General features: G+C 39.3%; 2 protein-coding genes across 2 annotated transcripts; both read left to right on the top strand.

Moving 5' to 3' along the window:
- The first annotated feature begins 39,100 nt into the window (after positions 1-39,100).
- Positions 39,101-110,492, top strand: JADE3 (jade family PHD finger 3). Its single transcript, XM_082681521.1, has 10 exons — positions 39,101-39,152; positions 39,924-40,003; positions 56,345-56,502; positions 78,639-78,829; positions 82,019-82,230; positions 87,195-87,362; positions 89,791-89,907; positions 102,242-102,712; positions 104,218-104,335; positions 107,461-110,492. Exons 1-10 carry the CDS (start codon positions 39,107-39,109, stop codon positions 108,369-108,371), a joined length of 2,472 nt encoding a protein of 823 aa, XP_082537647.1. The 5' UTR covers positions 39,101-39,106; the 3' UTR covers positions 108,372-110,492.
- On the top strand, positions 92,155-92,791 carry LOC309839426 (olfactory receptor 2J3-like; the record flags this gene model as incomplete). Its single annotated transcript, XM_082681184.1, is given in 3 exon segments — positions 92,155-92,361; positions 92,363-92,458; positions 92,462-92,791. Coding segments are annotated over 3 exon segments (633 nt in total).
- Positions 110,493-125,109: the final 14,617 nt, after the last annotated feature.

The following is a 125,109-nucleotide window of genomic DNA, read 5'->3' on the forward strand; positions in this document are numbered from 1 at the left end:
TGGCAGTCCAATCAAAAAAAAATTCAGCCTCTCACCCCCAGAACACATATTTAATATTGTATAATCTAGATATCCTCAGGCCTTGGTATCCTATGGCTCTATTTATACCCAAATGTATGGTTCTTGGTTCTCTTGGCTCCTACTGGACTTTCAGGCTCCAGCAAAGTATTCGTGCTTAGGTCTATAAGTCATCATGGGGTATCTCACATGTCTTCATAAATCAATATCAATTAAAGTCACTCTTCTCCTGTGCAAAGTATTTATACACATATGCTTAGGGTAGGTGGTAGGGAAGGGCACAAATCATAGGCTTCAAAGGACTATTAAATTTATACTTTATTTGTCACATTTCTAATTCCTGTATTCATCCTAATGGTGTCTTCGTATATAAGTAAGTTTTATAGTATTTGTCTTTCTCTTCCTAAACCAGGTTCATATTTATTAGTAAGGATTAAATAAAATTTTCTAAAATAAATTTATTTATTTTTGGCTGTGTTGGGTCTTCGTGGCTGTGCGCGGGCTTTCTCTAGTTACAATGAGCGGGAGCTACTCTTTGTTGCAGTGCGCGGGCTTCTCATTGCGGTAGCTTCTCTTGTTGCGGAGCACGGGCTCTAGGCACGCGGGCTTCAGTAGTTGTGGCACACAGGCTCAGTAGTTGTAGCTCATGGGCTCTAGAGTACAGGCTCTGTAGTTGTGGCGCATGGGCTTAGTTGCTCCGTGGCATGTGGGATTTTCCCAGACCTGGAATCGAACCCGTGTCCCCTGCATTGGCAGGCGGATTCTTAACCACTGCACCACCAGGGAATTCCCTAAATAAAATTTTTTTAAAGTCCTTTAACCAGCTTAATCATTCTTATTCCCTTTTTGAGAATCCCTTTTCCATTGTCTATAGTTTTTCTAATAATTGGCTGGATACACAGTGGTGCAGAATACAGGAGCTACTGGGTAACCTCCTCATGGTGTTCACCAGTGGCCATGCCTTTTACAAGAGTATCTGGCTTGGGAAAACATGGAGAATAATAAAGAGTTGGAAAGCAAGACTTTAGAGTAGCAGGTAAAGGATTATGATTATTGACTCTGCAAAAGAAAAGATTGAAGGTACTCCTTCAGTACTTGGGGCATTTTAAACAAAATTTGGTAGCGGCCAGTTATAATATGAGTACTAAAAATAATATAAGGACTTTATTGCTATGATGGGTTTAGGAAAAGAAGGAAGTATTTCTAACAACTGTTGAGATGGATTCCAAGGGGATATAGTAGAATTTCCTAGTTGGGCCTGAGAGAAAAATTTCATAGTCTCCCTTTTAGGGCTTCAGGTAAATGTAGAGGGACTTAAGAGGCAGTGGGCAGGATTGGGAAGGGGGCATTCTTACATCATCACCTGGCCTTCCCTTGGAAGTAGCATGAACTAGTGGGAAGGTACGTTTTGGGAAATCAGTCTATGGGTTAAAATCTCAGCTCTCTAATCCCTCACTGAGGCTCTTTTGTATAAATGGATAATATCATGTGATAGGTATGATTACATGAATTAAAGTATGTGAAGCATCTACCACAGCAAAGGGTACCCTCATGAGTATAGTCCCCCATGCCGTTCTTTATAGTCTGTCCCTAGCTGGGCTCCCCAAACTCACCATTCATCAGTCTCTTATACCACTCTAGTCTACAGAGTGAATAGTCTAGTCTATTCAGAATTACTTAATTTTTGTCTGTTAGCTTGTTCATTTTATTTTGTTTTAAGCATGTTGTGCCCTTCCATGCTATCATGTGTGTTATGCCCTTCACCTTGGAGAATTCACCTTCGTCCAGGGCTGGCCTTCCACTTGGTGGACTCCGAACCCCAATAAGGATGGACCCCTACTTAGGGATTGACTTAAGGTCACCTAGCTCTTGAGATCTGACCTGCATAAACCAAGATGGCAATTTATTGATATATAGTGGAAATTCAACTGATTACATTTTCGTATGTAGTCACCTCACACCAGATTGCAAGAGCCAATTGTGCACATCACTGTCAAATTCCATGGCAAGTGACATCATCTCAATAGCTTGAAATTGACCATGGTGAGAGTATCTACATTTCAGAAAACAGTAAACTACAAATCAGAACTTTCCCCCACCCTGTAGAGCCTGTTGTTAAACATTTATCAGCATACCACTGATACTATCTCTCTGTCTCTTTGGGTGAGTTGTGTGGGAAGCCAAGCCATCTTCATAAGACTACTACATCATAAATGTGGACTTGGACCTGGGACTTTAGTGATGTGATTCTCATATTTGATGTTATCAGCATGAGACCTCTTCTCAGTCCTTTTCTGGAACTGTGGTGTTTCTGTTTTTCAGCCCAGAGGGGTGGATACTTGGACATGAGCTCCAACTTCTCTGGGCCATGCTTAGATGGTAACTTCTGACTGTGTGACGTTCCTTTTTTCAATCCTTTGGACTGATCCAACTTTTATTCTCATAGTCTTTTTCCATCCTAAGTAGAATATAAAATATAATTGTTTGTTTTTACTAAATTGTAGTCATATTTCAATCCTGCTTCCCTGAAATGAAGTCAAACTCACTTTTTTTTGCATCCATGCCACTCCCAAATTAATTTGTTGGGAATTTTAGGTGTTGATGAGCTTTTGGTCCCCTGTATAGGCAGTATGAGGGTTTGCCCCCATAAGTGTTCAGTCACATCCAAATGTGGGTTTCACTAGTCATTTCTCAGAGTAAGCACCTGCATTTTGCAGTTCTGAGTTCTTGAGAGGTCCCATACTGAGAGATCCCATGTTGTTTGGTTGGTCCACATCCTGATAATGTGTCACTTCCAACATGGAGTCTCCACACCCTCTCTGGATAGATTTAGTCACTATCCTTCCATGCTCCTAGGAAATTTGGAGCCTTCCCTTTTTCTGTTACAAAACCTATCACCCTGGGTTCTGGTAATTTGTTTTTCCTCTCCTTATCACTCCACCAGAGCCCTGAGCTCGAAATTACAGGCCTTGCAGTTTTCTGTCCCTGTATCTGCAGTATTGAGCATGGTGTCAGGCCTGTAGTATCTTGCACATAAATTTGGAGTGTGGGTAAATTAATGAATAACATTCTGTGGAATTAAAGGGAATGTGAAAGTTAAGTTAGCCTGTGGGAGTTTTTAATATTAAGCTCCGTAAGTCCAAATTTTACACTGTGAGTTAAGAATCAATTCCTGGACAGCCTTTTTGCCTCCTTTATAGTATTTTTCAACTCCAGTAATTGCTAAAGTATGTGAAAGTGCCTTTGGGAAGATTCCCTATACAGGAAGGAGCACGTAAAGGAATGTCACTCTTGGGTCTACAGCTTTGTCCTGGAATTAGGTGGGCAAATGAACTAATCCTACTATTTAAAGGATGGTTTCCCCTCTGTAGATAGACAGGGGCTGGCTTCTTTGATGCTGATTCATGAAATTCTGCCTGTTTAAAGTATGCCTGTGTTCTCCCTGCAGTTATTTTGTGGGCTCACTTTACTCACCGCAATTTTGACTTTATGTGTTCCTAGTCACTGCCAATGAAGATTCAGGTTATTGATAGTTAGGCAGACAGGAATTCAGAGAAAGAGAAGTGTATATGCTAAAGAAGGATAAAGGGGGCAAAGGGGGTGGTGTTGGTAGTGAGCAAAGAGAGAAAACCTTAATTATACGTACATATGGCATAAGGGACAGTCTAAAATATAGGTGGAAGTAGAATGTACCTGAAGAAAAAGTGAACAGGTCATAAGTGCACAACTCTATTAATAATCTCAAAGTGAGCACATCCATTTAACCAGTGCCCAGCTCAAGAAAAAGAACATCACCAGCACCTCAGAGGCCCCCTTCCTGTTTCCTGGCAATGACTTACTTACCCCTTCCCTCTACCCTAGAGGTTAGATTACCAAGTTACTGCTATCCTGAATTCCATCACTATAGATTAATGCTGTTTTTTCACTTTGCATAGATGGAGAATATATATATCATACAGTTTTTAAAAATCTGTTATACTGTGATGAGCATGTCTCATCTGAACATTCTCACACATGTCTTTTGAGGAACAAATGTGTGCATTTCTGTTGGATATATAACTAAGAGTGAGGTAATAGCGTACGCATATGTTAAGCTTTAGTAGAGGTTGTCAAACAGCTTTCCAAAGCGTTTATACTAATTTACGTTCTTGCCAGCAGTATACAGAAGGTACCATTTGTTCACATCTTTGACATCACTTGTATTGTTAATATTTTGAATTGTAGCCATTCTAATGGATAGTAGTATCTCATTGTGGCTTTATTTCGTTTTTAATTGAGATATAATTTGCATACAATAAAATGCAAAGATTTTGAGAGTACAGTTTGAGTCTTTTTAGAAAAATTAATAAATTTATTTATTTATTTATGGCAGTGTTGGGTCTTTGTTGCTGCAAGCGTAGTTGCAGTGAGCGGGGGCTACTCTTCGTTGCGGTGTGTGGGCTTCTCATTGTGGTGGCTTCTCTTGTTGCGGAGCACAGATTCTAGGTGCACGGGCTCAGTAGTTGTGGCTCGCAGGCTCTAGAGCTCAGGCTCAGTAGTTGTGGCTCACGGGCTTAGTTGCTCGGCGGCATGTGGGAATCTTTGCGGACCAGGGATCAAGCCCGTGTCCCCTGCATTGGCAGGAGGATTCTTAACCACTGCGCCACCAGGGAAGTCCTACAGTTTGAGTCTTGACAAATGTATATACCCATGTAACTCACACCCCAGCAAGATATAGATGATTTTCTGTCACCCCATAAAGTACCTTTTCATTTGATCCTCTCCAACCAGAGGCAACCATGATTCCAATTTCTGTCACCATAGATTAGTTTTGCCTGCTATTGAACTTTATGTAAATAAAATCATACAGTGTGTAAGCTCGTGTTTGGCTTGTTTTTGGCTTATTTTGTTCAACATAATGTTTTTGAGATTTCATCCATGATGTTGTATGTATCAGTAGTATATCCTGTTTCATTGCTGAGTATTTCATTGTATGAATGTACCAAAATTTGTTTATTTGTTCTCCTGTTGATGGACATTTTGGGTTTTTTTTTTTTGAAGTCTTACTGTGGTTTTTAATTTTTACTTCCCTGATGCCTAATACTATGGAACATCTTTTCATAATTTATTGCCATTTGATATTCTCTTGTGAAGAGCCTGTTCAAGACTGTCGCCATTTTTCTTTTGAGTTGTTTGTCTTATTAATTTATTGGAGTTCATTATGTAGCCTGGATATGAGTCCATTCTAGTCTGAGAGAGTCTTTTCACTCTCTTAAGAGTATCCTTGTTACACATTTATACAGGAATGTTCATAGCAGCTTTATTTGCAATAACCAAAAACTGGAAACAACCCAAATGTCCTTCAGTAGGTGAATGGTTAAACAAACTGTGATACATCCATATAATGGAATAAAAGGAATGAACATGGAACAACTTGGATGGATCTCAGGAGCATTATGCTGAATGTAAAAAAGTAAGTTTATATACTGAATAATTTTTTTGATATAGCATTCTTAAAATGACAACTTTATTGAGGTATAATTTCCATACCACAGAGTTCACGTTTCAAACATACAGTTTAATGCTTTTTAGTAAATGTACCAAGTTATGTAACCATATCCATAATCCAGTTTTAGAATATTTCCATCACTCCAATAAAAATTTTTGTGCCCATTTGCCATCAGTCAGTTCCCCTCCCCTGAGCCCTAGGCAACCACTAATCTACTTTCTGTCTCTATAGGTTTGCCTTTTGTGGACATTTTGTATAAAAAGAATCATACACTGTATGCTCTTTTGTGTCTGTTTTCTTTCATGTAGCATAATGCTTTTGAGGTTCATCCATGGATATGCCATGTATCAGTAATTCATTCCTTTTTATTGTTGAATAGTATTACATTATATGGATATACCACATTATGATTATCTATTCTCTGTGCATGGACATTTGGGGTGTTTCCAGGTTCTCACGAATAATGCTGCTGTGGACATTTATGTACTTGTCCTTGTGTAGGCATATGTTTTCATTTCTCTTGGGTAGATTCCTAGGAGTAGAATTGCTGAGTTGTGTGGTAAATTTATGCTTAACTTCTTAAAGAAACTGCCAAACTGTTTTCCAAGGTGGCTGAACCAAGTTATAGTCCCGCCAGTTCCTGGAGAATGTTCCATATTCACTTGAAAAGCATGTTTATTTTGCTCATCTTGGGAAGAGTGTTTTGTAAATGCCAACTAGGTCAATTTTTTGGTAGTGTTGTGTGAGTTTTCTGTATTCTTGCTTGATTTTCTTTCTAGTTGTTCTGTTACCAAGAATGGGATGTTGAACTCTCTATTAGTGTTGAATTGTCTGTTTCTTCAGTTCTTTGTCTTTAGTTTTCAGCAGTTTGACTATGATGTGTCTGGGTGTGGATTTCTTTGTATTATGTTTGGTATTCTCTCAGCTTCTTGGCAATTTTCATCTGTTTTTTCTTCAAATGTTTTTCGGCATCACACTCTTTTTCTTCCCTGTATTGGATTCCAGTTACACAAATATTAGATCGTTTATTATCATACAGGTCCTTGACACTTTGGTTCTCCCCCCGAATCTTTTTTCTTTCTGTTATTTAAATTGGCTAGTTCGTTTGTCTATTTTCAGTTTCAGTGCCTCCTCCATTCTGCTATTGTGTTCTTTCAGTGAATTTTTTATTTCAGTTATTTTATTTTCCAGTTCTAAAGTTTTAACTTGGTTATCCTTTATATCTTCTCTTTACTTTGCCAATAACTTTCTATTTAAATTTATTTCAAGAGTGTTCAAGTTTGGTGATTGCTCATTTGAGCATTTTTGTAATAGCTGCTTTAACCTACTTGTTAGATAATTTCAACATTTGTGTCATCTCACTGTTGGCATCTGTTGATTGTCTTTTCCCATGTGAGTTGGCATTTTTATTTTTTATATACCGAGCGACTTTGGATTTTATCCTGGACATTTTGAATATTATGTTATTAGACTCTGGATCTTGTTTCAATCTAGTGGAGAATGTTGATTATTTGTTTAGCAGTCAGTTGACCTGGTTAAGTTCATACTGCAAGTTCCAGCTCACCTTCTGTAGTGGGCTGTAGTTCCAATATGAGTTCAGTATTCAATGCCTTTGCAGTGCTATTCAGATCTGTCCCATGTGTGATGACCGCTGGTCAGTTCTGAGACCTGAGTGTCTCTTAGCTCAGTTCTCAAAGTGTTTGACATGCTAATTAGGATCAAATCCACACATGCCCAGGTGGAGGGTGATCACAGTTGTTCATAAGCAGCTTTATGGGTTTGCTTTCCTGAGGTCTTCCCTCTTCGTTATTACCATGGTATTTTATGGTTTTCTAGAGCTTTCCTTTTCGGTCCTCCAGTCAGAAACCACCCGCTTTCATGATGCACTGCCTCTGGGGCATAAGGGACAGGGAGACAGAGAGAGAAAGAAAGGAAGAAAAAACAGTGGGATTTGGTTTTGCCCTTTTGGAGCTTGCTATAGTTCCACCGAATGGAATGGTATGTTCCTTTCCCTCGAGAGTTTTAACTCCTACAGTCAAGTCTCCCTCTGCCAGTCAGTTTCGTTGCTGTTGCCACAGCCTCCACCATGGGATTTTCTGGACATGAGAGAAGGGAGAAAAAGGAGAGAAAACCCCAGGGGATTTCCCCCCAGTCTCTCTTGAGTTTTAGTAGTTCCCTTTTCCAAAAAAAGCACCTTGAGCCAGAACATGTGCTCTAAACACAGTGCTCACTTTCACGTTTTGTTGTGTTTTCAGGCCAGAGAATACGGGAGGAAGAAAAGTAGTAAAGTCACCACCAGTTCAGTTGTACTAGGCACCCTGATATACTTCCCTGATTCATCTGCTGATAATATACTTTAAAGAGTTCTCTAATAGCTACCCAGGCATTCTGTACAGATTTTATAGTTGCTTCCGGTGGACATAAAGGTGGATGTGTTGATTCCATCTTACCTGCAACCAGAAGTCTTAACTGATATTTTAAATGATGTTTTGGATTGGCTTCCTCAACTCCCCAACATATTTATATCTCTGAAATAGTTTCAAAGATGCAGTGTTTGGTGTTGTTAAGTGGACAAAAGTTCCTAAGTATAAGCAGAGGAGCTGCAGTATTGGCAGAATAATGACCTCCTGAAAAACAAAGCCACTTTTCTGAAGGCATACATGGTAATCTCATCCGGAAGCACAGTTCTTTGTCCTCATGCAGCATATCATTGACCTCCTTGTTTTCCTTGGCCCTGCCTCTTTGTCACATTCTCTTACTTCTGTCCTGCTGTTTTTCAGTAACCTTTGCTCCTCAGGACTTCATTCATCAACTCCTTTCTCCTCCTCCTCCCTCCCGTTTGTCTCTGGTTTACCCTACACTCTCTTCTTCCGAACATTACATTCTTGCGTTTTATCACCAGACTCTGTCTTCCAAGGATAAATACACTGCTCTGTGATGTCTTAGGATGTAAGTGCTTGCACTTGAAGGGTGGAGAAGCTAGGCTGGGGAGGTGGGGGGTGAGTAATCAGCTTTTGCTTATAGATTAGGGCCAGACCAGAGTCCCTGCAAGGCATTGTAGTGGTCTAGCCAGCCGCTCTTCCAGCATATTAAGGCTTTCTCTCTCATCAGTATTTCTGGTGATAGTGGGGCCTGGCCATGTGAAGCTCCAGCACAGCCAGGAATATCGGTCTAGAAAGAGGGTAGTATTCAAGCCACACTAACCTCATTAACTTGAGAATATATCAGGGCCTTCTGAGCTGTTTTGTTTTGTTGTTAATTGTGAAATTTAATAGGAAGAAACTATTAAATAACAGTTACTTTTATGCAAGTATTTCCTATTCTTAGTTACGGTGGTACAGAATCACTGCCAGAAGGAAATCCTAAAAGGGCAAAAACACATGGACAAAGCACAAGTTTTTATGTTGCAGCATGCTTTCAGTATTTTTATGGTGGAAACATAACGTTCCTTAAAAACCACAGTGGGCTTCCCAGGTGTCTCTTCAGATCCATCAGTTTCCAGGCATGCAAAAGCTGCTCAACTCATAACCTTCTGGGCATATATTAACTATGTATAGATAAAATTTGTAGGTATTCAAAAGATATGGTACCTTTTGGAAAGAAAATCCTCAGGTACAGCATATTGTCTCATTTACTCCCACTAAAATTCATTATCTTCTTGTCTGGGAGCAGGGCAGCAGCAGGGAGCTCCCTGAGTTCTGACCCACTGTTTTTATGCCAGACTGGCCCTCCTCACACAAGGACAGGTCAATGATAGTCTTTTCCACTGCTAAGATTTTTATTTTTTCAGGTCAGTGATACTCTTTTCCACTGATAAGATTTTTATTTTTTCTTTTGACAGTAGCCAAAGCAACTAGTTGTAAAGAAAACACACTCATTATTCTTACTCTTTCATTTTACACAGCAATACTCATTTCAGTGGTATGTTTCTGTGGAGATCTCTTTAGCTATCAGAGCAATTTGACTTTGGTACTGGAAAAACTTAAGTCACAGAAACAGTGATTAAACAGGCAACAGTTCTACAAATAATACTGATTTAATTATGTACATAAGGTCAACCAAGGCATGAGAATTAAAGTGAGATTTATTTAAGGCCAGTATACTGTAAACACCACTCCCCCCAATCCTGTGACTATAATAACTTTCAGGCCCAATTAAGTGAATTATTCCTCATTGATTGTGAAATATTCCCAGGTAAAACCATTAAAGGCTGTGTTGATTTCGGATTGTTGCATTATTTCTTAAAGCTTGTCTTGGGATAACTGCTGCATTTTCCAGAGTCTGTGAGCTCTAAACTGTGAGGTGCTGGCCTAACTTTGATGGAACCTGAGAATTGGAAGGACCTTGGGGATCACCAAGTCCAGGTACCTTTCCAGTGCAACAATCCTCTCCACAATATTCTGTCAGACAGGCAGTTGTCTGACTCTTTACCACTTTTACCCCCAAAGAATATATATTTTTCCTCCATACATTTTTGATGCTACTCACTCATCTTTCCATGATAGGTCATTCTTTATTCCCAAGCCAAGATCTGCCTTCTAGGGTCTCTCACCATTGTTCCCAGCTCCTCCATTACCACACAGAGCAAATCTCCTTTGTCCAAAATAGTTAAAGCCGTCTATTTTCGTACTTCCCCTTTTTCGCATCTGTGATCTTCTCAGGCTAAAAAAATTCCTGGTTCTTTCAACAGCTTAATTCAAGGCTTTTTAATGCAGTGGAAAATTCAAAGAATAATATAATGAACACTCATATTCTCCACCAGCCAGAATTATCAACAATTAAGATTTTGTCATATTTTTCTTTTTCTTAAATAGAGGAATTAAAACATTACAGAAATGATTATTTCCCCTTTGATCACCCCTTCTAGTGTCCACCTCCTCCCTCGCAGTGTCATGCATATATAGGTGTGTATAAACAACATATAGATTTGTTTTAATTTACACAAATGGTGTTATTATGGGTGTGTCTATATGTTTTGTCCATACAGCAAATGTCTTAGATCTTTTCATATGTTTTGTATTAATCTTTCCATACTATGTATTGTATTAGTCATTATATGTATGACATAAGATATTTTGGCTGTCTGCCATCTGGGCATATGGTCGGATTGTAGTTCTGCCTCTTCTGAAGTTAGGTGTGGCCATGTGATTTGCTTTGGTCAATGAAATGTCAGCAAAAGTAACGGGTGCACTTCCAAATGGAAGTTTTAAGAGCCAGTATGAGATTTACCACATTTAATTCCCCTGGCAGATAGAGATGAGGTCTCTCTGTCAGCCTGGGTCTGAGAATAACTACTTGAACTTTCCTGCCAACTCACTTTTTAAGCATGTAGCATATGAATAAATAGACTTTGCTTGTATTAAGCCACTCGGATTTTAGGTTCCTTTTGTTAATTTGCAAACTTAGCCCATCCTGATTTATAAGTAGACCTACATCATTGTTTTTAGTGGCTGCAAAGTATCCCCGAGTGTGAGTAGACCTTATTCTGTGTAGCCATTCTCCTACTGACAGAAGAAGCTTAAGGACTTCCTGAATTTTGCTGTTATAAACAATTCTCTGTTGGTAATTGTATAAATTTGTGAGAGTTTCTCCAGGATGTGTATCTAGAAGTAGGATTGTTTGGGTCACAGTGTACGGATATTTTCAGTTTTACAGGATTCTGTCTTTGCTATCTAAAGTGGCTATATCAATTTACATTCTCACTCTTTCAACTGTCATTTGTGTGACATGATTCCCAAACTTTTTACTAACCTTGATTCCCATCTTTGGATTCACTTTTGTCAGTCATTGTTTCTCTGTGATACTCAGACTGGAACTTGGTTGTCCTGTTGTTGTCCAACTGAGGTAGATGATATATTTCCAAATGTAGCCCAGGCTGAGTAGCTGCATCACCCTGGGGTATTTGCTGGCATAGAAGACTGAACATCTATCATCCTGTATTTAGGAGTTTTTTAAATTGCAGTGGCTTTACATATGTTCTAGTTAAATTTCATCCTATTTTTGCTTATCATATTAGCTTTTGAATTCTCCCCTTTACTCTAATATCACCCTTCCTAGGTCAGTAATCCTAGGTTCATCTACATTACTGATCAAAATTTTGATCAGCACAGGGCCAAGGGCATAGCTCTGTGTCCCACCATGAGACACCTTTCAGGTTTACTTGTCTTCAGGATTCTTCATCTTATCAAGCGGAAAATCCTGGTGGCCTTCGTCAGCTGCACCACATATACTCTACCTATAAAGAATTATCCCAATAAATGAATTGAGTGACTGGAACAGAAAGGAGTCTGGGGTAAGTTGGGCATGTAATAATTTTAGAGAGCCTATCCTGGCAGTTAGTGATTATCAAGTGCTTATCCAACCAGTGCTTTATTAATCTGATCTAGAATTTAGTTTGGAGTGAGATTTCAAGCTTTTTATTAGTAATGATTATGCTCCACCCCTTTGAAAATAAGGGAGATTTTTTGGCTCTCTCCAGTCTGTTGGGAGGTCTGGTTTCTGTGAGTTTTCATAGATGAAAGGAAGTGATTCTGCTGTCATAGCTGCAAATAGTCTTTTATTCCTGGGGAGAGGAACAAGGTGGTTTTTAGGATTATGAGCAGCCAGGATGCTTGTGCTCTACTCCCCAGTCAGTGTCTTTTCTTCCTGCACCAGAACCAAACCTGTTCATAGTTCTAGGAATTATAAGGATTCCCTAGGCCAGTAGCTCAGGTCATTACAAGTTAGACTTGTTGATGGTCTTTCTCTTGTTCTTTGGGACCAACTACATGTCTAATTCCTGTTACCATTTTTGTATTAGGATTCTTAGTTACATGTGTCAGGATCCCAACTCAGATTAGCCTAAGAAACAAAAAGAAAGTTTACTGGTAAATGAATAGCCCCATGGACTGCTGCCTTTAGGAATGGCTGCATCCTCTCACTCATCACATCCCTGATTCTCCTTCCCTCACCTTTGCTTTCCTCTGAGTTAGTTTCGCTCACTCTCAGGCATGCTATCTGCAGCAGATGCAGTGCTTCTTTTCCAATACTTCTGTCAGAACCTTTGGATGACTTGTTGATTTAGCCTGGTTCATATACCTTAGCCCCAGGAGGTGTGTATGTGTTAGGAAGTAGGGCAGAGATTGCCCTCAACCTGACTACATGGACTGAGAGTGAGCCCTCATTCACTCCTCTTTCATGTATTTGCCGAGTGCCCACTATATGATAGGCACCATATTAGGCTCAGGGGTTGTTATTACACTGAACAACATAGTCGTATTGATATAACATAATCAATATATATATTGATCAAGATATAATCTGCCTTCTTGAAGTGTATAAGCGTTTAAAAAATGGACTTTAATGTGCTCACAATAATAAAGGAGAAGTTACTGGTGCTGGAAAGCAAATGACAGGGGTTCTGACCTACTCTGGGGCAGGTTAGGGAAGCCTGCCCTAAGGAAGTGTTTTTTGGATTGAAATCTGACATGAGTATGAGTTAGCTATGTGAAGTAGGTAGGAAGGTTGATGACAAGCAATTGGGGGAAGGAGGTAGAATGTACAGAGCCTTGGAGGTAGAAGGGGGCATATTCCAGGCACTGAAAGAAGGCCAGTATGGTTAGATCACAGAGACTGAAGGAGCAGAGAGGCACATGTGGGGCTGGAGAAGTAGGTTGGTACCACTTGAGCAATGCCTCATGGCTTGGCAAGAGGTTTGGAAGCCATACAAATAGCCCTAGTCTATGTGGGTAACTCACTTCCTAAAAACTTCTTAGTCTAGTTAATTAACTAGCCAAGATCACCCACCTGGTTGGAATTTAAATCTAGGAGCACCACAATATCTGTCACATGTCCAGACCTGGCTCAGGCATTGCCTCTCCCAGGAAGCAATCCTTCCTGCCAATGGGAGAGGGTAGGTGCCTCTCCATTCCTACTCCCTTAGTACCCTGCTCAGAGAACTCTCATGGTTTTATTTACCCCATCCAAGCCTGGGCAAGACATGTTGGTGCCCAGCCAGGCTAATGATTGGCATCTGTGCAAAAAAGTGTTGTCATAGCAGGCCTGTCTTTGAAAGGTCCCTTGGCTGGCATCTGGAACTTGACTTTCAGGGGGATTCTCACCATTCCCAGAACTGATAAGGGTGGCTCAATGTGCCTGAACTGTTTATATAAATAGTGCAGTTTCTGCTGAACACTTACTTTCCTTCTTGAGGTCTAGAATTTTGATATTGCCAATCAGAGGGAGCCTATGTGACCAACCTCCAATCAAAACCCTGGGCACTGAGTCCCTAATGAGCTTCCCTAGCAGACTACACTTCATGTATGTTGTCACAACTTGTTGCTAGGGAAATTAAGTGTATCCTGTGTAACTCCACTGGGAGAGGACTCTTGGAAACTTGTGTCTGGTCTCCCCTGTATTTCACCCCAGGTGCCTTTTCCCTCCACTGATTTTGCTTTGTATTTCTTCACCGTAATAAATCATAGGCGATGAGTGTGGTTATATGCTCAATTCTGTGAATCTTCCTAGTGAATCACAGAACTTGGGGTGGTCTTGGGGACCCCTGACACAGCACCCTTGCAAAACCATTCTTAAGTACTTTTCAACACTTATTTTCAAAGGAGAGAGTGAGCCTGGTGAGGAACTAGGGCAGAGAAAGGGACTCTCTGGTGGTGGCACTGACTCTCCTCTCCTTTTGTGCAGTCAGCTTTGGTCCCAAACTTGTACTCTCCACTCTACTAAACCTCAGTCTTGCAGAGGCCTGCAAGGGAACCTTTGAGCACTGGGGAGCAATGGAAAGGTTTTACACTAAGGAGTCATGATCAGATTTGCGTTTGGGGAAGAATAAATGCCCGAGAATCGTCACAAGAATTTGTGAGGAGAGTTTGCTTCACCAGAATACAACTATCTATACAAAGCCACTATCATAAAATAGTGTGGTAATGGACTAGAAATTTGATGTAACAGCCAGGTTTCCCAAATTTCAGCCCAAGTTCCTTCATCAAACCTTTATCGAGTTCTTTGATGAGTTCTGTAAGAGTGAACACGTGAAACTCAGTTCCTTCTCTGCTTTACTTCTGAAGACAGGTCATGCAAAAGCAAGCATCATTTATACTGTCTTCAGTGGAACTCTCTGAACTTTTTTTTGGGTGGTTGGGATGCTGTCAACTGTCAAAGTAGGAATGTGGGGTTCTGAATTCAGAACGTGGAAAAAAACAGTAAGTAAATAGTGAACTCTTTACCAGTCTCCCTCCTGTGAATTGCTGATATTTCAAATCATTGCATATTAATAGCTTAGGGGTGATTTTGGCACTTTTGAGTTTTACAGTTTTTTAGTTGGTAAAAATATTCCTATTTCCACAATCTACCACCATTGTTTTGTCTTCCTTTGCATGTCAGGGATGATATTTCCTAAGGGAAAACTTAATTAGACCATGCAATAATCTTCTTGGAGAAATAGAGAAAATTGGTTATTTAAAACACTAGATGAAAGATCTTAGTTTTTTTTTTTTAAAAAAAAAAACCTTTGAAAGAGGAAAACATCCTGTACTGAAGGAACAGAGGTGGGATGATGGAGTTCTGCTGTCCCTGTTTTGCATTTCTAACAGTAAACTTGAAAGCACAGGATCTTCTGACCGCTGAAGCTGAAATTATGTATTCACTGTTTCCCATGAAATAACATTTACCATTAAAAAGAGATTGCATTTATATTTGTCTTGGGTAAATTTCTATGCAGAAAATTCTAAAATTTTTAATGCAGAAATTCATAAGTTCAAGACCTACATGAGCACACAAAAGCATTACATTGATTACATGTCCGTGTATTGGCTGATTCCTGAAATGGTGTCTCAGAAGGATTAAAATTGAGCCTCTGTTCTGAGCACATGGGGTTGACTGTGGCTTGGGAGTGTGCCAGTTAGTCGTAGCACCTGCGCCTCCTCACAGGGTCTTGTTGCCGCTGCCCAGGAAGATGGAGGGTAACTGCCTCACCACTCCAGCCACAGATGCAAGGCTAGAAATCCTACCTAGGAGCCTTCTTCTCCTGCTCTGATTGACAAGAGACCCAGAGACGATAGTCTAGCCAGCTGGCTGCAATGCTGGGGCAGGAAAAGCAGCAAAAGTGAGAATAAAATCAAGTCCCCCCCACTCCCAAGCCCACACTGATGATAATGATCAGACGCCTTTTTGTCAACAACCTCATCTTGCATTAAACAACATTCAGGAATCCTGGGTGTGATGGCCTATTTGCAGTGTGTAAACGGAACATGGGCAGAGGGTGGTGCTCAGATCTGACCTAGAAATTTGAGATGTAGGTGGAGAGACCTAACACCCCGCTGGGGACTCACAGGCCAATTACCTTGAGTCTGGTAACTGGAATACAACTCCTAAAGGAAACTAGGTGTTTTGAACTAAGAAATAATGTATGTATAGGCGAGGCTTCATGTATTCTTTCTTTGTTTATTTTAAGTCCTCAAAAGTTCATAGGAATTAAGGTTTTCCAGAGTGTGTGAGGGCTTTGGAGACAAAAGAAGAGAAGCAAAGGAAGGAGCCTTTTCTTTATTTTTGTTCGTGAGCAAAATCCTGCAGTATTAGACTGAACCATATGAAATTGCTGATACTCAAACATTTTTACCTACAACAATGGCAATTTCATATGGTTTAACCTAATACATCTAATTTCACCACACAAATGCTTTGAAAATATTCTCAGCTTATTATTTTTTTGGACTTAACTTCATCAGAGGGGGAAAGATCTCATAAATTCTTAGAAAGTCTTTTCTTTATAATTTATGACATTAATCCGCACTTATCAAACGTGTTTTTTAGCAGCTCTATGGAAGTATAATTGATATATAAAAACTGCACATTTTCAATGTATGCAGTTTGATGTGTTTGGACTTAATGCATATACCCATGAAACCATCACTACAATCAAGGTAATAGCTACCTCCAAAAGATTCCTTGTGCCTCTTTTTTTTGTGATAAGAACACTTAACATGAGATCTACCCTCTTAAATTTTTAAGTGCACAATATGGTATTATTAATAGACACTGTGTTGTATAGCAGATCTCTAGAACTTAATTCATCTTGCGTAACTGAAACTTTACACTCATTGAACAATAATTCCCCATTTTCCTCTCTTCACAGTCCCTGGCAACCACCATTCTATTGTCTGCATCTGTGAGTTTGACTATTTTAGATATGTCATATAAGTGGAATCATGAAGTATTTGTCCTTGCTTATTTCACTTAGCATAATGTCCTCCAGGTTCATCCATGTTGTTGCAAATGAAAGCATTCCCTTCTTTTTTAAGGTTAGTATTCCATTGTGTGTATATAACACATTTTCTTTATCCATTCATCTGTCAAATGGACATTTGGGTCGTTTCTATATCTTGACTATTGTGAATAATGCTATAGTGAACATGGGAGTGCCAGTATCTCTTTTGAGATCCTGACTTGAATTATTTTGGATATATATGGCCAACAGGTATATATATAAAGGCGCTCAACATCACTAATCATCAGGGAAATGCAAATCAAAACCACAATATCACCTCACACCTGTTAGGATGGCTATTATATATTTAAAAAGGTAAGTGTTGGTGAAGATATGGAGAAATTAGAACTCTTTACTCCCACACTGTTGGTGAGAATGTAAAATGGTGCAGCCGCTATGGAAAACAGTATGCAGATTCTTAAAAAATTAAAAATACAGCTACCCTATGATCCAGCAATCTCACTTCTAGATATATATCCAAAAGTAGTGTTTGTTTTTAACTTGGATATTCTTGAGAGAGAATCCCAAAGAAAACCAAAACCCCAAGGCCTGCTGTCTTAAATACAGTGGCATTGTGATCAGTGGTCTAGATAGACTGGAGTAGCCTGGAATTTTTAGTTCATTTCTGGCTCAGTACCTGATTCACTGGGCTTTCTTAGGCAGTCATTAGGCCTGACTATAAATCAGTTACTATTCCAACATTTCATAATTTCATTCTCAAAATGCACGTGGGAGGCTAGCTACTTATTCCCTTGCTCAGAATGTTTTTGGGGCTTTCCTTTTTGGAATTACCTTTAGAGCCATATACTAAGCCACACGAGGAATTGGTTATTCACTTCATTCATTCAATAAGTATTTATTTGAGTTATTTACAATGTTGGGCATTGTATCAGGTACAGAGACAGATGACATGGACATAGAAGGTGGTCCAGAGAAGGAGTGTGAACAGAAGCATGTGTGCAGGAAAGCACCAGGACATGTGAGTGGGGAGCAGTGAGTGGCTTAGCTTCCCTAGAGAAGAGACCATGCAAGGAAAATAACACTGGAAAGGTGAGCTGTGGCCACATTGTGGCTTAGCCTAGTATCCAAGCTTAGCCTTGGATACTAAGCCTAGGAGTCTGAAATGTGTGCTGTGAGCAGTAGGGAGCCATTGAAGGTTTTGTGCTTTTAGAGTTTTAACCTGCCACCTGATGACAGTAGAATTGGAATTGTAAATCAGTCTTGCAGTTTATTTTCTGAGCTTGTTACTGACTAAAACTGGTTTTACACACCTCAACTGCATGCCCATTTCAATGGACTTTGAATAACATTTGATTGTTTCCAAAAGTGAAATTCACTTTCAAAGGAAGAAAAATTGCTTCCATTGACCTTACTCAGAGAAATATGATACACCAAAGGGACAGAAAGCAAATCAAAGTAGAAAATGTCCTAAGTGTTTTGAGGAATTGCATTTGCCTCAGAGGGTCTCTTGGAAGTCAGCCTGTAATTGGATGTGTGAATTCTGGTATATTTGGTTTTTTTTAAATTACTTCATAGTTACATACATCTGTGTAGTTAATCTTTTGAGTTGGTAACTGCCCTGTCTTTACTGGAATGCACTGAAGAGTAACAGTGTGCAAATAGAGGATGGGGATTATAACTAAAAAGAATAGGGATTCTAATGGCAATGCTAAGTTCTCTTCAGGTGAGATATTAGCAGTGTGGGACATATTAACTAGTTAAATGGTTAACTGCTGATTGCAGGTGCCACTGCCTCTGGTCTGAGGAGGTACCTTATGGCTACCTTGGCATCAGGTAGGATGAGAGACTTGTGTATGCAATGACATTTGTTATTTGCATGGCCGTTATTATAAATTTCTTCTTTGGGGTCAGGTGTTTGACCCCCTCTGTGATCTTGGCATTAGCTAGAGTGCCCTTCTCAGTGGAGCCCAGCAGTAGTGCCTGCTTTGGAGAATTATTCAATGTCTAAAGTGATTTAGTGTAGTAGGACTGTGGTGTGTGATGAAATTTCCATTCTATATTTAATCATTAAAAACTAACTTCTAAATTCTGTCAGTTGACTCTTGCTGTACACCTAGCCACTTCAAAAGTTAGTGGCTCAAAATAGTAATTATCTGTTTAGCTCATTATTCTGTGAGTTGGCCATTTGGGCTCGGTTCAGCTGAGCAGTTCTGTTCTTAGCTGGTCTCCCTTATGTCTGTGGTCAGCTACAGGTCAGCAGGGAGCTCTGCTTTTTGCGGTTGGCTGGCTGCCAACTGGGACAATGGTAGAGGGTAGGAGTACTGAGCTATACATCTGTTATCCTGCAGCAGGCTAGCCCAGGCTTGTTTTCATGATAGCTGGGCAGGTTTCTAAGACTGAATAGAAGCAGCAAGGCCTCTTGAGGCCTAAGCTTAGAACTGGCACAGCATCACCTCTGCTGCATTTTGTTGGCCTAGGCAAGTCATAAAGCCAGTCCAGATTCAGGGAATGGGAAGGAGCTTCAAAATCACCTTGAAAGGGCATAGATAAAGAAGGCGGAGAATTGAGACCATTTTTGCTGTCTATCGGACAAATACAGATTACTCTTCTTAAAGGCTTCAGTTACTCCTGTAACATTTAAAACTCATGTGTTCTGTATAATCACATAATTCGTATTCACAGGGTTAAAGACTGATCAAAAACAAATAAGAAAGTATTAAAATCGTTCACAAGTCAGGGCCACCATATGATAGTCCTTTTGTGAAGCTGAGTTTCGGGGGGGGGGGGACTTGGATGCTCTGATACCTGAATGTGCTTCACATTTTATTTTATTTTTTTAAACATCTTTATTGGAGTATAATTGCTTTACAATGGTGTGTTAGTTTCTGCTTTATAACAATGTGAATCAGCTATACATATATCCCCGTATCTCCTCCCTCTTGCATCTCCCTCCCACCCTCCCTATGCCACCCCTCTAGGTGTTCACAAAGCACCGAGCTGATCTCCCTGTGCTATGCGGCTGCTTCCCACTAGCTGTCTATTTTACATTTGGTAGTATATATTAGTCCATGCCACTCTCTCACTTTGTCCCAGCTTACCCTTCCCCCTCCCCATATCCTCAAGTCCATTCTCTACATCTGCATCTTTATTCCTGTCCTGCCCCTAGGTTCTTCAGAACCTTTATTTTTTTTAGAGTCCATATATATGTGTTAGCATACGGTATTTGTTTTTCTCTTTCTGACTTACTTCACTCTGTATGACAGACTCTAGGTCCATCCACCTCACTACAGATAACTCAATTTCATTTCTTTTTATGGCTGAGTAATAGTCCATTGTATATATGTGCCACATCTTCTTTATCCATTCATCTGTTGATGGACACTTAGGTTGCTTCCATGTCCTGGCTATTGTAAATAGAGCTGCAATGAACATTGTGGTACATGACTCTTTTTGAATTATGGTTTGCTCAGGGTATATGCCCAGTAGTGGGATTGCTGGGTCATATGGTAGTTCTATTTGTAGTTTTTTAAGGAACCTCCATACTGTTCTCCATAGTGGCTGTATCAATTTACATTCCCACCAACAGTGCAAGAGGGTTCCCTTTTCTCCACACCCTCTCCAGCATTTATTGTTTCTAGATTTTTTGGTGATGGCCATTCTGACTGGTGTGAGATGATATCTCATTGTAGTTTTGATTTGCATTTCTCTAATGATTAGTGATGTTGAGCATTCTTTCATGTGTTTGTTGGCAATCTGTATATCTTCTTTGGAGAAATGTCTATTTAGGTCTTCTGCCCATTTTTGGATTGGGTTGTTTGTTTTTTGGATATTGAGCTGCATGAGCTGCTTGTAAATTTTGGAGATTAATCCTTTGTCAGTTGCTTCATTTGCAAATGTTTTCTCCCATTCTGAGGGTTGTCTTTTGGTCTTGTTTATGGTTTTCTTTGCTGTGCAAAAGCTTTGAAGTTTCATTAGGTCCCATTTGTTTATTTTTGTTTTTATTTCCATTCCTCTAAGAGGTGGGTCAAAAAGAATCTTCCTGTGATTTATGTCATAGAGTGTTCTACCTATGTTTTCCTCTAAGAGTTTGATAGTGTCCGGCCTTACATTTAGGTTTTTAATCCACTTTTAGTTTATTTTTGTGTATGGTGTTAGGGAGTGTTCTAATTTCATTCTTTTACATGTACCTGTCCAGTTTTCCCAGCACCACTTATTGAAGAGAGCCTCACATTTTAAATCAAAGTCACTAACTGGACCCTTTCTACTAAATGACATGAAGAACATAAATGGAAATTTAAAACAAAGCTGTAGATTCTTTGACACTAGTCTCATCAGGTCGTAGGGCCCATGTCTCCTTTGAGTTAAATCTGGGTGGGCTTGTGACTGCTTCAGCCAATACAACAGAGTATGTGACTTCTGAGACTAAGTTATAAAAGGCAGTGCAGCTTCTGCCTTGTTCATTAGAACATTTATGCTGGGAACCCTGAGCTGCCATGTAAGAAGCCTGACTACCCTGAGACTACTGTGCTGAGAGGCCTTGTGTGGGCACTTCAGAGGTACTCTCTGCTAAGCCCAGTCTTCCCTGTCAAAGGGGCCAGCTGAGTGAAGTGAAGAATCCTCCAGATGATTCCAGCTGTTTTGAGTCTTTGCAGCTGAGATCCCAGACATCATGGAGTAGAAAAACGCCATCCTTGCTGTTTTTCACCTGAATTCCCGATTCACAGAATTTGTGAGATGATAAAATGATGGTTGCTTTATGCCACTATATTTTACAGTGGTTACATAGCAATTGATAAACTGAAACAGAATAAATGAATGGGCATGGCTGTATTCCAATAAAACTTTTTTCATGGACACTGAAATAAGAATTTTACATAATTTTTACATGTCATAAAATATCCTTTTGATTTTTTCCAACAATTAAAAACTGTAAAGGCCATTCTTAGCTCATGGGCCATACCAAAAACAAGCAGTGAGCTAGATTTGGCCTACAGGCCATAGTTTGCTGACCCCTGCTCTAAAAGATTATGTAGTACTTGTAAAATTTAAACCTAAGGGCTTTTGGCCAAGATGGCTCTGATTTCATGCTTCAAACTCATATCTCCTCTCTAAATAAAGTGATAATAGATAAAATAAAAAATTAGAAAGACATATCTGTGATCAAGAAAAGGTAAATCTTGGGGCTTCCTTGGTGGCGCAGTGGTTAAGAATCTGCCTGCCAATGCAGGGGACGCGGGTTCGTGCCCCTGTCCTGGAAGATCCCACATGCCGTGGAGCGGCTGGGCCCGTGAGCCATGGCCGCTGGGACTGCGCGTCCGGAGCCTGTGCTCCGCAACGGGAGAGTCCACAACAGTGAGAGGCCCGCGTACCACCAAAAAAAAAAGAAAAAAGAAAAAGAAAAGATAAATCTCTGGACCAGAAACAGATCAAACAGTTAAGTGGAGATTGTTAGTCATGGGCCGCTATTTACTGATGTACTGGACTCTAGATCCAGAGAAAGGTAGAGATGGCTGGGAATTGTATTTCTATAGACAGTGGAAATCAAAGCACTCACTGATTGGAGGAAATGATCCCTGGCTGTGCAAAGTCAAGGACTGCTCATGAACAGAGACGGAAAAAGATGTTACTTATATTTGTAGTGGCAGGCAGGAGAGCAGCGAGAGACTCGGGGCCAGATGCAAATGTATTATTGGCTTACTGTCTAAATCTGTACTTTTATCCCTATTGGTAGGATGGGATTGAAAATGCTGGGAGGAAGCAACTCTCAATGGAGAGGGTGAATGAAGGAGGGAAATGAACTTCCTCCAAGGTTAGCTTACAAAGTAAAATTTCAAAGTGAGAACAGTTGTCCAAATTAGCACCCAGCAAATAAATTTACTCCCAATGAGAATCATTTTAGAGTGACTTTAAAGTTTATTTTCAAAGAGCTAAAGCAAGAATAACTTGCATTATAAGTTTTTAAAAAATCTAGCCATACCTGGTAGGAACTCATATTCTAGTTGGAGATTTTTAAATATATATCAGTGATTACAAAATCGTTTATGTTAGTGATGGTGCTGTACACAGCCCATTCAGAGCATACTGCTGTTGAGATCGTCAAGGGGGTGAGTCAGACAAGGGAGGCTTTTTAGAAGAGGTGACATGTTTGCTAAGCCTTATAAGGATGAGTTTATGTGTTTGCAAAGTGAGGAAGTTAGAAGAGGGCCTTCCAGGCAGAAGGGATAGTATGATTATATAAAGCATGCAACATGGGTGTGGGAACTGCAGAGGTTCAGCATTGTTAGAGCATAAAACTGGAGCATAGTGTGTTTAGGAATAAAGCTGCAGAAGTAGGTGTAGCTTGACTGTGGAGGTTGGCCTTGATGAGGACCTTAATAAAGATCTAGGAGCAAAGGGAAGCCATTGAAGTCCCAACAATGAAGGGGCATGGTCGAATTTGTGTTTCAGGTAAGTTTCTGGCATTTGGGTGGAGGGTGAACTTGAGGGCAACAAGATCAGGAGCCCCAAGACCAGTTAGGAAGCTACTGTTGCAGTCTCAGTTTCAGGAGATGGTTAAGTCCCAACCTAGGAAAATGAAGGCTAAAATGGGATGGGACTATTGATTTAGAAGACTATTTCAGACGTTAACTTGGCAGGGTTTGATGAGGATGTTCCAGGATGAGAGAAAGGAAATAGTTAAGAGAATTTTTCTAGATTTTGTAACTACATAGAGGGTGCCAACTGAGACCACTAGAAGGGAGGAAGAACCAGTGGAGAAAAGGTAGTGGCCTTAGTGTTGATCACCTTTCAGGTTGGTGTGTTTGGTTGGCGGGGGTGGGGTGGGGGGGAGGGGCATGGGTAGGGGGTGTTAGATTTTTTTTTCTTTTTTATCTTTTCCTTTCCTTCCTCCCTCCCCCATCCCTCTTTCTTTCTACTCTGGGAGCCATAGCATGGGTTTAGTGTAGTAGGGCACTTTGGGGAAACACCATCACAAGATGGTTAGAGGAAGAAAAGGATATTAGGGAGCAATACAGGGAACCCGGAAAAAGCCCTTGGAAACCAAGGCAGCTGTTTCAAGAGGGATAGTGGGAGGGAGGGACTGAGTGATCAGTATGTCAAATGCAGCATACAGGTACTTAGAGATGAGGGTTGGGAAATGTGCACAGACTGATGACTTTTTCAAGAACTCTGTAGAAGGTAATTGAGGAGTGACTGAGAGCAAGGAAGGGAGGACAGACCATAGACTACATTTTGAGGAGTTTGCAAGAGAAGAGAAAGAAGGAAATTAGGTATTAAATAGAGAAAAATTATGTAAGGTCAAGAGATAATTTGGGAATAAAGGTAGGGAGGTAACAGGTACAAATTAAAAGGTAAAAATTAACACGTAAAAAAAAATCTGTTAACAGGTAAAAATTTAGTATGAAGGCAGATTTTTTTCTATTCATAGAAAGTTATTCTTTGTTTAGAGCTGTCTAAAAATTAGAATGGATTGCCTTGTTAGATAGTTGCTCCCTGTCACTGGAGTGGTCGAATAGAGATCAGATGTTTTCTAGTCAGCTGTGTAGAAAGATATGTTGGTGAGCGTCTTTGGGTGTTTTAGGCTCTGTTCAATTCTCAACACTTTGCCCAAAGTTGATTTAAGCATTATAAACTAATGAGTTATTCTGTGGACTTGTGTTGCCTGGCAGCTCTCCATAGATTGATCAAATCAATGGGCCAAGTTAACTTATGTGCCTTTGATCTTGAAGGATGAAATTAAACTGCAGATTCTTAGATAAGAAAATATTGAGTCTCGGTGTCCAGGAACGTTTCATCACTATGACAGTCAACCATGGTCTGGGTCCACAGGTATTTTTGACAAGGTAGTCACTTTCCACACGCAACAACAGAGCCTTTATTTCAAATTTTTGAGAGTTTTTTTTTATCTGTCCATCATTTTTGTAAAACACTGTTACTTGGAATAATTAAAATAGCACTGAGATTATAGGAGAAATGGATAGAGAAGAAAAATCTGTTTCCTTTTCTCTGTGATTCATATTCCTATATGGATGCTTTTAGTTTACATAGAAGTTTGGTTTTTTAGGGCCAAGAGGAGATAATTAGTTTCCATCTCTGCTCTCTAGTCCTCATCTTAGATCTTTTAGTGGTCCTTTTGGGTAGCATTTAAAACAATTCAGGGGTAAACTTTGCTGTTTGTCTCAAATGACTACTTATCTGTATCCAAATCTGGCTTCCTGGGGTACTGAAGCATGAACAGCGTAAATTACTGAACTCAACTAATTCTCAGAAAGCCACATTTTAGTCAGTACTTTCCAACTTTCTCACTCATTTCTGTTACAGAACTGACAAGTGGTATAACTAATTAATTAGACTTGTATTCCTTTTCAAGTTATACATTTTAAATTCTCTCTGTTAACCTTTTCAAAATGCTAGTAAGTAGTAAAACAAATCCATACAGAAAAACTAAAAAATGCAAGTACTGGAAAAAACAGCTCCCCCACCCCCAAGAATAAGCACCAGGTGTGGTGAATATTTATCTTTTAAGGAAAAATAGTTGCATCCTTGTTACCAACTGACTTTCCTTCTTATGGCCCATGGATAGGGGAGCAGCCTCCCAGTTACCCCCAGGCCTGTAAGTTTTACCTGTTTCTTAGCCTGTTTGTTTCCTTGCTCTGGGAGAGTGCAGTAAGTGAAAAATCTCACAAGTCCACAAGTTGATTCTTTTCCTTTCACAATTTAATACTTTCCGAACATGTTAAGAACATGAATAAAAATGCCCTTTTAATCATATACTTACTTTTTAACAGTTAAAATTTTTATTTTGAAATAAAAGATTTTGAGATAATGTGTCTAAATTTAGAGAGGAGTTGCAAAAATAATATAGAGAGCAAATTTCCTGTTCCAAACAAGATGGAGTAGACACATTTCACCATATTCCAGTTAAATGCAACAATATAGGTAGTTTAAATGTAAATAGATGGAAAAAGACATACCGTGCAAATGCCAATCAAAAGAAAGCTGGGGTGGCTATACTAATATCAGATAAATTAGACATCAGAGCAAAGAAAATTACAAAGGACAAAGAGGAGCACTACATAATGATTCAAAGGGTCAATCCACCCAGAAGACAGGGCAATCTTAAATGTGTATGCACCAAACAGAGCTTCAAAGTACATGAAGCAAAACTGAACATAATTGAGAAATAGACATAAATCCACAGTTATCAGTAGGAACTTCAATAGCATTATATACTTACTTTTCAAGCACACATGTAACATTCACCAAGGTAGACTATATCCCAGGTCATAAAACAAACCCCAACAAATATAAAAGAATTAAAATCATACAGAGTATATTCTCTGACCATAATGGAATCAAACTAGAAATGAAAAACAGACTACAGGAAAGTCTTCAAACACTTGGAACTTAAACAACACACTTCTTATTAATCCATGGGTCAAGGAGGAAGTCTCAGGGAAACAAAAAAATACACTGACCTTAATGAAAATGAAAATACAGCATATCAAAACTTGTAGGTTGTAGCTAAATCAGTGCTGAGTGGAAATTTATAGCACTAAATGCTTATATGAGGAATAGATGAAAGGTCGCAAATGAATAATCTAAGCTTCCACCTTGAGAAAATAGAAAAAAGAAGAGCAAAATAAACACAGAGCAAACTGGAGGAAGGAAATAATAAAGAAGAGAGAAGTTAATGTAATTGAAAACAAAAACAGTAGAGAAAAACAATGAATCCAAAAAAGATGGTTCTTTGAAAAGAGAGATTCTGACTTAACTGGCAATGGGTGCAGTTTGGGCACTGGAATTTTACAATCTCTCCAGGTGATACCAATGTTTAATGGGAATTGAGAACCTCTGCTGTGGAGGCCAGATAATTTTCTCAGGGTTTAACTGGTGTTGGCATCTATGGCCCACCCCTTTCATTTCTCCTGAGGAAAATTTGTAGTCGTTTCATTTTCTCTCACTTTTTGTTGCCCTCAAAGTCAGTGCTGATCCTTTCCCTTGTAGGTTAACTTCCCTGCCTGACTGCCCTTTTGCCATCAGTATAGCCCTGACCAGAGGTGAACTGTTCCCAACTGCAACCCCCCTCCACTTCACACCCACACCACCTTGATTGATTTGGGATTAACCCCCAAAACCCCCTCTGATTGGTTTGTCACACATCATTGGTCACCAGCTTTAGGCTGTGATCACCCAAGCCACAGTAACAGTGTGTCTAGTGCACCTGGTCTTGTGACCCTGGCTCTGAGGGAGCCGAAGGACTTGGTTTTTCCATTCTGGTGGCCAGTGCAGTGCCTGCCCTTTATTAACACACTATTAACAGTTGATGTACGGTGGATTTGCACTTGCTCAGTAAGTTTGGGGTTGTTTGTTTGACCTTACATGTGAGACCTGTTATTGTTTCTAAAACCTGGGATAAAGATACTTTTCTCCTAATAAATTCTGATGATCACTTTAAATCAGGTAGATGTTATTGTAAATGTATTAGGGGTACATGTGCCTAAATTTCAATGTGGAAGCAACTCACAGCAAGAGATAAGACATAGTGGAAATCATTATTTTTAAAAAATTGTTTGAGTTTCTATCTGGAGAAAGAATTATGTATTTCATAGTAAAAGCTATTCTTGTTGATTTACTTTATTCTTAAGAGGTCTTATTTGCAAATGGTATTTTATCTTAAGAGGATTTATGCTTTGTACATGTATCTCTTTATTCTTAAGATGCCAAGCCTGCTTATTTATCTGGGTAGTTGAAATTATTGAACATATGTATATAAATCAAAAAGAAATTGTAGGGAATTCCCTGGCGGTCCAGTGGTTAGGACTTGACGATTTCACTGCCATGGCCCGGGCTCAATCCCTGGTCAGGGAACTAAGATCCCACAAGCCACGTGGCACAGTCAAAAAAGAAACAAAGAAAGAAAGGGAACGTACTGCTAATTTTAAAAAAATTATTAGAACTGGGGCCTTTTTGCTTAAAAGGCATAAAACAGATTTTAATTTAGAAAGGGTCTAGGACCATTAAAATTTGTCAAGATAATGTCACAGAATAGGCCACCCAAGCTGAAACCTTCCAGTGAGGTCTTTATTAGCCAAACAGTGGGCTGAGAGATTGGGAAGGAGGGAGCGGTGTTAGGAAAGTGATAATTCAGTTGTATGCTTCCAATTTTCAGTATTCTTTCTTTCATTAAAAGAAAGGTTTCTTGTAGTTTAGACCAGAGGGTGACAAGCTATGGCCTGTGAGCCAAATCTAGCCTACCACCTGTTTTTGTATGGCCTGTGAGCTAAGAATGGTTTTTAACATTTTTAAGTGGTTGAAAAATGAAGAATAATGTTTCATGACATGTGAAAATTGAATTTTAGTATAATAAAGTTTTATTGGGACAGAGCCATGATCATTTGTTTATGTACTGTCTGTGGCTGCTTTCATGCTACAATAACAGATTTGAGTAATTGCCACAGAGACCATATGGCCCACAAAGCCAAACATGTTTGCTATCTGGTCCTTTACAGAAAAAGTTTGCTGAACCCTGTTTTAAACTCCCTTCCCAATGTGGCCTTCCCATGCAAGATGATTTCTACTCAGGAGGTTTGAAATTCCCAAATAATTTGTTAACATTAAGGAGGGTAAGCCTGTTTCCTGGCAACAGGGATACCTGTGGTTGACATAGAAATACTTGACTGAGTGGCAGGAACCTACCTAGGTAAATTGGTATTTTCTTCTTTTTTCTTTAATGCTTTTTGAGGGCTTTGGGAAAGAGTTGACCTCCAGACTTCTCATCTGGTCACAGGGGACTCATGAGTCACACAATGTGTCTTAAGTTTTAAAAACAAGCTTTAAAATGACTGAGATGAAGGCAGTCTTCTTTTAAAAAGTACAGAAAAGTTCACCGACTCCAATTTCTGGTATCTCTTCTTTTTTAAAGACAAAGATTTGTGGGGGGTAAGGAGAAGCAGTAAAATATGTAGGATATGTTCTTTTTCTTCTGATTATTTTTTGTTTACTCAATTAAATATTTATGGTTTTAGTTACTGGAGTACTGAAATGTGGTAAAGATAAAAGATATTTGAGGTGAACAGGCTTGAAGGGAAGTTTTGTTTCCACGACACTGAAACAGTGATAGATTGAATTGTTTTGTAGAGAGGGGTGAATTCTGAATTAAAGCATAGGCAGTGGACTCAAATGGTCTCAGTGTGGAGAGGGTTAGTATTGTTTACCCCAGAGCAGAGGTAATCAGCTCAAGAAACACATCTGTAGTATTTATGATTTCTGTTTAAGGAATAGTTTGGGAGTTTCTTTGCCCACATGAGCAGGAATTGATCCTTAAGAATAAAAGAAGTGTGCTGCTCTGGTCTGACCAGTGGCCTAACTCAAACGTCTGTCTCTGTTAACGGCCCTGAAGGGTATTTTCCTGAAAGTCTAAGGGAGCTGGACTTTTAGATGCTTCTTTACTTAAGGATTACTTCCAAATACCATCATGGATTTATCCTCCCTGATTTTATCTCAGTCCTTCTTGAACCTGTTTACATTTTCATTCTGTTCCACTTCTTGAGCTGATGAGTTCTCTAAGTTCCCTAAACATTGCTCAAAGTCCTGCTTTCTTTTTGATAAAATTGCCTTTAGGTTACAGGGATTGCCCCTTTGTTACTTTAACTCTGTGATTGGGTGAATAAAGTCAACAATTTCCACACTCGTCTTGATTCTTATCGATTTACTGCTTCATTCTTTTAGAGCAAGATTTCTCAACCTTGGCAGTGTTGACATTTTGGGCCAGATAAATCTGTGCATTGCAGGATGTTTAGCAGCCTCCCTGGTCTCTGCCCCCAAGATGCCAGTAACGCTGCCCCTTCCCAGTTGCGATAACCAAAAATGTCTCCAGATATTGCCACATTGTCCCTGGGGAACAAAATTGCCTTCAGCTGGGAATCACTACTTTAGATATTTGTCTTTTCCAAACTGTAGGGTTTTGTCTTTTGGGACTAACTTTATAAATATGGAGGCTCCTCTATCCAGTTGATTGTATTGTGCTTTTCTGGGTTTTTTCCAGCTCTGGTTGATGTCCATCTTGAACGACAGTGACAACTACTTTTCATAGTTTCAGTTTTTTCAGGTCAGCTGCATCGTTTGTGAGTGGTGTGTGGAACAAATACTTTGAAAACTTAGAAGTTTTTTTCTAATTATAAATGTCCTATATGTGTACTGTAGAAATGTGGAGAATGGAAAAAATTAGAATGTTTTTGTCACTCAGAAAACTTCAGTGTTATTGATGAAACTAATGTTAGTAAATTGGTTTATGGCCTTCATTATTTTCTATATATTTTATTTCATAGGTGCAATCTTGCTATAAGACCAATTTTTATAGTTTTTCCACTTAACATTTTTATTTATTTATTTTATTATTTATGGCTGTGTTGGGTCTTCGTTTCTGCGCGAGGCCTTTCTCTAGTTGCGGCAAGCGGGGGCCACTCTTCATCGCAGTGGCGGGCCTCTCACTATCGCGGCCTCTCTTGTTGCAGAGCGCAGGCTCAGTAATTGTGGCTCACGGGCCTAGTTGCTCCGCAACATGTGGGATCCTCCCAGACCAGGGCTCGAACCCGTGTCCCCTGCATTGACAGGCAGACTCTTAACCACTGCGCCACCAGGGAAGCCCTCCACTTAACATTTTAACATGAATGTTTCCCTGTGTACCATGTTTAAATAATTGAGTGAAATACCATAATATTAATATACTTTAAGTAGTCCTCTTTTGTTTGATAGCTAGGTTTCATCTATTGTTTTTATTAGGGAGTTTTAATGAACATTTTGTTCATAAATCATTTTCTGTGTTTTGGATTATTTTTCAAATATGAATGTTGGAAGTAGAATTCCTGGATCAAAGGGTATGAATATGTATAAAGTAGAGCCTTAGATTATTTTTAAGTTGCTGCATGGCCCCACAGATGGCAGTGAATAGTGGCTCCTTGAACTGACCATGCATTTCAGAAGTATGTCTGGTGGGTGTATAGAAGGAAAGAAAGGGCTGTGTTTGAGTTAATCACTTTTCCTGCCGCCTGCTCTTCTGTGGGAACATTAATGGGGAGTCCAGTAGCCACCAAACCACAGACTTAGATTCCAGTCCCAAATAATCCTAGTTGGGTTGACTTCCAGACAGTGCTCCTTTAAGAGGGAGTTTCACCCAAGGAAGGCATTTATTTTATACAGTTGTATTTTGCCTGGCTTACAGTCACTGTTAAGATTAATCAGAATGCTGTTAATCATTTTGGTTGAGATTATAGTAGGAATAAGATCTGAAAACCGCCTTCAAATTACTGTTCTCAAGGGTGCAATGTAAGGGCTGGTGCACATTTCATTTCTGCCAAAACAAAGGAATACTCATTGTGGGAGGTAAGGAAGAAAATAATGTCATTGTAAAGTCTGCAGGCTGAATAGAGGACTAGAAAATAAACAGCTGAATAATATATCCAAATGTAAGGCAATGAGGTACATCGCACTGTACTTATTCTTGGTTTTGCTTAACAAAAAATTTTATTCTAAAGTACTTTTTAAAGGGTACCACCAAATGAAGTTTCACATGTTGTCTTTAGGGGTGCCTGGAAGCAGAATGTGAGACCATATTTGAACGTACATGATTTGTTGAGGGACTGCTCTCAGGAGAAACTTATAAGGGAGCAAGGACAAGAAGGCAGGGAAGAGGAAGAAGCTAAAGTAAGGATATAGTCTAGCATTAGCCTGTTTTGGTTAGGGGCATGGTTGGGGTGGTGTAGAGCTACTGGCTGCCCCTGGGAGGGAGACAGGGAGAGTATAATCTCCCTGGCAGGACTCCAGCCCTTGGGGAAAGGGACAGCTGTGAGCCATTAGCAGCCAACAAGCAGTACCTGGGAGATGGGTATGCTAGCTAGTAAAGGGGATGTGGGTGGGGCATGTTTACTTTGTGCAGGACACTGTGCTGAGACCTGGGAGTAAGAGATGAATGTGACATAGTTCCTGCTTTGAAGATGGTTGTGGTCTTGTGGCAGGGCTGACCATGTAAAGAATATTTACAGTGCAAATGAAGAGCATTTTACATGGACAGAAGCATGTATAGAGGCTTGGATAGAAAGCAAAGGAGTGAATAATTGTGAGAGAGGCATATCTGGGGAACCTCACTGAGGAGATCTAACAAATGGGTTGGACCAGGTTGGGGGAAAATGGGATGGTCCGGGTTAACAAGCAGGGGACTGTAGGCAGAGGGAAGAGCCCTGTCCAAAGGCTGGCAAGTATGAAACAAGATGGTATGTTCATGGAATCACATGAGGCATAGCATGTGCAGGAGGCAGGGGGGAAGCAGCTGATGAGGCCTGACAAATTGGAGCCGGAACGCTGTGGGCCTCCAAGGCTATGCTTAGGAGTCTTGGGCTTAGAAGGGGCAGCATTCCTGCTGTTAACCCCCCAGCCTGCCTCCGGTCTCAGGGTCAACTTGGAGTGCCCTGAGCTCTGCCCTCTGGTGGCCATGTAGCTCCAAGCATGTCATTTAAACATTTCTGAGCCCCAATTTCATCTGTAAAATGGTGATAATGATGTTTATAGGACTGTTGTTGTGATTAGAAGTAATAAAGACAGATCTAAAGATTTGCCACCATGGAATTATTCTGCTGATATTTACTGTTCTTTGTCATTTTCCTGTAGTAATTAAAACAGCAGTGCTGTCACAGAAATAAATCAGTGGACTTTAATAGCCCAGACCCAAAAATTTGCTTGCTTTGTTTTCTTTTCTAAAAATTATAAGCAACCCAGTTTCCAGGACTGGTGTTATTGGTGTTAATCTGTTTCCTAGACTCTTTATTGATAATAAAAGATTTTTTGTTTCCATCTATAGTAAAACATGACTGTTACTGTAATAGTTTAAAAACCACAAGATTTGGGAATTCCCTGGCAGTCCGGTGGTTAGGACTCAGTGCTTTCACTGCTGGGGCCCCGTGTTCAATCCCCAGTCGGGGAACTAAGATCCCACAAGCCGTGTGGCATGGGGGAAAAAAAAGCACCAGATTTTACAGATTCTTAAAAATCTGCACCTCCCTCAGTCATGAACAGTTTGGTAGCTCATCTAAAGAAGAGAATATTATAGAAAATGGAGACACTCTTTTAGCCAGAGTTCATAAGACCAGAACTTCAGATGAGAGGAGTATCTAGCTTACAAGAAGTCTTAGGTCTCCTGAAACTTTCAAGAAAGTGAAGAGAGAGGGACCATACTCAGTTGGCTTTCTTCACTGACAGTTTTTAGAGAATAAAAGTATTTCTTCTATGGCATATGCTGCCTTCAATCCCAGTACAAGCTATCCATATGGAGGTTATGTTCAGTAGACACAGAATTTTTCTATTGATGTTATTCTTGACTCTACCTAAAAATTTCTCATTGGTAAAATGTCACAATATTTTTAAAGGTTTTTTTTAGCTTTATTGAGATATAATTTACATACTATAAAATTCATCCATTTTAAGTAGACAATTCAGTGGGTTTTAATATATTTACAGAGTTTTGCAACCATCACTACTACCCAATTTTAGAACATTTCTGTCACCCCAAAAAGAAGCTTTGTGCCCATTTGCAGTCAGTATTCTGTGTTCTTACTCCCAACCCTAGGTAACCACTAATCTACTTCCTGTCTCTATATATAGGCCTGCTCCTACTCTGGACATTTCATATAAATGGAATCATATGATAAGTGATATGGTGTTTATGACTTCTTTCACTGAGCATAATGTTTTTGTTAAGTGGTTTTTTTTACATGTTTTACACGTTGTAGCATGTATCAGTACTTTGTTCCTTTTTATTGCCGAGTAGTATTCCATGGTCCAGATGTACCACAGATTGTTTAACCATTCACCTGTTGAAAGAAATCTGGGTTGTCTCCAGTTTTTGACTATTATGAATAAAGCTGCTATAAACATTTGTGTATAGGTTTTTGTGTGAACATGTATTTCCATTTCTCTGGGGTAAATGCCCAGGAGTGCAATTGCTGGATCCTGTGATAGTTACATGTTTAATTTTTAAAGGAATAGCCAAATTGTTTTCTAGAATACCTGTACCATTTACATTCCCACCAGCAGTGTATGAATGATATAGTTTCTTCACATCATCACCATTTGGATTTTCACTGTTTTTTATTTCAGCCATTGTGGTTTTAATTTTCATTTCCCTGATGGCTAATGATATTGAACCTCTTTTCATGTGCTTATTTTCCACTTGTAATGCTTTTTGGTGAAATGTCTGTTCAAATCTTTTGCGCATTTTAAATTGAATCATTTGTTCCTTACTGTTGAGTTTTGAGCGTTCTTTACGTATTCTGGATACAAGTCCATTGTTGTAAATGTGGTTTGTAAATATTTTGTCCCATTCTGTCGCTTGTTTCTGTATCTTCTTAACAGTCTTCTGCAGAGCAAGTTTTTCATTTTGATGAAAGTGAATTTTTCTTTGATAGATCTTGCTCTTGGTGTCAAATCAAAGAACTCTTTGCTTAACCCTAGGTCCTGAAGATTTCCTCCTTTGTGTTTCTAAAGTTTTTTTACTTTTACATTTAAGTCCATGATCCATTTTAAGTTAACTTTTGTATAAGGCATGAGACTTAGGTTGAAGTTCTTTTTTTTTTTCCTATTGTTCCAGTACCATTTGTTAAAAAGACCATCTTCCTCCATTTGATTACTTTTCTACCTCTGTCAAAAATCTGTTGGGCATATTCGTGTGGGAGTATATTCATTTTAATACTGCAAAATATATTAGGTTGTGGTAGGCAGAATAATGGGCCCCCTAAGATGGCTATGACCTAATCCCTGGAACTTGTGAACATGGTAGGTTACATGGCAAAGGAGAATTAGGGTTGCTAATCAGCTGACTTTAAAGTAGGGACATTATCCTGGATTATCTGGGTGAGCCTGATGTAATAACAAGGGTTATTAAAAGTGGAAGAGGGAGGCAGAAGAGAAAGGTCAGAGAATGAGGTGTAAGGATAGAAGCAGGGTTAGAGAGATGCAGTGTTGTTGGCTTTGAAGACTGAGGAAGCTGGCCAGGAGGATCCAAGGAATGTGAATGGCCTCTAGAAGATGGAAAAGGTAAGGAAATGGATTCTCTCCTAGAGCCTCCAGAAAGGACCACAGCCCTGCCAACATCTTGATTTTAGCTTAGGAATACCTGTATTAGACTTCTAACCCACTGAACTTACTATTAGAGATAATAAATTTGTGTAGTTTTAAGCCACTGAGTTTGTGGTAACTTATTGCTGCAACAATAGAATACTAATAAATGGATATTTCAGAAAAGTTCCCATTGATAATAGGATTCTAAATGTTTGGGCACACCACTTATCTGGAAAGTTTACATATATGGAACATCCCAATGGTATCAGACAAATGAAGTGCTACTCTAGGTAGATTTGTGCATTCAATGGGGAATAATTAGAAAATATATTACATTTATCTTTAAATTTCTACATTCATTGTGACTTTAAATTATGTTCCTTTTTGATGGGAAGTGTTTTGTGACTTGTTTTTGTTTGCATTTCAGAAGAGTGTTTGAATGTCTTGAGTTTTACACTGGGAACCAAACACAGCCCCCAAAATTTATGTGACGGGAGGTTAACATCCTATTTAAAGAAACATTCTTCATTTTGCAATATATAGATACTGAATAATTATGTTATAAACCTGAAACTAACATAGTGTTATATGTCAATTATATCACAATTTAAGAAAAGAAATATTCAGTTGACTTTGATAGTAGGACAAATAGAATTTGATTAATAATCTTTTTTTTTTTTTTGCGGTATGCGGGCCTCTCACTGTTGTGGCCTCTCCCGTTGCGGAGCACAGGCTCTGGACGCGCAGACTCAGCGGCCATGGCTCACGGGCCCAGCCGCTCCGCGGCATGTGGGATCTTCCCGGACCAGGTCACGAACCCGCATCCCCTGCATCGGCAGGTGGACTCTCAACCACTGCGCCACCAGGGAAGCCCAATAATTTTGATACTTATGCTAATCCTATTCGTTTTTTTAAATAACAGCTTTATTGAGTTATAATTTACGTACCATACAGTTCACCCAGTTAAAGTGTACAGTTTCATGATTCTTAATATATTCACTGATATGTGCCAACATCAGTACAGAGCACTTTGAATATCTTATCTCATTGCCTTCTGATTTCCATTGTTTTTCATGAGAAGTCAGCTGTTAATCTTATTGGGGTTCCCTTATAAGTGAGGAGTCATTTTTCCCTTGCCGCTTTCAAGATTTTCTCCTTGTCTGGCTTAAAGCAATTTGACCATGATATGCCGTCTATTTGTGCAGCTGTTTGCAGACAGTAGTGTAGTAGTAGAAGTAGTAGTAGTATAAACTACTTGGAGTTTTTTGAGCTTCCTGGATGTGCAAATTAATGTTTTTCAGTTAAATTGGGAAGTTTGCAGCCACTAAAAAAAAAGGTTGTTTTTGCTTTCTTTCTCTCTCTCCTTGTGGCACTCCTATTACATATATGTTGGTGCATTTAATGGTACCCCACATTTCTCTCAGACTTTGTACATTTTTCTTCATCTTTCTTCCTGGTTCATGGTTTTCTTTAGTTCTAGGAACATATTTACATGGCTAATTTGAAGTCTTTGCCTGTTAAATCTGACATCTAGTTGCACTTACAGGCAGTTTCTGTTGCTTGCTTTTTTGCTGGTGTATAGGTCATACTTTCCTGTTTCTTTACATGTCTCGTAACTTTTTGTTAGAAACTGGGCATTTTAGATAATATAACATAGCAACTCAGTACTGGTGCCCCACCGCCCCTCAGGGCTCTTTATTGTTATTTGCTTGTGAATTTTTTTAGTGACTGGCTGCATTATTTTATTGAAACCTATTTACTCTCGCCCTTTGCCCTGAAGTGTGAAGTCTTGATGTTGCTTCTTAGGCATGTGGCCTTTGGTATGCCCACAGTCACCCTGGGATTGACTGTGGTTTTGGCAGGGCTCTTTCTGACTCTTTACCCTGACCACGTCCAGCTGTTAAACTCCACTGATTGCTGTTGTTTTTAATAGTGCCCCCAAACTGATCCAGTCAGATTAGGGCTCCTTTGAAGGGATAGTTCCTGAGATCAGTATTAGAGATTTCTTCTGACCCCAGGATGGTTCCTCCCAGCTATTTCTTTCCTTGGTTCTCTCCAGCATGCTATACTGTAGGCTTGGACTTCTCCACACACTGTTGCAAATGAAGTCAGTTCCATTGGGGGAAGATTTAGAGCCCTCTATTCTATGGCCTACTTCTCCCCCTAGGCAAAATCTCTGAGCCACAGCTCTAGTGCAGGGGGTGGGGACAATGATGTGTTTCCCTCTGAGTGATGACCCCAGGTCTCCTAGGTTTGCCTCTCCTAATGTAGAACCCACGAGCTGGGCCCATGGCAATTAGGGCCTCAGTATTCTTGGTGGTATCACACCCCTGGACTTAGCCTCCATACCAGGAATGGGGGCCACCTGGAAGAAGGGAACCCCCATCTCTCAGCCATAGTTGTCTGGAACCTAGCCTCATCAACCAGTAGTCGCTGTGGACCAGATGAGAAACACACATCCTGCTCTTCCCAGGAGAAAGCTTTACAACTGGGAGCTGGAGGAGAGGGAGCTCTGTGTTCTTGGCTGCACTTGTCTGGTGTGATATCTGTGCTGGGAGTGGGGATGGAGGGAGTGGGTCTAGGTCCAAATACCATGGACTCTTACTTTATGTACTGAGTTGTAGATTTTCTTTAATGAGTGCTTCTTCATTTTCTGTATGCCCTTAGGACCATTTCCAGAGATTTTATTTTATTTTATTTTTTTAAAGGGAACTTTATTTTTATTTATTTATTTTTGGCTGCATTGGGTCTTTGTTGCTGCACGGGCTTTCTTTAGTTGAGGCAAGTGGGGGCTACTCTGTTGCAGTGCATGGGCTTCTCATTGCTGTGGCTTCTCTTGTTGTGGAGCACGGGCTCTAGGCACACAGGCTTCAGTAGTTGTGGCTTGCAGGCTCTAGAGCAGAGGCTCAGCAGTTGTGGCGCACGGGCTTAGTTGCTCCGCGGCATGTGTGATCTTTCTGGACCAGGGCTCGAACCCGTGTCCCCTGCGTTGGCAGGCGGATCTTAACCACTGCGCCACCAGGGAAGCCCTCCAGAGATTTTAAATGAGTGTTTTTTGTTTATTTTTTAAGTAATTTTCACCAGTTTCACTGGGGAATGGATCCACAAATCTCTTCACATTGTCATGCCAGAAACGGAGCTCTGCTAGCTTTTTAGCATACAGTTTTGTTTCTGTTACTCCTGATTGCTCATAGTGGCCTTGTACTTGGATTTCTATCTCCTTGGTAGATTGTGAGTCTCTTGAAGGCAGTAGCCCTGACCTTTATTCCTTGTTGGATCATGATTGTCCCTAGTAGCATTTTATATACTGTGGCGCATAAAAGAATGTTAGTTATTGACTGTATCACTGTCTTTTCTAGTTTATATTTTCAGCACTTCTTTTGTGACTTAAAGTGTCTTACCATGTTTTCCTTTTTTTCTACTCTCTAGTGCTGATGTGTTCCCAGAAAGGTGGTGCCTCTTTTTTATCTGTCACTGGTCTCTCTTTCTCTCTTTCCCTTTCCCTCCCTCCCTCCCTCCCTCCCTCCCTCCCTCTCTCTCTCTCTCTCTCTGTCTCTCTCTGTCTCTCTCTCTCTCTCTCTCTCTCTCACACACACACACACACACACACAAGGATGCTTAAACTATTGGAAGTTTTAATTAAAAACATTATTTTTCACGATATAGGAGCTTTCTGTAGCATTTCTTGCGATAGATAGATATAATTTTAAATTAGGCTAGTTTGTGGGATGGGAACAGGTAGAAAGTGAGAAAGGGGGAGAAAGGGCAGGCAGAAAAGCAATGGTTTGTGCTTTTAAAGATGGGACATGCCTCACTTGTTCTTTCTTCAGCCAGCCATGTCTCATGCCTTTTTAACCTTGGCCCTTGACAGCTCTGCCTTTGCAACTGCTTTTTCCTTTCTTGCTCCTCTCTTATTGGGGATCCCTGGCTGATGATGACCCTGTGGCTGCCCCCCTTTGTTTGGGTGGACAGTGGTCATGTGGCCACATCTGAGGCTCCAGCCAATCCTATACCATTCATTCTCTGCTGCTTGGATTTCCTCCTAAAGCTAATATGTGGCCTCACCCAGTCTTTGACACACTGTGTATTGGAGAATTTGGTAGTACTCTTCTCCCATCACTCTAGGTCATTTGAGAATATTCTTAACAGAAATTATTTGATTTGTGTGATTTGCCTGCTGCTGCTTCTTGAGCAGTATTGACTGCCCTCTGGGATGGGTATGTGTGGGTTGACTATTTTATTCAGTGTTGTTCTCTTTCCCAGGATGCTCCAGGATGAAACGTCATAGAACTCTCAGCAGCAGTGACAGTTCAGACGAGAGTGAGTAGAACCAGCGAACAGCTGGTAACCTCTGTATCTGTAATCCTTGAGGATTTCTTTGACTTGAGGACAAGCTGTTTCATGCTTCTTTTAATGGTTAAAAAATAATGTTTCTAGGAAGGAAAGCTTGGAGTACCATTTTTCTTATTTAAATTTCATTAGACATAGATAAGTTAGGTGAGAAAATTGGTTTTATGCGGCATATAGCATTTTGTTTTTCACTTTTTATTTACCCAAGCAACAAAGCCACATCTACCAATGATATAACAGTCCTTTTCTAGAAAGTAAGAAAAGTATGAGAGCATAATTGTAGGCCCTACAGTTCTATTTGTAGCTCAGGTACTAAGTGTTTGACTGGATGAGTCATCATTTGTAAAAGACAACAACTTTATTAACAGTAGCATTTGGGGAAGTGCTGAAGGTTACACAGATTACCTGCTCCACATTTTTAGTTTTTTCAGTTGCTTTTGCAGATACTTTTTCTCCAGATGGAACATGAATTGTGTTATTCCAAGTTATTATGAAATATGATTACACCAAATTGAATCTCCTCAGTGTTAGCACTGTTGAAGCTTTTGCACCCTGGGATGTCACCCATAAATGTCATTAAACTCCATTATGAAACTTTTTTGGTTGCAATTTAACTGTTTTCTTCAGTGGTATGAGGTCACTGTGCTCTTCTCCACCATATATTTCATATTCTTTTGGATGACATTTAGTTATAATAGCAGGTAATAAGTCTCAGTATGTTTTTCTAATTATCTTTTGCAGGTCCTTCCACTTCCTTTACTTCTGGCTCAATGTATAGGAGCAAGTCAAAAATTCCAAATGAACACAAGAAACCTGCTGAGGTGAGATCAGATATTAAATTCTTAAGACTTAAAAAATAGACAGATAGCTACCTTCTGCCTACATATCTACAATACCCAGATCTTGGAGACGTGAGGAGTAAACTACATGCCAATGGATAGGCTTGTTTTCTGATGAACTTTTTTGTTTTTCAAGAAAGATTCCGTTTCCTTTTTCCTTTGGGGAAAACAGTAACCTTCACTGTGCTTTCATTTTGGTGATGACACCTAAGTGCATGGCTTTAGAATATAAATCCTCTCCTAGCCAAGAAGTCAAAGGGAGCCAGATTTGGAGAATTGGGAAGGACCAAAAGAGCCAAAGATCTGGCCTATGATAGGAAAGAGCTAAGTTGGCAGGTGGGAGGCAGTGCAGGAAAGGATAGATGAGGAAGTTGTGGATAGAGAAGGAAAGGACTGGATTGGAGATCTGGGCTCTGGTATGTCCTCACAGCCTTCAGAGCACTACCACCAGGCCAGGAAAAATGGGCCAGTCCTTGTGAGGCTAGTCGTCTTCTGCTTCAAGGGCAGCAAAGTGCCAGGGTTGCACCTGGATTTGGTAATTGTTTTATGAATCCTACAGACTTTCCTCTGTGATAATTAAATGATGAGAAACTGACCTTGTCTATCTTCACTTCTACTATGAGTAGTCTTCCTTGGCTGCAAAGGAAAAGGGAATGTATTAGTTAACTGTTGCTGCATTATACGATATCACAAAATTATTGGCTTAAAGCAGCACACATTTATTATCTCAGTTTCTGTGGGTCAGGAGTCTGGGCACAGCATGACTGGGTTCTCTCTGTTCAAGGTCTTTCAAGGCTGTAATCAGTGTGCTGGCTGGGCTGTGTTCTCATCTGGAAGTTTGACTAGGGAAGAATTTGCTTCCAAGCTCATTCAGATTGTTGGCAGAATTCATCTCCTTCCAGCTGGAGGACTGAGGTCCCTGTTTTTTCATTGACTTTTGGTAGAGTACCACCCTCCACTCCTAGAGACTGCTTGTAGTTCTTTGCCATGTGGCCTTCTCCATAGATCGTCTCAAAACACAGCAGCTTACTTTTTCAAAGCCAGCTAGGGGAGAGTCTTTTACTCCAGTCTGCTAAGACTGAGTCTTTTTTTTTTTTTTTTTTTTGCGGTACGCAGGCCTCTCACTGTTGCGGCCTCTCCCATTGCGGAGCACAGGCTCTGGATGCGCAGGCTCAGCGGCCATGGCTCACGGGCCCAGCCGCTCCGCGGCATGTGGGATCCTCCTGGACTGGGGCACGAACCCGTGTCCCCTGCATCGGCAGGCGGACTCTCAACCACTGCGCCACCAGGGAAGCCCAAGACTGAGTCTTATATAACATAATCATGAGAATGGCATCCCATTACATTTGCCACATAACATAACCTAATCGAGGGAGTGACATCCCATCATGTCTGACATATTCTGTTGATTAGAAACAAGTCCAGGTTCCACCTGCCCTCATGCAAGTGGTGGTGCGGGGGGGGGCGGCATTGCTTTAGGGTGTTAGCCAGAGAGAGCATTTCTCCCTTTCTCAGAGGTCACTTTTCATTTTCACCTTTTGCCAGGGACCTTTCTGGGCAGAGTAGAATATCAGTGTGTATTTATATGTGTCTGTGTCATGCAGAAAAACTTAGGGAATAAAACGCACATAAACAGGAGCAGAACAAATTTCCCACCTATCCAGAGGAGGCTTTGACTACAGAATGGTGAGAAAGAAACCTTGCTACTTTCCCATTTAGGACAGCCAGTCCTCGAACATAAAGTGACTCAAGAGCTTTGAGTCTTAAGGCCTGCTGCCTCCGAGTCAGTGAGAATATCAGTCTTTTGTTGCAAGAGATAGGGGACCTGGGCTACTGGAAGCAAATTTTTTCATTTATATGTCCCATTCTATTATAAAAGAGAGAACCTGATATTGTAGGACAAAACCAGCCTTGGCATTAGAAAAGATTGATTCCATGTGTTGCTTGGCTGGTTTATTTCATCTCTCTGAAATCATTTGTTTTGTCATTATAACATGGATGTTATCACGCCTACCTCTCATAGGTACCATTTATTGTAATTTTCTGTGCCAAGAGCTTTTTATTAGATAATCTGATTGTTTCCCAAAATTAAGCAATTGTAAGAACCTCCTTGGATGCTGCCTTCATTTAAAATTTTTATTTAATAACTTATTTATATCAGTATGGACTGACATATATTTATTTTATACTTTGGGTTATAATCCAGTACTACATAATATATTGTATTGCTCAAATTATTCTATATATCAGTGAAATCATCTCTCTTATTTTTCTCTTTTCAATTTCCATTGATTTCTGCTCTTACTTTTATTATTTTCTTCCTTCTTGCTTCAGTTTTATTTTGTACTTTTTCTAGATTCTTGAGGTAGATGCTTAGGCTATTTGAAATTTTTCCTTTTTTCTAGTATAAGAATTTTAGTGCTATAAATTTCCCTTTAAATACTACTTTAGCTGCACCACATTAATTTTGGTATGTTTATTTTCATTTTCATCCATTTCAATATTTTTATTTTCCTTGAGACTTCCTCATTGATCCATGGATTATTTAGAAGTGTGTTGTTTAGTTTCCAAGCGTTTGGAGACTTTTATTGCTATCTTTCTGTTATTGATTTCTAGTTTGAGTTCATTTTTGTCAGAGAACATAGTCTGTATGTTTCAGTTCTTTTACATGTGTCAAGGTTTGTTTTCTGGCCCAAGATATGGTTTATCTTGGTGAATGTTTCATGGGCACTTGAAAAGAATGTGTATTCCACTGTTGTTGGGTCCTATTGGTTGATGGTGTTCTTCTGTATCCCAGCTTATTTTCTGCCTAGTAGTTTTATCAGTTGTTCAGTTAGGGCTGTAGCAGTCTCCAACTGTAATTGTGGATTTGGGTATTTCTCCTCTCAGTTCTGTCAAATTTGCTTTGTGTATTTTGAAGGTCTGTTGTTAGGTGCATACATATTTAAGATTGCTATATCTTCTTGGTGAATTTATCATCATGTAATGTCCCTCTTTGTCTTTGGTAATTTTGTTTGCTCTGAAGTCTATACTATCTAATATTAATATCATTTCTGGCTTTCTTTTGATTCCTGTTTACATGGTATATGGTATATTTTTTCCATCCTTTCACTTTTCATTTATACATATAATTTTTATTTGAAATGAGTTTCTTGCAGATGATATATAGTTGGGTCATTTTTTAATCCACTCTTTCAATCTCTGTCTTTTAATTGGCATATTTAAAACATTTATATTTAATGTAACTTTTACTACTGTTTGGTTTAAGTCTGCCATTTTACTATTCTTCTGTTTGTTTTCTCTGGGTTTTTTGTTCCTCTTTTATTTTCTGTCTTCTTGTGGATTACTTGAACATTTTTTTAAGTTCCATGTTGAGTTTCCTTCTTCTTTTTCTTTCTTTTTTTTTTTTTTTGTTGGCTGCACTGCACAGCTTACAGGATCTTAGTTCCCCAACCAGGGATTGAACCTGGGGCCTCAGCAGTGAAAGTGCAGAGTCCTAACCACTGGACTGCCAGCGAATTCCCCCATGTTGATTTTTCTATGGTGGTTTTAAGGGTATATCTTTGTGTAGATTTTTAGTGGTTGCTCTTGGGAAGCAACCTTTAAAAGGGAGGGCCTTTAACAAACATGACATCAGTCTCCTGATCTCTACATTTTACCACTTTGAAGTAAAGGAAGCTTACCACCATTTGGTTTGTTTATCCACCCCACCCCCACCTTTATCATATAGTTGTCTTAAATATTTTCTCTACATACATTGAGAACTACATTAGACAATGTTAGAATATTTGCTTCAACAGTAAAATATTATTATAAAACTCAAGAGGAAAAGGGTAGTCTATTATATTTACCCGTATTTTTATTCTCTTGTTCTTCCTTTATTCCTGATGTTCCAACTTTCCTTTTGTTTATTTCCTTTCTATATGAAGAACTCCCTTTAGCTGTCCTTTTAGGGAGAGTCTGCTGGTGATAAGTTCTCTTAGTTTTCCTTCATTTGAGAATGTTTTGGTTTTACCTGAAGGTTATTTTCACTTGATATAGAATTCTGGTTTGACAGAACTTTTCTTTCGGCACTTGAAAAATGTGCTACTTCCTTCTTGCCTCCATGGTTTCTAATTAGAGATTGCTCTCATTCAAATGGTTGCTCTCCCGTAGGTAATCAGTCATTTCTTTTCCAGTTGCCTTCAAGATTTTTCTTTGTCTTTAGTTTTCCAAAGAAAACTTTAGAAATCCATGCCTGGGCATGGATTTCTTTGGGTTTATCCTGTTTGGGCTTTGATCAGCTTCCTGAATCTAAGTTTATATCTTTTGCCAAATTTGGGAAATTTTCAGCCATTATTTCTTCAGCTATTTTTCAGCTCCACCTTTTTTTCTTTTCTTCTTTTGAGACTTCAACTGCATGAATGCTAGATCTTTTGTTATTTCCCACAGGTCCTTCAGACTCTTCCTGTTTTTTCAGTGTATATTCTTTCTGTTGGTTAGATTAATTTCTCTTTTTCCCTGTTTCTTTATTCTGTTAATTCCATTATTCTATTGAACCTATCCTATGTGTTTATTTCAGTTATTATATTATTCCATTTCAAATTTTCCATTTGGTTATTCTTTGTATCTTCTTATTTCTTTGCTGAAACTTTCTTTTTTTGTTGTTTCAAAAGTGTTTGTAATTTCTTGTTGAAGCATTTTTATGGTGGCTGCTTTAAAATCCTTGTCAGATAATTCCAACATTTGTGTCATCTCAGTGCTGGTATCTGTTGATGGTCTCTTATTCCTGGTTCTTAGTATTATGAACGATTTCCTATTGCATCCTGGGCTGGGTTTTTGTTTTGTTTTGTTTTGTTTTGTTTTTTGGTATTATGTTATCAGACACTAAGTCTTATTTAAATCTGTTTTAGCAGGCTTCCATAATAACCACACCAGTGGGGAAGAGAGACACTGACTTTTTACCACCAGTTACACAATTCCTAGGCTCCCCATCCTAGTTCTATTATCTCTCTAGGAAGGTAGTTCTGTTATCCCTCTGGGAAGGGGGAAGGTTGGCTCATTACTACTTGGCAGGGGTGGAAATCCCCACTTTGTTACCTCCACTGATAGCAGGGGCAGTGGTGTGGTAAGGGGTACTGCATTACTGATGGGCAGTGGTGATAGTCCAGGCTCCCTACCCAGTCTCTGCTGATATCACATTGAGGAGGAGGAATGCCTTATTATTGCTGGGTGGGAGTGGATGTCAAAGCCTCTCAGGTGATGTCCACTGATGCCACAACAATTGTTCTTTTTTAAAAGACATTTTAACATCTTTTTGAAATATAATTCGTACAGCATACAGTTCATCTACTTAAAGTGTATAATTCAGTGGGTTTTAGTATATTCACAGAGTTGTTGGGTAACCATTACCACAGTCTAAATTTAGAACATTTTCATCACCCCAGAAAGAAACTCCCTATCCATTAGCAGTTAACTCCCTGGGCCCCTACTCCCAGCCACTGGCAACCACTAATCTAATTTCTGTTTCTACAGTTTTGCCTATTCTGGACATTCCATATGAATGGAATAATACAATATATGGCTATTTGTGTCTGGCTTCTTTCATTTAACATAACATTTTCAAAGTTCATTCATGCTGTAGCATGTATCAGTACTTCATTTCTTTTTTATGACTAAATGATACTCCATTGTATGCATATATCACATTTTTAAAATCCATTCATTAGTTGATAGACATTTGGGTTGTCTCCATTTCTGGAGTATTATGAGTAATGCTGCTGTGAGCATTCATATACACGTTTTTAGGTGGACATATGTTTTCAAAAACACCTAGGTGTAGAATTGCTGAGTCTCATAGTAACTCTGTTTAACCATTTGAGGGAATGCCAGACTATCTTCCAAAGGGGTCTCATCAGTTTACACTCCCACCAGCAGTGTACAAGAGTGTTTGAAATTTGTTATTGCTATGGGTACCAGAGACTTGGAATTCCTCAGATAACTTTGTTTTTGTCTCGTCTCTTGACTTTTCCCCTTGTGCTTGTCCTCAGAGAGATTTTGTCTTCTACAGCTCTCCTAGCTGTAAGCCACTGTTATCACTGGAGGCTTTAGTGTGGTGGTAGGGTATGAGGGAGGGGTGGTGTTCTCTACTCTTCTGATTATGTCTCAGTCTTTGGGGTGTGTAGTGGTCCTGTGTCTGGGGGTGAGGTTGGGGAGGTAGCCTTCAGGGATAGAGCATTTTTGCCCCTGCCCACTATTTTCCTGAATGCCTGCAGCAGGTATCCTCTGGTATTCTCAGTCTATGTCCTTGAAGTTTTCTCTCCTGCAGATGAAGGCTTTTTTCTCTGTTGAGTAACACAGGGAAGCTGAGGCTGGGTGCTTTTCCCTTCCCACAGCACTAGTCCAGTGCCCTCACTTGAAATCCTTCCTCTGTAGATGAAGCCTTTTGTTCAATAAGGGAGCCAGGACACTGAGCACCAGCGACCCAGACAGCACCACTGGGGGAGCTTTTTCTCCAGGTTCTCCCCCATCTTCCCTGTGAGTGGCCTCCTGGGTTTCTAGAGAAAAAGCTTACAAGAAGGTGGGAACCCCCTATGACTACAGCCCCCAGAAACTTCATATTCTCATAGTAGGCCCCACTTAGCCCCCAGAGATTCATCAGAATTTCTAGTTTAATGTTCCTGCTGTGGCTTCTGCCCCAAGTAAGGAAATGCTCCTGTCCTGTGTCTCCCTGCAGGCGTGCTTGCCTCTCTTTGAGTTTGACTATTTGTCCTGTGACTCATTTCTCTAATGGCTTCACAAAAACTCGTTAATTTGCTGCCTCTCCTGCCTTTTTCTTCTTGTAAAGATGAGAATTTCTTTTTTCTGACTCTCTACAGGTCCAAGATGAAACCTTATTTTTTAGTCATTGAAGTGCAATATAAATGATCTTTTTCACTGGGGCTTAATTGGCTGCATTGATAGACAAATATTTTCTTTGATGTTTAGTGCTTTGGTGAGATTCCTGTGTGTGCCTCCCTGAGTTATCCTCTAGAGGAGTATTTCCTAGGGGTGTGTGAATTCCACATACGGTTCAGGGGCTTTGGGACCTTCTGAAAATTGTATACAGACTTTTAAGGGTATGTTTTTATGTGTATTTTTTTTCTGAGCTAGTAGCCTTCATCTGATTCTCAAAAGGGCTCCTATTCTAAAAGATGTTTTTAAAAAGCTAATTGCCCTAGAAAAAGCTCATAGTACTAGATGACCAATTTGAATATATTAAAAAGTCTTTTATTCTTTCTCAAAAGCCTGCATATTTTCACCTAATATTAGTCTGACTGGTCTATAAAATATATCAACCTATCTTAAAAGATTGACTGCATATCTTCTCTAGGCCCAGAGTCTCATTTATTATATCTAAGACTTTCATAGCAACAGAGTGAAAGCTCATATATTTTAACTCAGCAGAGAACACTGCATACTCTCAAATAGAGCCTATTTATATCACTTTACCTGTATTTCTAACAAGCTTGATTATTTGGTTTTCTGACCCACAGCAGATAAAAGGTACTAAGCTTGCAAATGCACACTTACTGCACAAAAAGGGACATTGAGGAATGGGAGAAAAACTTTCAAAGCAAACCTCAGTTGTCATCTCTTGTATGAAAATTGCTCACATCTCCAAGTCAGACTCAATTGTTCCCCCTCCTCCATTAACAGGATGTATATGCCTCTGATACAGGGTAAGGAGAATAATCAAACCTACCTAAGCAGCCCAAAAGTACATTGCTTTACGGGAATCGATGTTCCAGTTGATGTCAGCCCATTAGCCATCAGAAATGTCCTATTTATTCTTTATAAGAAACCTAAGAATTATTTAAACTATCTGAAAAGTATTTCCATGATTTTTAAAGTTTTAAACTTAGAAATTGAATAAGTTTTGCTTCATTGGAAAAACCAACGTGGGACACAGTATCTTGACAACACTGGCTACTTTTGTTGATATAAAAACAAGCTTGTATTCTTTGCTAGGTTTTCTCTGCTTTAAGTGGTTGATTCTTTTAGATAACCTGAAAAATCTTTTCTTGCCTTAAGATTGTATAATTCTAAGAAAATCACTTACGGTTAATTCCTCTTGATTAAATAGAGTTACCGTGTTTGCAGCTGTTTTTTAATGCTTTGGGGGTGACATCTGTTTGTCGTCAGTTATGTATTTCAGATTTAGTGACTATGAATCAAAACTGATCAATCTCTCTGCTTCATTATACATGGACCAGACAGTGTTCCCCTTTGTGTCATACAGGAAGCACATGTTTTGGCTTTTCCTCTAAAAAATGTCACAGAAATGTTCAGACTAGCTGTGCTTATAAGAAACTGCCCACTGAGAGATGTTAATGAGAACAGTAAAAGCCAGAGCTGTCCATGAAGGGCATTTTCATTTTGTGGCTCTGGCAGGTTAAGCATTGATATTCTAATTGAATTCATAGTGAGGCCTCCTTTGTTTCTGCAAGCATCTGAGAGGCCAAGATGTGCATGCACTGTTGGACTTGGCATAGCTTCTGGGCTGTATGTTAGCCTGTGAATCCCCTCTTTGACCATAAATGAGCAGATATCTGGTAAGTACAAAGCATTTTTGTTTCAGGAACTTTTGGGGAAACTACCAGTGCATATAAAATAGGCACACAGTTAAGAACTTGTAAAACTTCTCAACTTCATTACCTAGGTCAATGTCAACATCCAGATCCCTCATTCACAATCTTTAATTTAGCAACGAATAGCCATGTTTCATTTTGTGAAGTTTCTGTATTACCGCATGACCTATAGAATGTTGGTTAAAGTTCTCGATGGAGCTCTTGCTTGGGAACACTGTCTTTGGGAGTCAAACCATGCATGTTTTAGTTGAGCCCTGAACTCACATCTCCTTTTACCCATCAACAATTACTTTATGGACTAGAGAGGAGAATTCAGCTATATACTTCTTTCTGCTTTTAGAACTAAAGCTGAGACTATGGTGATGATAATAAAATAACTGCAACTAGAATTTATTTAGCAGTTACAATGAGCCCAATACCATGCTAAGACCTTTACATAAATTCACCTATTTAATCCCTACAACTACCCCTATGAGGTAAGTGTTCTTATCCTTGTTTTACAAATAAGTAAATAAACATGGAGAATTTAGACAGCTTCCCAAACTAGTAAGTGGTGAAACCAGTAGACCAATCCAGGCAGTCTGTCCTGGGACCCATATTCCTCTCTTTAAAGATTTTTTTTTTTGTAACGCTTTTCCTATTTCTTTTCTTTTTTAAATTTATTTATTTTTGGCTGCATTGGGTCTCCGTTGCTTCATGGGCTTTCTCTAGTTGCTGAGAGCGGGGGCTACTCTTCATTGCGGTGCGCAGGCTTCTCATTGTGGTGGCTTCTCTTGTTGCAGAGCATGGGCTCTAGGCATGCAGGCTTCAGTAGTTGTGGCTCACGGGCTCTAGAGCACAGGCTCAGTAGTTGTGGCGCACGGGCTTAGTTGCTCCTCGGCATGTGGGATCTTCCCGGACCAGGGCTTGAATCCGTGTCCCCTGCATTGGCACATGAATTCTTAACTACTGCACCACCAGGGAAGTCCTAAAGAAAATTTTTTAAAATAAATTTATTTATTTATTTATTATTTTTTGCTGAGTTGGGTCTTTGTTGCTGTGTGCAGGCTTTCTCTAGTTGTGGCGAGCGGGGTAGTTGTGGTGAGCAGGGGATACTCTTCGTTGTGGTGCACAGGCTTCTCATTGTGGTGGCTTCTCCTGTTGTGGAGCACGGGCTCTAGGTGTGTGGGCTCAGTAGTTGTGGCTTGCAGGCTCTAGAGCGCAGGCTCAGTAGTTGTGGTGCACGGGATTAGTTGCTCCGTGAAATGTGGGATCTTCCCGGACCAGGGCTTGAACCCATGTCTCCTGCATTGGCAGGTGGATTCTTAACCACTGCACCACCAGGGAAGTCCCCTAAACATTTTTAATTTCACTTTTTACCATATAAAACATTTACCTGGTTCAAATATCGAACTATGAAACAAAATACATTCAGAAAGATTCAGCTTTTGTCTCTCTTCTCCCTATTTTCTCCCCTTTCCTCTGTGCTGTTTATTATTATTATTTTTTAGTTCTTCGTTTATCCTTTTATTGTTTATGAAAATATATACAAATATGCATGTATGTGTGTGCCACTATATGTATATAAAGCTCATACCTCTACCCAGGATACACTGTAACTATTTTGCCTGTGTTTATTTTATAAACCTTTAAAAATGACTTTTCTTACCAGAAGCAGATTCATGAGACCAGTCTGGTAAATGTATTTCATATCACTTTGCAGATATCTTCCTGAGTACTGAACTTAAATTCCTATCCCCTCTTCAGCATTTTATGTTCTGCCTCATACTTGAAATGTTTGACTTCTACAGCAAGATAAGGCAGACTCTTGCACTCTGCCTTGAGTAAAAATGCTTCTCTAGAAACCTTGGATCTGATGCTGTTTAATCTGGCTAGCTTGTAAAATTGAAATCAGGCTTACCATGTAAGTCTATTTTTTTCTAAAGGTGGAAGGGAAGTTTACAGTAGTCATTGGATTTAGCCTTCATTTGCTTAAGAAAAATAGGTATGAGTTGATTGGTATTTCTGCAGTCCGAGGTTCCCCAGACTTCACAGAGTGCCTGTTCCCTGGAAGTTTACTATTTCTGAAGCAATGGACAAGGGCCAGATTTCATTGGCCTCTTTGTCTAGAGTCTTCAAGTTACTCTTCTGTTTGGTAAATGTGTGTATTAGTTTCCTAGGGCTGCTATAACAAATTACCACAAACTGGATGGCTTAAAACAGCAGGAATTTATTTTCTCACAGTTCTAGAGGCCGGAAGTCCAAAATCAGCCAGACTGCATTCCCTCCAAAGACTTTAGGGTAGATTCCATTCCTTGCCTCTTCCAGGTTCTGATAGCTATCAGCATTTATTGACTTGTGGATTAATGAATCACTCCAGTCTCTGCCTCCATGGTCATAATCCCTTCTCCTCTTCTGTCTCAAATCTCCCTCTGCCTTTCTGTTATAAAGACACTTTTTATTGGATTTAAGCCCCACCTGGATATTCCACGATGATCCTTTCATCTCAGAATCCTTAAGTTATTTATATCTGCAGAGATCCCATTTCACATAAGGTAACATTCACAGGTTCCAGAAATTTGGATGTGGACATATCTTCTGGGGGGCCACCATTCAGCCCACTGCAATATGTTTCCAGGCTACTTAGGAAACTCTACAAAACAGACTTTCATAAGCAGTTATATCAAGTATGAAGACATGGCTTATGCTGTGTGATTATTGTTAATCCCAAAGCATGATTTTGCAATCAGTTGATTTATTTTGAGAAGTGTATTGTATGGAAAATAATGAAATATTTTATGAGGTTGAAAAATACTTGGCTCTAGTATTCTTTGCAGAGCTAAGGTAGGATTTCCCACAGGCAGTAGTTGAGCACAATTGTAAATTGCCACCGTGTCTTAACCACTGTCTCATTAAAGGCACTCTGGTAATTTATAGAAATGGATCAGAGTGTTCAGCAAAATGGTGATTCAGTTTCTCCAACTAGCCACCCAGAACACTGAGCTCTGTGCAAAACATGTTAATGGATATGTCTGTGATCCTCTCTTACCTCCTTATACAAAGCATTATGTAGTAAACCACCGGTTTTCTGTTTCCTATAGACTTAGCTTTCTCCCTGCACAGTACCCAATTAACTTTAATTGGTTAGGATTCTTGGTAGGAAAGTCATTTTGTTGCCACCTCGACACCAGCATGTTTAACGTTGGTTTCCTGCTCAGGTCATATTATTCATTCTAAATCTTCCCTAAATGAAACCAACAGGCATTTGTAGAGTTGTCCCTGCAGAATAGCAAATGGAATGAGTCCTTATGCATTTAAATGACATCATTCGATTATGTGATAGTTCAGTCCTGTACTCTGTGAAATGTCAGTTTAAACAGAACTACACCAACTGAGAATTAATTGCTTTCTTGTACCATGCACTGTGCTTCAACTTTCGTGTTACACATAACTTGGACAGTGTTTCTCTTCAGAGAACGTTGATTAGCATTAAAGGCTAAAATGTTTGCTTGATGGCATCTCTTCCTTTGATAATCCAGAGATGTAGACACATTTACCTTAAACCTGCAAGTGGTTGTTTGATTTTTTTTTCAGAATTAGCACTTAGTAGGTGAGGTATATATCAGTGTATGTATGCTTTTATATGAAAGTTTATTCCCTCATTGTTTAGGCATTAACTGGGCCTTCATCAGTGAAATCAGTACCAGGTTAGCTGAAGAACTCATGGCATTCTTCTTTCCTGTTCTTGAAAAGGCAGAATCACAAAGCCTAAGTTGCCACAGCAATTTAAGTCATGTTCCCAGGCTTGTGAGTACATTTCTGTGCCTGTCAATCACGCAGGAGCCCGTTCAGTCAGAGGATAACTGTACATCAAACTTTAGATGGGTATTCATTCCCATATTGTCAGTACCTGACTGTGCTTAAGGTGCAGAAAATGGACTATAGGGAATCTCTTTGTCTCTGTAAGTCCAAGTTTTAGCTGTACCCATATCATCATCCCCTACCTCTGGCCTTTGAACTTTCCACACAGCTAGGGATCCTTTGCCAGGGGTAAGGTTAAGGCTCGCACTGGGAGCCTCTTGGCTGCCACAGTAAGCATATCATTTGTGTCCTCCTCACCCCTGTGCACACTGCTGTGCAAAGTGGAGCTGTCTATACTTTGTTTCTGTTTTTGTTTTTCTTCCTGGAAAAGCATTTTTTTTATTTTATTGAGGTATAGTTGATTTACAATGTTAATTTCTGCTGTACAGCAAAGTGACTTTAGTTATACATATATATATTCTTTTTCATATTCTTTTCCATTATGTTTTTTTAACATCTTTATTGGAGTATAATTGCTTTACAGTGCTGTGTTAGTTTCTGCTTTATAACAAAGTAAATCAGCTATACATATACATACATCCCCATATCTCCTCCCTCTTGCATCTGCCTCCCACCCTCCCTATCCCACCCCTCTAGGTGGTCACAAAGCACCAAGCTGATCTCCCTGTGCTATGTGGCTGCTTCCCACTAGCTATCTATTTTACATTTGATAGTATAAATTAGTCCATGCCACTCTCTCACTTCGTCCCAGCTTACCCTTCCCCCTCCCCATGTCCTCAAGCCCATTCTCTACATCTACGTCTTTATTCCTGTATTCCCATCCTGCCCCTAGGTTCTTCAGAACCATTTTTTTTAGAGTCCATATATATGTGTTAGCATATGGTATTTGTTTTTCTCTTTCTGACTTACTTCACTCTGTTTGACAGACTCTAGGTCCATCCACCTCACTACAAATAACTCAATTTCGTTTCTTTTTATGGCTGAGTAATATTCCATTGTATATATGTGCCACATCTTTATCCATTCATCTGTCGATGGACACTTAGGTTGCTGTAACTGTGTATACTTTGCAAGCCTCTGTACAAATAAATTTGAAAACCTGGATAAGATAGATAACTTACCATGGAAATACAGATTACCAAAATTGACCCCATTGGAGGTAGAAAGCTTAAAGAGATCAATTTCCAAAAAGGTAGAGAAAATTAATAAGGAACTACCCCACTAAAAAGCACCAAGTCCAGATGGTTTCATAGGGACCAGATAGTCCCAATAATTCTCAGATTATTCTAGAGCATTGTAACGCAAGGAAAATGTCCTAATTCCCTTTATGAAGCATGCAAAACGCTGATACCTAAATCTAAAAGACAAAGACAATACCAGAAAAAAGGAAAGAAAGAAAACTGCAGATAAATATCACTCATGAGAATGATACAAAAATAATATTAGAAAACGAATATAATACCATATTAAGAAAATAATATATCATGACCAAATAGATATTCATTCTAGAAATGCAAGTTTCAGTATTAAGAAATCTAATATTATCATATAGCATATTAATATATCTAAGGAGAGAACTATATAATTATTTCCATATATGCTAAAGAAGTCTTTAATAAAATTCAGTACTTAGGCATTATAAAACATTCAAGAAAATAGGAACTGTAAGATACTTTCTTAACATTATAACATAAATATGACATAGTCTTCAACCTAGTATCTTATTTCATGGGGAAACACTAGAGGCATTTCCACTAATTTCAGTGAGAAGACAGATATGCCCACTATCCCCATTACTATTCCAAATATCAGTAGAGGTATTAGTCAGTGCAGTTAAACAAGAGAAACCAATTAGAGACATAAGACCAAGTAAAGATGATGCAAAATTCTGTTTGCAGATGATGCAATAGTATATTTAGAAAACCTTAGGAAAGTCAATGATAAAACTAACTCAGGCCATAAAAGAATTTAGTAAGGTGGCAGGATATGAAGTTAACATATAAAAATCAATAGCTTTTATAATCAGGTGGAGGATATTAACACGCCTGGGGTATGTTGTAATGCAGGAAGTTAAGGAAATACTCAAAAAGGGGTGGGATGTGTCAAAAGAGCACAGGTGCAAGCCACACTGAAAGAGCTCCCAGTGACCAAAGGTGGAACAATTTAAGCATCAAAATAAACAACAATAATACTGAATTGTAACCCAAAGAATAAAATAGATCCATGAGTCTATAATGATATAAATAAATAATTGAATGAATGAATGAACGAACGAATGAACAAACAAACAAATAATAAATAAGGGAGAAGGGGCAGTTCTCTTTTACAGAGGAATTCCAATTAATAAATGTAGAACTGAGGGAAATAGAAAATCACCATTAGAATACCACAGTAATAACTGTTACAGGCAAGGTATCTATTCGTGGATGCTAAAATTAGTCCATGACAGTTTGAGGAGAAACAGGATGTTTTTATGATTTCAGAGTATCTCCTCTAAGATATTTATTAATTACAAAGGAAAATATAGTAACCTAACAGCTGAGAAAACCAGCGAGACACACTACCTTAACCAACTGATAAAGTTTAACATCACCACTAATAAGACATTGAGATCATACATTCCTGATATAAGGGGATAAGAGGGTCACAGCAACCTTTCTATGGCATTTTTGCTCAAAACTGAATAACCTCGGTGAGAAAACATCAGACAAACCCAGATTGTAGGGACATTCTATAAAATATATGACCAGTACTCTTCAGAAGTGTCGAGGTCTGGAAAGACTGAGAAACTATCACAAATTGGAGGATACTAAGGAGACATGACAGCTGCTGCAGTGTGGGATCCTGGATTGAATCCTGGAACAGAAGGACATTAGGGGAAAAATTAGTAAAATTTGAATAAGTTTTGTAGATTAATTATAGTATTATAGTAATGTTAATTTCCTGGTTTAGGTAATTGTACTCTGGTTATGTGAGATGTTAACATTAGAGGGAACTATGTGAAGGGTATATGGGAGCTCTGTACTATTTTTGTAACTTCTCTGTAAGACTAAAATTATGTCTAAGTAAATTTTAAAATTAGGTGATAGCTAAATAAACGATTATAAGTTATTTATTTATTTTAAAATTAATTTTTATTGGAGTATGGTTGCTTTACAATGTTGTATTAGCCTCCACTGCACCACAAAATGAATCAGCCATACACATACAGTTATCCCTTCCCTTTTGGACTTACCTCCCATTTAGGTTACCACAGGGCACTAGGTGAGTTCCCTGTGTTATACAGCATTTTCCCATCAGTTGTCCATTTTATATATACATAGTATCAATAATGTATATGTGTCAATCCCAGTCTCCCAATAAGATCATCTATACCATTTTTCTAGATTCCACATATGTACGTTATTATACGATATTTGCTTTTCTCTTTCTGACTTACTTCACTCTGTATGACACTCTCTAGGTCCATCCACATCTCTACAAATGACCCACTTTCGTTCCTTTTTATGGCTGAGTAGTATTCCATTGTATATATGTACCACATCTTTATCCATTCCTCTGGATTATAAGTTATCATAGGATACTTGTTGCTTAATTTGAGAGAGTTAAGGATTGTTTGTTTTACGCAGACTCTTTAAGAGTAACCTGTATTGTTGATTTAAATTCAAGGAGCCCAGAAAAATAACTCAGGAAGTACCCCTTTACTCTTTATTAAATCCAGAACAAGCTGGCTTCCCTGTCAATACTTCAGACTCTTTACAAATAGAAGTTGATCTGGCCATTTACGAAGTTAAGAGATGTCTCTCTTGTTGAAGTGCAGAGTGGGTGGGGATGGTCTTTTTAAAAGGAGAACATTAAATGGTGTTAGTTCCATAGTGATGATCTTCTCAAGGTGTATGCAATGTCTTCCCAGGTATTCCGGAAGGACCTTATCAGTGCGATGAAACTTCCAGACTCTCACCATATTAATCCTGACAGTTATTACCTCTTTGCGGATACATGGAAGGAAGAATGGGAAAAGGGAGTCCAGGTACCAGCCAGTCCAGACGCTGTTCCACAGCCTTCCCTCAGGTATTTTTATGCTTGTATCTTTGATTTACGGGATGAATGCTCTTATGGTTATCTGTGTGCTGCTTGAGGAGAGACTTTGAGTGGCTAATTAAACATTTATAATGCAAAGTCACATACCATGTTCAGCAATTCACTCAGACCAATGGCAGATTATACCAGCCTAGGATAGGTCAGTAGTTGAAGTCAAGGTCGTTTATTTAGGGATAATATATGTACCTATTCACAGGATAAAACTGTTTGAAGTCCAGTCTGAAATTATAAGGTTTTGGAGACCAAGATTTCCCAGTCTGACACAATAATCAGTAGCATTTATTAATTAGCCTTTGAAGAGAAGCAGAACATTAATTACATAACCCCATAATAACCCTATTAAGTTGCATGACAAGTTGCTTCATTTTAATAGGGGCTTCATAGTGATAGCATCTGTAAACAGAGCACCAAAACATACAGAGTTTGTAAAATGCATAAACCCAAATGAAAGGGGGTAACTGGAATAATTAGGTTGACCATAAGCACACAGCCTTCATTTGCAAAGACCTGAGAAGAAAGTTTAAGTAGGAGAGGACTTTTCTGACAGAGGAAGTAGTAAGTTTAGCTCCTCAAGAGTAATGACTGGTTTTGGAAGCCACTTTTTCTTACTGGTCTTTGTGTTCCCAGTGCTTTGCACAAAGGCCAGCATGAAATAAAATGCTTGGTATAAGTTTGAGCGAGTGAGGGAAGGAAGGAAAGGGAAGGAATAGAATCAGATAAAGGGGCTGGTAGGACCTGCTGGTTACTATGAGAAATGGTACATCTCATTGTATAGCTATCTATTTCTAGTACATATTAGGTTCTTAAAGGTCAGAGACCACATTCTTGAATTCTCAGCCCCTAGCAGCAGGTTCTTAGGTCTTAGTCATATTCCAGAAATGCTTGTCAAATCACTTCTAAAAACCCAAGCCCAGGCTGTCCCACCCACAGAGAGACTGTCTATGTTCTGTTAAGGAAAACTTCACAGTCTTGCCCAGTACACTTATGGACCCTTTACTAGTTCATCATCATTGCCACCATCCTCCTAGAAATCACAACAGCATCATGAATGAACATAGGAGTCAGGCATTTTCATGTCCTTATTGTCAGTATTTTTATATACTGTTGCAGTAACTGGGGAGCCTAGACTTCCACCTTAAACCAGCATTAATGATGCATACCTCTCCCTCCCATCTATCATACTATCAGAGGAGACTTTCACCACTCCTTAGAGGTAATGAGGACACCTGCTCCCCCCACCCCATGGTATCAGTGGAGGCCACATAGGGAGTAAGGTGCTCTTATCAATCCCAGCAAAGGAGGTATCAGTGGAGGCCTAATGGGAAGCCAGAACTCTCAGCTTCACCCAGTAGTAACAAAGAGTCCCTGCCCCGGATGTCAACACAGGCCAAATGGTGAACCAGGACATATACAATCACCTGGCAGTGATGAGATGATATCCACCCCCAACCTGATCTCCATCCAGAGCAGTGTCAGAGGAAGCCAGTCAAAACAAAAGTTTTAAAGAAGATCCAGAGTCTCATAGCATAATCCCCAAAATGTCCAATCTCCAGTGAAAAAAATCACTCATATCAAAAACTAGGAAGATCTCAACTTGAAGATAATCAGTAGATGCCAGTACCAAGGTGACAGATATTAGAATTATCTAACAAAGACTTAAAAGCAGCCATCATAAAAATGGTTCAGTGAGCAATTATGAGTACACTTAAAGCAAATGAAACAATAGTATCCCCCCTTTCATACCTGATATTGGCAATTTTTATCTCCTTTTTTACTTGCTATAGGTTGGTCATTTTTACTGACCATTTCACAAGGCCATCTTTTTGTTTCATTATCTTTTCTGTTTTTAATTTATTTCTGCTCTTCTCTCTATTACTTCAATTATTTTAGTTGCTTTGGATTTATTTTGCTCTTCTTCTTATAGTTTCTTGAATTGGGAGCTTAGCTTATTGATTTGAGACATTTCTTCTTTCCAATATGAGCATTTAGTGTTAAAAATTTTCCTCTCATCACTGCTTTAGCTATGTCCCACACATTTTGGTGTGTTGTATTTTCATTTCATTCACTTTAGTGTATTTTTTCCTTTGAGACTTCTTTCACCTTTTTTTCCCTTGGGACTTCTTTTATTTAAAAGTGTGGTTTTTACTTTACTTGGATATTTTCTTATCTCTCTATTATACTTTATTTGGATATTTTCTTACCTCTCTATTACTGATTTCTAGTTTTGATTCCATTGTATTAGAGAACACTCTGTATAATTCCAATTTGTTTCAATTTGTTGAGGTTTATTTTATGACCCAAGATACAGTCTATCATGGTACATGTTCTGTGGGTGCTTGAAAACAATGCCTGTGCTGCTGCTGCTGAGTGGAACACTCTATAAATGTCAGTTCAGTCCTGTTAGTTGATGGTGTTGAGTTCTTCTATATCCTGGATGATTTTCTGTCTGTTCTATCACTTACTGACAGAGGTTGAAGTCTCCAGCTATAATCGGGGAATTGTGTTTTTCTCCTTTCAGTTCAATCAGTTTTTGTTTCAGATATTTTGCAGCCCTGTTGTTTGGTGCACATACATTTACTATTGCTATGTTTTATTGGTGGACTGATTGTTTCTTCATTATGTAATATTCCTCCCCGTCTCTGGTAATTTTCTTTGCTATGAAGGCTACTTAATCTGATATTAATGTTGTCACTCTTGCTTTCTTTTGAGTAACGTTTGCACTGTATATCTTTCTCCATTATTTTACTTTTGACCTACTTATATGCTTATATTTTAAGTGTGTTTTTGGTAGACAGCATATATTTGGATCATGTTTTTTAATCCATTCTGCCAACCTCTGACTTTTAATGGTTTAGACCATTTACACTTAATGTAATTATTGATATGTTAGGGCTTAAGTCTGCCATTTTATTTTATTATGTGTGTATGTGTGTGTTCTCTGTTTTTTATTTCTCTCGTTTCTTTTTCCTGCCTTCCTGAGGGTTACCTGAACAAATTACCACAACTTACCCAGTGTGAAATAATCATTTGAAGAGCCCCATAACTGTTAATGAAATTGAATTTGTAATTAAAAACTCTCCCTAAAAATACCTCCAGGCCCAGATGCTTTCACTGGAAAATTCTTCCAAACATTTAAAGAAATAAAAAGTGATGATACTGGAAGAGAAATTTGAATCAAACTAAATGTAGTTATAGAATAAATAGTTGACCATGGGAATGTGGATACACTGTTGCAGTTTGAGAGGAACTAGATATGCAGCTAGAGGAACTTAATGAAGGCAAACTTATGGACATAAAGAAAGTGATTGTGATGAAAAGAATGAAGATGCCCCAGAGAAAATGATGCCAGAAAAAAACTGCACATTAATGGAACTCTCAGAAATTTTTTCAACAGTCAAAGCACAAAGGACAAATGTTGGAAACTGATCCAAGTTCATAAAGCAGTATGACAACTTGCCAAGACATAGAAAAGGTGCTTGCTCTGTGTCATAAATTTTGTAATTAAAAGAAGGAGTCAAGCACTGTACTCTTGATAAGTTTTTACAAAGAGATAAAAGAGTTTAAATTCTCAGTGTTTCAAATTATAGTGTATTAAATACATATTGGTTTTACTATTTTTTATTTTCCTATATAGTTATAGCCAACAGTAAGAGAGTAAAATGCTTTGACAAAAATTTTAAAGGTCACTGAACAATCACAGTTTTCCCCATTGATTATTAAGGTTGCTTTTCACAGTTTCAGTTTGCACAGTCATTTTTACAGTACAGTACCACTGTGCAAAGCGAGGACTACCTGCTTTAGTGACAGCAGATCAGTGGTTTTTTGGAAGTGGCCAGTGGAGCAGGAGGATACAAGGAAACTTTTAGAGGTGATGGATATATTTATTATCTTGGTTGTAATTCCGGTTGCACAAATTTATATGTGTGTTGGAACTTGTTAATTTGTACATTTTAAATATATGCAGCTTAATATGTAATTTGTACCTCAATAATGTTAATAAAAGTATCATCCATGTATGTAATTATAAATATATGTTTAAATATATAAACAATCATCACAAATAAAGGAGTGTATAGATGGTAATAAAATGTGGTAGTGGGCACATGAAGGCACAACAGTATGTGATTAGAAGAGAAAAGGAAGAAAGACAACAAATGTGACTATAAGCTACCCAAGAGCAGAACCCTTACCGTCAAATAGTAGGTTTTCAATATACGTTTACTATTGTAAGGAGAATAGGATGAAGGAAGGAAAGAGGAAAGCAGGTGGGTATTAGGAAAGAAAATTAGCAAACAACCAAAAGATATTATAGTTGACCCTTGAACCACATGAGTTTGAACTGTGCGGGTCCACTTATACGTGGTTTTTTTTCAGTAGTAAATACTACAGTACTACACAGTCTGTGGGTGGTTGAATCCACAGATCCAGAACCACAGATGTGGAGGGCCAACTGTAAATTATGTGTGAATTTTTGACTGCATGAAGTGTCAGTGCCCATTACCCCTGTCTTGTTCAAAGATCAACTGTACATTCCTACCAGCATTGTATGAGGATTCCATTTTCTCCACATCCTAGCCAACACTTGTTATTGTCTGTATTTTTTATTGTGGCCATCCTAGTAGGTATGAAGTATATCTCATTGTGGTTTTGATTTGCATTTGCTTGATGGCTAATGATGTTGAGCATCTTTTCTTCATGTGCTTATTAGTCAGTTGTATATTCTTTTTGGAAGAGAGCTTTTCTGCTTTATTACAAAGAGAAGAAGCCTTTATGTGGTCAGAAAAATACAAGGTTGATCTTTTTTCCCTTTCTGTGAAACACTACTGTTCAAACTGCAAAGTGAATCATCTCAGTTCACCTCTTTATGTTCTATCACATTCACTTTGGAATGGCTGCCTTTGGCTGCTGAAAATCTAACCCTTTAGTGAAAAGGGTGACAAAGTCCCCTGACCAGCAGTTCTAGAATATCCCATTTTTACTTGGTGCTTTGATGCATACCTCCTATATATATTTCTTCTTTGGAGAAATTATTCACATCTTTTGCCCATTAGAAAAATTTGGCTATTTGTCTTTTTATTGTTGAATTGTAAAAGTTCTTTACGTAGTCTAGGGTTTTTAAAAAATATTTATTTGGCTGCACCGGATCTTAGTTGAGGCACACAGGATTTTCGTTGCCCCATTCAGGATCTTTAGCTGTGGCATGTGGGATCATTTAGTTGCAGTGTGCAGGCTCTTAGTGGCAGCATGTGGGATCTAGTTCCCTGACCAGGGATCAAACCCAGGCCCCCTGCATTGGGAGTGTGGAGTCTTAACCACTGGACCACCAGGGAGGTCCCTAGATACAGGTTTTTTTATCAGATATATGATTTGCAAATCATTTCTCCCTTTCTGTGGGTTGTCTTTTCACTTCATTGATGGTGTCCTTTGAGACACAAAAGTTTTTAATTTTGATGAAGTTCAGTTTATCTATTTTTTTTCTTTTGGTTGCTTGTCCTTTTGGTGTCGTATCTAAGAAATCATTGCCTAAACCAAGATCATGTAGTTTTATACCTATGTTTTCTCCTAAGAATTCTGTAGTTTTATAAAACTCTTACATTTGGGTCTTTGATCCATTTAAGTTAATTTTTGTGTACAGCATGAGATGTTAGGGGTCTAACTTCATTCTTTTGCTTGTGGATATCCATGTATCCCAGCTCCATCTGTTGAGCAGCTTCCGTTTTGAAAGCAATGGACACTATATCCCAACCTTACCCACCTTGGTTCCACCAGGCTGCTATGAAAGAAAACACAGTTCTTGAATCACCAAGAAATCCCAGTTCCATCTTTTTAAGTCCCTTTTCACAAATATACCAAGGTGACTTTTCAAAAGTTTTTCCTACTTTGAACTGAGATGCTAATTTCTCTACTTTATGCTTCACTCTGTTCAAATACGTTACTTTTTCCCACTATATGGGAAAATACCATATATGTTCCTTTTTTATTGGTTAATTTTACAACTTTTTATGTTAGTGTTTCTTTTTTATGTCTTTGTTGGGTTTTTTTCATAGATTACAAATTTTGTAGAAGTTAAGGAGGTGCCTGGTAAAAGTTTGGTTATTTACACTATTGAGAGTATACTTAGATAGTTTTTGAAATTAAAAGATGTAGCTTTATTCTCAAAAGCCACAAATAAAAGTATTTTCTTCTGACATAACTGCCAAATCTAAACAAATGTAAATGTTTCATAGCAAACCCTTGCAATGATTGCTTTTAGATTTAAAATAACGATAGTGTATTACCTTCATATAAAAATAAATGTTCACTAATAATTATTCAATTGTAAAAATTCTTCCTGCCTTCCAAATTTAAAAAATTGTCAGTGTGCATTAAAAGCATGATGACATTCCTTGATTTTGTGATAAATTTTTTTAAATTTATTTTATTTTGGGCTGCATTGGGTCTTTGTTGCTGCACACGGGTTTTCTCTAGTTGAGGCAATCAGGGGCTACTCTTCATTGCGGTGCGCGGGCTTCTCATTGTGGTGGCTTCTCTTGTTGCGGAGCATGGGCTCTAGGCGTATGGACTTCAGTAGTTGTGGCGCATGAGCGTAGTAGTTGCTCGTGGGCTCTAGAGTGCAGACTCAGTAGTTGTGGCACACGGGCTTAGTTGCTCCATGGCATGTGGGATATTCCTGGACCAGGGCTCAAACCCATGTCCCCTGCATTGGCAGGTGGCTTCTTAACCACTGTGCCACCAGGGAAACCTGTGCTAAATATTTTTAATAAAGAGTGTTATAGCAGTTCACAATAGCATATGAAAAGTATCAGAATGTAAAAACAAAAATCTTTTAATATATTATTTTGGGTTGACTCCTCCATGTTAGTTTTAGTAAAATTAAAACCTCATTGGTTAGTTATTTTCTACTGATGGATAGCTCTGGAGAAAATATTCTGAAATATAAATCTGTTAGAGAAATTTAAGAATGAATCTAATGCAACAAAATAGTTACTTAAGTGGAAACATACATGAAAATATTGGGAAATAATTTTTTACCGTTATGTATGTATTAGTCAGGATAGGCCAACTGCTATAACAAACATCTCCGAAAGTCTCAGCATCTTAACACAATGAAGGTTTTATTTTTTGCACATGTCTCCATCCAGTGTGGGTTTGGGATGTGAGTCATCTCTGCCTGACATAGGCATTCAGGGACTCAGGCTCTTTTTATGAGTGACTCCTCTGTCTGCCAGGTCTTTTCCCACTCCCTTTTCCACCCCCAAACTTCTAAATCCAGTCTGCAGGAAAAGAAAAGGCAGTATGGAGGGTTATGCAGGTAGATTTGGAGGGGGGCTAGACTTTGAAGTAGATTATCCACACATACGCCATTAGCCAGAACTCATTCACATGGCCCACCTAACTGCAAAGGATACTGGGGAATGCAGTCTTGCTATGTGCCTAGATGGAAAAAGAAACAGGGTTTGGTGAACACATTAGCATTTCTGTGTTACTCCTTGGTAGTGGTATTACGAACTCAAAGCTACATGAGCACAAGAACCTTACTGATTTCTTTTTTAACATTTTTATTGGAGTATAATTGCTTTAACACTGGTGTGTTAGTCTCTGCTGTATAAAAAAGTGAATCAGCTATACATATACATATATCCCCATATCCCCCTCCCTCTTGTGTCTCCCTCCCACCCTCCCTATCCCACCCCTCTAGGTGGTCACAAAGCACCGAGCTGATTTCCCTGTGCGATGCAGCTGCTTCCCACTAGCTATCTGTTTTACATTTAGTAGTGTATATATGTCAATGCCACTCTCTTACTTCATCCCAGCTTACCCTTCTCCCTTCCCGTGTGCTCAAGTCCATTCTCTACATCTGCGTCTTTATTCCTGTCCTGCCCCTACATTCTTCAGAACCATATTTCTTTTCTTAGATTCCATATATGTGTTAGTATATGGTATTTGTTTTTCTCTTTCTGACTTACTTCACTCTGTATGACAGACTCTAGGTCCATCCACCTCACTACAAATAACTCAATTTCATTTCTTTTTATGGCTGAATAATATGCCATTGTATATATGTGCCACATCTTCTTTATCCATTCATCTGTTGATGGACACTTAGGTTGCTTCCATGTATTGGCTATTGTAAATAGAGCTGCAATGAACATTGTGGTACATGACTCTTTATGAATTATGTTTTTCTCAGGTTATATGCCCAGTAGTGGGATTGCTGGGTCATATGGCAGTTCTAGTTTTTAAGGAACCTCCATACAGTTCTCCATAATGGCTGTATCCATTTACATTCCCACCAGCAGTGCAAGAGGGTTCCCTTTTCTCCACACCCTCTCCAGCATTTATTGTTTGTAGATGTTTTGATGATGGCCATTCTGACCGGTGTGAGGTGACACCTCACTGGAGTTTTTATTTCATTTCTCTAATGATTAGTGATGTTGAGCATCCTTTCATGTGTTTGTTGGCAATCTGTCTATCTTCTTTGGAGAAATGTCTATTTAGGTGTTCTGCCCATTTTTGGATTGGGTTGTTTGTTTTTTTGATATTGAGCTGCATGAGCTGCTTGTATATTTTGGAGATTAATCCTTTGTCAGTTGCTTCATTTGCATATTTTCTCCCATTCTGAGGGTTGTCTTCTCATCTTGTTTATGGTTTCCTTTGCTGTGCAAAAGCTTTAAAGTTTCATTAGGTCCCACTTTATTTTTGTTTTTATTTCCATTTCTCTAGGAGGTGGGTCAAAAAGGATCTTGCTGTGATTTATGTCATAGAGTGTTCTGCCTGTGTTTTCCTCTGAAGAGTTTTATAGTGTCTGGCCTTACATTTAGGTCTTTAATCCATTTTGAGTTTATTTTTGTGTATGGTATTAGGGAGTGTTCGAATTTCATTCTTTTACCTGTAGCTGTCCCGTTTTCCCAGCACCACTTATTAAAGAGGCTGTCTTTTCTCCATTGTATATTCTTGCCTCCTTTATCAAAGATAAGGTGACCATATGTGTGTGGGTTTATCTCTGGGCTTTCTATCCTGTTCCATTGATCTATATTTCTGTTTTTGTGCCAGTACCATACTGTCTTGATTACTGTAGCTTTGTAGTATAGTCTGAAGTCTGGGAGCCTCATTCCTCTAGCTCTGTTTTTCTTTCTCAGAATTGCTTTGGCTGTTCGGGGTCTTTTGTGTTTCCATACAAAATTGTGAAATTTTTTGTTCTAGTTCTGTGAAAAATGCCAGTGGTAGTTTGATAGGGATTGCATTGAATCTGTAGATTGCTTTGGGTGGTATAGTCATTTTCACAGTGTTGATTCTTCCAGTCTAAGAACATGGCATATCTCTCCATCTGTTTGTGTCATCTTTAATTTCTTTCATCCGTGTCTTACAGTTTTCTGCATACAGGTCTTTTGTCTCCTTAGGTAGGTTTATTCTTTTTGTTGCAGTGGTAAATGGGAGTGTTTCCTTAATTTCTTTCTCAGATTTTTCATCATTAGTATATAGGAATGTGAGAGATTTCTGTGCATTAATTTTGTATCCTGCAACTTTATCACATTCATTGATTAGCTCTAGTAGTTTTCTGGTAGAGTCTTTAGGATTCTCTATGTATAGTATCATGTCATCTGCAAACAGTAACAGCTTTACTTCTTCTTTTCTGATTTGGGTTCCTTTTATTTCTTTTTCTTCTCTGATTGCTGTGGCTAAAACTTCCAAAACTATGTTGAATAATAGTGGTGAGAGTGGGCAACCTTGTCTTGTTCCTGATCTTAGTGGAAATAGTTTCAGTTTTTCACCATCGAGGATGATGTTGGCTGTGGATTTATCATATACTGCCATTATTATGTTGAGGTAAGTTCCCTCTATGCCTACTTTCTGGAGGGTTTTTATCATAAATGGGTGTTGAATTTTGTGAAAAGCTTTCTCTGCATCTATTGAGATGATTATATGGTTTTTCTCCTTCAATTTGTTAATATGGTGTATCACATTGCTTGCTTTGCGTATATTGAAGAATCCTTGCATTCCTGGGATAAACCCCACTTGACCATGATATATGATCCTTTTAATGTGCTGTTGGATTCTGTTTTCTAGTATTTTGTTGAGGATTTTTGCATCTCTGTTCATCAGTGATATTGGCCTGTAGTTTTCTTTCTTTGTGACGTCTTTGTCTGGTTTTAGTATCAGGGTGATGGTGGCCTCGTAGAATGAGTTTGGGAGTGTTCCTCCCTCTGCTATATTTTGGAAGAATTTGAGAAGGATAGGTGTTAGGTCTTCTCTAAATGTTTGATAGAATTCGCCTGTGAATCCATCTGGTCCTGGGCTTTTGTTTGTTGGAAGATTTTTAATCACAGTCTCAATTTCAGTGCTTGTGATTGGTCTGTTTATATTTTCTCTTTCTTCCTGGTTCAGTCTCAGAGGAACCTTACTGATTATTGATTTATTAATTTATTTTGGTTGTGCCTGGTCTTAGTTCTGGCAGGTGGGCTCCTTGGTTGCGGCATGTTGGCTCCTTAGTTGTGACAGGTGGGCTCCTTAGTTGCGGCTTGCAGGCTCCTTTAGTTGCAGCTCAGTGGCTCCTTAGTTGTGGCATGTGAACTCTTACTTGCGGCATGCATGTGGGATCTAGTTTCCTGACCATGAATCGAGCCCAGGCCCCTTGCATTGGGAGCTCAGAGTCTTAACTGCTGTGCCACCAGGTAAGTCCCAGAACCTTACTGCTTTTATTCACCACTGTAACCCTGTAGTTGATGCTATGATCTGTACTACCCAGATTCCCATTTAGTCTTAGGACCTATCCACGTGGTCAGGATACTCTGACTTCTTACCTGGCAGCTCTGGGCTCCAAGAGTGAGTTTTCTAAGCGATGAGAAGTGGAAGGTGCCACTCCAGCAGTGGCCATTTCATCATCTCTGCCTCCTATGACTCTTCCTCAGACACTGCTTGACCAGGTGGCTTGAGCAAGACCCCAGTCTGGTTATTGAGTCCAGAGGAACTGTGATTAAACACTGCTTCTCATTCCCTTTCCTCAGCCCTCAGTATTAACCTTGTAAGAATATAAATATATATTTTTCTTTTTACAAATAAGCCAATGGAGATAGTTTAGTGTTACTAACATAGTATTTATAGGCTTAAAACAAATGTACTCGTGGTGATTAAATGTAATTACTGTTATAGACTTTACCAAACCATAGTGGTTCTCAGGCAACACAAAGTAGAGAAGGAATTCCGTGTTTTTTAAAAATTATCAAAAAGGAAACTGAGAGTCAGCCTAGACACTTGTGTCCTCAACTCCTGCTTTTCCTTCCCACCCTACCTCTCATTTTTAGTCTACTTAATAGATGACATTTTTTTAAATAAATGACATTAAAAAAAATTTTTTTTAATTCTACATTCATCAGGAGGAGACAACACTAACTTTACTGCTTACACAAAACTGTCAGATCCAGAATATGAAAATGTTGGTATAAGCCAAATAAATTATTTACATACTGTTTTTTAAGCATAATTAGCTTCTGTGCCTCATTTTTTGCAATTTACGAAAATCTAGATGTTTAGCTAACTTCTTTTGGGAGCAAAGGAGGGAATAAGGGTGCCATTCTTTTTGGAAGCTATATAATTTTAAAATAATATGCAAAGTCCAATATTATGGCAAAAAAGACTGTTACTAGCTCATTTTTACTGTTGTGCTTGAACCTGGATAGAATTTTTTTTCTAAGAAATCAATGTAAATGAAGTTTGATTATCAGATTTACAAGAAATTTAAAACTACCAAAGCTTTGAAAATACTCACAAGCATTAGATTGTATATCAAACATAAAGAGAAAGTAGAGAATGGAAAAGTCTTACTAAAAATCTAGAAGCACTAGTCAAGACAACAAAAGCCTCATACTCTTCAAAGCCCAAATCCCCTGAATTTTTTATGTGTAAGCATTGAACTTCAGTCTGTTTTCCCTAGGGGATTACTTGACTCTGTAGTTGAGATCAAAGGAATATTGACACTCATTTTAGGTAACAACATTTTGTTACCAAATTTAGCTGAATTCAAAGCAGTCTTGAAAATGTGCAGTTTCTTCTACAGTAAATATAAATGAATTTATGTGTGATAATCCCGCAATTATAATAATTATAATTTTGGTTAAAAAAAAAAAAAGAAGTGGAAGGTGCCAGTCTTAAGGCCTGCGCTCAGAAAATGTCACAGTATTACTTCCACCATATTTTATTAGAGCAGTTGCAGAGAGCTCCCAGACTGAAGGGGAGGGAAATAGACCCTACCTCTTAACAGAAGGACTATCAAAGGATTTATGACTATCTTCAATCCATCACAATAGTAATATTTGTAATGTTTGTATTTGAGTTACTTGTCTTATTGACTACAGACAGATTAATCATTCAGCTAGAGAAACTTAAATACTAGTAAAACTAAGCACTTGCTTTTTATTTATTACCTAATTCACAAGATTGTCAAAATGCTTCAGAATTTTATTTCCTAATGAACTTACAGAAGTAATTTTGGATGTATATAAATTAATTGACCTGATTCTTGGGTGCTAAAACTGAAAAGGGGTGAAGAAAGATACAACAGAGTAGGTGGAGCAAATCCTTTTAGGGTTTTTGTTCCAGCTTTCAGGTTAGGTTTTCCTCTCTGTTCCATTATCCTTTCTGCTATTCTCTTGTCCCTTAGTTTAGGGTAGTGTAGTGCATATACGTGGTGATTGAGGGGAGGGGTACAGAGAATTCTGAAATGGAGCCAACTTGCACTGTAAGTTACAGCTTTTTAAGTAAGCCTTTTCATTACCACAAGGAATTTTTTGAAGTAAGTTCAACAAATAAAGATGATGTTAACCCCATTTCATGTTTTTTAGGTAGACCGTGGATGATTTTGATGCTCATCAATGATAAACAAGTTTCAGATAGTTTTTGTTTTGTTTCATTTTGTGTTCATTTGTATATTTAAATCAGTTTCTTTCACAGTAAGGTTCCAATGGAAGGAAAGCAACGCTTCATGTTTGGTTAAAAGGAAGCATGCATTATAAGTTATATTACACATAAGTGGTTAATGTTATATTTATCATGTATGTGTATATGATTTTTAAATTGTAGATGAATTATTGACTTACTGTAAAAACAAAAATAATCAGAATACAAATATTAACTGTATAATATATATGCTTATACAACATGTACATATGTATGTACAAATAAGTGGGAACATTCTGTAACTTGCTTTTCTCACTTAACAATATATTATCATATACTTCTGAGTCATTAGTGATACTGGAAGAGAGGATGATTAGGTATCCAGAGAGGCCTAGTTCTCCTTGGAATATAAATGTTGGACTAACTGGGTTATGGAGAGCAGTACTGTCTTCACTAAACTCCCGACTCAAATATTTAACCACCAATGCAATGTTTCCACTTGGATGTCCAATAGACATCTCAGACTTAAAGTGTCCCAAACTGAACTAGTGATGTTCTTCCCAAACTAGTTCCACCTGTAATTTTCTACGTTTAACTAATAGCAGATTCATTCTTCCTGTTCAGTCTTTCAGGCCAAAATTCCTAGAGTCATCTTTGATTCTTCATTGCCTCATACCCCATATTCAGTATCAAAGGAGATCCCCTTGGTTCTACTTTTCAAAATATATCAGATTTCATATAGTAAGTCAAAGGAAGAATGGCCCCTAATGATAAATGGGAGCACAAGCCTGCCTCCCACTGCTATATTTTATCATCATGCTTCTCTCACCTCCCCCACTCTCCTTGCCCCACTCTTCACACACCTCCTTTCCCATTCCATTTTAGGCAGCAGCAGTCTACCATTTTGCTTTCAATTATGAGAATCAATAAAGAGCACTTTTATACACACATTTATCTTATTTAAAGTTTAAAGCAGTCTTTTGGTAGCTTTTCCAGTTACTATTGCTGTATAAATTGTTTTTCCAGTTACTGTTGCCCCCAAACTTAGCACCAAGCAACCATGTTTTTATACTTATAGGTTCTGTGGGTCAGGAATTCAGACAGGGCACAGTGGGGATGGCTAGTCTCTGTTCTACTATGTCTAGGGCCTCATCTGGGAAGACTTGGAAGTTTGGGGGTGACTCAGCGGCTGGGGGCTGGAATCATCTAAAGGCTTTCACTAACGTGTCTGCCACCTGGGCTGGGATGACATAAAGATTGCACATGGCCTCTCCATTTGGTTTGGCTTCCTCATAGCATGACAACCTCAGCATAGGCAGACTCTCTACAGGCCTCAGACACAGGGGTCCACATGCACATGTTCCAGCAAAAAGATGAAGCTGTTTTCCCTTTTATGACTCAGCCTTGCAATTCTCATAGCGTCACTTCTGCTGTATCCTATTGGTGGAAACAGTCACATGCCCTTCCTGATTCAAAAGGAGGAGAAATAGACTTCACCACTTGATGGGGCAGTGGGAGAGTCACATTGTAGAAGAGCGTGTGGAATTTTTAAAATACCATCTGTCACAGAGGTTGTAATTGTCTTTTGTTTCATAAATGAGGCATGGAGTCTTGTAGAGAAGCAGAGTGGCAAGATTAACAAGGGGCATCTTGGGAAACTACTCCTAGAGATTTTATTATAAGGGCCTCCTGTTTAGTTAGCTTTTAAGGCACTTATTTCAAGCCTTTAAAAAAAATCCATGATGTTGTGGTATTTGTGCAATTTCTGTGCTATTCACAGATGATTCTGATCCACTCATTAGGAAATGAAGCATAGTCTCTACCTGTTAAATATTTAGATCAACTGAAGACACACTGAGGACTCACTGTGCATAAGACACTGGAAGAGGCTGTAGGTCGGCTTAGAGTGGTTGCAGCTTCTTTTTTTTGCCTCCTCAGTGTCAACAGGAGTGTTCACATGGGCTAGAGGTAGCTGACCTACCCTGAGGAGCAGGTGGATAGGCTTTCTTTCTATGAGGCTAAGCAGGTGTGGTTGTGGGTCCTTTCACCAAAATCAGTCATCCAGAAAGTTACTACAGCATTCGTTTACACTCAAGCATCCGAATTGAAAACTGCACTTACTACATTACTCTAACAAAATTGCTCATATCTCTAGGCTTGTGAGCTTTTGCTGATTTGTTCAGTGGTCTGGTGACAATTCAAAGAGTGTCCCTCTACCAAGTGTATAGTGGCCAGAGAAGAAAATCACTGAGGGATGATCCTGGGATTTCGTCCAGCTATAGCAATGTTATGTGTACTTGAAGATGTTAAAGCTGCATTTTACAAAACCCCAAAGTAATATTTTTTCATTTATTCTCATAGACCTTCCCTCTATCGTTATAAGAATTTCTCCTTGTGAGTGTGTATTAACCACCTTTTACCCATGCATTTCCTTGCCTTTGGTATTACTGTTTCGGCCTATAATTTTTTTTATTGTCATAGGCTCAGTCCTTAGATTCAGACCTTTAGTTCAAGATACATATGAAAGATGAGTGAGATAACATCATCATTGTTATAAATTTTGCATTGAAATATAATATACACACAGAAAGATAACTAATGTATAACTCAGTTTTCATGAATTAAATACACTTGCTTAACTGGCACCCAGATCAAGAAAGAGAACATTACCAGCACCCCAGAAGCCCTCCTTCTGCTCCTCCCCACTGACTTCCTTCACCATAGGTGACAGTTTTGCCAGTTTTTAACCTTCATACTGAGACTGGATTGTTTTGTTCATCATTATGGTTGTGAGATTCATCCATGCTATTGCATGGAGCATTTCATTAAGTTTCACTTCTGTGTCATATTCCATTGTGTGATATACCACATTTTATTTATCCATTCTGCTTTTGATAGATATTTGGGTTGCTTTCAGTTCTCAGCTATTATGAAAAATGCTAATATGGACATTTTTATACATCTTTTAGGATACATATGTGTACTTTTTTGTTAAGTATATTCCTAGGAGTGGCTTTGCTAGGTCATAAGGTATGCACATGTTCAGCCATAATATCTGCTGCCAAATAGTTTGCCAAAATGATTGTACCAATTCACACTCCCAGCAGCAGTGGTCGATTTGCTCCATTTCTTTACAAGCACTTAGTATCTTCAATTTTTGATCAGTCTTTTCAAGTTTAGCCATTCTGGCAGGTAATGGTGATTATGATTTCAGTTTGCATTTCCATGTTAACTCATGAGGTCGAGAACCGCCATCTGGATAGCCTTATTTGTGAAGTGTCTATTCAGGTTTTTTGCCCAGTTTTTAATTGACTTCTCTGTTGTTTTCTAATTGATTTGTGAAAGTTTATTATACATTGTTGATAAACACGTTTTTCAGTCTTGGAGGTTATGGCTTTTGTGTCTTATTTAAAAAATCTTTGTCTATCCCAAGGTTATAAAGATATTCCCCTTTGTTTTCTTCCAGAAGCTTAATAAACATATTAGTTTAAATCAAGAACATTTATAGTCTGCCTTGTTCCATGTAGAATTTGAGGCAATTAAGATGAATAATTAAGCAAAATATTCTTCCTTTTAGAAAAAGATAAATCTTGAAAAAACTTAGATATTCTATAATTACCTCATAAGCCATGCACCAAAAAGTGCAGCATATTTAATCTCATAGTCTCTGGAGAATTCATATGCATGTCTTGTCCTTTTCGGTTGGGTTCATTTCAGTTGGAAGCAGGCCTCTGATAGCAGCTCCCAAATTTTTAGCTTCAGTTAATATTTAGAGTTCCACTTTTTTCCTCAAATACTTTCTTGTTGTTGGCTTTTTAAAACTCCATATGGTAGAAAAATTAAAATATGCAAATGTGTGTAGTTATTAACTTTATTCCACATGCATTATTTGGAATCATAAGCTTTTGGAAGAATGCTTAGGAGGAAATATTCAATCTAAAATTACAGGGTGGACTATGCCTCTGTATATATTTATGTGTATTCTTATGAATACATTTATGTTTATGAATCCTTGTACATACATAGTAACTCTAGAAGCTCCAGAAGCCTTCCAGAGAAACAATTTTCATCATTTTATGATGACACATATATCTATTTCTTTCTTTTTTATTTTTTATTTATTTATTTATTTATTTATTTTTGGCTGCGTTGGGTCTTCACTGCTGCGCGTGGGCTTTCTCTAGTTGCAGAGAGCTAGAGCGGCTCTTCATTGTGGTGCGCGGACTTCTCATTGTGGTGGCTTCTCTTTGTTGCGGACCACAGGTTCTAGGCGCGCGGGCTTCAGTAGCTGTGGCATATGGAATCAGTAGTTGTGGCTCACAGGCTCTAGAGGCAGGCACAGTAGATGTGGCGCACGGGCTTAGTTGCTCCACGGCATGTGGGATCTTCCCAGACCAGGGCTCGAACCCGTGTCCCCTGCATTGGCAGGTGGATTCTTAACCACTGCGCCACCAGGGAAGTCCCTTTCTCTTTTTTATTATAATTTTTTAACATCTTTGTTGGAGTATAATTGCTTTACAATGGTGTGTTAGTTTCTGTTTTATAACAAAGTGAATCAGCTATACAAATACATATATCCCCATATCTCCTCCCTCTTGAATCTCCCTCCCACCTTCCCTATCCCACCCCTCTAGGGGGTCACAAAGCACTGAGCTGATCTCCCTGTGCTATACGGCTGCTTCCCACTAGCTATCTGTTTTACATTTGGTAGTATACGTAAGTCTATGCCACTCTCTCACTTCATCCCAGCTTACCCTTCCCCCTCCCCACGTCCTCACGTCCATTTTCTACGTCTGCATCTTTATTCCTGTCCTGCCCCTAGGTTCTTCAGAATCTTTTTTCTTTCTTTTTCTTTTTTTAGGTTCCATATATATGTGTTAGCATATGGTATTTGTTTTTCTCTTTCTGACTTACTTCACTCTGTATGACAGACTCTAGGTCCATCCACCTCACTACGAATAACTCAATTTCGTTTCTTTTCATGGCTGAGTAATATTCCATTGTATATATGTGCCACATCTTCTTTATCCATTCATCTGTCGATGGACACTTAGGTTGCTTCCATGTATTGGCTATTGTAAATAGAGCTGCAATGAACATTGTGGTACATGACTCTTTATGAATTATGTTTTTCTCAGGTTATATGCCCAGTAGTGGGATTGCTGGGTCATATGGCAGTTCTAGTTTTTAAGGAACCTCCATACAGTTCTCCATAATGGCTGTATCCATTTACGTTCCCACCAACAGTGCAAGAGGGTTCCCTTTTCTCCACACCCTCTCCAGCATTTATTGTTTGTAGATTTTTTGATGATGGCCATTCTGACCAGTGTGAGATGATATCTCATTGTAGTTTTGATTTGCATTTCTCTAATGATTAGTGATGTTGAGCATTCTTTCATGTGTTTGTTGGCAATCTGTATATCTTCTCTGGAGAAATGTCTAGTTAGGTCTTCTGCCCATTTTTGGATTGGCTTGTTTGTTTTTTTTGATATTGAGCTGCATGAGCTGCTTGTATATTTTGGAGATTAATCCTTTGTCAGTTGCTTCATTTGCAAATATTTTCTCCAATTCTGAGGGTTGTCTTTTTGTCCTGTTTATGGTTTCCTTTGCTGTGCAAATTTTTTGAAGTTTCATTAGGTCCCATTTGTTTATTTTTGCTTTTATTTCCATTTCTCTAGGAGGTGGGTCAAAAAGGATCTTGCTGTGATTTATGTCATAGAGTGTTCTGCCTATGTTTTCCTCTAAGAGTTTGATAGTGTCTGGCCTTACATTTAGGTCTCTAATCCATTTTGAGTTTATTTTTGTGTATGGTATTAGGGAGTGTTCTAATTTCATTCTTTTACCTGTAGCTGTCCCGTTTTCCCAGCACCACTTATTGAAGAGGCTGTCTTTTCTCCACTGTATATTTTTGCCTCCTTTATCAAAGATAAGGTGACCATAGATGCGTGGGTGTATCTCTGGGCTTTCTATACTGTTCCATTGATCTATATGTCTGTTTTTGTGCCAGTACCATACTGTCTTGATTACTGTAGCTTTGTAGTATAGTCTGAAGTCTGGCAGCCTGATCCCTCCAGCTCTGTTTTTCTATCTCAAGATTGCTTTGGCTGTTTGGGGTCTTTTGTGTTTCCATACACAATTGTGAAATTTTTTGTTCTAGTTCTGTGAAAAATGCCAGTGGTAGTTTGATAGGGATTGCATTGAATCTGTAGACTGCTTTGGGTGATGTAGTCATTTTCACAATGTTGATTCTTCCAATCCAAGAACATGGTATATCTCTCTATCTATTTGTATCATCTTTAATTTCTTTCATCCATGTCTTATAGTTTTCGGCATACAGGTCTTTTGTCTCCTTAGGTAGGTTTATTCCTAGGTTTTTTATTCTTTTTGTTGCAGTGGTAAATGGGAGTGTTTCCTTAATTTCTTTTTTCAGATTTTTCAACATTAGTGTATAGGAATGTGAGAGATTTCTGTGCATTAATTTTGTATCCTGCAACTTTATCACATTCATTGATTAGCTCTAGTAGTTTTCTGGTAGAGTCTTTAGTGTTCTCTATGTTTAGCATCATGTCATCTGCAAACAGTGACAGCTTTACTTCTTCTTTTCTGATTTGGATTCCTTTTATTTCTTTTTCTTCTCTGATGGCTGTGGCTAAAACTTGCAAAACTATGTTGAATAATAGTGGTGAGAGTGGGCAACCTTGTCTTGTTCCTGATCTTAGTGGAAATGGTTTCAGTTTTTCACCATTGAGGACGATGTTGGCTGTGGGTTTGTCATATATGGCCTTTATTATGTTGAGGAAAGTTCCCTCTATGCCTACTTTCTGCAGGGTTTTTATCATAAATCGGTGTTGAAATTTGTCGAAAGCTTTTTCTGCATCTGTTGAGATGATCATATGGTTTTTATCCTTCGATTTCTTAATATGGTGTATCACATGGATTGATTTGCATATATTAAAGAATCCTTGCATTCCTGGGATAAACCCCACTTGATCATGGTATATGATCCTTTTAATGTGCTGTTGGATTCTGTTTTCTAGTATTTTGTTGAGGATTTTTGCATCTCTGTTCATCAGTGATATTGGCCTGTAGTTTTCTTTCTTTATGATGTCTTTGTCTGGTTTAGGTATCAGGGTGATGGTAGCCTCGTAGAATGAGTTTGGGAGTGTTCCTCCCTCTGCTATATTTTGGAAGAGTTTGAGAAGGATAGGTGTTCACTCTTCTCTAAATGTTTGCCAGAATTCACCTGTGAAGCCATCTGGTCCTGGGCTTTTGTTTGTTGGAAGATTTTTAATCGCAGTCTCAGTTTCAGTGCTTGTGATCGGTCTGTTTATATTTTCTATTTCTTCCTGGTTCAGTCTTGACAGGTTGTGCTTTTCTAAGAATGTGTGCATTTCTTCCAGGTTGTCCATTTTATTGGCATAGAGTTGCTTGTAGTAATCTGTCATGATCCTTTGTATTTCTGCAGTGTCAGTTGTTACTTCTCCCTTTTCATTTCTAATTCTACTGATTTGAGTCCTTTCCCTTTTTTCTTGATGAGTCTGGCTAATGGTTTATCAATTTTGTTTATCTTCTCAAAGAACCAGCTTTTAGTTTTATTGATCTTAGGTATTGTTTCCTTCATTTCTTTTTCATTTATTTCTGATCTGATCTTTATGATTTCTTTCCTTCTGCTAACTTTGGGGAAGTTTTGTTCTTCTTTCTCTCATTTCTTTAGGTGTAAGGTTAGGTTGTTTATTTGAGATGTTTCTTGTTTCTTGAGGTAGAATTGTATTGCTGTAAACTTCCGTCTTAGCACTGCTTTTGCTGCATCCCATAGGTTTTGGGTTGTCGTGTTTTCATTGTCATTTGTTTCTAGGTATTTTTTGATTTCCTCTCGGATTACCCCCTTTCTCTCTTTTTTAGATGGCCTACCCTGTTCTTTAAAATTTCCAGGGACTAATAATTCAGATTTCGTCTTGGTTACATTTTCTGATGCTTCATGTACTATCTAGTACATTCATTGTAGAACGAGTCATTGGTATGAGAAATTTCTGTTTCTTCCCTTGCTTGGTTTCCTTGCCTTGGGCTCTTAAGTGTCAGGAGGGGTTTGGGAAAATAATGGGTTTGCTCAGGCCTGCTAGATAATTTGGTGGAAGAATGGGAATCTTTCATCCCATTGTGTTTTCCTGACTCAGACTTATAGTCACTATCATTTATGGTTGGGAAATGGCTTAAGTTTGTATAAATCCATGGCCTCTTGGCTTTAACTCATCTACCTAAATAGTAAAAATAATAAGAGATATAAAAATAACGCTGGCTTTTTTTTTTTTTTTTTTTTTTTTGCTGTACGTGGGCCTCTCACTGTTGTGGCCTCTCCCATTGTGGAGCACAGGCTCCAGACACGCAGGCTCAGCGGCCATGGCTCACGGGCCCAGCCGCTCCGCGGCATGTGGGATCTTCCCGGACTGGGGCATGAACCCGTGTCCCCTGCATCAGCAGGCGGACTCTCAACCACCGTGCCACCAGGGAAGCCCGACACTGGCATTATTGATCATCTGTTTTTTACTATACACTTTACTAAGCACTTTATGTATTTTATTTCATATAATCATCATAATAACCCTATAAGTTTGATACTATTATATCATAATTTATGATTATCGTCCTTTTTAGCTGAGAAAACTGAACTTTTTAGACATTAAGTAATTGCCCAAGATCACCATGCGAGTGAGTGGCAGTAAAAGACTGGTTTGTGTGAGTCTATAGCCTATACTCTTTACCACCATCCAGTATGGCCTCCATGGTAGAAAATCATGAGTTTAGCTAAACTATATCTTTGGTATGTAATCCGGCTGTGCCTTTGTACAGGTATCACCCCTTCTTCTGGTTCCCCTTCTAAATAAATGTGGTGGCCATTGCACCAAGAATGCACAATGCAATATTTTATTAGAAGGAATGGAAGTAAGGGCCTAGGAGCCAAAAGCGTAAATGAAACATTTTATTAGCAGTCAGAGTATTCACAGCAAATAACAAAGCTGGATTTGTACAACCATTTACTTTCTAGAAAGGGATCTGTCATGCCTCTCATTTGGCGGAGCAGGGGATTTCCCCAGGGTGGGAAGGGAGAACATTCAGCTCCACTGTATGGCCTGAGTGCTGTTGGGCCCATCCAGTCAGTGCCTGGAATCTGTCATTTGTTGATTGTTATCAGTGTCTTTCTTTTGCTTTTCTAGGATTGTAGCCGACAAGGTAAAGGAGGTCCTATTTATCCGACCCCGGAAGTACATCCACTGCTCCAGCCCAGAGACTGCAGAGCCTGGCTACATCAACATCATGGAGCTGGCGGCATCTGTGTGCCGCTATGACCTAGATGACATGGACATCTTCTGGCTCCAGGAACTCAATGAAGACCTCGCAGAAATGGGTAAGTTGTTTCCTCACAAGTAACTTGTTCCTTGACTTGATTTGTGATTTTTTAAAAAAGGTGTCAGGACCATTTTAACTTGCTTTCATTTTGTGGCTTCCTTTCTTTTCTGGACTCTTCATTTATTTTTCTCTTTAATCTTAATCTTAATGAGGCATTTCCTGAAATGCATAAATATATTGAAGTAGAGCAGTAACATTTAAATCTGACCTTGTCTTTCCCTGTTCATGGTGAATATCACAGATCAGGGATGGCATGTAGGGTTCACAAGGCCATTTCCCAGTTCTGAGTGTGAGATTGGTCATGGCTGATTGGACTTCTGGTTGAGAAGGATTCTGAGACTGGTTGCTCGTTCGGCCCTGAAAAGTACCATGATCAGTGAGCAGGGCCAAGGGTAGTGGCACCTCTGACATCTCCACCTGATGGAGAGAAACTGCAACTTTAGCATTAGGCAGCACCACTGCAACTGACAGGTTGATGTGACCAGGATGCCTTAATGTAGGACTTGTATTTTGCTGCCTGGAAGAAGAATGGCAGGCCTAGGGCAAAACATCCCCAAAGCAGTTCTTAGCTACCTACAGTGAGTTCTAGAGTTGTCATGCTACTCTCAAAAAATAGAATAGAATGAAGCAAAAACAAGCAAATAAAAAACCTCGTAGTAAACATAGTAGTAATTTTAAAGTAAACGTGTGCCATACAGTACCATACCGGCAATGCTCAGAAATCCTAGGCTGAAAGGAAACTCACCTTATACTTACACACAGTTCTTTTTGACCTGTTTTCAGTCTAAACAGTGTTTAGGTCCAAGTGGTCCTGTGAAACTGGGTGGTTTTTAACTCTCTGTATGAGATATGGTAAAGGATACATTTGATTTTGTTTTTGTTTGAATCACATTTGTTCATTGTTAGTACAACAAGGATCAGTGGTTTTCCTTTTCTTCCCTTTTTTTTCTTTCTTTCTTTTGAGGTTGGTATCTGAATGCATGTGAATACAAAATTAAAATTATACTAAATCCAGTTTGGCATGGTGGTGATAGTTACTCTGCCAGTAACCAATACTAACTCCTTGCTTTTTAAAACATTTTGTTTTATGTCTTCTCTTGTTCTGCCTTCTAAGAGGAAGGAGAGGGGTCAAAAAAATTTAGGGTCGGAACCACAAAGAGAAGGGAATAAAAGACTGACAGAAAGGGAAAATGAGAGTCTGAGGGCATAATCAAGTGGATCGATGGCTCAATGTACAGTTGTGTTTATGAACCATACAACATCCATATACACTATAGTCATTACAGTGCTGCCTTCAACATGACACTGCCTTATAACAAAGTCCCTTTGGTATTTTGCAGTTAATTCCCTTTGAATGATTTTTTTTTAAATAAGCTTTCAAAAAAATTTTTGAAATACTTTTAGCTTTCAAGAAAAGTTGCAGTTTTAATACAGTTACCATATACGCCTCACGCAGTTTGTTTCGTCTAATGTTAACATCTCACTTTACCATGATACATCTGTCAAAGCTAAGAAAACAGCACAGGTACAGTACTATTAGCTAAGTTCCAGACTTTATTGGAATTTCACCAGTTTTTCCACTAATGACCTTTTTCTGTTCCAGGATCCCGTCCAGGATACCACATTGCATTTAGGCTTGGATGAGTTTTAAAAAGATGATTACCTTATCTCCAGCATTCCTTTAGAGTGAATGATATTGTAGTAAGGTTCTAAGAGCTTAAAATAAACTTTCAAAAACAATATTATCTTAAGCATGTTTTTTATTCAGATTAAGGAATTCTAAAAGTTGAGTGCTTACTGCATACCAGTCACTATACTAAGCAATGTATGAACATGATCTCATCTCTGCCTCACAAGAAATCAATGAGTTTGGTATTATTATCCTTATTTTTATAGATAAGGAAGCTAAGCCCTAAAGAGGGTAAATAACTTGTCAAAGCTTATATAACCAATGTGAGGTCAAGTTGGAATTTGAATCCAAGTGCTCTTATAACCAGACACTATACTCCTTCACTCCAGGGGGAAAAAAAGTGTAATTTGTCTTGGCTGGAAAAATTAAACATACTACCTGAGTAGTTTTTGGTTTCATAAGTAGCAACAACATTGAAAAGGTAGTTTATGTGGAATTCCAAAGTTCCTTAGGATCTTATATTGCAGATGAAGTGGTATATTTGGATAAATTTGTTTTGGATCACTTTGAGAAGTACTCCTGAGTTTATAAGCTGTTAGAATAAATATATGTGTGCTCTCACAAAATCATCAGTCCCCCTAAGAAGAAAAATGTTTAGTTGTTACCAATAGCCATCATATGAATCTTTTAGTTGAGTTATTATGTATAGAAGGCTAAGAAAAATTAAAAGTATAGAAGGAAAAGGAATCAAGAGGCAAAAAAGGTAATTTCGGAATTTGCAGTTAGACCTTTATGAATGCTAATAAGTTTACTTTATATTTTAGTTTGTCATTAGAAAATATTATTGGATTTTCTAAAAGTCAGGTTTGAAAAACAAATAACAAATATTTCATATGTATAATCACATATACAGTACCTAGAATTTTCTTTTATGGCTTAATACCTTTTTGTATGAAATTTTCCTTGTGTAACCATTAGATGTGCTCATTGGAACTAATTTGCTAAGAATGAATTGTTATTTATATCCAAATAGTTATATGATTCTAATTATTTTATTATACTATAAAGTGTTCAAGATTACAAAGTCCAATGAAAGTCCTCCCTCAGTGGGAATAAGAGAAAACAGATTCGGGGGAGTTCCCTGGTTGCCTAGTGGTTAGGATTCCGGGCTTTCCAGGTTCAATCCCTGTTCAGTGAACTGAGATCCTACAAGCCTCATGGCGCAGCCACAAAAAAGAGAGAGAGAGAGAGAGAGAAACAGATTTAGGAGGAGACTGGCTAGGATTTGGACAGAAAATTGAAAGGGTCAGTATATATAACTTACAAAGAATATGGTGAAATGTATTTCTCCTTTCATGTGTCAAACACTAATATGTGATGATAGGTAAATTTTAGAATAGCTCTAGTAAAAGATTCTTTAAAATCTGGTTGTTTTAGATCAGGGAAGAGATGGTTTTATCCTTTAGAATCTCCCCACCCCTGCACCGGGCTCACAGTAGGTGATTTGGGAATGACAGCTGACTGATGGGTTGATTGATTGTTTGTATTTCTGTGCAGGTTGTGGGCCAGTTGATGAGAATCTTATGGAAAAGACAGTAGAAGTCCTGGAACGCCATTGCCATGAAAATATGAACCATGCTATTGAGACAGAGGAAGGGCTAGGCATAGAGTATGATGAAGATGTGATCTGTGATGTGTGCCGGTCTCCAGACAGTGAAGAAGGGAATGATATGGTGTTCTGTGATAAGTGTAACATCTGTGTGCATCAGGTTAGTGAGAGTGGAGACCGCCACCTCCCCACGGTCAGCCTTTCTGAAGTTCAGTGATCATCTCCAGCACCCATATCTGGGTAGCAGCTTGCATTTAAGGGTGAAAATAAGGATTTGGCCTGGCTGTTCTCCAGTAATTCCTTTAGAAATAATACTTCTTATGATCCCCAAGGTGACTTATTAACTTTACTCCAGGGGGCTAAACCCAGGTCTTTATTGTGTATCTTCATGCCCATGCCATTGAGATTGCCTTGTTCGATACTTTTACAGTCCCCTGGGGAGTCTCCTTGCTACCTGCCTGGGAGTCTCTCCTCTGCCTTGGAGTCCCTGTTATATCATCAGGTTACACCCATGGTCAGTAACCTTGGGGAGTTTACACTTCCTACAGCTGGAAGTCGGGACTCCTCATCCTGGCACCCAGAGCCCTCCTCTGTCTCCCAAATATACCACTCCCAGGAAACTAGGTCTGCTCCATTTTTAAACATCATAGAATTTTAGGATTGTAAAAAACCGTCCCACTCCTTAATTTTACAGATAATACCAGGAGAGGTGAAGTGACTTTACCCAACCTCTTATAGCTAGTTGTCATTCTTTCTCTACCACACTACTTTTTTAAGTTAATAGTAATGATGATGGTGATATCCACATTCTTTTCAGCTCTTTCCTTTTCTTCCCCCACAAGCCCTATGCTCTAGCAAAATAAGGTTACTCAGTGGGGCAGTGATGAATATTCCTGATGCTGTCCTATCTCCATGTTTCAGCCACACCAATTTAAAATGCCTTCTCCCACCTCCGGCTAACAAAACTTTACATATCTTTCAAGATCTAGTTCGAATCCTTTCTTGAACTCCCTTACCCTAAGTGATTTTTCACTCTTCTGAACCTGTTGTGTGTTTCATTCATTTCATTAATTTATCTAGTAAATAGGTATGCAACACCATCCATGTTCCAGGACTGTGCTGCATGCTGAAGATACAGTGATGAAGAGGCAGACATGGTCTTTGCCCCCAGGGAGATCAGAAGCTGGTGTAGGGTCTACAAGGAAACTGCCCATTTAGCATAGTATGCCAAGTGTTTTTGTAGATTGAAGTCCATGCTGCTGTGGAAGTGCATGGGAGGGATGGGGGTCAGGGATACCATCCAGAAGGTGGCATCCAAGCTGAATCTTAATGGCCAAAGGGAAGTGCCAGAAAAAAACAGCAGCGTGTGTTCAGGCAGAGAGGAGAACATGTTCAGGTGGGGTAGTGAGAGTAGGCAAAGTATGTTAGAAGCAACTCTGAGCTGTTCAGAACTGTGGAGAGTGGTGGGGTCGAGTAGGGAATGCATGGAGAGTGAGGGTAGAGAGGGATACAGGGGACAAATGTGAAGGGCCTTCTCTGACAAACTAAGGAACTTCGGTTTTGTCCTGTCAACCCTGAAGGATATGATTTGTAATTTAGAAGGATCATCCTGACTACAAAGATATTAAAATGATTAGATAATACAGGAGATAGAGAGAAACCAGGACTTAAGACTTTATTTTAGTTCCATGGGCCACCTAACCTAACCCTCTGTATTAAAAGGTACTCAGAATATTCTGTGATCAGTTGGGTCTCTTTCTTCCTTTTACTTGTATCCTTTTAGAGTGAATTTTGAAAATGTATATTCACTCTACCAGTTACTGGCATTTATGTCTCACCTTTAGTGACAGAGAAAATCTTTACTACTTAAGTACGAACTTAAATATCTGACAGTACAGGTCCACAGTCCCTTCTATGCATTTCCAAAATTTTAAAGCTCTGAAAACTACAAGTTTTTACCGAAGTTTGGCACCAAAACTGATTTGAGGGCAGTAGCAGAACTCACCCCGTATGAGGCTATTTGTAGTCTTTATTCCATTTTGTGAAAATACTCATATATTTTGTTAGAGAAATATTAATGTATTTGATTATATGGCACTGCCCTGGTCCCATAGGTAATATGCCATGTATATACTGTATCACTTTCCTAAGATATGAACAATTCTGAATTTCCTGATGTTTCTTACCCTAGAGTTTTCAGATAAATGATTGTGGATCTTTAGTAGAATTGAAGGTAATAGTACTGAGGTCATCTGTATATATTTTCTGTATTTGTCCTTCACAGTTGGGACAAAATATTAATGAATTACTTCCAGGTTCTTTAACTAACAAAATGAAATGTAGCATAATAATTCTCCTTAAAGATATTTTGCTTTGAAAACATATCCAGTAATGACTATAAATGGTGCCCTTTCCTCACATAGAAAGAAATGACAATAACACCTGACCAGGCCTTGCAGAATATAAGCTGGTATGTGTTAAAGCTGGACGTTGATGCCACATAAAGTTTCATATAAAAGAGAATTCTTCCGAAGTGAGTAGGTTCACTTGAATTCTAAAGAGATACTTAGGTTAGAGCTCCCTCTGTTGACTGAAAAGTGACTTTAAATGATTTGGAAGATTTGGTTTACTCAACAGAATTGGGGACATGTTGACAATTATATTTATTAAACATAATTTTTCTTCCTTAACTACCATATTATATCAACTGTTTGTTCCTCTGTGACTATAATACACTTACGGTCCGTACTTTAGAAGAGAGGTTTATTTTACATCAATAGATGTTGGATTTTAATAATTAAATTTTTTCATGAAAAACTGTGAAAATTGGGACCATTCCAAGGCCCTTAATGTATTCCATTTTCTGCTTCTTAGCCCATGTATTGAACACTCAAACTGAGGCCTAAATTAATTTGCCTGAAGGTACATGCTCATAGTTTTTATACCTGTCATATATATAATGTTTAGCACTAAATTTATTAACCCCTTGAAATTATATGTAAAACATATGTTCGTGCATGTGTGCAGTTTTTTTTAAAAAAATGCAGTCCAGCCTTCGCCATTTTGTGGTCTAGAAAAAGTTGAGAGCCACTACAACACTACAATGAAATACAAGCTTCTATGATCTTATGACCAGGAATAAGTCTACAGAAGAGCTCAGTAAATGATTTTCTACCCAATAAAATGGCCAGGTGATAAAGGGTATTGCTAGAACCAGCTTCTGGTTTTTCTTCTGCTGGTCTGAAAGAGGCTCTGTTTTAGGGAGAAAGCTTGCTTTCATTTCCTTGCAGACTTTCTGAATCTCAGAGAAAGAAAAAGCTTTGAAGGTTAGGGACCTTATAAAATGATGCCCTGCTTTTGTGACAGCAGCCTAGTTGGAATCCAGCTTCAGTTGTTGAGTGAAATTTATTTGTTCTACCAAACCACCTACTCAAGCTCAGCGTAGAGAACCTTCCAGATAAATTGATGGTAAAGGACCTACCCCCAGTGACCTTACAGTATCACTGAGGAGATGAAACATAACAGTTAAAGTAGAGAAGCATACATGATGTCAACTAAGTACCTGGTGAGGGAAACAACATTGAGTGGAGGGTGGGAGTCAGGAAGTGGAGCAGACACAGGGGCTACAGTGATCTGAGAATTGAGGTGAAGAACAGCAGGCTTTTTCTTTGAAGGGCCAGATAGTAAATATTTTAGACTTTGAGGACCACATATAGTCCCTGTTACATATTCTTCTTTCTTTTAACATCCCTTTAAAAATATGGAAACCATTCTTAGCTTGTTGGCCTTACAAAACACGTCTCAAGAAGTAGGCCCCTGGTTTTAGATGGGGTTGGGGGTGGGAGCAGAAGGGGTTTTTAGAGGGTTTATTGCTGTGCAATGGTATGAAGTCTTTGTTTTAGTAAGAAGAATATGGCAGCCAAATAGAAGAAGGATTGAAGGTATGAAGGGAGAGGAAGAGAATTTAGAAATAAATCAATCCAGGCATGACTTGTTTGGAGCAGTTGTGGTGGGGATGGAGAGGAAGGTCAGAGTCTAGTGACCACTCCGTAGGGATTAGTAGCAAGCCCAAGGGACAGTAGATGAAGGAAAGTGGATAATAAGAGTCAAGGAATTTGGATCTGGAAGCTGCGAAGCATGGTGGTGATATGGATAGAGAGAGTTTGGAAAGGGGGCCAGTTGCGGGGGTAACATGATGGTGACTGTTGGAACTGGAATCTGAGGTGTGGGTGAACTTTCTGGGGCAGGCACAGACTTTGAAGCTGCGGTGGTGAATCAGTCAGTAGTGAAGGTATGCTAGGCCACATGGGGAGCCAGGTGACCCCCAGCTATAGTCTCTAATGGTGAGAGTAGAGCAGTAAGGGGGGAAGGATGGGCGAAATTAGAGATAGTGAAAAGGAAATCTAAAATATTTCCAAACTAATCTCCCTCCTTGCACCTCCAATAGTAATTCATTTATTTATTTGTCCGACTTCATTCTGTAAGGAATTTGAAGTAGCTTCAAGAACTCATTATGGACTATTGTGATTAGTCTAATATTCTGTTCAATTCAGGATCCATTCGTAAGTCCCTTTTTCTTCAACTCAAGCAAGTAACTGCTACAGTTTCCTGAGAGTGCTTTTTATGCAGCAGGCACTGTTAGGCTCTTTAACATCAGCTCATTTGCTCCTCAGAAGTTTCATTCTGCTTATTTCTTAACACTTTTTTCTTGATCACAGCAGTGCATGACATGTAGAAGTTGTTCAGTGAGTATATGACTGACTAATTATAATACATAATCATTGAGAAAGCTTTAGAAAACGGAGGCAAAAAAAAATACGTAATCACAAAACTCAGATAACAGTTGGGCTAACCTTTGCGTGTATTTCCTTCTAGTCTTACTCTATCGTCCTTAAAGTTAATTCTCATAGACAGACATGCTGACCTTAAAACAGATGCTAGCAGTTGCTTTTTTTTTTTTTTTTGAGTGTTTTAAAATTACTAAATCCTGGATATGAGCTCGTTTGGCCTTATTTGCCTCTTTCTCCTAAAAGTGGAGGGTACTCTGTGACTGTGTACCGGAGCAGACATTGACCCCGTGAGAAGATGCTAACCATTACCCCCCTCTCCTCCTCGTGCCTCCAGGCCTGCTACGGCATCCTCAAGGTCCCAGAAGGCAGCTGGCTGTGTCGCTCCTGTGTCCTGGGCATTCATCCACAATGTCTGTTATGTCCAAAGAAAGGTGGAGCCATGAAGACCACCAGGACAGGGACTAAATGGGCTCACGTCAGCTGTGCCCTGTGGATTCCAGAGGTAAGAATTCATCCAGGTCTGTGAGGCCATTTGCTCTCCCACAACGTTCAGACTGACTCAGGCTTCATGGAGATGCTTCATGCCTGCCCAAGTTTCTGAGGTGACAATGGTTCCACTTGACCTCCCTCACATCCTTCTTTTGCAAGTGGGCATGTGAGCCCATGCTAATTAATTTATAGGTGGTACTACCAGTGGTATTGGATAAATTTGGATGAGAGGAGAGGGTATGAGCAGCAGATTTTTTAAAGGTAAAACCTACCTTAAAAATACCAAATCTTAAGTGTTGAAGTTTCATAAGTTTTTACACATGTATGTATCTGTCACCACAACCCAGACCAAGACATAGGACATCCCAGAAGTAGACATAGAGCATCCCAGAAGGATCCCTCACACCTACTTTCCAGTCCTTATCTGGGTCCCTATTACCCAAGAGTAACTACCATTTTGATTTCTATCACTATAGTTTCGTTTTGTCTAAAAATGGAATCATACAGTATGCACTCTTTTCTGTCTGGCTAGCAGTCTATATTGTAGTGTGTGTCAATGTTCATGCCTTTCCATTGCTGAGTAGTATTCCATTTTTTAAGAGTGTCTTTATTCAGAATGCCACCCCTCACTATTTAATCTGGTCCTTCAGTTGCTGATATTTCCCGAGGGCTTCCAGACATTACTTCTTACTTTTTATGGCTGCCCTTTTTATTTTTATCTATTTATTTATTTATTTTTAATTTATTTATTTTATTTTTGGCTGTGTTGGGTCTTTATTGTTGTGCGTGGGCTTTCTCTAGTTGCAGAGAGCAGGGGGCTACTCTTCGTTGCAGTGTGCAGGCTTCTCGTTGTGGTGGCTTCTCTTGTTGTGGAGCACGGGCTATAGGCGCATGGGCTTCCGTAGTTGTGGCTCGCGGTCTCTAGAGCACAGGCTCAATAGTTGTGGCCCGCGGGCTTAGTTGCTCCACGGCATGTGGGATCTTCCCGGACCAGGGCCCGAACCCGAGTCTCCGGCATTGGCAGGCGGATTCTTAACCACTGCGCCACCAGGGAAGCCCTATGGCTGCCCGTTTTTTTTTTTTTAAAAAAAAAAATCTGTTTGGACATCTCATTCACATTCTCTCTCCCCAAACCCTATCCAAGCCAGCAAATTTGTTAGCATTTTAAGTGCAAAACAAGAGAGACTGCAGAATTCAGTTTATTGGGAGCTGATGATACTGTATCAGAAATTCATTCTTCCTTTAAAACTTGCCTGCCTTTATTCTTGTTAACGTCTAACCTGTCTAGCAGTCGAGCTCACAAAGTTAAACTGAAAGTTCTAGGTACATACTATGGTATTCTTATGGATATAGAAGTCAGTTTGTTTTTTTAATTTGAGTAGTGGTTTCTTTTTCTTACTGAGAACATCCAGCTAATAGACATGTGAAATGAACTCTGAGGTTTCTGGCCTGAGAATCACTAATTTCTAGCAGCAAATTCCCCAGCTAATAAAGCAGGCTCTTTCAGAATATTAAAAGTCTGGAACATGACTCAGGAAGAGTTCTTTAAAATTAAAAGAAGCTTTCTCACCTGTTGACATTCTCTTATGGTTTCTAATACCTGATTTCTAGTACTTTGGGGGCTTTTCTAGATGTCTCTGATCTTTCTACTGTTGGTTTCTCCATGTGGGTGGAACTTGTACTAGTTTAACTGTCCTTACTCAACAGTCCTTCACTTTTCAAAGTCATTTCTCTCTTAGAAACTCATGTACGTATTTTTAAAGAAAACACTTTTTACCAGAAGTTGCTTGACCCCTTATTTTCACACGGAAAAAAGTTCCGTGTTTTTAAAAAGCATCTCTTTCAGCACTCTCTCAAAGACTAATTTAACTTTAAAGCTACTTTGGCTGAAAGAATAGAGTAATCTGGTGATAGTTAGCGTGATTTTAAAGACTGGTTTTAAAATGTTATCCTCATCTTTTCTACTTATGTGCTGCAATCTCTTCATTACACAGATTGCTGCTACTTTCCAATGATACTATGTCACTGCCGCTGTTTTTCATCATTCAGTATTAAATGAAAAAAACACAAGGCATGTGGCACCATCTCAAACATGTGAGAGGTGCTAGATTTTGTGAATCTTAATTCCTTTCCTTAGTAGCTTTCTTTGGTTCCTAAGTAAAGTGTAGATATCTTTGATTCATTAAGGTAACCATGCCTAGTCTCTACTCCTGCCCTCTCATCCTATATATGAATCATTTATATTACTGGAAATGATTGAAGGCCTGAGCAGTGGCTAGGGACGGGTTTTATTTATTCTAAGTCCCATAGTAACCTTAGGAGACATGGCTCACCTCATTGTTTTGATGTTCTGAGCTTCTTGTGATATCATTTATGGTTTGTGAAAGGTACTTCTGGAATGCCTTGGTGCCTTCTGCCTTATGGTGGTGTTTTATTTGTAGGTCAGCATTGCTTGTCCTGAGAGGATGGAACCAATCACAAAGGTCTCCCATATTCCGCCCAGTCGGTGGGCCTTAGTCTGCAACCTGTGCAAGTTGAAGACAGGGGCTTGTATTCAGGTAAGTCCCAATGAGAAGTGGTAGAGTGGGCTAACACCAAATTGGCCAGACTCGCCCTCCCAGTGAGAGCATCCTGCTAATTGAAAGGTTACTCAGCAGGCTTCCCACTCGCTCCTAGAGCTCTGCTACTGTACAGACCATTTCTGGAGCCCCTTTTTTGGATGTTGCCTCTGGACCCTTCAGCTTATTCTTTTCAATAGCCATAGTGGTGGTTAATTTCCATCCTTCACTGTCAGATCTGATGAATTAGGTGAGTTCTGAAGCTAGATGATCCTGGGTGGCAACAAGCCATAACTTCTAAACAACCAGGCCCATGTTCTTGTGTGGCTCACCCATTGTAGATAGATGACTTGGGTTCCAGGATGATTTGACAGATGACCCTGTTGCTGGACTAAGTGCAACTCATTTGATAGGGAAAGATGCATCTGAATGGATAAATTCTGGTTGATAGGTTTGAAAGTCACTCTCATAGGCATATTTGTTGCATATGGTAGTGCAAGTAGAGTTTTCTGAGACATCTGAGGCATAGAAATTCAGCTGCTTGAAGTAGAAGTCGTAGCTGGTGCACCCAAAAGCAACATTGGAGGTGGGGAGGATGGGGCTGGGAGAGGCCAGTCACCCCCAGAAAAGGCAGGAAGGTCGACCCTTCATAATCTAGTTTTCCAGAATGTCATCTCACCTTTTATTCCGAATGTAATAAGGTGGATTTCCTGGTGAGAGGGGAGGAAGGGCTGGCCTTCCACTTCCCAGACCTCTTGCATAGGATACAGTCTGGTTGGAGTTAGGTTTGCATGTTCACCTTCACAGAAAGGGGGCCATATGATGTCATAGCTTAGGGACAGTGGCTCTAGGTGTTTCATGAGGTTCCTTGCTATCTGGTTCATCTTGTAGATTTCTTGCTCTAGACCTGTGATCAGCCACTCCTCCAAGTAACCCTGGTTCTTTTACTGGGAAATGGTATTTAAAGAACACAATCTGGACCCCAGAAACACTTTTAGTTTTTAAACTCGTTTTTACATTTGACAGAATCGGATACTTTGTCTTGCTTTTTAAAAAAAAATTTTCCTGCTGATTTTATTTATTTTAACTATAGCACTTTAGCAATTATAAGGAGGAAAATTTTTAAGGAAAACTATTCCCATGGGCTGTACTGCCTTAACACATTGCCTGTTTATGCTTTTCTAAGTTCTCTCCTGATTCCGCCCCACATGTGAGCCCCTTGAGGGCCAAGGTTATGTATCATTCTTTCCCTAGCACAAAAGAGAGTTCTTGCCCCTTGTCAGTGCTCAATTAGTGTTTATTGAATAAATATATCCGTATTTAATTGTATCATAGATTAGTTTGTAATATGCATTCTCCCCACTAAAAAATAAAATATTTCCCATCTTTTCATAATTATCATTTAGTCATTTTATAATAGCACATTGAATTTATGTCTGTTAATTTACTTATTTTCCTTATCGTGGTACCTGCATTTTCCCCAATTTTTGCTGTTTTAAAGGATGATTTTTTTTTTACAACAGTTAGTAATTGGCAGCATGACTGTGGTGAGAGAAAAAATGCCCCATATTGCCACATTCTGCCCTCTATTGTAGTTATTTATCTATGAGTCTTAGCTTCCCTAGTAGGCTGCAAGCTCAAACTGTTTCATCCTTAGATCCTGCAAACCCCCGACATGGCCAATGAACAATAAATATTAGATTAATAGATGGATAGTGGATGGACAGATGGATGGAAGAAACATTCTGGAGTGGGTTTTTTTATTTCAGGGCAGTGGTTTTGTTTTTATTGCTTAGAGTTTAGATTCTGCATTTTGTAAAGGTCTTTCCAAATTAAGACTCTTAAAAAAATTTTTTTTACTGAGTAAATTAGAGATTTAATGAAGCTCCAGTGAAGTCGTTGTTTCTCTCAATCTTAACAGATCCAAGACCTTTTTATAACAAATATTTTGTAATGCATCTATACTACCTTTACTTTCGTAATACCTCTACTTAGTAAACTGTGAGCTTACTAAATGAAAGTCGTGGCTTAAAATATGGTTGTTAAAATGCAGGTATATAATTGCTAATTCTTAGTTTTCTTGCTGAGGTAATAAAAGGAAATACATTAATGATTTTACTTGTTTCAACATTCCCTATCCAGTTCCTCTGTTGCATGTAAGTTCATGAACCAGCATTAAGTTCTAAGCAAAGGATAATCAGGCTTCAAAATTCTGACTGTGGTGTTTCCAGCAAGTAGTGTTAAGCAATGAGAAAATTCAGTAACACTTTTCATCACTCTGATGGCTTTGTTCTGGTGGGCTTCTCTGAATGGCCCAAACTAGAAATGGTTCTTTTTCTGGCCATCTCTGTTTTCTACATAATGACCCTCCTTGGGAATTTAGCCATCATTATCTTGTCATGCCTTGATGCCAGGCTCCACACCCCCATGTATTTCTTTCTGTCTAATCTCTCTTTTTTTGGACCTTTGCTGTACTACTTCCTCTGTCCCCCAAATGCTGGTCAACATCCAAAGCCACTGGAGAAATATCAGCTACCTAGGATGCATAGCTTAACTTTTCATATTCCTTAGTTTAGGATCCACTGAATGTGTACTTCTTTCAGTAATGGCCTTTGGTCGTTATGTAGCTATCTGCCAGCCTCTCCATTACACAGTTATCATGCACTCTTGGCTATGCCAACAACTGACAGCAGTGGCTTGGGTAACAGGTTTCAGCAACTCTTTGGTGCAAATAGTGTTGACCTTCTTGTTACCTCACTGTGGTCCATATCAGGTGGAGAATTTCTTCTGTGAGGTACCTGCCATGCTTCAATTATCATGTGTTGATACATGGATCAATGAAGTGGAGATGTATGCTGCTGTGGTGGTCATAAAAGTCTCTTAAAATTTTGATTATAAGGAATTTCACTTATTCAACAAATATTTGAGTGCCTAATTGTGTGCCAGGCACTGTTCTAGGCACTTTGGATTTATCAGTGGACCAACAAAGAACTTTGCACCATGGAACTTACATTTTGGTTTGGGAGAAATCAATGATAAGCAATAGATACTAAATATCATGTTAGAAGATGGTAAGTGCTCTGGAAAGGAAAAATGTGGAGTATGGTAAGAAGATGGGGATTGTGGGGCAGGAGGCATACATTGCAAGTTTAAATAGAGTGGTAAGAGTAGGACTCACCGTAGCTGTGGCATTTGAGCGAAGACTTGAAGGTGAGAGGAGACAATGCAGATATTTGGGGTAAAAATGTTCCAGGCAGAGGGATCAGCCAGTGCAAAGGCCCAGGGATAGGAGTGTGTTTGGCTTGTCCGAGAGATAGGAAAGAGACCAATGAGAATGGAATGGAGTGTGTGAGAAGAGAATATCAGAGAGATTACACAGGGACCTGATTGGTTAGGGCAGGGGTTGGCAATTTTTTTCTATACAGGGCCAGATAGTAAATATTTTAGGCTTTGCAGGCCATATGGTCTCTGTCACGACTACTCAATTCTGCCTTTGTAGCACAAAGGTGGCCGTAGACGATACTTAAAGCTTTACTGGAATATAGCCATGCTCATTTGCTTATTTATGGACTCTAAATTTATTTTATATGTCATAAAATATTCTTTTTCTTTTGATTGTTTTCCACCATTTAAAAAATGTAAAAACCATTTTTAGCTCCCATTCTTAGCTCATGGGCCACATAAAAACAGGTACCTGGCTGCATTTGGTCTGTGGGCCATAGTTTGCAAGCCCATGGTGAAGGGTTTCCAGGGCCCTTATAAGATCTTTTGTTTGGGGACTTCCCTGGCGGTCCAGTGGTTAAAACTCCGCGCTTCCAATGCAGAGGGCACTGGTTCGATCCCTGGTCAGAGAACTAAGATCCCAGATGCCACGTGGCGTGGCCAAAAGTTTTTTTTTTAAAAAAAGATCTTTTGTTTTTACTCAGAGTTTAAAGGGGGAGCCATTAGCAGGTTTTGAGCAGATAAGTAAAATGATTTGATTTATATTTTTAAGGGATCACTCTATGGAATGATGTCTAAGATTTGCTTCAAAATAATCTGGAGGGCAGGGTACTATGGGGGTTAAAGATGAATCAAGATGGGTCATACATTAATAATTATTGAGTCTGTATAATGGGTATATAGGGTTTAATATAGTATTCTCTATGCTATTATGTAGGGTTTTCCATACTAGAAGGTTAAAACAAAAATAGGCACTCTGGCTGCTTATTTGGAGCAGACTGTGAGGAGGGAAGGTTAGGAATGAGAAAAGCAATTAGGAGGCTATTACGGTAATCCTTGAGAGATGGCAGTGGTGGCTTTGTCTGGAGTGGTAGCCCTGGAGGTGGTGAAAAGTGGTTGGGTTCCAGGGCTTCCCTGGTGGCGCAGTGGTTGAGAGTCCGCCTGCCGATGCAGGGGACACGGGTTCGTGGCCCGGTCCGGGAAGATCCCACATGCCGCGGAGCGGCTGGGCCCGTGAACCATGGCCGCTGAGCCTGCGCGTCCGGAGCCTGTGCTCCGCGGCGGGAGAGGCCACAGCGGTGAGAGGCCCGCGTACCGCAAAAAAAAAAAAAAAAAAAAAAAGTGGTTGGGTTCTGGATGAATATTGAAAGTAGAGCCAAGAGGATTAACTGTGGATCGGGTATGAGGTGTGAGAGAAAGATAGGAGTTGGGGAGGCTTCCAGGTTTGGGCCTGAACAGGGAGAAGGGTAAAGTTGCCATAAACTGAATGGAAAAATCTGCAAGTAGAAGAGATGTGGGCGGAAAGATCATCATGAGTTCAGTTTTAAACATTTAAGTTTGAGATGTCTACCAGATATCCTAGTGGAAATATTAAACCGACAGTTGTCTATGCGAGTTTGGAGTTTGGGAGGAAGTTTTGGACTGAAGACATAAATTTGGGAGTCATTGTCATGTAGGTATCTTTAGCTTGGACTGGGTAAGATCACTGAGTGAGGGAGTGTAGATAGAGAGGAGAACAGTACCAAGCACTGGGCCTTGCAGCATTCCAGTGTTAAGTAGTCAGGAGAGTAGGGAGAGATAGCAGAGGAGACTGAGAAGTCACCAGGGAGACAGGAGGAAAACCAAGAGAGCATAGTAGCCTAGAAATCAAGGAAAGAAAGCGTTTCAAGGAGAGGGGAAAGATCAGTGATGTAAAAATACTGCTTGAGTAAGACGAGGACTACAAATTGACCCCTGAATTTAGCAATGTGATTATTGGTAATCTGGATGAGCAGTTTAGGTGGAGTGATGATGGCAAAAGCTACATTGCCAAGGGTCAGGGCAAAGAAATGGAGTAGGAACAGTCCGGAAAAGTGAGGGAAAGAAGTCCGCTCTTTAAGATGGAAGAAATAACAAGTATGTACAGTCAGCCCTCTGTATCCGCAGGTTCCGCATCTGAAGATTCAACCAATTGCAGACTGAAAATATTTGGAAAAAAATTCCAGAAAGTTCCCAAAAGCAAAACTTGAATTTGCCTTGCACAGGCAACTATTACATAGCATTTGCGTTGTATTAGGTTTTATAAATAATCTAGAGATGATTTAAAGTACGGGAGGATGCACGAAGTTTACATGCAAATACTATGCCATTTTATATAAGGGATTTGAGCATCTGTGGATTTTGGTATCCACAGGAAGTCTGGAGCCAATCCCCTGAGGATACTGAGAGACTATTGTATGTATACTTGTTAACATATAGAACATAACAGTATGCATGCAAAGAGAGTGACCCATGAAGAGGAAAAACTGCTGGAGCAAGGTTTTTCAGTAGCTGAGAGAGGGTGGGGTAAAGAGGGTGAGAGAGGGGCGGCTTCAGGTAAGAGCACAGATTGTTCTTCCCGGGTAACAGGCTTGAAGGCAGAGTGTGTAGGTACAGTATTAGATAGGTGTGCTGCTGGGAACCTGCAGAGCGCTCTTTTTTTTTTTTTTTTTTAAACAGATTCCTGGTGCCTCCTACTCTGCCATTTTCCCAGAATCCTTGCTCTTATTGTTTTGTTTTATTTTTTTAATTTAAAAAAAATTATTTATTTATTTTATTTTTTAAATTTTTGGCTGCATTGGGTCTTTGTTGCTGCGCGTGGGCTTTTCTCTAGTTGTGGTGAGCGAGGGCTACTCTTTGTTGCGGTGCACGGGCTTCTCATTGCGGTGGCTTCTCTTGTTGCGGGGCACAGGCTCTAGGCGTGTGGGCTCCAGTAATTGTGGCCCATGGGCTCAGTAGTTGTGGCTCATGGGCTCTAGAGTGCAGGCTCAGTAGTTGTGGTGCATAGGCTTAGTTGCTCCGTGGCGTGTGAGATCTTCCTGGACCAGGGCTCGAGCCCACATACCCTACATTGGCAGGTAGATTCTTAACCACTGTGCCACCAGGGAAGCCCTACTTATTTATTTATTTAGGCTGCTCCACGTCTTAGTTGCAGCACGTGGGATCTTCATTGCGGCATGTGGACTTCTTAGTTGTGGCATGCGGACTTCTTAATTGTGGCATGTGAACTCTTAGTTGTGGCATGCGGACTTCTTAGTTGCAGCATGTGAACTCGTAGTTGTGGCACACATGCGAGATCCAGTTCTCCAACCAGAGATCAAACCCGGGCCCCCTGCATTGAGAGCGAGGAGTCTTACTCACTAGACCACCAGGAAGTCCCCAGAGTGCTCTTTTTGATTGTTGTAATTTCCTCAGTGAGATAGGAAACAGGATCATCAGCTGAGAGTGAGGATGTGGGTGAAGTCTCAAGGTGTGGGGAGAGAAGAGGTGTGAAATAGTTTTTTGGTTTCGGGAAGTACACTGTGAGTGCCAGGCTGCATTAAAGATCTTCCCCCCAAGTGAGGGGGAGTGAACTTCAGGTGACCTTGTGAAGTGTGGCTGTATTTTTCTCCACCTATGTTCTGCCTATACTAATTTACTGTTTTTGATCCCCATATAGGGAACAAGATTCTAAATTACTAATTGGTTTGAAATTAACTTAGTGGTGGTTTAAAAGGAAAAAAGGGTTTTGGTCTCTTTTTCCACAGGAAAACTAGGTGTGAACCGTGGAAAACAAAGCCCACTCTGTTAGTATAAGCAGAACATAGGTGGGGGTCAAGTTTTATTAGCATCTTTGTTTGTCAGAGGTTTATTTAAGGGTATTTGTGATTAGTAACACATCTCAGGTATTTTGTTTTATAAACTCTTTATGGAATTTTCTTAACTGTGAATTGTGTTCATTCTTCCTATCTCCCAGCAGTGGGGAATACCCACATCTCTCCTCTTCCTTTGATTTGGGAACATTCATTCGGCAAGGATAGAATCTAACACTGGTGGTTTTGGGGTCTAGACTAGCCAATATCTACAGCCTCCATATCTGGGAGCTAGAACCTTTCTCCTGAGGATGAAGGTTTCTGATAATCGTGGAACAGATCCTAAAGACTGGGTTCAAAACAGATGCCCCAGACAGCTCTGAATTTTGCTTAAACCCTGGACACAGTCCCTCTGCCACCTTTCCAGAATTCCTATAGGGTCCTTATATATCTTATGTTCAAGCCCCATTCAACCTAGATCCAGATGTTATAGGCCTTCCCTGAGAAAAAAGGAAGAACAGTGGTTAAAAATACAGCCTTTGGAGCCAGATTCCTGGGGTCCAAATCCTGGTTCCATCTCTTGTTCGTTATGTAATCTTGAGAAAGTTACCTGCCAAATCTGTTCCTCAGTTTCCACATCTATAAATGGAGATGATAAAATAGTACCTACTTAATAATGTGGTGAAGAGCTTAACACAGTGCCTAACAGATACTAAATACTCAGTAAATATTAGTGGTACTAGTATTTGTACTTGTTGTTATTGTTCATATTATTCCCTGGAGTCAGTCTGACTTTGTTGATGGAAAGCCCTAGCATTCATCCAGCCAAACTGAATAGAATCATTAAACATTTGGTGCTGGAGTAGGTGCCCCTTTCGACAGTAGAGGAATGTGGTCATGTCTGGAGTTACATGCATGTTTAGTGAAGTCAGAATAAATTGGTGGGCCACCATGAGTTTACTGTTAGGCTAATATGAGCTTGACTATGAGGGAAGTGAACTTTTTTAAAACAAATGAAAATCTTTGCCAAGTGGGGAAATGCAAGTACGTCTACTCAGTAACTATTAAAGGTGGTACTAGTAGAGATGGAAATTAAATGTTAAGATTAAAGGGCATCAAAAAAAATTAAGAGGGAAAGCACCTTAATATTTTTCTCATATATTCCAAATTTTATTTGTGAGTACAAATTGTTCCTATTCTAAGATATTTCTGGTCCTTGCCTTCAGGTGTTTATAGTCTATTAAGGGAGACCAGATATAAACATGAGAAAAGTTAAATAACACTGAAGTGACATCTCCCCTCAGACCTTGCAGACCCTTAGGGATGAGAGATCAGAAGGGCTGATGGCCACCGTTGGTGCTAGAGTTTAAGTACATAATGGCTAAATAGGTTTTGTGGGCTGACTTTGAATCATTTATGACATGGTTTCAGTGACCAAGTTTTGAGAAAATTGCTCTGATATCACCCATTTGTCTGTTCACAGATTATTGGGGATTAAGGGCAACCAAATGGACACTGTCCTGCAGCAGGATAAGAACTGCTGAGGACACATGCACCAGGCCCTTGGTGTTCAACGCAGGTGTCATCTGCTTTTGAGGAGGACACACTATTTTGTTTTCGGGGGGGTGACAAAATATTTCCTTAAAGAGGCAAGAAACAATTTAATTCCTAAATCAGTCTCTGGTGTTCTTTTTCAAAGACTTTTATTCCAACCATCCTATCTAATCCAGTTCTCATCCCACAGAAACTCCAACTCCCCTTACAAATGTGAACATATAAGGGTAGCATTTTCCCCCTAATGAAAGTATTTCAAAAACTCATTTCTCTTCTATAATTTCTGAAGAATAGGTAGAAAATTATTTCTTTTTCCCCCTTTAAAAGTAAATAAACCATAGTGAGATACTACTTCATACCCACTAGGGTGGTAATAATTTAAAAAGGCAGGCAATAACAATTATTGGCAAGAAGGTGTAGAAATTAGAACTCTTATGCATTGCTGGTGGGAATGTAAAATGCACAGCCACTGTGGAAAACAGTTTGGCAATTCTTCCAAAAGTTAGACATAGAGTTACTGTATGTCTTAGTAATTCCACTTCTAAGTATATACCTACAAGTTAGAGGTCCCCAAGACCACTCTCAGGTTCAATAATTCACTAGAAGGACTCACAGAACTCAAAAAACCGTTATACTCATGGTCATAGTTTATTACAGTGAAAGAATACAGATTAAAATCAGCAAAGGGAAGAGGCACATAGGGCAGGGTCCAGGAGAGACCAGGCATGGAGCTTCCAGTTTCCTCTCTAAGTGGTATCTTGTGGACAGTGCTTATTTCTTTCAGCATTGGTGTATGATAATATACACAGAGTACTGCCAACCAGCAAAGCCACCTAAGTCTTGGTGTAGAGATTTTATTAGGAGTTGGTCACATAGACGTGGCTGACCACCTGCATGGCTGGCCTTAGTCTCCAGTCCCTCCAGAGGTCAGGCTGATACCACATGGCTCAGAGCTTCCACCATAAATCACATTGTTAGCATAGACTATCTGACATGGCCCAAGGCCCCCAGGTAAATAAAGACACTCTTATCAGGCAGGACATTCCAAGCGTTTAGAGGTTACCTCTTAGGAGCTAGAGGCAGAGGGCCAAGCCTTTCTTTGGCAAGGTTAATCCTTTATTGCACATTACCAAAGAGAAATGAAAACATGTCTGCACAAAAACTTGTACACAAATATTCATAGCAGCATTATTTCATAATAGCTAAAAAGTAAAAATAGCCCAAATGTCCATCAGCTGAAGAATGGATAAACAAATATGGTATATCCAATGTAATGGAATATTATTTGGCCATATTTTAAAAAGAATGAAATTCTGATACATGCTACAACATGGATGAACCTTGAAAACGTGCTAAGTGAATGAAGCCAGATATAAACTGTCACATATGATTCCACTTATGTGAAATGTCCAGAATAGGCATTTCTATAGAGACACAAAGTGGATTAGTGGTTGCTTGGGGCTGGGATTGGGAACAGGGAGTGGCAAATAGGCATGAGATTTCTTTTGGGGGGTGATAAAAATGTACTGGAATTATGTAGTAGTGATGGTTGCACAACTCTGTTAATATGCTAAAAACATTGAAATGTATACTTAAAATTGGTGAGTTTTGTGGTATGTAAATTATATCTCAATAAAGCTGTTCTTTTAAAATGGGCATAATAAAACCTCCCCTATCACCTTAAGTGATTACAGTAGAAATGAGATATACACAAAAGCATTTTGTTTAACAGAATGTGCCAAATATATGTTTTTGGGAAAAAAATTAAGTTATTTGGTTAGCATTTCTCTACCACCAAGGTATATGGACTTCTAGCTATAAATATCATAGAATGACCTTTTTTTGAAACTAGATGGATTTTATTCTTATTCGTGTATTGTCTTTTTATTTGGAGTAATTTATATTTATGTCTCTACATTCTGTAAATTTGACCTGAGAGAGGTGATCTGTTTTTAGCTTCCCATTAGTAGTAGTTTTATGTCACACACTCATCTCCTTGAATAGAAAACAATCCTTTTGCTTTCTCTTCCCATTTTTTTGTCAGTTATTAGACAGCAGAAGAGCACTTTGCCCAACACTTTTAATCTTTTGCTAAAGAGTGCCTTTTGCTACTTGTGTTTTAAATGACCAGCTAGTTTCTTATTCAAGGGATAACCAAAGGTACCCAGATGAAAGTATAGTTTGGGGCTCTCATCATCCTCATTTTCATGAGGCTTTTCAAATACATAGAATTTTTAAGAATACAAACTTGGATGTAATGTAACAGACTCTTCCAGTTGCTCTAAGTTGGGGTGGGCTGTTTTAGGAATACAGTAAGTGGCTAGAGTACCACTTAACTGAAAAGTGGAAGGAGTTGAGGGCAGGGAGCAGTGTAGGTAGAATATCAGGTACTTTACAGGAAGTACAAGCAATAATACATGTGAGGTTGGATCTTTGAATTGTTTTCCATCCCTGGAATTCTTTATCCTGTGAAATTAGATTAAATGGAATCTGCCCCCATTAAAGCTTTGATGGTTGCCAGCATTCTCTTAAGTGTTGAATTTCTCAATCTATAAAGAGACCTATCAGGTTTTGCATTTTTTTAGTCTTTATTCATATACAAGGTCATCCTCTATGTTTAGTTATCAAAAACCCAACATATTGAGCAGTCTGCCCTTCAGATGCAAGCTTCCAAAAGATTTGAGACTTGGCTTTAACCATGGGAATTCCCACTATATCTTTTGAAACAAATCCTCCATTGCTTTCCCTCCTTCCTTTGCATAAAAATATAAACACACACATGCATTTTAAATCTTTGGAAGGAAAACTGTAACATAACCATAACAAATGGTAATTGAGACTAACTGAAGCACAAGAGTCCAGCAATCATGGGCCAGGTTCTCTCTGCCTCCCTGTGAGTCCTCAGTGCATGCCACATAGTGATACTTAACAAATGTGTTGCATCTATGAATGGCAGAATATTATAAACTTAATTCCAGATTGTCTGTAACCATACTGTCCAACAGAACTTTCTATGATGTGATGGAAATCTGTGCTGTCCAGTATGGTTGAAATGTGGCTAGTGTGACTGAGGAATTGAATTTTTAATTGTATGTAATTTTAATTTTAATAGCTGCTTGTGGTCAGTTGGCTACTCTGGCTACCATGATGGACAGCACATCTCTATAAGACCAATTTCAAGAAGTTAGGTTACTTAGATATTGGAGTTCCTGTGGCCTTTTTTAGAACCAATAGCTGCTCTGGCAATAATACTGATTTTGTTTTTCTTTCGATTGTTCAGAAGCATTTCTTGAGTACTTCCTTGTTCAATAGTTGATGGTAATGCAAAGATGAATGACACAGCTTCTGTCGTTAAGAGCCATGGCCAGGGATTTTACATTTATTATGCTATAGGTACAGTGTGAAAAGGACCATTGTAGAAGCATATAATAAAGTGATATTGGGGTCACAGAAAAAGTACAGCATGACTTTACAGGGGCCAAAGAAGAATTCTCGGAAAAACTTAATGCTTGAGCTAAAATTTAAAGGAGAGTTTGAAAAAAACATTTTTTTTGCCTCTGTTTTTACTGTTTTCTATAAGAGCAGATTTCCTGGGTTACTTGTAAAGTGTCCATCATGGTCAGTTTAAGACCAACTTTCTCCCTGTCTTTTCTTTGCTTCCTATGAGCTCTCAGTTTAGGCCCAGGCGTATAGGGCTTCCCCTTTCCCCCCACAGCCCTGCTGCCTTAACACATCTTTTCTTCCCACAGTGCTCAGTGAAAAGCTGCATCACTGCCTTCCACGTCACCTGTGCCTTCGAGCACAGCCTAGAAATGAAGACCATCCTAGATGACGGGGATGAAGTAAAGTTCAAGTCATACTGCCTCAAGCACAGCCAAAACAGGCAGAAGCTCGGGGAGGCCGAGTACCCTCTACACAGGGCTTCAGAGCAGGGCCAGACCAAAAGCGAGAAGACCAGCGTGCGGGCACAGAAGCTCCGGGAGCTGGAGGAGGAGTTCTATTCCCTGGTCCATGTGGAAGATGTGGCCGCAGAGCTGGGGCTGCCCACGCTAGCTGTGGACTTTATCTATAACTACTGGAAACTAAAGCGGAAAAGTAACTTCAATAAGCCATTATTCCCTCCCAAAGAGGATGAAGAAAATGGTCTGGTGCAGCCAAAAGAGGAGAGTATTCACACTCGCATGAGAATGTTTATGCACCTACGGCAAGACCTAGAGAGGGTAAGGTGACCAACTGTGACTAGTGTGTAGATCTTGGTCTGCATAGAAATGGAGGCCCCACTTCCAGTTTTTAAAAGAACACAGCTCATTTACATTTATGGTGTAAGCTTCTGTGTCCTTGCTTATCTTCTGATTTCATCGTGGCCCCAAACATTGGGCTTAGTTAAAATTCTGGTAGACACATCAGAGAATGGAAGCTTCCTCACTTAGATGCTCTATGAACCTTAAATTTGAAATAAATTTTCATTTGGTTTACTTTTTATTCACTGTGGAACCTAAATTGGCTCAGCTATATTTTACTGACACACTTATGAGACTACAGGCTGAAGAAAGAATGAATTTTATTTAGGAAAGCACCAGATCAGAGTTTCTTAAACTCGGCACTATTGACATTTGGGGCTGGATAGTTCTTTGTTGTAGGGGACTGTCCTTTGTTGTGGGGAACACTGTAAGATGTTTAGCAGCATCCCTGGCTCTACTCACTGGATGCTAGTAGCAAACCGCCACATGCCCAGTTGTGAGAACCAAAAATGTTCCCAAATTACCAAATGCCCTCTGGGGGTCAAAATTGCCCCTGGTTGAGAGCCTCTGTGCCAGATAATTCAATTTAGCTATATATATACATGTATATATATATATATATAATCAGGTATCTACTAAATTAGGTACTGTAGGGGTTCAAAGATAAGTTAGGCCCTGTGTTTACCCTAGAGAATCTTATAATCAAGTATAATTACAGAGGTGGCTTGTTTTTTTCTCTGCTACCAGAATTTGGAGGGGAACTAATAGATTTGGTTCACTTTTTAAAATTTAACTCACACATATATAGCACTTACTATGTGGCACCACTGTTCTAAGCATTTTATAAATATTAACTCATATAATCCTAACATGCCTATGAAGAAGGTACAATTATTATCCCTATTTACAGATGAATAAACTGGGGCAACAGAAAGGTTGAGTAATTTGTCCAGATGAAGGAGCATGAGAGGGTGAGGATTTCACCCTTGTGGCTGTGGAGACTTGGCTGAGCTGAAAGTGTGAGCAAAAACACCACTTCCAGTCTTCCCATAAGACCTTTATCCTGCTGATCCAGCACTCATTAGAAAACTTTACTGGATCCAGCATTGCCACCATTTACTCAGGGATCTAAAGGGAAAGCTAAAATGTTAAGTCATCATTCAGTTTTCCCAGCCTGGCTATGCAGATAAATATCAACCCCATGATACCACAGGGAGAGTAGACTTCAGAAGGTGGCTTTGGAGCATTTTGCTTGTGCTACTGATTGATACAGGAACCATGATCCCACGACTGACCATGCTATGTGACTTCCTGTGGAGTGGCTCTCGTTATACAGCTTTTAGGGTCTGTCTTCTCTCCTCACCTGCCCACCACCCCCCAACCCCACCTGACTTCAGTTGTCTTAATTTTAGCTAAACAATTTCAAATGTCAGGTTTGTGTAACATGACAAAAATCTCTTACTTGCTGGGGGTTGGGCTTTCAGGTCCGAAACCTGTGCTACATGATAACCAGGCGAGAGAAGCTGAAACTGTCACAAACCAAAATACAGGAACAGATCTTCAGTTTGCAAGTCCAGCTTGCTAACCAGGAAATTGCTGCAGGTAACCTGTATAAATTTTATATCAATTGTTTAACTTAAAAATCTTTTAAATTCATTTCTTCTAGTCCAGCCCTGATATAACATGGCCCATTTCACTGTTGACTCATGAGGCAAGAAATCCCAGGGTGGGGTTGATGGAGTGGCAGGCCTAGGACAGATAACCTAGGTCCCAGACAGATATTTGAGGCTATTAGTTGGAGCTGTGAAATTATTCTAAACTCATTGAATTCATTTAGAAGTCAGTAGGATAAAAAAAAAAAGAAGTCAGTAGGATAGGATCTAATCCTAGTTTCCAGAAAACATTTAATTCCAGGGTTACTTAACTTAATCTGTCTGTTATAACAGATCCTTAGCCAGAAGTTAGGAGATCTGGGCTCTTGTCTCTTCATTTATTCACTGATATTTTTTGAGCACCTCCTATGGACTAAGAGCTGAGCTATAAGACAGAGCAGTCAGCAAGACAGAATTCCTTCAGAGAATTCTGCCTACTTGGTAAGAGAAACAAGTGAGCATAATTACAGTGCTCTAAGCATGGGAGCTTGGCTGGAATAATGACAGTCGTATTCAGAGACATTTGTAACCTCCCTGTGCCTCATTTAACACAGAGGTCAGTGGCAGAGCCTGGGCAACCAGGGGTCACTGGGCAGGGTGTGCAGAAGCCAGCTTCTGCCAAGGGCCAGCTATAGAGCAAGAGAGGCACCCAGAAATAAGGTGTCAGGTAGGTATCAAAGGCTCGTGGTCAGTTGTGAGTATCACAGGTCACAGCAAAATGGTGTAGCAAGAGACAGCAGGGCTGCTCAGCCACAAGAGCACCATGATGGACAAGACAAGAAGAACCAAAGGACAGCAGGAAGAGCCTCCATGGTGCCAAGGAAATTGGCCCCTAGACCATGTGGCTTCTGATTAGTGGGACCCAGCCCCATAACTGCTTGTGGCAGCAACAGGTGGCAGGCCCTGATAGAGATGGGAGCTATGAGTGTTCAGTATGGACCCTTAGGGAACAAATGCTGCCCGTTGGGATTTTTTTTTACTTTCTGAGAAATAATAGTTCATTATTAGTGTATAGAAATGCAACAGATTTGTGTATATTAATCTTGTATCCTGCAGCTTTGCTGGATTTTTTAATTCTAATAGTTTTTGGGTGAAGACTTTAGGGTTTTCTATATAAAGAATTATGCCATCTGCAAATAGTGACAGTTTTCTCTTCCATTCTAATTTGGATGCTTTTTATTTCTTTTTCTTGTCTGATTGCTGTGGCTAGGACTTCCAGTACTATGATAAATAGAAGTGGTGAGATTGGGCATCCTTGTCTTGTTCCTGAAATTAGAGGAAAGGCTTTCAGCTTTTCACCATTGAGTATGATGTTGGCTGTGGGTTTAGCATAAATGGTCTTCATTATGTTGAGCTATGTTCCCTCTGTACCAACTTTGATGAGAGTTTTTATCATGAATGGATGTTGAATTTTGTCAAATGCTTTTTCTGCATCTATTGAGATGATCATGTGCTTTCTATCCTTCCTTTTGTTAATATGATGTATCACATTGATTGATTTGCAAATGTTGAGCCATCCTTATGTCCCTGGAATAAATCCAACTTTATCATGGTGTATGATCCTTTTTATATGTGGTTGGATTCAGTTTGCTAATATTTTGTTGAGGATTTTTGCATCTGTGTTCATCAAAGGTATTGGCATGTAATTTTCTTTTTCTGTAGTGTCTTTGGTTTTGGTATCAGGGTAGTGGTGGCCTCGCAGAATGAATTTGGGAATGTTCCATCCTCTTCGATTATTTGGACTAGTTTGAGAAAGATAGGTCTCAGTTCTTCTTTATATGTTTGGTAGAATTCCCCTGTGAAGCCGTCTGGTCCAAGACTTTTGTTTGCTGGGAGTTTGTTTAAATTATAAATTCAATTTCACTACTAGTGATCAGTCTGTTCAAATTGTCTGTTTCTTCTCAATTCAATCTTGGCAGGTTGTGTGTTTCTTGAAATTTGTCCATTTCTTCTAGGTTGTCCAATTTGTTGGCATGTAACCATTCATAGTATTCTCTTATGATTTTTTTTGTATCTCTGTAGTATCTGTTGTTATTTCTTCTCTTTCCTTTCCTATTTTGTTTATTTGGGTCCTTTCTCTTTTCTTCTTGGTGAGCCTGGCTAAAGGTTTATTAATTTTATCTTTTCAAAAAAACATCTCTTGGTTTCATTGATCTTTTCTATTGGGTTTTTTAAATCTCTATTTTATTTATTTCTTCTCTGATCTTTATTCCCTTCCTTCTGCTGACTTTGGGCTTTGTTTGTTCTTTTTCTCATACCTTCTTGTGGTAGGTTAGGATGTTTACTTGAGATTTTTTTCTTGTTTCTTGAGGAAGGCCTGTATCACTCTAAACTTCCCTCTTAGAGCTGCTTTTGTTGCATCCCATGGATTTTGGAAGGTTGTGTTTGCATTTTCATTTGTCTCAAGGTATTTTCTGATCTCTTGGATTTCATCATTGACCCATTGGTTTTTTTAGTAGCATGTTGTTTAGTCTCTACGTGTTTATTTTCACTTTTTTCTTTCTATAATTGATTTCTCGTTTCATACCATTGTGGTTGGAAAAAATGTTTGATATAATTTCTCTCCTCTTAAATTTGTTAAGACTTGTTTTGTGGCTTAGCATGTGATCTATCCTGGAGAACATCCCATGTGCACTTGAAAAGAATGTGTATTCTGCTGGTTTTGGATGTAATACCCTATAGATATCTATTAAGTCCAACTGGTCTATTGTGTCATTTAAGACCACTGTTGCCTATTGACTTTCTACCTGGGTGATCTGTCCATTAATGTAAGTAGGGTTAAAGTCTCCTACTATTATTGTATTATTGTCAGTTTGTCTCTTTATATCTTTTAGTATTTGCTTTATATAGTTAGTTGCTCCTGTATTGGGTACATATGTGTTAATGAATGTAATACCCTCCTCTTGTATTGCTCCCTTTATCATTATATAACACCCTTCTTTGTCTTTGTTATAGCCTTTGTTTTAAAGTATGCTTTGTCTGATTAGGAGTATTGCTGCCCCCACTTTCTTGTTATGTCCATTTGCATGAAAATGTACTCTGTCATTTAAAATGAATCTTTCTTTTTCATCTTAGGACTTCCTTTGACAAATGCACTAGAAAATTCATTGTTTTACCCACCACCAAGAATTACCTTAAAGTTAAAAATGCCCAAATCAGCCCCAGAAGACTGCAGAAACAGCTCCACAGAGCCTGATCATGGACCTCTCTCTCCTGACGGCAGCTCCCCTGTTTGCAATATGAGGAGCATGCAGGTGGCTCAGGAATCACTAGAAATGAGAATGAAGTCATACCCAAGGTATCCACTAGAGAGCAAGAATAACTGTTTGCCGGCCAGTCTCAGCCATGCTAGGAGTGAAGCAAAGGATCCCAGTCCTGCTTGGATAACTCCATCTCCAGAGTTCTATCATGGGCAGTCTCTGGGAAAGCCTCTGGTCCTTCAGGCTGCCCTGCATGGACAGTCTTCCATTGGGAATGGGAAAAGTCAGCCTAACTCCAAGTTTGCCAAATCCAATGGCCTGGAGGGCAGCTGGTCTGGGGATGCCACCCAAAAAGACAGCTCAAGTGAGATGTTCTGTGACCAGGAGCCCATGCTCAGCTCCCACTTGGGCAGTCAGGGCAGCTTTAGAAAATCTACCATGGAACACTTCAGCAGGTCCTTTAAGGAGGCCACCAACAGGTGGGTGAGGACCACAGAGGACCTCCCGTGCTATGTGAAGCCAACCAAGAATACTAACCCCAAGGAGCAGCTCTGGGGCAGGCAGTTTGTCAGGCGGTCTGCAGGGAGAGCTCCATATCAGGAAAATGACGGGTATTGCCCAGATTTGGAGCTGAGTGATTCAGAAGCAGAAAGTGATGGGAATAAAGAGAAAGTTAGGGTAAAGAGAGATAGCTCAGACAGGGAAAATCCTCCCCATGACTCCAGACGGGATTGCCATGGTAAAAGCAAGACATATCCCCTTTCCCACAGTTCAATGCATAGGTGATTAGAAATTCCACGAAAAACTCCATCTTTGCCTTTGCCTCATATATTGGGGAAAACCCATACACCAAAAGGATTCTAGTATATGTTAGGAGGAATTGTAGTGAAAAGGATAAAATTTTTCCACAGTAAATTGGCTTGCAGTTTTTGAACCAGTTTCAAGTCCAATTTTCACGAGCACATCATAGAAATTACATATTGTCCAAAAGTTTAGGGGTTTGTTTTGTTTTGTTTTTTTGCCAGAGGCTAGTGAGAACAGCTGGGACCAGAGTATTTGCTCAGTAAATACTTTGGGGCAGCTTTCCAATTATATTAACACATATGTATTAAGAGTCCTTGCATTGTCCTTGATTTGCAGGAGATCATGATTATCAGACACTAAAACTACTTATCTTTTGAAGCTACAGCATGTGACTTCCAGAGCTCCTGTCTGTAAGAAGTTTCCACTGGTACCTGGAAACCCTCTTTAGGGAGAGACCAGGGACCAATATCTCAGATACTGTCAAACTCACTACTCTCTTCCTTTGCTCTGAACAAGGTTGAGTTCCTTTCACAGTATCTTAACTTACCAAGTCAATACACCTAATGCTTATAAGTGTCCAGTGCCTGTTCCTAGACTTGCTTGTTGGGGACGCACTTGTAACTATTTCACCCAGCTAACAAGCGTAAAAGGCTAACTTGTGGACAGTGTTTACAAAAGTACTACTTCCAAGGAAAATGCTCTGATCCTCTCAGTTTAGGCATTTGTGAAGGATCCCAGAGCCTTTCCCAAAGTGAGAACATTTCTGGAGGGTTTGTATCAGGTCAGGGTTTTTGTGTTATTGTTTTCAAATAAGTTTGACTTAAATAAGTTTGGCTGACAGTTTTTGTATACCTGCTTTAATGTTTATAAAATTTTTATTGAGGTATAATTAAGATATAGTAAAATGCAGAGAGGTTAAGTATTCTTACCTGCTTTAATTTTGAAACAGATTTTTATTGTCAAACAGAATTTGAAAGCATGTGTTTAACACATGGATATAATTTAGCTTTGTACCAACTTTGAATCCAAGGCAATTTCCCAAACAAAAGGGCTGGAGCTGTTTTTCAGAAGTTACTCATACTCTGTTCCCAAACTATCAGCCTTTATTAATTTCTGGGAGGAAGAGGATAATTACATTAGTGGGAGATAAAACATACCTGCTTCGTGTTTAAAGAAGAGGAAAATGTTACAGTTTTTAAAGTGTGAAGCCAACTATAATTCTCTGCTCTCTTTTCTTCTTAGCCTTAAATTAATATTCTCTTTCTTCTAGTTTGGGAACATGTAGTGAGACTTTTCAGACAAAAGAGGCCATTTTAGATATTTTAAGTTGCTTCCTGGTGAAACAGCCCAGCTGCAGTAAAGGCAGGGGCCCCTCTTCTCTCCGTCAATATGGGAAGCTCAGCAGTTTTCCTCTCCCCCGCTTTTGTTCCTGTAGCCTGTAGCTTTGTTAATGAGTTCCTTTGCTTTTATTTCTTCCTCCTTTTCTGAAAACTTCTGTATTTTGCCTCTCCTTTGGCTACACCTTCAAAATGTTTCTTTTGTGCCTGTGTACATTTGTGAACATGCCATAGCATGTGTAATAGGTGTCCTATGCTTTGTTTGAATGGAAAAAGCTATGGATTATCCAAATGAGGAACAGTAGTTCTCCTATTTATGCACTAGGTTTCTGTGCTTTTTCTTTGCATTCTCCTGGGTTCGATATTAATTTGATACCTTCATGGTAATAAAATTGTAGTGGAGCTATGTTATAAACTCCTGTTAGAGGCCAGTGCAGTAGCCTATATCCTTTCATGCCTTTCAATTCTGAGTGAGGAAGAAAAGCAAACATTGAAAAAGTGCTTCAGCCAAATTCCATATGTAATGCCATTGGGAGAGTATTGACTAAAATAATTTCAGTCAGGGAAATATAGTTGTAATATTTTTACAGGATTTTCCTAGGTAAATGAAGGAGCCTTCAGTTGTGTACATTTCAATTGCCCCCAAATGTATTTGCTACATTTTGCTGTTGTTTGAAGTATTACCTCTTAATCTTCTTTGTTAAATTTTTTTTCGTTTTGTCTTATATAGTCCAGTTTTCAAAGATAAACTCGGTCTTTTTTCAAATGTCACCTTTTTACTGATACTTTTTCATTAAATTATGAAAACTGTTAACTACTGTTGGTGTGGTAATTTTTTATTTTGGCATATGGGTTTTAGAAAAGCTTACATATGTTTCTTCTATATTTAAAAAAAATCTTATTCATTAAGCACAACAGATGGTAAGGGGAAAGGAAGGAGGAATTGAATGTTTAGAAGCACAAATTCGTGATTCATGTCAATACCAGGAAACAAAGAGAACTCGGAAATTGGACTCTACCTGCAAATCATGATTTCATCAGGCCGATAAGACGGAACCTTAGGATCAACATAAATCACTAGGGGAATGGAGGCTGTCTAAAGTCACAAAGTTCAGAAGGCTTAGATCAGGCCTCACTTAAATGTACATTCTTTACAATATTCATTCTATTTTGGAGTCACGTGAGAATATTAAGATTATAGGGGTTATGTAGTGTCATGGAGGCATTTTTGAAGGCATTTATAAACATTTTCATTATGTTTGAGAAATTTGCTGAAGGTCATTGGGTAAATCATTAGTGAAGATAGTTAAAAGATAAGGTTGTTTCTCTCCCCCATCTTCTCTTCCTCCTTCTCCCCTTCTTCCCCTGCATTCTCCCTCCACCACCACCTCCTCTCTCTCCTTCATAGATAACTGTTTTGATTCAGTAAATTTCTAGGTAAAATGTTGGAGTACTAAAACTACAAATACCACTCTGTTATAGCCAACAAAAGCTTTGGGTGTATTCTAATGTCTGTATCTCTAATAAGAGGTGAACCTTTGTTTTCATGTTGAAGAAACTTTTAAATTCATAGAGTAAACTAGAGGATGCACAGTCCCAGGACTTTTTCCCTCCAGGACTTTACAATCCTCAGCATGCTTGCTGACCCTTAAGAATGGAGGAAAAATACATGATAGGATTAAAACCTTATTCACCACTGAATAACCTTCATGGGATATTTTCAAAAAATGTATTTTATTTATAACACATGTTTATTAGATTTTCACAACCTTAATTCACCTATTTTCAAGTTTTATGGAAAGCAGCAATTACATATTGATTTTTAAAAATAACTTTAAGTTAATAAACAAAGGCCTACCCTGAGGCTGTCTCTCCTACACATATGGAACTCTGTAATACTCAGTTCATCATTGTTGAAGGAGGCTTCTGTGAATTCAGTTAATTTTACTTCATGGATTGGAACAGATTGCATGACCTGAAACCATGAGGATAGTTGTCTTTGAAATGAGCTGAGATGATGGGGGTGGTCACACCCCAGATTGGTGCTTCCTGCCCTATCCGGTCACTGATGAGTTCTTTGACCTGATGCTCCCTAAATATATTAATCATCTTGACAAACTCTCAGAGCATCCATCATTTCTCATCTTGTTAAAGTGGGTTTGGGTGTGAGCGTTCCAACCTCACAGCCTGGATACCCCAAGCATTAATTTCTCTTCCCCTGACTACTCCTCCCACCCCACCTTCTTAGTTTCCTTTATTTTTACCGATTGTCAGGTTATAAACAAACTAGAAAGATGGAATTGGGCTGATTAAGCTGTACTTACTACAGCAAGTTTCTGCTCAGCTTCTCCCTGAAGAAAACAACCTGAAAGGGGGTTTACTCATGAGTTCTGTACTGCTCCATTCTTGCCATCCTGAACAGAAGATTGGACTAGTCATCTGACACAAAGGCAAACAGTTTAGAAGCTCACATCCAAAGAGCAAGATAATTCACATAAATCTAGACTGGACAGGCCTCGCGATGGAGCTAGGACCTGGTGAACTTGCCTTCTCCATAGCTAGTCTAACCTGTAACTGAGTGTAGTTGGCTAAATAATGGCCCCCCAAAGATGTCCACATTCTAATCCCTGGAACCTGTGAATATGTTACATTGCATGATAAAAAGGACTTTGCAGATGTGATTAAGGTTAAGGACCTGAGATACGGAAATTATCCTTGGTTATCCAGGTGAGCCCAACCAGTATAATCACAAGGGTACTTTTAAGAGGGAGGCAGGGGGATCAGCGTCAGTAGCAGTAGGAGTTGTGATAGTGGAAGCAATAGGTTGGAGTGATGCTAAGAAGGGCTGTGAGCCAAGGAATGCAGGTGACCTCTAAAAACTGAAAAAGGCAAAGAAATGAATTCTCCCCTGAAGTCTCCAGAAGGAGCCCATCCCTGTCTACACCATGACTTCTGACTTCCAGAACTATAAGAGAACAAATTTGTGGTGTTTTAAGCCACTAAATTTGTGGTAATTTGTTATAGCAGAAATAGGAAGCCAATACACTAGGCATAGAGCAAGTGTTCCTTATCCTTTCAGGGGCACATTCCTCCTTCCCAAAGGGCCCACCTGGGCTGCAGCTGACCACTCTAGGTTGGTCCTGTGCTTTCTATCTTAGTTGAAACACTTTCTGGAAATGGAAAAATACGTGTTTTTTTCAGTCAATAAAATCCTTCCCTATACAAATTAGTTTTCTATTTCCTCCCTCCCACCCACTTTTTCCAAGGTACCATTTGGTACGTCTCAGGTAGCCTTGGGTAATCTTCCATGGCTTGCTTGATCCAGTGTGCCTGGATCTGGCACTGCGTAAGGACTTGCCATAGGTTTGGATGTCCCTGTTGTCTGAAAAACTGTCCTCGGGAAGTGGAAATAATTCACTGAGTGTAACTCTGGGGAGTGGGGGGAGAGGTGATAGAAGGTAGGTGGGGCTCATTATGAGGAATGATGCTCTAATTATCAGAGCCTCCTACAAGGAAATGGGTAGCTTGGAGAGTTAGAGAGTTCTTGAAGATCCCAGGGACCTGAACAGAGCTTGGGGATTAAAGAATGCAACTTTATGCTGCCTATAAGAAACACACTTTTAAGTATAAAGACACAAATAAGTTAAAAGTAAGAGGATGGAAAAAGATACCGTGTTCACACTAACCAAAAGAAAGCTGGAGTGGCTATATTAGTATCACATGACGGCAAATTCATCAAGAGGACATAAAAACCCTAAATGTTTATGCACCTAATAACATAACTTCAAAATACACTAAGGAAAAACTAGTAGAACTTCAAGGAGAAACAGACAAACCTGCAATTACAGTTTATGTCTAATTAGTAGCACAAGTACATAGAAAATCGGGATATAGAAGATTTGAACAAAACTATCAACCACCTAGATTTAATTGACATTTACCACTCCACCCCACAGCAGCAAAATATACATCTTTTTCAAATGCAAATGGAACATTAACCAAGTTAGACCATATTCTGGGCCATTAAACAAGTCTTAATAAATTTAAAAGGATTCAAAAACAAAGAACATTCCCTGACCACAATGGAATAAAATTAGAAATCAATAACAGAAACATCTCTGGAAAATGTGATTACTGGAAACTAAACACACCTCTAAATAACACATGAGTCCGAGAAGAACTGAAAAAGGAAATAGAAAGTATTTTGAACTGAATGAAAAAGAAAAAATACAATTTGTGGGATGGTGCTAAAGCAGTGCCTTGGGGAAATTCTATAGCACCAAATGCTTATATTAGAAAAGAAGGGTCTCAAATCGGTGGCCTCACCTTCCACCTTAAGAAATTCTAAAAAGAAAAGGAAATGAAATCCAAAGTAGAAGAAAGGAAATAATAAAGATCAGAGCTGAAGTCAGTGAACTAGGAAGGAAAATCAGTAGAGAAAATCATTGAAACCAAGAGCTGGATCTTTGAGAAGTGATAAACCTCTAGTGAAACTGATCAGGAAAAAAAAAAGGCAAATTATCAACATTAGTAATGAGAGAAATGACGTTGCTACAGATTCTACAGATATTAAAAGACTAATAAAGGAATATTGTGAACAACCTTATGCCAGTAAACTCAACAACAAAGACAAAATGGATACATTCCCTCAAAGACACAAACTACTAAAGCACATTCAAAAATAAAAAGATAACCTGAAAAGCCCTTTATTATTAAGTAAATTGAATTTGCAGTTAAAAACTTTCTTATGAGGAAAACTCCAGGCCCAAAGGATCTTGCTGGTAAATTCTAACAAACATTTAAGGAGCAAATAATATCAATCCTACGCAACTCTTCCCAAAAAATTGAACGGGAGAGAATAGTTCTCAACTCATTCTATGAGGCCAGCATTAACCTAATATAAAAACCAGACACAGACATAAGAAAACTACAGATCGGGAGTTCCCTGGTGGTCCAGTAGTTAGGACTCGGCACTCTCACTGCCGTGGCCCTGGGTTCAATCCCTGGTCAGGGATCTAAGATCCCACAAGCAGTGTTGGCAGCACGGCACCCCCACCCAAAAAAATACAGGTCAATATCCTTTATTTAAAGCAAATGCAGGCTTCCCTGGTGGCACAGTGGTTAATAATCCGCCTGCCAATGTAGGAGACACGGGTTCAAGCCCTGGTCCTGGAAGATCCCACAGGCCGCGGAGCAACTAAGCCCGTGCGCCACAACTACTGAGCCTGCACTCTAGAGCCTGCGAGCCACAACTACTGAAGCCCCTGCACCTAGAGCCCATGCTCCGCAACAAGAGAAGCCACCACAATGAGAAGACCGTGCACCACAACAAAGAGTAGCTCCTGCTCGCCGCAACTAGAGAAAGCCCACACACAGCAACGAAGACCCAACACAGCCAAAAATAAATAAATTTATAAAAATAAATAAAGTAAATGCAAAAAAGTTCTTAAGAGGCTTCCCTGGTGGCGCAGTGGTTGAGAGTCCACCTGCCGATGCAGGGTACACGGGTTCGTGCCCTGGTCAGGGAAGATCCCACATGCCGCGGAGCGGCTAGGCCCATGAGCCATGGCCGCTGAGCCTGCATGTCTGGAGCCTGTGCTCCGCAACGGGAGAGGCTACAACAGTGAGAGGCCCACGTACCGCAAAAAAAAAAAAAAAAAAAAAAAAAAGTTCTTAAAACTTTAGCGAATTGAACTCCAACAATATATGAAAAGGATAATACATCATGACTATCTTGGTCCCCTTGGGCTGCTATAACAAAAAACTATAGACTGGGTGGCTTAAACAACAGGAATTTATTTCTCACAGTCTGGAAGCTGGAAAGTTTATGATCAAGTTGCTGTCAGATCCATGTCTGGTGAGGGCCCACTTCCTGGCTTGTAGACAACTGCCTTCTCACTGTGTGCTCAAATAGCCTTTCCTTGGTGCCTACTCTCATGGAGAGAGAGAGAAATCTTCCTCTTATAAGGGCACTAATCCCATCATGAGGTTCCCACCCTCCTGGCCTAATCTAAATCTAATTATCTCCCAAAGACCCCACCTCCAAATACCAAATCATTGTGGGCTAGGACTTCAACATATGAATTTGGGGGCACACAAACATTTCAGTCTATAACAATGACCAAGTGAGATTTATTCCAGAAATGCAAGTTTGAGTGAACATTCAAAAAATAATCAGTGTAATTTGCTATATCTCAAAGATACATAAAAAGCATCTGACAAACTCCAATATTCACTCCTGATAATAATGCTTAGCAAATGAAGAATAGAAGGGAACTTTCTGAACCTGATAAAGAACATCTATGAAAAACCTACAGCTAACATCATACTTAATAGTGAAAGACAATGTTTTCCCCCTAAGATCAGGAATAAGACAAGAGTATCTGAACTCACTACTTCTCTTCAACACTATACTGGAATTTCTAGTCAGTGCAGTAAAGCAAGAAAAATAAATGAAAGGCATCCTTACTAGAAAAGAATGAATATTTGTTTATTTTCAGATGACATGATTATCTATGTAGAAAATCAGATGGAATCAACAAAAAAAGCTACCAGAATTAGTAAGGAAGTCTAGCAAGGCTGCAGGATAAAAGGTCAACTTACAAAAACCTATTATATTTATATACTAGTAAGGAACAATCAGAAGTTGACATTTTAAAAATAATACCATTTATGACAGCACCAAAAATGTGAAATTCTTATGTATAAATCTGACAAAAGATGTGAAAGACCTTTACAATGACATCCATAAAACATTACTGAGAAAAATAGGAGACCTAAATAAATGGAGAAAGACACCATGTTCATGGATCAGGAGGCTCAATATTATCAAGATTTCAATTATCCCCAAGTTGGTCTATAGATTCAATGCAATTCCAATCAAAATCACACCTGGGGGTTTTTTTGGGGGGGTGAATTAATAAACTGATTTTAAAATTCATATGAAAGTGCAAGGGACCTAGGATAGGCAAAACTGCTTAGAACAAAAAGAATGAAGTTAGAGGACTGACACTACCTGATTTCATGACTTATTATAAAGCTACAATAATCAAAACAATGTGGTATTGGGGTAAAGATAGACATATACCTCAGTGGAACAGAATGAATTCAGAAGTAGACTCATATATGTGGGCAACTGATTTTCAACAAAGGTGCAGAGCAATTTAGTGAAAAGAGGAGTGTCTTCAACAATCCTCTTCCCAAAAAGCATGCTGGAAAAATTGGATACCCATATGTAAAAAGTAAAACATCTCCTATCAATACCTCACACCATATATAAAATTAATTTCAGAATGGGTCAAAGAACTAAATCTAAAACTATAAAACTTCTAGACAAAAACAAAGAAGAAAACCTTTAGGATCTTGGTTAGGTAAAAACTTCTTAGCTATGACACCAAAAGCACTTTCCTTAAAAGAACATACTGGTATATTGGACTTCATCAAAATTAAAACTTCTTTTTGGAAGACACTGTTGCTAGGATGAAAAAAGAAGTCAGACTGGGAGAAAAGGTTTGCAAAATCATTTATCTGATAAAGGAGTGGTATCCAGAATGTGTCAAGAATCCTCACAACTTAATAACAAGAAAATAACCTAATTAAAAAATGAGCAGACCATCTCAACAGGCACTTTGGTGAAGACAATGAATGGCAAATGCTCACATGAAAAGATGCTCAACCCCATTAGTCATTAGGGAAGTGCAAATTAAAACCACAGTGAGATACTGTTACACCTCTATTAGAATGGCTAAAACTTAAAAGACTCACCATACCACATGAACTGGAACTCTCATAAGTGTGTGGTGGGAATGTAAAATGGCACAGCCGCTTTGAAAAACAGTTTGGAAGCTTCTTACAAAGTTAAACATACACCTACCATAAGATTCAGCCATTCTGCTCCTAAATATTTACTGGAGAGAAATGAAAGCAAATGTTCATATAAAGATTAGTACACAAATGTTCATAGTAGCTTTGTTTGTGATTGCCAAAACTAGAAACAACTCAAATGTCCAACAACACTTAAATGGATAAACAAGTTGTGGTATTTACATACAGTGAAATACCTCTTAGTAATAAGCAGCCGCATAGCACAGGGAGATCAGCTCGGTGCTTTGTGTCCACCTAGAGGGGTGGGATAGGGAGGGTAGGAGGGAGATGCAAGAGGGAGGAGATATGGGGGTATATGTATACGTATAACTGATTCACTTTGTTATACAGCAGAAACTAACACACCATTGTAAAGCAATTATACTCCAATAAAGATGTTTAAAAAAATGGAATGAACTACACACAGCAGGATAGATATTTTGATTCTCAAAATAATTATGCTCAGTGAAAGGAGCCAGACAAAACAGAAAACGTACTGTATAATTCCATGTATATAAAAATCTAGAAAATGAAAACTAATCTAGAGTAATAGTGGATCAGTGGTTGCCTGGGAGTTAGGAGCACAGAGGGGCAGGACTGAGAGATAATAAAGGGGCCAGAAGAAACTTTTGAGAGTGATGGATATATTCATTATCTTGATGATGGTAATGGCTTCAGGCAAATGTGTATGTGTCAAAACTAACCAAATTATACTCTTTGTATATGTCAGTTTATTGTATGTCTCTTATACATCAATAAAGCTATTAAAATAAAACCTTAAAAAGACTTCTTCAATTATGTCTCTGTGTCCCTAGGAACTCTGTTTCATTAGCCTGCAAACAGGAGGTTTTATTCAGCTTCTGATGGGTAATGGTTGGGCTTCAGCCATGCTCTAGAGACACAAGATTGCACAAGCACTATCCTTACGGCCCATGGAAGTTCTCATGGCGTCTTCTGAATCTAAAACTGCAACCCTTCTATGCTAAACACCTGCCTTCTTCATATTTTCCTACTATCATGTTCTCTACCTGGCATAATTTATCTAGGGTCAATTTGAAATTACCATGGCCACACTGGGGAATTTCTGACATGAACAAGATTGTTCACTTAAGAAGTACCTCAGGGGATTTCCCTGGTGGTCCAGTGGTTAGGACTCGGAGCTTTCACTGCCATGGCCCGGGTTCAATCCCTGGTCCGGAAACTAAGCTGTGCTGCACGGCCAGAAAAAAAAAAGGGGGGGGGTTACCTTAGAACAAAAAGGGAAGAAACCCTCATGAGTCATGAGGAGATTGTTTTTATCTAAAAGAGAATTTTTTTTAACATAGGAGACTATATTAGCTTTGTTTCTATACTTCAAGGATTAATGAATGGTAACTTTAAAATTATTTAGATTGGTAAAATTGTCAGTGGCCTGAGTTATTGTCTAAACCAGCTGTAATCTCAATATCTATATATCTATTTATCTTTCTTTCTATTTCTTGTGTTTGTCAAAATGGGGTTTCTGTATCAATACACTCTTCCTTCTTCAAAAAGCAACATAATTACCCTTTAAAAATTATGATTTCGTATTTGTCTGAAGCTGGGTCCCTCTTAATTTTTGTCCCTCTCCCTCTGATTTACCCCCTTAGGAAACTTTTAAAGATTAACTGATCAAAAAACATTCAGTTGTTATGTGTACACTTTTTTTCTAGTCCAGATAAACTGTCAAAAATGTCTAAAAAAAAGAAAATGTTATTAAATTGTTTCTTTTTGTAGACACTGAAAAGTGTACTTGCATAATAGCCTTTGTTATTCTAGTTATGAGAAAAGAAGAAAAGAGCTTAATTCCAAGATGAAGAAGAGCTTTTGATACAACTTAGTCTTTATTTATTTATTTGGCTGAGCCGGGTCTTAGTTACAGCACGTGGGCTCCTAGCTGCGGCATGTGGGATCTAGTTTCCTGACCAGGGATGGAGCTTGGGCCCCCTGCACTGAGAGCACAGAGTCTTAACCACTGGACCATCAGGGAAGTCCCATGACTGAGAGTTTTTAAAAATTAGTTTACCATTTAAAAATAATGTCAGCACAGTATTTTGGTTTGTACAAAACCAGGGTTAAATTATTTAACCTTTCTAAATTTCCCACACTGGTTTTATGAGTTAAGTAAGTTACCATTGTTTCCATAACTTCCTGAAAAAATATATTTATGAACAATTAAATGAAATGATAATAACTTTTTAAAGAGTTATGAAATTTTATGAAATTCTTAAACTGCTACAAATCACAAAGATTTAACATATTAGCTAAACTTGAAATTTCCAGATCCTGACTAATTTTAAGGCCTTAGATAAATGGTTAAGTTAATTAATAAATAATCTTTGGATATCTGGACAGTTTCTAAGTAAGAAACAGATACAAAACACTGGCCACTGAACATAACTCTTTATTCTTATCTCCTAGAATGGCACTGTACTTATCGTCCATAAATTCAGGAGAAGTGCAGAGAACTAACTGAATTCTAAAACCAAAATTTTTAAAGTTCTCAGAAACCCCTTGAACGTCCATGGCCTAAAGTCTTGCCATTATCCTTGATAGCAGTAAGATCTGTCCCCTCTAGGATCCACAAGTTACCTCCTTCTGAGTTAATAACGAGTTGCCCCATGGATTTGGAAAGTAATCCCAATCCTAGACTCTACCCTATGACATGCTGATATCATTAGTTACAGCAGGGAACTCATAAAATGCCTCCAGCTTTATCACCAACAAGTACAGCTGCTTTTTCAAAACACCCACCTAAGCAGCCTCTGCATGATCCCAAACCTGAAAGCTTGGTTTTCTGAAGAGGCATCAGAGAAAAACTGCCCTTGAGCCTCAGTGGAAAAGACCTTTTCAGGTACTGTTAGCAACCGACACAACACTAAAACTCCAAGGTACTGGTACTGAAGTTCATGTCTCCCAGCTTATAAGATATACAGACCACCTAGAGGGGTGGGATAGGGAGGGTGGGAGGGAGGGAGACGCAAGAGGGAGGGAATATGGGGATATATGTATACATATAGCTGATTCACTTTGTTATACAGCAGAAACTAACACACCATTGTAAAGCAGTTATACTCCAATAAAGATGTGGAAAATAAAAAAAAAAGCTATACATCACTTCATCCTGACTACTGGATGGCCATTCCATTGGAATACTTTAAACAGGATTCTTAGAATCCCTCCAGAAACTGCTGACCGCAGAAGTTGACAGCTTCTGCCCAAGGTTAATTTTCTGATTCTTCAGTGGCCTTTTTCCTTCCTTTTACCACTCATCTTGCCTGTTATTGTACTTTACACTCCCTAGGAACTGCCTCTAAGGCTCAATATGTTCTTCCTTATCTTCATCCTATGACTTTTGACCCTTTATGATCTTCTCCCACTTCAGAAAAAGTAAAATGTTCTGATGGGTTTTTCTCAGACCATAGCTACTGCTCTGAATTTAACTGTTTGCTGACAAAAATTTAATCTTTTTTCTTTTAAACACCTCTGAGAAGGTACGTTTCCTTTTATAGGCCCCTTCTTGTTCTCAAGTTTCCCCCACATCATTAATCCCAAGCTTCAGTCACATAAAAATTGACCTCACATCAACAAAATGCTTCTACTGAGGTTACTACAACCCTATCAGCAAAACGTAGCCCGTAAGGAAAGAGAACTAATATTAGCTACAAACATTTTTTTTTTAATTTGACCTCACCACACAGATTGCAGGATCTTAATTCCCCGACCAGGGATCGAACCCAGGACCCCAGCAGTGGAAGATTGGAGTCCTCACCACTTGACCGCAGGGAATTCCCTACAAACATTTGTTCTCTTCAGAGACACTCTTTTTGGGAACTGTTTACCTCCACTCGCGTTATCTGCCCATTTCAAGGGACATATAATTAGCTCATGCAAAATGATACTTATACTCCCAATGAAGTCTGTGCTCCATTGGGATACCATTTCTGAGGTGGACATCAGACTTACACCAACCTGCCACACACTAACTTATCCAATATATTTGGGGTAATTGTTAGAGACTTTCAGATATTTAAAACTACCTCTCTTCCAGAGGATCAAATTTTCATGAAAAGAAGAGGGCAGGGGCTTCCCTGGTGGCGCAGTGGTTGAGAGTCCGCCTGCCGATGCAGGGGACAAGGGTTCGTGCCCCGGTCTGGGAAGATCCCACATGCCGCGGAGCAGCTGGGCCCGTGAGCCATGGCCGCGGGGCCTGCGCGTCCAGAGCCTGTGCTCCGCAACGGGAGAGGCCACAACAGTGAGAGGCCCACGTACCGCAAAAAAAAAAAAAAAAAAGAAGAGGGCAGCACAGCAGAATCTGGACAACTCCCAGAGAGATAACTGGCTCCTCCTGCATTCTCTGTGAGCTGCAGTTCCCACAGTGGTGAAAAGGTGGTCCCAAACCTGTCTCAGACCCTAACAGATGCCATAAATGACACAACTTCTACTCTAGAAGGCTTCCCCACCCCCAAAAAAGTCTAAATTCTTTAGCCAGGCTGTCATGAGCAATCCGAGGAGCGAGTTAGCTTTAGCAATACCTCTTGCTGCACTTATATAAATACTACAGGTCAAGTAGAACAATTTCTGATGAGGCTAAAAGAAAAGGGCACCTGGCTCTCTACAAGAGACCAGCTGAAACGTGGGACATATTTCCATGGCCTGGGTTGGGTCATCTAGGCCCCTGTGCCCAGAGTCTATTACTAGGCTGAATCATCATCTTGTTTCTGGTAACTGCCTGTGGTGCTTTTGGCCGATGGATCCTGTCCAGAGTCGTAAATGCCACTGTGCAGCCCTTGTCACATCAGAAGATTCAATACCTCATCCTGCAACAAAAGGAGTAGGAGAGACTTGCCCAAGTCCTCCTGCAGACAATTTTCTCGGTGCCACCTCCAGATCAGCAATATCTCAGCAATGGTGATGATTAGAATATATAAATTCATGTCCTGTGGCCTGACCTCATCTGACCTTGGATGAAAGCGGGGGAATGAGAAAGAAATGCAGCCCCTGACATCCAGGAGCTGGCCTGGCACTCACAGCAAGGCCTTGGTGCTCTCCCGATGGACATGACCAATTTCACAGATTCCAAACATCAGACAAGGCCACTCTATGACTGTAATAGATCAAGACAAAAACTAGACTAATAAGCATTGTCCAAATTCCCCAAATGACTAAACATCACCCTCTTCTAGCTCATATGAATGGGTGCTGCTTCTTTATCAATCACTCCCTTCGCCTCACCTTTCTAGATAAGGATTAAGATACCCAATCATAGAATCACACCCACTTTCTGACAGCCTCCAATCCTTGGACTCTCCCCTCAAATCGTCTAACACAAGGCCACATCCCATAATAGAATCTAACACCTTCTTACCGAGACATCGCATGGTGTATATGTTCTCCTTCATGGCAAGGAATCAATGAACCCAGATTTGTGTGACTGGATGAAGAAATTAATGAATGAAGGGAATTATAATAAAAGATCCAGGACTTACCCTCTAAGAGCTCATAATGTAGCAGGAGAGACAGACAAACCAACAGTTCTCAGGCAGTGTGATGAGTATTATAATAAAACGTAAAGACAGGGTGCTGTACAAGTGACATGTCAGAGCCAGGGGTTTCAGTGAAGGCTTCCTGGTAGAGGGGACACTAGGGTGAATCTTAGGTAGGAGTTAGCCCAGTACAGAGGTAGGGGTTGGATTTAGTGGGAGGAAAAACGTGTCTAGGCAGAGAATAGAAAGTTCAAAGGCAAGAAGCAGAGAGAGTATACAGCTAGACCATGACTGAGGTCAAGAAGGGACTACCAGCAAGTCTGCAGGGCCTTATATGCTTTTAGGTCCATTGAAGGGTGGTAGGATTAGATTGTATTTTATAAAGATTCAATAACCACATACTGTTATCAAAGTTAACAAATCATTTACCTCCAGATGTTAAGATGGATACAGCATCACTTTTATTGTATCTCCAAAAAGGCATAAATTGAATTAACCATGAGGAAAAAGCAAATAATCCCAAATTAAGGAACATTCTGCACATTGAACTCCAAAAATATCAATGTCATAAAAGAAAAAAAGGCTGAGGGGCTGTTCCAGGTTAAAGGAGACTAAACACAGCTAAACACAATGCTTTACCCTGGATTGGAATTGGGAACGAAATACTTTTTTTCTTTTGCTAGAAAGAACATTAGTGGGACAACTGATGAGACTCAGCTAGATAATACTGTATGGATGTTAATTGCCTGATCTTGGGAATTCCCTGGTGGTCCAGTGGTTAGGACTCTATGCTTTCACTGCGACTGTGAGCCCGGGTTCAATCCCTGTTCAGGGAACTAAGATTGCCACAAGCCACGTGGTGTGGCCAAAAAAAAAAAAATTCCCTGATCTTGATAACTGTACTGTGGTTATATAAGAGAATGTCTTCAGGAAATGCACACCACAGTATTTAAAGGTAAAGGAGCACCATGTCTGTAACTAACTCTCAAACTGTTCATAAATATATATATATATATATATATATGTAAATGAGAGAAGGATAAAGCAAATGTGGTAAACTGTTAACATTTGGGGAATCTAGATGAAGGGTAGTCATGAATTCTTTATATTATTCCTGCAACTTTTCTGTAAGACTGAAATTTTTTCAAAATATAGTTACCCCTTCCCTACCAAACAAAAAAAAATGCATGTAGTTGAACAAGCTCTATGTGTCAGTACTGTGGTGGGACCTGGGAAGGAGAGGGTAAATAAGATGCATCCCCTGCTCTACAGGACTCATGGTCCAGCAGGCCATCTTGGCAGCAGATCCAAAGGTGTGAGACAAGACCTCCAAGAAGATGACAACAATTTGGGCAAGAAATGGGGAAGGCCTGAATGAATTAGGGCAGTGCCAACGTAGCTGGAAGGACATCAAAGGGACAATATTTATGATCTGGTGACTAACTGGACTTGAGGTAGGGAATAAGAGAAGTCTAGTGAGGTGTCTGGGCTTCTTACACAGTCCATTGGCTGGACCATGGTCCCAGTCACCAAGACAGAGTGCTCAGGCAGTTTGTGGAGAGTAATGGGATTGAGTTTGGACAGCTCAGTGGTGCTGTTAAGTAGAGGGTTTGAGCTACAGGACTGTAGTTTAGGGGAAAGATCTGAGCTGAGATATATTTGGAGGAGTCATCAGCATTGAGGAGTTAGAGGAAGCCACGAGATAAGAAGAAGGCACAAGAGAACCCCAACATCTGGAGATCGCAGTCCCAGTCTTTGCCTCACCCAAGAAAATGTCCTTCAAGTTCTTACTTTTCTACCGATGGTTTGGGCTCTTTGCCAGATTTTTCCCAGCTGGATGTGTGGCTTTCGGAGGTTCCTCACTTTGTAGACTTCCTTCCCACACGTAAATGGGGACATGGGAGAGTAGTTGTCTTGAGTACCTCCCGGTGTGAAGGCGAAATAATTGAGGCCATAAACACCAGTTATTCTAAGTACTGACCGTAAACTGAACTGAGATTGCTCCAGCCATCTCCT

Source organism: Grampus griseus, assembly GCF_964374135.1.
Source record: "Grampus griseus genome assembly, chromosome: X".
In the NCBI taxonomy this organism is placed as follows: Eukaryota; Metazoa; Chordata; class Mammalia; order Artiodactyla; family Delphinidae; genus Grampus; species Grampus griseus.

Coding starts and splice junctions, on each gene's coding strand:
- JADE3 (XM_082681521.1), top strand. CDS start 39,107: ATGAAACGTCATAGAACTCTCAGCAGCAGTGACAGTTCAGACGAGA. Junction 78,830..82,018: donor TGAAGACCTCGCAGAAATGG/GTAAGTTGTTTC, acceptor ATTTCTGTGCAG/GTTGTGGGCCAGTTGATGAG. Junction 82,231..87,194: donor GTAACATCTGTGTGCATCAG/GTTAGTGAGAGT, acceptor TCGTGCCTCCAG/GCCTGCTACGGCATCCTCAA.